Genomic DNA, 144,179 nt, shown 5'->3' with positions numbered 1-144,179 from the left:
TTGAATCAAAGCAACTCTGCATGAACCTATCATGTAGTCCTTGGTCTAACTTCAAAAGGTGTCTGTAAGTGATCTGACATTAGCAATCTCCCTTCTCTACATCAGACCACTGCACATGAAGTGAAAAAGAAAATGAGAAGTTTTCAGAAAAAAAGAGGAGAGAGGAAATTAATTAGGAAAGCTTTACCAGTTCATTCAAAATCACATCTAATTATTAGTGGAACTTCAGCAGAAGGACAGCACACAATAGAGGCTAAAAGATTTTGTAATCCTTTTCCCCATGCCGAGGCATACTAAAAAGAGAGGGAATGGTGATTTTAACAGAAGTTGACATGCGGCCTGCCACAAATTAATCCCCAAGTTATGCTCTTATTGAATGAAAAAGTGAACGTACCTATGGTTTAGTGCATTTCAAAAGATTAAATAAATATATGCATGCATGCATACATACCTAGTAAGTTACTTCCTTTCAGGATTGTTGGCAGAATGCTGGGAAAGCCTTTAGCCCAGGAGAGATCAGAAAAGTCACACACACCAGGCATTTCTATAAAAATAATTTATTTACAGAAAGCAAACCAAAAGCAAAACATATTTAAAGGACTTAGCTCTCCTGGCTTGCTACATATCAGCAGAGAGAAAAAGGGGAAGTAAGAAACAAGTCCGGGCAGGATCCTCCCCCCAGGCGATTTGCATGAAGCACATGAAAGGAGACAATCAAATACAACCTCTTCACCCAGCCAAAATGATTAGGTACAATAGCAGTCTTAATCATTAGTAGGAAAACATCAACACTCCCCTTTTTATACTATAGATTAAGATGCAAAACAATCTTCTCTGACAACTCTGTATGTCTTTTCATTCACATTATTTTACCATTATCTCCCCTTTGGTTTAACAGAAAGCTATGGGTGGGACGCGGTGGCGCTGCGGGTTAAACCGCTGAGCTGTCGATCGGAAGGTCGGCGGTTCGAAACCGCGCGGCGGGGTGAGCTCCCGTTGCTCGTCCCAGCTTCTGCACACCAAGCAGTTCGAAAACATGCAAATGTGAGTAGATTAATTGGTACCGCTTCGGCGGGAAGGTAACGGCGTTCCGTGAGTCATGCTGGCCACATGACCCGGAAGTGTCCTATGGACAACGCCGGCTCCAAGGCTTTGAAACGGAGATGAGCACCGCCCCCTAGAGTCGGACACGACTGGACTTTATGTCAAGGGAAACCTTTACCTTTACCTACCATTCTTCTTCCTGTGTTTTTCCAAACCTAGGTTGTTATCATTCCAAGGCTTTTTAATGTGAAATGGCTTTTCATGCAGGCTTCAAAATCAAGCCTTTGTTTTTCTGTTGATGTGAACAGCAGCAAATCATCAACATAAATGCACAGATACATACAACCTTGTTTGTCCTTCTTCATATATACACAGGGATCTGCTTTTCCTTTTTCAAAACCAAAACTCTGCAGTTTTTCATCTAATTTTTGGTTCCAGGATCTAGCAGCTTGTTTTTAACCCATAGATTGACTTCTGCAGTTCACAGACTAGATTCTCCCCTTTTTCATAGCCAGGGGGTTGCTGCATGTATAATTTGTGATCTAAATCACCATAGAGAAATGCAGTCTGAATGTCATAGTGGTTAACTGACATTCCTTTGAGTGCAGCAACTTTTAACAGTAATCTAATTGATTCACCTTTAGTAACTGGTGCAAAAGTCTTGTCAAAGTCTAAATCTTTCCTTTGAGTGAACCCTTTTGCAACCAACCTTGCTTTATATTTTTGGATTTTGCCATCAGCATCCCTTTTCAGTTTGAAAACCCACCTACAACCCAGACAGCGTTCATTGGGAGGTAGATTTACCAGTTTCCATGTTTTATTTTCTTTCAAGGATGCTAATTCCTGTTGCATGGCAGAATGCCAATTATGTGCAATCTCTGGTGGTAAAGCATTCACTTGTTCTAAAGACTCAGGTTCTGTGAATATGTGAAAAGCCTTTACTGTTTCAGCCTGAAAACGTGATGGAGGAACGCCTTTATTACTCCTCTGAGATCTGCAAGGTAATACAGGGCTTAAATTCCTTCTCTGCTGTTTTGGAATGTGAACCCATGCAGTGCTACCAAACACTCTAAGATGGTTTACCTTTGGTTTCACACCATAAAACAAATGGAATGGAGTGTCCTGAATCACAGAGTTATACAATCTGTTTTGTACATAAGTGGCAGTAGATATGGCCTCTCCCCAGTACTTAAAAGATAATTGTGAATCTTTAATCATGCATTCCATAGCATTTTGCAAGGTTCTGCCCTTTCTTTCAGCAACACCATTTTGCTGAGGGGTGTAAGGGTTAGAAAGAATTTGTTCTATCCCCTTTTCCACTAGGAACCTTCTGAATTTGTGAGAAAGGTATTCTCCTCCTCTATCACATTGGAGTGCAGATACAGGCCTAGGGAATTTTCCATTTGCCCATGTCACAAAACTTTTAAATTTCTCAAATGCTTCATCTTTATGTTTTAAGATGTAGATAAATGTGTATCTTGAGAAATCATCAATGATGGTCATTGCATACCTTGCTTGTCCAAGACTTGGAGCAAAAGGACCAATAATGTCAGAGTGTACAATTTCCAAAGGTCTAGTTGTAACTCTGTCACTGTGCTTACTCACAGGAGCTTTTAGTGTTTTGCATTCTTTGCAAACTACACAGTCTAAATATTTATCACAGGGTTTTATCTTTAGGTCAGCACACAGCTGTGGCATTTGTGCTATATACTTGAAATTAGCATGACCAAATCTCCTGTGTATCAGGTGTACACATTGGTCATGATATGGAGTGTTGCCAACTGCAGCCTTGCAGCTTGGCTTCCTTGCATTTTGCACAATGTACAAGGAGTCTTTTAACATACCAGTAGCACACAATTTCCCATTTTTTCGTATCTCACAACCATTTTTCTTAAATGTTATGATATACCCTGTTGCAGCCAATTGTGCCACAGATAAAAGGTTTGATTGTAAATTTGGCACATACAACACACCTTTTACAGTTTCTCCTAAGCAGGATAAATACAAGTCACCTTGTCCCATAATTTTGGTCACAGACCCATCAGCCAAAGATACACTTTGTCTTTCAGTTTTAGACAGTGACACAAAAGAGCTTTTACAATTACATAAATGACAACTGGCCCCAGAATCTAACACCCATTCATCAGAATTACCCTTCTCAGCAACCTGTGCAATTTGGGTTGTCTGAAGAGCCTTCTTCTGTGTTGCCCTTGTGTTCTTCTTCTCTGTCTTTCTAGTCTTGGGTCTCATGGCACAGTCTCTTTGCAAATGTCCAGCTGAACCACAAGTGAAGCATCACTGGCTGGTTAGTGCTGTGGCCTCAGGTTCCTTTCCCTTCTTTTCCCTCATTTTCTGGTATTGCAGCTTTCCAGAAGAGATGGGGGGGGGATCTTTCCTCTCTCTTCTCCCATTCAGCGAATAAGCGCTGTGTAACATACGATGGGGTGAGGTCTGCTTCAGACATAGCCTCCAGGGTACAAATCAGCGTGTCCCACGTTGCATTTAGTGAGGACAGGAGGATATAGGATTTTGTGAGAGGTGTAAATTCCATTCCTCTCTCCTGCAACTCAACAAACAGCTGCTGAATATAATGCAGGTGCTCAGGAAGGCTATCTCCTTCTGCAAGGTAGGCTTTGTACAGCTTTTTCGTCAGGGTAACTTTACTCCCTGCTGTTGCCTTTACATATAAGTCTCTCAAAGCGTCCCAAAGTTGCTTTGCAGACTGCATGCCTCGCACGTGGACTAGCTGATTGTCCTCAACTCCCAAGATAATGGTGGCTCTAGCCCGCTCATCCTGTCTCAGCCATTCAGCACTGGGATTTTGGGGGGTTTGCTCACCAATTGGCAGCCAAAGATTCTCTCTGCGAAGATACATTTCCATCTTCAGGCCCCAATTCAAATAGTTGGTCTCTGATAGGCGCTCCAGAGGCATCACTGAGGGCTGGGAGGTAGCCATGGCTTCTTCCTTCTTTTGCAAGTCACCTCAGCTAGCTTCTTTGTCCTGTAGACCGGCAGTTGCTGGAAAATCTCCAGGTGGCTCCAAAGAAAATCTTCACAGGTCTTTGCTACCTGCCTTTAAATTGTGCATGAGGTGTGGAGCTGATCTCTCTTTTCTCTCTGGGTTTTACTGGGCTGTTTACTGGGCACATAACCTGTTGGCAGAATGCTGGGAAAGCCTTTAGCCCAGGAGAGATCAGAAAAGTCACACACACCAGGCATTTCTATAAAAATAATTTATTTACAGAAAGCAAACCAAAAGCAAAACATATTTAAAGGACTTAGCTCTCCTGGCTTGCTACATATCAGCAGAGAGAAAAAGAGGAAGTAAGAAACAAGTCCGGGCAGGATCCTCCCCCCAGGCGATTTGCATGAAGCACGTGAAAGGAGACAATCAAATACAACCTCTTCACCCAGCCAAAATGATTAGGTACAACAGCAGTCTTAATCGTTAGTAGGAAAACATCAACAAGGATAAGCAACATTGTACTATGTGCAGAAAAAGAGTAAGAAATAGTAAGCCAAAGAAATTAAAGGCATGAGATAAGAAGAAAGGAAATATAGCTAAATCTAATATCCATCATTACCATTCACTATACCTTTCCTTATCTTTTCACCTTTATATACCAACCTTGCTTCATTATGTCCATACACTGCTTCATACATTACTTTTTGCTCTTTGAACTTCTCACCTCTCTTTTTGAGGATCTCAACTTCATCCAACTACAAGTTTCATGCTCTTCTCTTCTCCATTTGGAGGAGCCAGACACTAATCCTGGGACTTTCTCAGTGAAAATTATGTAGTATACTACAATGTTGTAGCTATTCTCTATTACTTAGAAGGCTGCATTATGTATATGGCTGTTGTTGTTGTTTTTTTAAAAAAAGGATATTTATATAGTTCACTTTTAAAACTCAAGTTTCCTCACAATGCTGCTAAGTCCTATACTTTTTAAGCAAAAACCAACACATGGGATGGGAAATGACCACATACTTAGATGGAAAGATTTCCCATAGCAATCAGGAAAAATAATATCCTGAGGCCCAATCAAACATGACATGCAAAGTATATGAATGCATTTCTCAATATCTTTTTGGGGTTGCTCTCCTGGGAAAGGAGATTTGAATGAGATATTGTATGCTACACTCAGAGGAAGTCTTTTCCAAGTCACCACAACCCTGATCTAAATCAACTGCTCCTCAAGTTGTACTGGTGTCCAAGAGAATATCTCTATCTCTCTATCTCCTCTTAATAGCTAATAAGACTGGAAGGGAGAAGAACGTAAGCAGTATAAATCCATCTGTCCTCTTGCTTTTAGTAAAAGGAAAAGATGTCAAGAGATGTGTCTGGTCAGCACCAGCACCCATATTATATTTGGGGAAACCTAGATTTGTGGAACAGAAGTTGAAATGACTCTTTTTCTTTCCTTCAATATTGCAGATAAAACACTGATGGAATGACAGCTTCTCTTTCTGTAAGTACTTAATAGAGTGAGGTCCTGCAATTTATGGCTATATATGCAAAATGATGTTGAATTAATCAGCTAACAATCTTTTAGCAGTGAACAGCCATGCTAAGGAAAGTTTCAACATTTTTTGTTTTGCATATTGTCACCCATTATAAAATGACTACCTCAAGAAAAATGTGGGATGTAGCTTCTCCCCATTCAGCCCTATGGAGGGAGGGAGGGAGGGAGGGAGGGAGGGAGACTGTATTTAACTTTTATCAGACTTCAAATTAACCAAAACACCATAGTTTCAGCCATCCCCATGCAAGTGTTGGACTACAACTCCCATCATTTCCAGCAAGTGTGACCAGCCAGATAAGGAAATTTAGCTTTCAACCTGGAAGTTAATAGAAATTTCAAAGATGAAGCTAAGCCTCCCATATTAGTATCTGGATCCATAATCCATCTTATCATTCCTATGCATTTTCTCTTGCTTTCATTCTCAAAGTGCAACAGAGAACAAATGGTTACACAACTAGTATTTCTCATAGGCTTACACATTAGTGAAATCGGTTGTCTGCAATTCAAATTGGTGGTATTGTTCAGACTCAGACAGCAGATCATGGATTTGATATTTTACTTAGATCCTCTGATCAAGATATTTGTTCCAAGGGAATAAAAAAACATTTCCTTAGTCACAAATACACAATTATAAATGGATGTAATTTCTTTCAAACTCTTATCAAATATGCGAGTAATTTTATAAATTCCACATTCTACTGGCATGTTTGCAATTGTTTCTATTTATTAAACACAAAAAACCTCTGTCACTATTAGAATGTTGGTTATAGCCGATTATTTAAGTTGCCAAGTCTCTCTCGCTCTAGTCAAACAAGCACAAAGTGACAGAGAAATGAGGATGGAATGGAAAGCTGCAAATCAATTCAACAGGAAAAGCAGCAATGGTGGTTGTCATGGTAACAAGGACACACAAGCGGACCATCTCTATTTGTACTTCTTTAGAACCTGATGCCCTTGTCACTAATAAGCTTACACAGCTTACACCATCCCAGAATAATGGCTGGATTTATACACTATGCTATGCCATGACGTTGTTGGCAGACATGTTTATGTACATACTCATCGTGCTAATCAATTTGGGGGCAATCCACATCGTGCAAAGCATAGAAAAGGAGTAAGAAGAAGTCAGCAAAAGAAGTTAAAAACAAGAGAAGATAAGATCAAATCAAACTCTTTTTTATGTAACTGACCAGCATAAAGTAATATAAAATTGTAAGGTAGGACAAGATAAGATAAAAGGAAATCTAACTAAAACTATACCAAGTCCCTCCATACCTTTCTGTCCTTTCATAGTATCCTTGCTTCTCCTATATCTATATACACTGTTTAATATATTGCCTTTTGCTCTTTAAACTTCTTATCTCAAACCAAACCAGCTATTCAACAAAGGTCAGTGCAATAGACCCCTATTAAGCTTTTCTGATCATTCTGCTACATGCACACTTAGTAGAATGAGAATGAAATATTAAAGCTTGGAGGTTCTCCATCCAAATTCTTAATTATTGGGAAAGAGAGGCTATTACAAGTTTACATACAAAAGTCTCAGATTAGATTCCTGCTACCTTATGTGAGGCTGGGAGGAAAAAGTCGATCTGAAACCTTAAAGAGCTGCTTGAGGCAGCAGAGGCTGTAGCTGAGCAACCTTTTTTTAGTCCTTGAGGGCCTCAAGATAAGAATTGCAGTAAGACATCAGAGCAATAGGAGAAAGAGAAGAGGAAGATCCTTTTCTTTTTCATAAAAGATAATAAGACCACCTCATCCCCAATAAAATAGTAAAAGACCACCTCACCCCCATTACATCGACCTGTCCCACCCAGTCAGGCAGAAAGGACATGTTACAGACCCTGTCCATGAGAGATTGTTGATTGGCAGGGTCCAGGAAGAGGGCCTTCTCTGCTGTGGCCCCTGCCCTCTGGAATACGTTACCCCCGGAGGTAAGTCAGGCCCCCACTCTTCCGGCCTTCCAAAAGGGGGTCAAGACTTGGCTGTACCATCTTGCTTGGGGTGGGAGGGGGATAGTCTGTCATGGGGGTGGTTGGCACCTTGATGCAGCCCTGGGAAATTTTATTGAGACTGTGGTTTCACCATCTTGGATTTTATATTTCATATTTTATTTCTTAGAGTTTTATGTATATTTATATTTTTATAATGAATCTGTTTTAATGATATTTTAATTTTTTTTATTGTCTTAATTCGCTTGTAAACTTCCCAGAGTCACTTGTCGAGATGGACAGTGAAGAAATGTGATAAATAAAATAAAATAAATAAAATAGGGCCATTAGATTTATCAGAGACTTAACATAGTGAGTTGCTTTAATTTCCTTAGGGGTTAGTAACAGTGCTGACATTATGCACTGGCACAATCCTGGGGGACAAAAACAATCACTTGTGACCTGTGGACTATGAGATGTCCCCTCCAGTACAGAAAATGCTGAGCTTAAAAGAGCACTTTTTGTCTCCATAAGGCAGTCCACTAGACGTGCCTTCTCCTGTCTGGTGCCTTCCAGATGTGTCAAACTTCAAATCCCATAATCTTGCATCAGCATGAGATTTTAGAAGCCATTTTATCTGGAGGGGCCTGGGATGGAGAATGCTGTCTAAGGTATCTGAGACTCACCTGTAGAGAAGAATTACAACAATTAGAAAAGGAAAGAAAGAGACACTGATCAGGATGGCCAGCAGCAGATCACTACACTACATTCACATCACTTGTTTACCTAAGACAATGTTTCTCAACCTTGGCAACTTGAAGATGTGTGGACTTCAACTCCCAGAATTCCCTAGCCAGCATGGCTAGGATATATAAAGAGGCATTTGCCAAGAGATATGAGCACCTTGTAAGCCTCAGCTTCAGATTAGGGTTTTGGAGATGAGAAGCATTTTGTAAAACCCAAGGGAGCTTTCTTTCTTCATCTTCCTATGCTGAGCAAAAAGGATTTAGGATTAATTTATGATTGCTATCTCTAATAACCCATTAGAACTTTGGGATGCTGACCTTGATACTCCCAAGCTAATTTGTAGCATGTTCTACTGTAATCAGTTTGCAAATGAATCTTGTTGTAACAAAAGCAGTACTAGATTGCACAAGGTGGTTTCAGCTCAGGGCTCAAAAAAAAAAAACCCCAACCCTTGACCAATCTGTTCAAAAACAGTAGAAAGAGCACAGCCTCATTGATATTCTACAGTAGCCATGTATATTTATTGTATTTAATAATTTTTTTCTGCATTAAAAATAGATCACAACAGACATTACAAACTACATTTTGGCCTTTCCAGCATGATTTGATAATCAATTTATAGGATAGGAAATGTTTATGAATTACCATAAACACAGCAGTCACTTTAAAAACAAATAAAGAACAACTGCCTTTTTTATCTTCTCCTTTTTTTAATCAAGCATTTGATTAATATTAGTACAGGGTAGAGCACCATCACAAAAAAGTGGTAACAGAAACAGAAGATTGAGAGGATTTTGATACCCAGCCAAAGGCATTACCCAAGTAACAATTCTGATAGATAAAAATAAATAAATGAAAATAAATGATCCGTACTTATCTCCACAGTGCAGGCTTCCATAAATAAATATTTCGAGACTTAAGAAGAAAATAAAAACTTGGGTTCAGTTCTTGCACTTTGGCACATATATTGTTTTGCCCCAGATTATAGTTTAGAAATTTGTGAGGATATACATAGGTATTCAGGAGTGGATGTATAGATACACACTGACACTTATATTCATTTCCAACAGAAATTGGTGCATTGCCTATTCATAATGTTATCTAAAACTTGTTTTCTAGAGGAAGACCTTATTTGTTGTTTGGGGGAGTTTGTCAATAGTAATTGGCTTTTTTTAATGGTAATGATCCTTTATGTGAAGGTGCTGTTCCATTAAATGAGACAATCCTCTCTAACCTTTTTTAATTAGATTTTTTTTTCTTTTTGGGTAAGATAGAACAGAGAAATTGGGAGGAACATAGCCATTTTGGTCCCATTTAGAAAGGAAAGCCATTTTGAAATGTTAGTCTCCAAGCGACAGTAATGTTTGTGTGATTCTATTTGTTCTCATCAATGATCTAAGGAAACAGGTGCTCAGTCTTTCTTCCATTTGACTGGCTAGATTGAAATACATAAAATGCACCGAAGAGATCAAAATTAATGCGTTTAACTCAAAACCATACATAGCTGAGGCGTCCAGTTCAGCAAACATTCACTGTTCCCTGCAGATCTATCTGTTATTTCTATATAGCAAATATGTTTCTAGGTGCATCTGCCATTTTATCTCCATTGGGATAAAAATTAGTGAGCTGCAGAAAGTGGGACCTGATGGAAAAATCTGCTGGTAACCATTTTTTTAGATTTATTTAATTTAGTCCAGTGCTCAGGGAGGTGTTATGTTTTTTTTAAATGATTCACTTTAGTCATCAGTCATGGTCTATTTAAATAATACAAAAATGCAGATGTACAGACTAATGTTATCTTTTACAACACAATAAGTGATGGTGCAATTCTAACAGTGGAAAAGACCCAGGTTGTTCATAAAACATTAGAGCAGTTTTCTCCAACTTATTCTTCAAGCCACATGGCAAAGAAATTTGCCATCCTATGTACAGAATCAACACCAAACTGGAAATGAAGTTAATGTATATAACATTATGAATAGGCAATGCAACAATTTCTGTTGGAAAATGTATAATGAAATTATACATATTTCACCAGCCACGGAGAAACCTGAGCAGTCTCAGAATCAATGGATGCAAAGAGAACGCTACCCTTTTCTCTTATTTCAGAAGACCTAACACAAATTGCCCCTCCAAAGCAATGAATTGGTAATTGAAGGAAAAACTCCATTCTTCCTAAAGGAAACTTCACTTGAGAAGTCAACACCCTCTTTAGAAGAGCAGTTTTGCTCAAGCCACTGTTACAATCAAAGACTGTAACTCCCTTTTCACAGACTCATAGCTGCATGTGACATATCCCTTCAATTCAACTTTAGACCTATTTAGGACCTGCAGCTGTCACTTCTGACCTTATTCCTGCTCCCACTGTTGCTGCTTTTCATTGTGGGCTGGGGACATTTCAAAAGAAAAATGGCAGAAAAAGAAAAAGCTACCCCATAGAAGCAAGCATTCTGTTTATAAATGAACTTTCAATTATTTACCATTGCCCATTACATTTCTGCTTAATAACAAAATAATAGATTCACACATGGGAATCCTACATGCTTCACATAATTTTAACTTTATTAATTTATATCCAGAGCACCAATAACAATGCTCAAGAAGAAGCAGGTTGCAGAAGATTGGTGATACTATTCTAATAGCTAGATGGGATGGGATGAGATGGGATGGGATGGAAAAATAAAGATGAGAATAAAAAGTAAAGGTGAGAAGAGAGAAGTTCAGTGCCCTTAATCAGCATAAGAATCAACCCCAGTGCCTTCTAATAGCAATGGCAATTGAACAAAACTTTGCTACATTCTTGGAAATTTCAGTCACAAAGTGAACAAATAAAATGCAAATAACTTTTGTTTCAGACCAGCCTGCACAATGAATAAGAAGGGCTATGAGCACTGCATACTAAGCACAGAAGAGGGGGCAGCAAAGTAAAATATTGCCTGTTGATTTGAGTGCCTACGGAGGTCAAACAGATGCAAAGATGCTCTGTGTCAGAGAGGCTATTATGCCTTCCCTCCATCAGCATCAAAAATAAGGCACTGAATCTTGCTGATATGACTGCTTTTATGTCTATAGTAGAAGTAATTCTGTCAAATTGTTTGGGGAATGTGAAAGAACTATGAAAGAGGTCCATGAGGCAGTAAGATGGCTTTTTAGATCTGTAATTCTGCATGTGCAGATCAAGAGCTCTGTTTAAGCCTGGCTTTGTCCATTCTAAGTGATATTAAGGATGAGACAGAAGAGCCACAGAGGGACAAATTATTGGCAATGGTCTTTTTCCAGATAAGTTTCTAGAAGTATATATATCTGCCAAAGTAAGCCAGACCACTCAGAGGCCTTTGCCTTAGCCAGTATTTCAGCAACAGATTCTCATTTGAGATGGTCAGAGGGATATCCAAGTTCTAACCAAGAATCACATTTGAAGTGGAGCAGGAAATTCACAATAACAGGAGTGATACATTCCTGAGCTGGAGTAGTTCAGAATTTGTTTTAGTCTTAGTTTTAATGGGATTTTATTCGAATTTTATTGTATATTTATTCGAATTTTATTGTATATTTATTCTGTACTGTAAACTGCCCAGAGTCCCTCTGGTCAGAGGAGATGGGCGGTGACAAATTTTATAAATAAATAAATAAATTCCCTTTCCAGCTGGGAAATCTTATGTTCAGTTATACCCCTAAAATATGGAATTTGTCATTTTATCAAGAACTTTGGCTTTCATAATCTTTGGGCTCAACAGAGAGGACAGTTTTACATAAATGAAAAAAAAAACCCTTGTTCTTCTGATGTTAAGGAATGTACTCAAGATATGTATTTGTTACCCATTTTTGAAATGTCTTTGTATTCTAAAACTGAGAAGATGGGGCCGTATGTTTCTACATGGTTTAGATTTCATGATAAAGGGTTGAATTAATCTTATATTGATATTACATGGATCTTATATTTTCTTTTTATTTCTTTTATATTCATTTTATTTTAATTATTATCATTATGTAGGGTCTTTTTTTTTTTTTGCTGAACAATTGCTTATGTAGTTTCTGACTGTTATTTGCTATATTTCACCAATACATTTTTTGAAAAAGATAAACAATAAACACCTTTACTTGTTTAATGGGATGGCTATTGATTTTCCGTATATACTGGCAACTTCATTTTGTGAAAAGCAACACCTTTGTCTTTTAGTAATGGTCTCCATAACTCCTGGCCCATAGAAGTAAGGCTTATCCATGGACCTTGCTTTTTTTTTTCCTTTATTTTCTGCCTGCTATAGGAAAAAAAATAAGGAATAGGATGAAAATGAATTACATTAACAGCTTCTTTCTAAATTTGACATAGAAGTATTCGTTTTAAAAAGCATTCCTTTTTCTATTGTCATTCCTGAATCTGCTGCTTTACAGATTATTGGACTTCAGTGTAGTGCTGGTCAACTACAATGAGAGAAGGTGAATAACTTGGTATATTTTATTAGGCATCTCATGTAGCACCACAGGTAACTGAATACTGATCTAGATGGACCTTTGATCTGCACCACGATGTCTTTCTTGTTCTGAAAGCTCTAACAAGCCTTGAGATAGTGTTTTTAAAAATGGAAAACCTCAGGCAATTATCTCTTGTATTTCCCATAGGTGTAGTGATTCCTCCTCTAGATTTTGAATGAGAGCAGGCTTCCAATAGGAACTGTCCACCACTATATCATCTATAACTTAAGATAGGGCAATTTTGGGAATGAATAAATTCTAACCATTAGAAAGGAAATGGAAACTTTTCTTTTCATTCTCCCCTCACTTTTAACACTCTTTCTGTAAAACTTATGAAACCTTCAAACTCACAATTGCTGTGACTTTCCTCCTGAAAAAGCCTCTCCAAGAAAAAGAGAAGAAAATCTACTGCAATCTTTACATCCTAGTTTACCATCATTCTGTGGGAGAAGAAATTTGAGGTGTCAAATGATGCTTTTTAAAAAGAAATGTGATCAAGAGACAAGCAGTAATATTCTTAATAGCTTCTGCAGACATTTGAAGACTTGGGGTTTAGTGTTGCTCATTTTGAAAAGAAAGATCTGATGGGTCAAAAGAATTACCAGGCACAAGATGAATGAACCACTAAAGTCAAGGTCATTTGATTCTTGGCAGAATGGATAATAATGGATTCTTTGAAGAAGAAGAATAACTCATATAACACTAAAAAAAGCATTTTTAACCAAAAGTCTTTTATCCCTTTCTCATCTCATGACAGATGAGAAAGTATACAAGAAAAGAAAAGAAAAGAAAAGAAGCAGCAGCAGCAGCAAATAAAGGTCTTAAAAGCTGCTACCCATCCCTCCCAAAAGTTCCATTACTATAAGAGCATGTGCAGTTATGGATCTTTAGTCCCACTGCTCCACTAGTCGCTGCATTTAATACCTTCAGAAAATATCATTCTACCAGTGCCCAACAGGGTTCAGATAGAAGGATAGCTGGTAGAAAGGAAACATCTTCAGCTCCATGAGAACAATTGGCAACTTCAGTACTGTGATCCTACTGCCAGTTCACAGAATATTTTAAGAATGTCCAGCTCAGATTTTAAGTATAAACTTCCACTGTTAATGTGAATCTGCCTCTTTTATTTAAATCTCTGGAAAATGTGGATGGTTAGCAGAGTAATTACTATTTTACTTATTGCCACTTGGACAGAGAGTGGCTTTTCTCTTGGATATAGACTGAGAAAAGGCACTGAAGCAGAACAGAAGTAGCTAACCAAAATATATAAGTTAGGTTTCTAATTCTTAACATGCAAAACCGGTTAAAAACATCAGCTTTCATAACCCTACATCAGTATTTATTCTTCATGTTTTTTACTTTAAAGAAATACTTATCTTTAATATAAGCACACAGTCTTTAAAAGATTTGACTGGCTTGAAGTAGGTCCAGATTTCCATATCTTTTTATACCTATGCACTTTTGCAGATGTCAAATAATGAGATAAAGCAAACCAAGCAACAGAGGGCTCATAAGAAGTGGCATAATGGACCGGAATTGCAAAGAGAAGTATTGTGATATGCATTGCTATTCTGTATGTGTGTGTGTACCTATCTTTATTCAACATACCTGTCTGCATTTTTAGGCACTCCTGGGGGATATAGCAGCAACTATCTTGATAAAATCCTCCACTTCAAAGGGTACCACTGCTTTCAAATGACTATTTTGGATAGGCTTATTAAATTTGGAAGTGCGTATGCCAGAGATGAAGGAGGCTAAGAATGGGGGGTGCCGAGTGTTGTAATTCAGAGCCCAACAAGTTCTTCAATCCCTAGGCAATGGCAGAATCTTTGAATAAAGACAGGATTTCTCCTTGGAATAGTAATTTTGCCAGTATGTGCTTAGAAAGTTATGTATGGATATAGATAAATGTTACCTAGTGCTTAATTTAGTAAAGGAGAAATCCAACTCCAGTGAAAATGCGAGTTGATGAAGTGAGTTCATCATTCATTTAAAATAATCCTGTGTGTATACATTCATCAGCATTAAACCCCACAAAGTTTTTGCATCTTTTAAATGACACATTTGCTGTCAACAAGCAACTTAATACTTGCTTCAAATATCTCACTGTGACATTTTATGGATAGCCATAAAATAAATCTGTGTCTGATTCAGGAATAAAATAAAGTACTATTTACATTTCTGTAAGATGTTAGCATTGTTCAGCTGCAAAATGGAATTTTACTGTTGTGCTCAGCATGGCTTGACCTTCTCCTGCTCAGCCAAACACCTACTGCTTCTCTGTAGGGGGAAGAACCTCTCTCAGGGTCTTCTGCCCAGTCCTTCCCAAGAGACCAGGGCTTTGCCACTGACAGCCAATCTGCTCCTTCCTTTCTTGGGTGTTGGGTGAAGTTGCTACTTGCAGCCAGCTGGATCCCTCCTTCCCATTCTTGGGTCTTGGGTGGAGCTCTTGTCCTCTGGGTCTTCACTTCCCTTCTTCCAGGAAAGCCACCTGTGGACCTTTCTTCTCCCTTCATGACCAGGAACCGACAACTGCTGTGCACACTTATTGTCATGAGTACTGATGGCGAGCTGGAAGGGGCCTCTGTCCAGGGGGAAAATGCATGCGTAGTACTGAGGAATTAAGCAGCCATTCAAAGAGACACAGATCAGACCCGCCTTCACTTTTGGGGTTTATCTGTCTGGGTTTTTCCCACGCTTCTTCAGTTTGTTAGGATTCTGTTTTATATAGCAGTAATAAACACTAGAGACCTACTCCTCGTCTCAGCGTGATTTCTGACTGTTAGGACACTTATCTTGTCTCTCCAACTTTTCTCTCCAGCCACTCCATTCACTCCATGCACAGACTTTTTCTCTTCTCTCCTTCTTCCTCTATCTCCAATTTTTAGTCAGACTGGCAGCATGTGCCTCCCAGGGCTCTAATCCCCAACACCTATATAAAAGCTTGGACTAAGGGGACTGCTGTCTCGACGTCTCCCCACAATAGTCCTGGCTAGCAGCCAGGTCAGCTCATCTGGCCTTGTGGTAGTGCAAGCCCTTCAAGACAGAAGTGACCTGCTTTTCCCCTTTTACTCACTCCATTGGCTGGTTCACATCACCAGAACAGCAGCCAGGCCAGGCCACCAAAACACATATGCCACAAATTTACCTTCCTTCCTTCCCTAGTGAGGGAAAGCAGTGATTTTCAGCAGAGTCACTGGAAGGAGGAGGAAAGCATAGTCTTCTTCCTTATCCTTCCCCACCAATGTTGCTTATGGTCATCGGTATCCTGATAAACCAGCCATTTTCCTTCCTCCTATTCACCTATTTCATCCCATTGGTAACTAAGGATTTGGTCTCTGTCAACAACAGGCTCTTCCTCCTCCTCTTGATTAATCTATTTCCTGATGGCCAGTAGGTTACCCTGATTATCTGGCTACCAGAAAATGTGTATGAGCCTCCCAATGGATTTAGAGGCACATTCTTGCAATACAAGGCTGCTTGCAGTCCATGAGTAAATTATGTAGGACCCATTTGTCCTAAACACATCCATATGTAACTATGAGGAAGGAAGGTAAATTTCCTATGAGGAAGAATAGACCAGAATTTGCCTACATTTGGTTCTTTCACTTTCAACCTTCTGCACTGAATAATCTATTTTCTCTTAACTGAGATCAATAATTAATATTAAACAATAAACTTAGATACACAAAATAAAAAGTAATTCCTTGCTTAGTAGAAGAAATTCCTGATCATTTCATTTCCATTGATTCACCCCATTTCCCACTGCATCTCTTCATAGTACTTTCCACCCTTTTTGAGATGGCTATCCAGTCCCAAAACTCAAAAGGAGAGCAGAAGGCTCTGGTGCATGAACAGATGGCATTTATGAGTCTCTGGACTGACCCCTTAAATAAAACATGTTATTTGGAGCAAAATTGGTGTTTTGGATTCCATGGGCATTACAAATTTGAAGTAACAGTTCCATATGAGAGAAGCTCCTAAAAGAATAATGATCAAATTATAATATTTCATACTATTTTCCTCCAAACATTCCTGTGAAAAGAATTTAACCACATAATATTTTTATCCATATTGTACAACACAGCATGAGATCTATGCTACTTTACTGATCTAAAAAGCTATGGAGTTTTTGAATGAAAAGAGCAGACTTACACAAACATACACAAATGATAATTGGGTTTTGTGGTAATGGAGAAACCCCATTCCAGTATGAGCTCATCAGTCATAGGTAATATAATATATATCTACCCCAGCTAGGAATGTGAGATCTGCAATGGACAGTAGGGTAATCAAAGAATTCAATCAGCTTTGATGTCTGTATCACAGCAATATTCCAGTCTAGCACATGTGGTTCTTAAAAAATAAAATAAAGTTCCATAGAAAACGTCGTAACTGTTTTAATTCTTAACCTCTCCTAACAATACCCTGCCCTCACTAGCACTGATGATGTTACCTAGTCAGGTAGTGAAATGTCTTCAAGCAAACAACCAAGCTCAGAGAGCACCAAGGACTCCAGAGTTCAATCCTGAGCTACGTATATTCACTTCTATTGCCTACCCTTACCCTGCATTATAAGAACAGAATAGTTTACATTCTGCTCCCATCTCTTCCTGCTTCACCATGCTAAAGAGAAGCTACAATAACCATATTATTGTTTCTTACTCAGCATCTCTTACTTCCCATTTCTTTGTGAGGATGGAAGTTTCTAGTACATGCGGAATATGTCACTCATTTGCTAAGTCTTTGTTCCACAGACAAGTACCCTGGAAGCATGGAGAGCTTCTGTTTGCTTATGTCATCAGTGTGACTAAGGAAAGAGAGAAGGTGCTGCTGCTGCTTATCTCAAATTGGAGGGACTCACAAAGAAAATGCTTGAACACAGCCTTTCCCTCCCCCACTCCTTTGCTCAAAATCAGACTTGACAGAGGAATGATTTAAAATGGAACTATTGTGTTAGGACAAAGGGGTTTAATGCCCTCTCCATTCCCCTCCCCATAGAAACAGGGTCTTTAGGCTTTTGATAGTTGTAAGAGCAGGAGGAAAACTTCAGAGGAGTATTTTAACTGGAGGTACAGCATGGAGAAGGATTAATAACTAACCTTCTCTTACAATGACCTGTCCCCTGGCTGAAACAGAGTCCCTCAAAGCCGTTTTAACCAAAGTTTAAATAACTTATGAAGATCTTGCCATGTATTTCCCCATTGTATCAACTTTGACCCTGAATTTTAAAAAAAATAATAATTCCACAGAATCAGATGAGCACCTTTCACCAAACCTGGCTGCTAAACAGACACACTGCACTCCTTGTTTCTTCTGCTGCAGATAACCATTCTTCTGAGACTGAGGCTGAAATAGGAGTGTTCAAATGCCATCTAGAGGAGGCTGTTAAACCCAGAACCGTGCTGATGGAGAAGATACTGCTGTGTTCTTCCTTTAGAAGGCTGATACAAGCCTGGCTTTACTGTCACCTGATGGCAAGTGTGAAGACACAAAGAAGACATAATCACCCAATGATGCTTCCAAACCAGACAGAAAGATCAATACTAACTTTCTCAGGACTGCCATTTGTTGTGTGAAGAATCAGGGGCTGGAAGCCCTCAGGAGCTATAAGGCCAGCAAAGCTTATTGCTGAGCAAAAAGAGAGTGAACAAGCTAAGGTGGATGTTCTGGTGGCTATTAATTGTTTACTCCTTCCCAACTCACCTGACATTACCCACAATAGCAAGCTTACAGGCTTCAGTGTGGGATGCTGCTACTGGTTTTATTCAACCACTTAACAGCAGAGATTCTCAAAAGAAAGCTACTTAGCTTCCCTAAAAAACAGTTATCTATTTTTCACACAGGAGCAGAGTGATGGCCCACAGTTTAGATCTACGACAATATCCTTATGTCTCCCCATGCCCTTACGTCCAAACAATGCCACAAAGCAAGTGTTGTAATGACGCTCATTTGCACAACTGAGAAAGCCTGAAGGTGTTTTAACATCATGGGTTCTTCGGCCTTCTACAGTATTTACGCATAAAAATAATCCATCTCAAAATGTTTTCTTCATACACAAGAGTAACTGGTTCACATATATAGTATCTCCACTACCACATAATTTTCAGGAAAAGAGTGAGAAATTGCTATCTTGTTCAGTAATACTGGAATTGCAGATCATAGAAGCTCCCTTTAGAAAAATCTATTCTGATGTCAAAAATTATTGCACTTAATTTAAATGTAGTACATATCTTTTTCGATTCGAAACCATCAAGAGGCTCCCTTTTCTCTTTTTCTGACCACATTTATATAGTCAGTCAAAGGCTGCAAGGATATTTATCTTAGAACAACTCAATCAATCAATCAGAGTTTATTGATTAGCCCTTAGGCCATATCAGAATACAAAATTGAACACTAAATGTTAATAAAACTCTATATAAAATTAATATAAAAAGACAAGTTAAATGAAGAGTAAATAAAAATACAGTAGATAAGTATACATATAAGTGAAAATGCATATCATATTTCCATGTCACCCCTACAGTTTACCCCGATCAACCCCACATATGTAGATCTCAAGCATATTGATTTGCTTAAATACAGAGCTGTATTATATGTTATTTTTGGGTCTTAGCCACACATAAAATAAGTTGCTCTAATACATGATTCCCAGTGGGTCGTTTGTTTAATGTATGGGCCAAGTTACAGATTTTTCTCCTTCTTGTATAAATTACAATATGTGCTATGTCCTCTATTTCAGGCGCTCCACATATACAAATGTGTTCATTATAAGGGATGCTGTTAAATCTCCCGTATCTGACCATTGTATCAAGCTGATCAAATCTGGCTCGGGTGAATACCTCCCTGAGATGTCTTGGCATTGGTATTTTTAAATAGTTGGCAATTTGAAAAGTGTGCTTATATCAGCTCAGCCATTTCAAATTGCCAACCTTGCTAAGGCTGGCTATATCTTTTTGTGCTTCTATATCTGAGATTCTTTGTGCAGCACTCTTTTTGACTTGATCTCCAAAAGAACAACTCATTATTTACAGGTGTTCATAGAACATTCCTATTCATTGTTTCCCAAGGTCTCTTTTTGGCATTTCATTACTAAAAGAAAAGGCAACACTTGAAAAAAATCACATGGGACAAAAGAGGGTCATTCAGACCTACCTCCCAATAGCAAATGATCCACATATCTAGCCTGTGATGCAGACTATTAAGAGACTTCTGTAGGGTAGAGAGAATATATCCTATTAAGAGTGTATCCTGCTGAAAACTCTGCAGTGCCAACATCTTCTTCTGCATTTTCAATTTAATGGAAAAGAAATTCCTTTTGAAATATCATTCAGGGAAGAAACTTCTCTTCAAAAAAGAATTTCAAAGCTGTCATTTTGTTGCACAATGCAGCTGATCAGTTTCAAGGAAGATGCATCAAAGCATGATGAAAACTGAGCAGTCTTCAGCACATTCCTCCAGCACATCAACCCCTGCACCTACCTCCCATTAGTTTATCTTTTCATCCATCTAACTATCTCCTGATTCGATCACGCTTTAACACACTTTAACTCTTGCCCAAATTTTCAAAGCTTTCTATAGCAATTTGTTCAACATTTTGACAGGAGTTATCCATCTTTTCCCTGGCAACTTGTTGCTCAGCAGAGAAAGTATCATAAAAAGAAAAAAAAATGCATAAGAAAGTAAAAGCAGGATGTCAGAAGGAGTGGGAGAAAACAGGGAGCTTCAAATTTTTCACTCTTACCTCATCTATGACATGCTTCATTCTCATCTATATTTGAAGTGTGACTTTGGGTTTTTTTTTTAAGGGTATATTCTCATGTATAAGCCCATCCGTGGATAAACTCATCTGTGAAATTGCAACCAAAATGCCAGGAAGAATACTCCACCCACAGATAAGCCAACTCGCGAAATCACAGCCAAAATACTGGTTATATATTTAATATATTATTAAAAATGGAAAAAACAGAATCTGTTCAATTATCTCAAATTTTCTGGCAGCAACAGAATTGTTTGTCTGTTCCACTCTACTAATAACTTTTAGCATGACAGCTGCATCATATGCTAACCGTTGGCAATTTTCAGACATGGTGATTACCTACCACAAATGTGCGCAGCAGAAGGCTGGAAACTGCAAACTTTTACTTCATCATTTAAAGCCTGTGATTCTTTAAAAAATAAAAATATCTATTTGGTTTACTGTTCAGAGCAGACATTTAATTTCCTCTTAGAAATGAAATATTTGGGTGATGGAAAAGAATCTGCTCTGTTAAAGATGTCATTACGTAGCCTTGAGAATAAGATGGCTAACTTGATCATATTGCTAGAGCCCCTTTTTAGACTTTCCCCCTCAACTTCAATTTTGGTCAAGTATATAAGTTCTCATATGATTATGAACCAATTTAGGCGATCCAGGACTGAATCAAAAATATAAGGTATAAATTATCTTAATAGTGGTCTAAGTATAAAGTGTAGGTAAAGGTAAAGGTAAAGGTTTCCCTTGACGTAAAGTCCAGTCGTGTCCGACTCTAGGGGGCGGTGCTCATCTCCGTTTCTAAGCCTTGGAGCCGGCGTTGTCATAGACACTTCTGGGTCATGTGGCCAGCATGACGACTCGGAACGCCGTTACCTTCCCGCCGAAGCGGTACCTATTGATCTACTCACATTTGCGTGTTTTCGAACTGCTAGGTAAGCAGGAGCTGGGACGAGCAACGGGAGCTCACCCCGTCGCGCGGTTTCGAACCGCCGACCTTCCGATCGACAGCTCAGCGGTTTAACCCGCAGCGCCACCGCGTCCCTATATAAGTATAAAGTGTACTTTAAAAAAAAAAAAAAGAAATCACCCTCAACCATTTTTATGGTGCATTTATACCACATCACTAACCCAGTGTGCTGCTTTTCTGGGATAAGTACTCAACTGAGAGCAAATTATCAAGGATGCTTTTGGGGTGGGGGTGTCATTTTTACAGGAAGCCCAACCACTGCAAAAATGTGGCTAGGAAGCGGTCAACTAGGCTATTTCTTTTCATCTTTCTGGTGCAGGCAGAACTAGGGGTGGGGAGTGGGTGGGTATGTAACTGCCCTTGTGTACATAAAAAGTAAAATAATTACAGAGGGGAAGTTCCTGGGGAAGATTTTTTTATCCCCACCCCACCCCCAAGGGTTGCTGTAAGCACTCATGTCTGGCTGGCAGCAGGAAGAGGGGGTTTGGGTTGACTGGAGGAGGCTGCTTGCGTTAAAACTAAGTTTGTCTGTCTCCTCAGCCAACTGCAGCTATTCACTCACACTCACACTCTACCCATTCATAACCCCGTGCGTCGTCTGAACACAGCCTGTAACATCCTTTTCAGGAGACAGTCTGTGGCAGAAGGCAACCCTGAACTGCACTGCCCAAGCACAGGGCTATTGTTTTAGAGAACAATTGGCTAGCTCACTCTCTCAAATATGGATACAATCACTAAACAATGATCTATTCTTCCAGATACTTTAATAGAATGGCTTATTTGCTTAGGTATGCGTTTGTGCAATCTGCGTTAGAGTTCATGATCACAAAAAGAAGCCAGAAAATCGATGCACCCTATTAAAATAAGCTAAAGGTACTTATAATCCTCACAGAGCCATTGGGTCAAATGTCAATCCATTAATGCTCCTCTCGAAATGAATGTAACATATTGCCTCAGTTAACTGCCTTTGATTTAGCTAATCAAAATCTCCATGGAAAAATGGGTTGAGTGCCCAAAAGTAATGAGAAAAGGGAATGGCCAATATACAAGAAGGGCAATATTTCCTTCCCTCACAAATCTCTCTTGAATAGTTCAGCATAAAATTAATGTGCATACCCTCTCTTAATTTATTACATACAATCTGTATAACTCACCCTCTTAACTACTTATACATATGTATATTTTTATAAACTGTATCAGGAATAAGGGGTTTGGTATATTCCAATAAATGTATTTTATTGCACCTGTACTATATTCACTGGCTTTTGGTTAATTGATTGGTAAACATGTTCTGCAAGCTTCCCTTATTCATTATCACATGAGTTACTGCACTGAATCTGTCTTTCAATGTTGGAGAAATCACTTAATTCATTTTTTGTCTTGGTCACCCTCCTGAAGACCTATCTACATGCTTCTTGTTTCTCTAGGTATTGCATAGAGCAGAATAGAGGGACAGTATGCTAGATTTTTGACAAGATTGCTTATTTACAATATTCCGGTACTTCCACAATCATAATTCTACCTTCTGAGTTGGCAGTGTATGCAAGTCACACGAGGCATAATGAAAATCAGATCTGGAAACTATTGTCCATGTAATACATGAACACTTTAGGTCCAGAAAAAGGTTATTCCAAAGCCAGGGTTGGCAAGTTGGCTAGTGAGAGCCCCACAGTTCTTCAGCAGCTTTGCTCTGCTTTTTTCCCAGGTTCCCTCCATCCCCTACCAGTACCATTTATAAGTCTGGGAGATCATGTGACAAGATGGCAGATGGTGTTTCTCTTCTGGTTCTGTCAAAGTGGCACTGTGAAATTTCTCCTTGTCAGACAGCTCAGACGTTCAGTCTGATTTGCACAATAGTGAATAGGACTGTGCTTGGACAAATAGGTAGCTTTTGAATTATAAACCTAAGAATCATTGTTATAATAACTCAAGTTGAAAGTACTGTATCATTTTTCAAACACTCTTTGTGTTGTAGGGTATCATTAGGACAGCTGAGCTTGCCATAGATATCAGAAAGCGCAGCACATTTAGTAACAAGCTTAGTACATTTTTCTTAGGTTCCACTAAAATGCACACAGAGGACTTGCTGAGAATCTTAAAAAGAGACCAGGCTAAGTGATCTTTCTTCCTCTTGTCACCTGAGAATTTTTCCATTTCCACTAAACTGGAAAGCTAGCCATTTTCTGTTCATCAGCCTTACCTGTGCAATTCTTCAGGAGCAATTGTAAAGTTATAAAATCTGACTACGATTTGACAAAGTTACTCATGTTACTTGGACAAACTCAGATGCTATAACAATACATTAGGCTGGGTTCAGCTCATCCTGCTGAATCCAAAAGAGCAGTATGTTTTATGAAACACTGAACTCAGTCCAAGGGGAGATACAGATCCATCCCATTAACCTGGCGGGGGGATGCATTGTAATAAATACACAATGGTTAGGAAATTTAAAAACAGGGAAAGGGCTGAGCATGGGCAGAAAGAAATAAAATATATTTATTATTTTTAATTACTACAAGTGATATTCAAAAGAAAGCACACGAAGGGAAATTCAAAGGCATTCAGGCCAAACTACATGTTAGCGATATCTACATTAAGAGCAGAGTTGTAAAAAGGGAAGCAGCAAGTATCTTAATCAAGAATATCTGGAAAGATGTTAATGGTTAAGGAAGATTTTTCAATTTGTATAAAAGTTAAACGTCTGTGCTTTGAGGTGCTACTAGACTGTTTTTATGTTTGGAAGTTCAGGTGGTTTTGGTAGCTAGGAGTGTCTTCACAGCTGCATTGTTGCAAAGTGCGTTCAGCGTTGACCTTGAAAGCCAAAACACATTGGAATCAGATTAGCAATTGTTGTTGTTATTATATGTTCAATCGTGTCCAATTCTTGGAGACTGCCTGAGAAGGACAAGTCCCTGCAGTTTTCTTGGCAAGGTTTTCAGAAGTGGTTTGCCCTGGCCTGCTTCCTAGGGCTGAGAGAAAGGGACTGACCCAGGGTCACCCAGCTGGCGTTGTGCTTAAGGCAGGACTAGAATTGACGGTCTCCCAGTTTCTAGCCTGCTGCCTTAACCACCACACCAAACTGACTCTCTAGATTACCAATAAATTGGTCTATACTTTAAGACTTGCCGTTGAAGGTATATGAAGAGTCCCTTTTGGGAGATGGGAGGTGATAAATTTGATTAATAAATAAATAAATAAATATGTTCAAATTCACTGTTAAGATCATTGATGGTGGCAAGAATCAGTGATAGAATCTTTCCACTTGCAGTCCAATAGTTACAGAATTTCCTCCTAGAGGATCTAAAGTTGGCTCATTTGCTGCCTTTCCCAAAAGTTCTGAAAGCTTTCTGTTTTCAGTGTAAGATTCTAGATTCTAAATTTGTATATGGTAAGGTACAGACTAGTGCTATATTTTAAATTTTGTTTGATCGGCTTGATGCAAGGACTTGGAAAACATTTTAGATTACTTGTTTAATTCTTCTATTAGTTTATTTCTTAAATTTATATCCCATCTTTCACTGAGGAGCTCAAGGCAGCAAATAAAATGCCCCCCCCCCTCATTATCAGCCGTGTGTGGCAGGTTGAGCTGAGAGAGTGACTGGCTCAAAAATTACCCAATCAGCTTTTGTGGCTAAGGTTGAACTAGAACCTGAGTCTCCACATTCCTAGTCCAGCACTTTAGTGGATCTAGTCCAGTCTATTCTAGTCCAGTGCCTTTGCTCTAAAAGGTACTGTAGTATATACATAGTAAAAATCAGTTGGATCCGAAGAAGCAACTCCATTGGAAAATAACATTCTACAAGTGGAACAAATCTACAGGTTACCATGGAGGGCAGGGGAATATGTTTTGGGGAAGAGGCAGAGGAAGATAATGGCAAGGAATCCTATTGCATAAGCCTAAATGAACTCTTTTAACATTAGATGTGGTTCAATAAATAAAGGTAAAATTCTGCTAAAGCAGAAACTTCCAATAGTGAAGATTAATTAATTTAATCATCAGCTTCTGAGATGGAAATTTATATTACATAGATGGCTTTAAGAGAGATTAAGTTCTCTGTAAAGTCAGAGTCAATCCTTTGAACATCAGGGAATCATAATCCATTAACTGGCTTCCAAAAGATGGATGATCATTTATTTGGCAAATAGTCAAGCATCAGTTACATGGATGCTCTGGGGATTGTAGCTGAAATGAACTTTCTATTAGTCGTAACAATATCTCAGAGTGACTTTCCCACTTCCAAATGGATTGTACTAGTCTCTTAATACTACCAACACATTTGGAATACAAGGATTTCCAGGAAGAACCTTACAGAAAATGTAATGTAGTTATTACAAATTAGAAGAACATGAAAATAGTAAAATTTTTATTATTATTTATTCAATTTGTATGGCTGCCCATCTCATCTAAGTGACTCTGTGCAGCTGAGTTTATAATTTAAAGTCCCTGAAAGGCCCATGAATATATATTTTCCACCAATCTACCGTACAGTAGGGCCTGTGGAAACCAAGTGTGATCTATCTTAATAAAGTGCTATGAGGTGATGTGTCTCACAGAACATCAATGCAGGACAAGTTGGTAATGTGATTTTATTTACTCCTGCCAACCTTGGCACACTAACAATAGGAAAGGAACAACATGCTCCAATCCCTCCAACCAACAGGTGAGTGCAAAAATAATCAGTGTCCTCCCCTTGAATTTTAATAGTTCATGGAGTACAAAAAAACTCAGCTTTCTTTACACAGAAAGGAAAACAAATATACTCTTCCCTGTATCTCCGACTAGTATTTGGCCAATTTCCTAGAAATCTGAGTTGTTGGAATGAATGAGAAAGCTGCCTGGCCACGAAGACATTTAAATTTCCACATTTAAAAGCAGTGATGGTGACATGATACTGAAGCTGCAATTTGGATTATAGGTTTTGCTTCTAGCATTTGGTCAAAGCAGGAAAAATCAAGAGGGAGAGCTTTACAGAGAAGGGTAAACTGGGTATCAACTGATCAGATTTGCTCATAAAAATGACTTGTGTAATGGGGAAAATGAAGCCCTTATTGGAATTGTGAAAAATTAAGATTAGGTTTCTCTGATAAGGTTTAATGTGAAATTTAAGAGAGCTCCAGGATCAATCAGTGGGTGACAAGGTCTCCATGAATGCAGAAACAGTCCATCGTAATGCTCTGTAGGGCTTCAGTGTCTCATGTTTGAAAACAGGAGTTTGCCATTTGTCTTGTATCACAGCTGAACCAAAAGTTAGTCAGCTGAGATCCTCAATACATGTTGTAAGATTAGCATGCAACCAATCCTACTGACTGACTTTCCACTAGCCAAAAATACCAGTTTCAGGATGTGACCATAAATCCACATCACCTTAAGATTTGACCAAAATGTATGCAATACAGTTCATCTTTTAAAAGTATTTTTCTTAGTTAACAACTAAAGCTTATGCTATATTTCTGTGCCCAAAGCAAGATCATCCTTCCTCTTTTGACAGGGAATTGCAGACCAAAGATACACAGTGAAAACCCATGTTGGAAACAGATGCTCTAGTTGGGGTCCCCAGATCAAACAAGGAGAACCTCTTCTAGGATGAGTAATGTCAGGCTATTAGCAACTGCTTGAAGTGAAAGTAAAAATTTCCCAAAAGACTGCAGAGTCCTCATTAGCAAGCATCCTCATTATTACAAAGAAGAATGTAGAAATGTTGCAGGAATTCTGGCAAATTAACTATTTTTCTTTAAGTTCAAAATTTATCTATGTATGTTATGAAGGGAACTTTCTGAGTTATTTCCCCACAATGTTAAGGTGAATCAGCAAGGAGGTTCTTGAATCCTTGTGAGTTTTAGAATCACATGTACTTATGTTTTTATACCTCTTGGAGGACATCATCCTAGAAAGTTAAATTTCAAAAAGTTTCTGCAATGAAAGCAGAAAAACTTGTAGAATGGCAAAATAACCATCCCTAAAATATTTAAAGAAAGGACATCTTAAAACAGAAAATGTTAGCAAAGGGGCTATAAAAATATGTGTTAGAAATACAGATTATGACATCAAGTCAATCACCTCCATACTACCTAGGTAGGTCATATGTAAAGTGCACCAAGTAAAAATGATTCAAGGAGCTAGAATATGAAACAGAAAAATCTGTCTACCCATGTAACATTCCTTAAGCTGTATGAATAAGGAATAACTTTATTGATTAGTCAAATGACCATATCAGAGAGTTGGGCATCAGCCACTATAAGATATAAAACATAAAATATGATACCATAAAACAGCTAAAATACAGTAAAATTAACTAAAATATACTATGGTGAGATAAAATACGATAAAATACAGTAGGGTAAAACAGAGATAAAACTGTAAGATAAAAATGCAAGATGTAATAAAACAAGTAATCAAATACAGAAACAATATGAGTTTAAATGAATTCATCACCTTTACATGCCACCCCAATGTGTTCTATAAATTGCATTCTCAGTTGGACAGCCCTAATGTCATGATCGCTGTTGCGATGTTTGCGACATCACAACGGCTCGCATGACAAAGCGCGGAGGCTTGTCAATGACAGGAGAGGGATGGGCGATAAACCGGACAAAGAAGGTAATGGGTTTAGGAGATCTACAAGCTCTCATCGCCCGGTAATCGACCATTAACACCATTGTCAAGGAAAGGATCAGGGCGAAGTTCGGAAGGGCACGTCCGGGCACTTTCGAGGAATACCGAAGTCTAATCGCCCGGTAATGGACCATTACGCCGCAGAAAGATAAACGGGGCAATGCCCGAGGCAAATGGGGCTGGACGACCTCTCACCTATCAAGTATTGAGGACCTGTCACCCCGTGGAACTCGTGGGGCACACCTGGGGAGTGTGGGGGTGGAGTGCTGTTTGGCGCGAGACTATTTAATTCAACTTTTGGCGCGCTTCCCTCACTCTCAGCTTTCTACTGGTGTGCATTCTATTCTAAATAAAAGCCAGAGCTTAAACTTGCTTTAGAGTCTGAGTCTTTTATTTAGTCTTAGGCATTCCTTACACCTAACTATAAACTTAACAGTTCTATTGACCACATATGTATTTGTGCCCTGGAGGAAGTAACATAGTCTTTTGTTACGATCCCAGTATGTGGTTCTGTCAATTAATGTCTGAAGGTACTGAGCACTAGCTGGGGCATAGTTGGCAGTTAAATAGGACATGTGCAATGTCTTCTACTTCGGGTGCTCCACAAACACATGTCCTCTCAAGGTAAGGCACTTGGTGGAATCGTCTCTATTTGACCATAGAATCTAGTTGCTCAAATCTTGCTATCCTATGGTATTGAGTCAGACCCATTGTCAGGTATTTTTCTATTTGGAAGGACAGTTTATTCTTGGCCAGCTATTTAGACAACCTATTATGTGCAAGTGACTCAATGTCTGTTTGGGCATTAACATCCAAGACTCTTTGTTTGAATATTGCCTTGGCCTGGTCTCCGGCTGAAAGTAAGTATTGTGATGAAAAGCTGAGGAATGCGATAGTTTGGTGGAGTTGATTGATCCATGTGGAGGGTTGAGGTTTGCCCATCTGCTCTTCAAGGCACATTTTTGGTAGTCTGTCAGGTTCCATTGGGAGAATCCTCCACCAGTAGTTGAAGACTTTGGTTACTGATAGACTGTAAATGGAATGGGTGCCTGTTTCAGCTCTTACTGCTGCTGCAGGTGTATTCCTGTTGGTCCCTTAAGCTGTAAAATTAACTGTCACAATTTAAAATATTCATGCATTGTAATTATAATAAAAAATAGACTACACCATTTTCTCGCACTGGGCTAAAGCATGATTTGCTAAATAAGCCAAAATTGATTTCCATACTGTACTGAGCCATGAAGCTAATAATAGCTACATTTGAACAACACGCTAACCAAACAGCATAGGGCTGTGCTCAATGTGTAAACCCAAACTGTATTTTCCAGCTGTCTAGCATACATATCCATACTGAGAAGGAAAAAATGGTTAAATGATTTAAATGAATAGCTAAGACCCCACCATTTAATAGTTTTCTCTGTATGCCTAGTTTTCACTTGTATTTTTTTCTTCACCCATACTATACATAAAGTTTGTGCCAGTTCGATCCCATAAAAACTTATGAAAAATCAGTAAAAATCCCCACTTTACACCTGGAGCTTCAATTGAAGCAACTTGCACAGGGCAACTTCCAAATATTACATCTGAATCTCCAAAGATACTATCAAGTACTATTTCTTATTTACATTGACTTTCCAATTGATAATACAGTGCATTTGGAAAGTATTCAGACCCTCTTCATTTTTTTCAATTTTGTTATGTTGCAGCCTGATACTATAATCATTCAAATTCATTTTTTTCTCATTAATCTACACTCAGTACCCCATAATGACAAAGTGAAAACAGAATTTTAGAAGTGTCTGTAAATTTATTAAAAAGGAAAAACTGAAATACCACATGTACATATCAGACCCTTTGCAACAACACTTAAAAGTTAGCTCAGGTGCCTCCCATTTCTCTTGATAGTTGTTGAGCTGTTTCTACACCTTGGAGTCCACCTGTAGTAAATTAAATTGATTGGACATGATTTGGAAAGGAACACACCTCTCTATAGAAGGCCTCACATCTGACAATGCATACTGTATCAGAGCAAAAGCCATGAGGTCAGAGGAACTGCCTGCAGAGCTCAGAGACAGGATTATTGCAAGGCACAGATCTGGGGAAGGCTACAAAAAAATTTATGCTGCACTGAAGGTTCCCAAGAGCACAGTGGCCTCCATAATTCTCAAATGGAATAAGTTTGGCATAACCAGGACTCTTCCAAGAGTTGGTCGCCCGGCCAAACTGAACGATCGGGGGAGAAGAGCCTTAGTAAGAGAGGTGACCAAGAACCCGATGGTCACTCTGACTGAGCTCCAGAGATCCTGTGTGGAGATGGGACAAAGTTCCAGAAGGACAACCATCACTGCAGCCCTCCACTGATCTGGGCTTTATGGCAGAGTGGCTAGATGGAAGCCTCTCCTCAGTGGAAAACACATGGATGCCTGCTTGGAGTTTGCAAAAAAGCACCTGAAGGACTCTCAGACTGTGAGGAACAAGGTTCTCTGGTCTGATGAAACCAAGATTGAACTGTTTGGCCTCAATTCTAAACGTTATGTCTGGAGGACACCAGGCACCGTTCATCATCTGTCCAATACCATCCCAACAGTGAAGCATGGTGGTGGCAACATCATGCTGTGGGAGTGTTTTTCAGCAGCAGGGACTGGGAGACTGGTCAGGGTTGAGGGAAGCTGAATGAAGTACAGAGATATCCTCAATGAAAACCTGTTCCACAGTGCTCAGGACCTCAGACTGGGCCGAAGGTTCATCTTCCAACATGACAACAATCCTAAGCACACAGCCAAGACAACACAGGAATGGCTTAGGGACAACTCTGTGAATGTCCTAGAGTGGCCCACCCAGAGCCCTGACTTGAACCCTATTGAACACCTCTGGAGACACCTGAAAATGGCTGTCCACTGATGATCCCCATCCAACCTGATTGAGCTTGAGAGGATTTGCAAAGAAGAATGGCAGAAAATCCCCCAATGCAGGTGTGCAAAGCTTGTCACGTCATACTGAAAAAGACTCGAGGCTGTAACTGCTGCCAAAGGTGCTTCAACAAAGTACTGAGTAAAGGGTCTGAATACTTATGTACATGTGATATATCAGTTTTTCCTTTTTAATAAATTTACAGACATTTCTAAAATTCTGTTTTCACTTTGTCATTATGGGGTACTGAGTGTAGATTAATTAGGAAAGAAATGAATTTGAACGATTGTAGTATCAGGCTGCAACATAACAGAATTGAAAAAAGTGAAGGGGGTCTGAATACTTTCTGAATGCACTGTATATTTCAATTTTAATTGAGATGGAGTGGTTCTGGACATTTCTATTTTCATAAGCCAAAGTTTAAGGTGTTGAATTAGCCATGGGGAGACCCAAGACCATGTCCAGCTTCATCCGCAAAAACCACCTGGATAATTTTGAACCACTCTCTCTCTCAGCACAACCTACTTCATAAGGTAGTTGTGTGTTATTTTCCTTGTTGCGGGTATCTTTTTGATTTAGAAATTCTTTTAAGTATCTAAGTGAACATAACTGAATGGAATGTGGGGAAGATATAAGATAACACAGACACTTGGTAAATGTAGAAACAAGGAACAAATTGACTTTTATACAATAAACTAAAATGTTCACCAAAATATCTATATCCTGTTAATATTAGTCTACCGCAGAATTAACAATATTCCTAACCCTGTCTCCCTGACAGGTAAAAGTATTCCCAATCTAGGACTTTGAGCATCCTGCAAACCTTCCTTCTCCACACTTGTCATATATCCCCCCTTCTCTATGTGGAATATAACACAGGAGAATATGCCTTGTGGTTTCATCCTCTGCCACCACCACCCCTACCATCACACAATGTACACAGCCTTGAACTCCAATACAAAAGGAAGGCTATAAATCTGACAAATGTCATGGAAGACTAATTTATACACATACATACTCCCTCTATACATAATACTCAATGTCTAATATATTTTGCTTCATAACCTTCTGTATAGTTCTCCTAGTAAGATTTTCACAGGACATCATTTCATATATTGTGTGGCTAGAAGGACAGATAAAGGAATTGGTACTGGCCATTTTATCCAGCAATTAATTTTAAACTATAAACAAATAAATCAGCATTGAAGTATATTTTCCATATAGGCATACTTGGTTTGTATAAACACAGTTACATTAATTACACAGTTACATTTAAGCCCTTCATATGGCTTAAAATTCTAGGAAATTTCCCTAGCATGGATATAATTTGCTTAATGCAATGTGGAATTTTCTCAGTGATACAGATAGCTCAGAGAACAAAATTTATTTTGAATGTATAAAGAATCAAAATATAAGGCTATCCCCAACATAAAGGCTTTTCTTTTTAGTCAAATACAACCAAGGAAACCAAGAGGTTTTTTTTTTTTTGTACAATGCTCTGTCATTTATAACACATATTTTAGGTAAACATAATAAAAAAGAATTATTCTTAAGAAAATCAATACTGCTTAAAAAAAAATTCAATAATTTGTGCCAAAATAACTATTCACTTTGTGGGTGCTCAAATAAATGACTAGATTAACTATATAGTACTCATTTGTTTCTTCCATCCATATTAGTTCCATATAGACTTTTCCAGTTGAATCCTCGTAATTCATATAATAACTAGGTCCCAGATACCGATAGACAGTAGAGAGTTTGATTGATAAGTTCATGTTTACTGGAACGCTGACACACCAAAATGGCTTTTGCGAATCATCCAGAAGAGTCAGATCCATAATGAAACAATTCTACAGCATACAGCAGAAAGGGAGAAGGAAAAAGAAAATCAGTCTTTGTGCTCTGTCATTTCCATACCAATGAATAATGTAAGAGGATATCTATAAAATTCTTCCCATAACATGCACCTTTAGCAGGTGTAGAAAACAATAAAAGAAAACATAATATTGGCTTTAAAAATATTCTCTAACAAAAATACTAAGGAATAATACAGATATATTTTTGTTTTATCCTTGCAATTCTTAATTATATAAGACAATCAAAATGTGGAATTATTATATTCTAGAACAGTAAAAGGTAACACTTTTTTAAAAAGTAACTATTAATTACCATGGGGGAGTTGTTTATATTTTTTTATCAAAATACCAGAAAACATGTTTGCATAATCCATCTGAAATCTATTCTGTATCAGAAACAGTAGACACAAAATAACAGTATACTGGGGGTTGTTGTTATTTAGGGTTAATTTGTAGAACTATACTTTTTATACAGTGTGTGCTGCATTTATTTACTTACAGTAAAAGATGAATACTGTTTTATACAGTATACTAGCCACATTCAAAACTTGTTTTACAAGCAGAATCCACTATTTCCACAACTCATACATCGCAATTTACCTTAATAGTGCCTTCAAATGCATCTGTCCTCCAAAACAACCCAATGTTTCCGTCAAGAGGAAGATGCTGAGCTTCATTTTTGTAACTGATTACTGTAAGCCTGAGATACCCATTTCTAACGTATTCTGAAACAGTCAAAACCTAAATATTATATCATATCACAGCCAATGTTATATTGAAAGAATCTGTCAATTCCTTTTCTCAGTAAGATTTACACCCCCTATAAATGAACACAAGATACTTCCTAGGTTACAGTCATGGTCCATTGGAACATGGAACAAACAGAGATCACAAGACTATCAAAGGCAGTAATAGCGATTTACTCTTTTATGTTTTGTTGATGCCTTAATGACTAGCGATGCCTTAATGACAAGTTCTGCTATATTCTGGATAGCTGTATTATATGGCCTGTAGGGCACTGTAGCTACCGAACTAATTTTTTTTTAATACCATCTCATTTTAATTGCAGTTTTCTCAATTGTTTGCTATCCTTTTACACAACTTGCCTTTTGTGACAGCCACAGAATAGTAAGCAAATGTTTTTGGATAATGAGTTTTACAAAAATGCCATTAATCAAATCTAGGTTGTACCCAAAAACACCTTTGTGGCTCTCAGCACAAGAAGCATTTTTTAGAGGAGAAATGATAGACAAACATAAATGGCTAACCTATCAGGAGATACTAGGATTTTGTCAAGGTGAATATAAAATAAAATCAAGAGATGAACTGATGGCAGAGGGATATAGTTGCCAATGGTTTTCTTATTTACAGTTATTAGAAAGATTTAAAGTAGACAAAAGAGTTTATGGTTTTGAATGTTGTAAAACTGAGTTTGAAATAGAACTACATACAGATGATGAACATTAATTGCTAAAATGTATAAGCTTTTACAGAAATTTGAAACAGAAAAACAACAAGTGAAAGACTATATGATAAAGTGGGCTAAAATTTTATAATATACAGATGGAACAATGGGAAAATACGTGGCTGAAAGGATTGAAATTTACCCTATGTTATAATCTTAAAAGAGATTTTTTATAAAATGATGTACCATTGGTATATGTCACCAGAGAAATTGTCTAGAATGTATAAAAGCACTTCAAATTTATGTTGGAAACATGAACAAGAAGGGACATTTTATCATGCTCAGTGAATGTGTAAAAAAGCTAGAAAATTTTGGATTCAAATACTTACACTCATTCAGAGGATTTTAAAGATTAGTATACAATTAAGACCAGAGGTCTTTCTTTTGGGATTGATGGACAAACAGTTGGAAAAAAGTCATGGAACTTTGTTTTTGCATATGATAACTGCAGCAAGGTTATTGTATGCACAGAGATGAAAAGATTTGGCAATACCTACAATGGAGGAATGGTTAGAGGAGATGATGGAACTTGAGAGGGCCAAATTGATGACTTTGAATAGAAAAAAGACAATATATATATATATGTTTATTGCTGACGGAAATCCCTTATGGACTTTTTGCGTAAAACAGAAAAAAATGAACTTATGATTTATGGTTTTGATGATTAGACAGGATAGATAAAAGAAAGTCATGTTGTAACCTTAGAGCAAGAGATATATTTATAATTGTACTTATAACTGCTAAAAAGTAGATCAAAAGCCACTTTTGTATTTTTTCTTCTTTTCTATTTTTCCTTTACTTTTTTTTTCCTTTCTTGCACTTTTAGCTTTCTGATTTTTTTCTTCTTACTTTATAGTAGTTTGTACTAGTTTTTATCTTCATTTTAAAACTTTTAAAATGTTATAAACACACACACACAAGAAAGGTGAAAGGTCCCCTGTGCAAGCACTGAGTCATGTACATATACATATACATAAATGCCATTAATCAACATTTATCAGTATGAATACAAATTCTTTTTTGTAACTACTCAAAGCTTTAAGTGTCTTTAATGGGGAATTAAGCTAAAGGCTTTTAGAAATCAAACTTTATTCAAAAGCTATGTTTTCATAAATATTCTTAAAGATTTGGCTTGTACCATCGTAACTGACAATAGGAACCATATAATTCTTCAAAATTAGCGCTAAGTTGTGTTACAGTATTAAATTTTCTTTTTCCTCATTTTCTTACATGGCATGTCTTTCTAGATTGTAAGCTTCAACTCAGGAACTTTTTTTTCCTTTAAGCCACCCTGGTAAACTTTTAGACTGAAGACCAGGATTAAATAAACACACACACACTTTCCTTTATTGTTTCACTGTAGATATTCAACCTTGTTTTATACTGAAGTGGAAAATCTACCAAATTATTTTTAAAAAAATACTGCACTTTTGCAGTATTGACAATTCATGCTTATTCCCCTGAAAATTACAGTTTAAAAGCAGCCCAAAAAGAAACATTAGCAGGTCTGCAGTCCAAGTAGTACCTTTTTTACAAAACAAACTGCGAAATGTACTACATATGTAAGTATTTCCTCTACTCTGTAGGTCAATGTGCAGCTGATAGCCATGCATGCCATATTCTGGGTCAATATCATCTGGGATAGCCTTAATGGGGGCTGTATAATGTCTCCTGAAAGAAAAAGAATAGATGGAGAGGATTGCATGCATAGTGTATAAAATTTTAATGAGTACATAAAATGCTAAATCATGAACTGCGCATGGGGAGAAGAGAAAGATTTTCAGTCCAATTTCTCAAAGCTACTTTCAGCTCTCATTTCAGTTTATATATATCTGAGCAGTCTTTAGAAATTAAAGTATTAATTTAAATATATAAAAATGAATTTCTCTAGGTGATTTCAAACATGTTTAACTGAAACTGGAAATGTCTTACTCTGTTTTTACAACCTTATCCCATGATATGGTTGCATAAACAACTTATATAAATTGTTTATACAATTTCATCCCATGATAATCTAGCCTTCAAAACACATTAGGTATACAACATGCAGCCTATATGCTGTTGTCTGAAGTTTTTTTGGCTATATATGTTACAGTTATTTGATCACTCTTTCTATACATCCTAAATTGTAAGAAAGTATCTCCAAGTTATTCCCATTGAAAGGAAAAGATGCTTCTGGAAAATTTGAAAGTTATTGAGAGTCAGGTGGCATAAAGTTTAGTTCTTTATTTGTTGCTGTTATTATTATATAAGAAGTAATATCTCATTTTCTTTCCCACAACATAGCATGACTTCAGTAGTTGCATTAGCACTAGCTGAACAAGGATATCTGTTGTCTCACGCACACACAGATGTACTCCCAGAAAGGAATAGAAAAAAAATTAACTACATTTGTTCAAAAAGTAGCATAGCTTTGGGGTCCAGATTAATTCAATCTGAGAAAACAAAGTAGAGCTGGATCTTAAACCAGACTTTTCATGTTCCCACAGAACGTCTTTAAGGCCTTTGCATTATATCTGGATACACTGTGGACCTCTCCCTGGGAGAACAACTCCCATAGTATTCCTCTCTGCAGAGGTATTAATCTGCTATTCTAATTTTCTCTAGCCATCAATACCAAAGGGAGGGTTAGGATTATGCTCTACGAACTTTTAAAAAAGTGATACTACCAAAACAAATACTGTTTCTCCTAGAACACATCTTCCTTTTCAGTTCTGAGGAGCAATATGAGCATCTCTGTTAAAACAACTAAAACCTGTACTTACACTGTAGCAGAACCAAGAGTGCTTCTTTCAATGAGCTGGTGGTAATGAAGACTTGCCATGACAAAAGCAATCTTACTTTTCTAAAAAATAATTACAGATAGCACATCTTTTAGGATTAATTACTTCCCTGAAAGGTCTTTGATAAGCAAAATATTTAAAACAACAAAGGCGTCTTTCTGTTTTTGTGTGATCATAAGGTATCTCTGATATATTAATACTGTAGTTGTATAATTTAAAAATAAGAGTGTGCAGAGACTACCTCATCTTCTTTAATCACATGAAACAAAGTTCTAAAAATAAGACAACCTAGTCCAGGTTATTCCATGGATAATCAGATCACACTTGATCCTGGAATGTACAGAGATTTGGAAAAGCAGGGCTCTGTTTGCTCATGGTTTTCAAAAGAACGCAATGAATTTTTCAGCAACTTAACAGTTTATGGTAAAACATGCGATAAAACAAGTGCAGGGATTTTTGAGCTACTCACCTTTATAAACTATTTAAGTTGTTTGGAACTGCAAGAGCTCCTTTTCCAGGAGTTACCTATTGCACATTTCATAATTATCATTATGATGATAATTCCTTCTCCTTAATGCAGTAGAGCTAATTATCATGGTTGTGGTAGGGAAAAATATACTGATCTTTTCCATTAAATAATCAGCTCATACAGCTCAGAGAATGCTCAAGACTAGAGATTGGACCACAAGATAATGGCATGGAGCAATTTACATAACTACATATCAGGTATTCCCTACACTGATACCAAATCTCACCAGAAATCCAAGACTTGGAGAGTAAAGTGACTAATGTAATCTGATTGTATCACTATCTCACAGTTCATAATGATTTGAAGCAGACCTTTTAATCACTCTCTCCTGACTCTGACATTTTATATATAATACCAAATGTTTATTTTTGATTCAGCAATCACAGAAATGTAATTTACAGCATGTCAAAGCTGAAAAGGAACAGATCTGAGTCAGAGCCTACATCTGAAATAAAGCATATGTGATTCTGGCTAATGAAAAATCTCTTCTGAGATTCCTTCATCCCAAAATTTGGGTTTTGGCTGAATCTGAATGTCGGCACATAAAGAAAAAGCCTATGAAGGAGAAACAGAAACCACTTTAAGTGATTAATTACTACCCACAAAGAAAAATCAGAATTATATATACCAGTTATTTGTGCTAATTTCCTATTGCTCCTTTAATTTAAATCATATTAAACAATATGAAGTTGTGCTCATGATTATTCCACAACTGCAAAGCAACAGCAAGGAGTGAGCAACTTTATTCATTTCAAATATAAATAATAATTTAAGGTTGTACTGGGAGAAACACTACAATTCAGAGACAAAGTATCCATATGCTAATATAATGTTACATTTACCAGTATATTATCAGTTACCCAGATTTAATACAACATATTCTATTTCATCAAATTTCTATTCCCATTATAGTTCAGTTATCACTTTCCTCTGCTCCGTACCCAGATATTTGTACATTTCACATAGGAGGCTCTTCACTTTGGCCTGAATTAGTAAATTACTTATAAATGCAACAGCTGGTAGATCAGTATCTCCAATGAAAATTACACTTCTATATGTTCCAATACAGAAATTGAATCTGTTTCACATGTATAGCTAGAATGCCCTCAGTACAATCAATGGAAGACAAAACTCGTAACCCCAATTGTTAGAAATGTTAATTGCTCCTCTGAGCAGAAAGTTGTTTTTCTCCTAGGCTATCTGTTGCTGTTTCCAGTAAGGTTCCTAAATTTTTAACAATAGCCACGGTTGCAGAAATCATCTGGTGCCTCCGTTACACTAGTTAATTGCTTCAAACTTTTCTTTCTAAATTTATTTTATATCATTGTTTTATATTTGATAAGTTGTAATATTGGTCTTGGACCATAAATGAATAAATCCTTCCTCAGCTGAAAAACTATCACACAAAGTAGAAGTTCATTTTGCATTCATTCCGATTTGTAGAAGGATTTCATCCCTATTCATAAGAGGACAAAAATAAAAGGCACCTAGAAGCAGGAATAGTCAATCAAGAAATAATTATCTCCAGAATGGAAGTTTACTTGAGACAAAATAGAGTTTGTGGATATCTTTTATGAGTTCTCGGGATTCTTATCAACCCACAGTAATCCCAACATTTATTTTACATAATCTCTATACCATCCCAACTACAGTAGCTCCCTTACAGAAAACACCAGAAAACATAAACCCATTAAAGAATAAAAATAACAATAATCCCCATTGTTTTCACTTCCCTTCTAAATGTTAACAGGAATGGATTATGTTCGCATTTGTGGCAAACCACAAAGAATGCAAATGTCCTGATCCTTGCCACCTTAGCTTCACAGGAGGTGAGACATACAGCATGCCTTCCTTACTTAGACAAGCCTACAAATGGATATGAACTCATCCAGTGAATAAAGCAAGAACTAAATCATTGATAATCAGCAAAATTAAATAATTAGTCCTCCGATATTTTTTAAAAAATAGAACAAGTCAGGAAACATAAACACAAACAATTCTATCATACCGCATTAGCTACATTAAGATTCCAATTTTAATTGTTGTGAATGAGCAGGTAAAATAAGTATTTACAGAAAAAAAGTTGCCTATTGAAAAAACAGTCTTACCTTCCAAAGTCCCAGCATGAGCCCTTGGTCAAAATGATAAAGGTCAACAAGTGCATCACAACCAATCTTTTTTGCATTTTCAGTCAGGTTAGCCAACTCATATTCATAAATTAAAGAACGCTGCCATGGGCTTCAAAGACATCAGATTAGTTAAGCACAGAATGCCCACAGTTAGTAACTGAAGTTCAACAACTTTTCAACTTCTCAATGTGCAATTACTAGCAACAAGGTAAACTAAAAGCACTTGCAAGTCCATTGATATTCAATCAGATTCTAAGCACAGCACTATAACTATTTTATTTATTTACATCCCACCTTTCATACCATTCAAGGTGACATACATAGCACTCTTTTTTTCCTTTTTCCACCAACCACCATCCCAGGAGATAGGTTGGGCTGAGAGAGTGTAACTGGCCCAAAGTCAGCCTGAGATCTTCTGAGGCGGAGGGTAAACCCTGCTCTCCCCACTCTTAATCCAACCCCTTCTCCAATACACCACAGTAGCTTTCTATTGTGGGACTATTATGGAAGAGAAATCAACTTTCTCATTATTGAAGGTCAACACTGTCTCCTCACATCTCTGTATAAATACCTTGAATAGCAAGACAAGAAACATACAGAAATTAGTCACTAATGACCCTTCCTTGGATACAGAAGGAATCATCAGACTGCTGCCACAGGAAGCTGCATCTGCACATCTTTTTGCCTCCCTTCTTTCTGCCCTAGCTAAAAATAACAATCAGAACATTAAACAGTCTGAAATGGCATTCTACTGATTTCCAGTCTGATCACTGTTTTCACTATAGAGTTGTTGTTCATATGAGTTAAAATGCATTTATAATAGTAAATAAAAATTCTACCCACAAAAGTACAATCTGAAGAGCTATTTTTAAATTAACTTACCCATTTTTATTATGCACTTTATCCTTACCCAGAAGTACTGGCATCACTCCAAATAACTGCAAAGTTGACACAGTATCTAAGAGAGGCCATCTATTACTATACCAATATACAGTAACAGATGTTTCATTAAAAGAAATGTCTGCCTGATCCATTTCATGTTCCTTTCCATTTCTGTCCTTTAGTAAGATTACCCATCTCAGACCAGAGATTCTGTAATTGGAAAACCAAAAGACGTGTTGAAGGCTTTAGACTAACTTAAATAAGGGCATGGCTTATAGAAATGTTTAACAATAACCACTGTAACACACACAATAACCACTATGTCTGGAAATTCCAAGGACATGTTTCGATATCATTTTCTTCTTAAAAATATTTTGTTTCCCCACCAAAACAGCCTCTCTTCAACAAGATCTACATATATCTAACCAGCTTTATTATTCAATTTTATGAATTTGCATTTCCTATCTCACAACAAAATATTAACCTGAAATTCAGAACTTCCATATGTTCCCCTACTTAACAGAAATTTATAAGTGAAATATAAAGCCATCAAATATAGCATTTTATTAAAATCTTATTAACACTGCTTACTTGATAGCTTCTTTGGTTTTAAGTGGAAGACCAATGTAAGTGTTTATTGGCTTAAGAAGCTGAATTATACTGGATCTCTGAGCAGCTATTTTTTTCATAATGTACTCTCTCTTCCAGTATCTTGATTTGGAATCTTGCAATTCCAGAAAGCTCAGAGACGTGCAGTCTGTTTCCTTGACAGATGTGGTCCTCCATTTTTTTCTTTTAGGTAGAAAAGACTTAGAGTATATTTTGAACCAGATAACACTATTGAAAACATACAAACACAAATACTATGACAGTTGCTGAAATCATTACAGAACAAAACTTTAAAAGTAAGCCAATGTTTAGATATGCATTCCTGAGATAAATTACTAATGGGATTCAATCATATATTGAATTGAACATAGGGAAGATTTCATTTAAAGATGCGGGTGAACAAATCCAGTGGTGAGCTGGAACCAGCTTGCACCTGCTCACGAGAGCCATTTGTTAAATTTTCTGGAATTTTGTGAGCTGGTTGACAGCAAGGTGAGCCTTGATACCTAGTATGATAATCAGCTTTTCCTTGGCTAGCAACACAGCGGCAATAATGGAATCAGCAGAGCTGATTCTTAAACATTTAGCAGCACACCACTTGACAAATCCATGTTTTAATGAAACTAATGGCAATAATTTCACTAATAACAATAAGCCTACACTATTACAAGTATAGTTAATTTCTTAATTTCTACTCCTTATTTACAGGAACTGGTGGCGCTGTGGGTTAAACCGCTGAGCTGCCGAGCTTGCCAATTGGAAGGTCAGCGGTTTGAATCTGCGTGACGGGGTGAGCTCCTGTTGCTAGTCCCAGCTCCTGCCAACCTAGCAGTTCGAAAACATGCAAATGTGAGTAGATTAATAGGTACCACTTCAGCGGGCAGGTAACAGCGTTCCGTTTAGTCATGCTGGCCACATGACCACGGAAGTGTCTACGGACAAACGCTGGCTCTTCGGCTTTGAAATGGAGATGAGCACCGCCCCCTAGAGTCGGACACGACTGGACTTAATGTCAAGGGAAACCTTTACCTTTACCTTACTCCTTATTTAGCTTTATTTTTCAGTTAGTGCTGAAAAATTAAATGTGATTGCCAAACAATGAATGTTATTACATTACTTATCAATTTTTATCCCATGATCTTTTAGCAAAAATCAATATAGTAAGTTGTTTTTCATGCTTTAAAAAATACCATTTCACAACTAGCAGAAACTTGCCTTAATGAGAAAAAGATGCTGTTGACCATCTTAAAAAAAACAAAACAAAATTAAGCACCAATAGTGCTTAATGTCATGTCCCCGGTTGCGATGTATACATACATCACAATGGGGAACATGCCTTCCCGGGGAAGGGGAGGAAGGAATCAGTGATAATCTCACAAACGCTTAAAGACGTTTAAGCGTCTTTAATAAAGGACAAAGGAGCCATACCTTTGTCCTGACCTGAAAAGCCATCACCCTATCTCCCTGACATCTCTGCATTACCACGGGGGACACACCTGCTCCGGACACAGGAAGAGGACAGAGGCAATCAGCGCTAATCCCCGATCGCCCAACGAGACTCCGGAATCGCACCCTGATCACCCATCAAGACTCCGGATCAGGACTTTGGGACAATAGGGGTGGGGAAGGATCAGGTCCGCACCGCGGGTATTTACCGGATACCTCGCACGCCATGTGCTCATTCCCGTCTTTTTTCGTGTATGCATTCTATTCCCAATAAACCAGAAATCCTTAGCCCTAACTAGTGAGTCTATGTTTCTTTGGGAATAAGGCAACCATCACACTTAATAATTAAAATAAATGTCTGTAGAAAGAGTACCAATATATATAAAGTAACTATAGGACTTCATATGCATATGTTGTTATATTTATTTACAGTACCATTTTTAACCAAAATGGTTCTCAGTGCAGTGAATGCAGAATACATAGCTTAAGACATTACCCAATCAAGTTGTCTAAATAAACATTAAAAACAGTAAAATACTATTTCCTTTTGTCTAACACATATTTGAAGCATTCTTAAAATTTAGATTATACTGACTCCTATCACGTTATAGCCATGAACTATGCTATTCCTTACTTGTCATTGGACAGATGATAAAAAAGTTTGTTCACACAGCCAATACACAGTAGAGACTCAACATCTAGGTAGGAGAATATTTTCAAAAGTATTTCTGATGGTATGCTGGGGGATGAAGATGAGAAAATAATGTAATCATTTGAGTAAAAATAACAACCAGCAATGTGTGTTTATATAACAATAGTTGTTAGACTTTTAAAGTCTAATATAGATTATTACAGCAAGCTTGGAAAATACTGCATATAAGACCCCCTGACCAAATTTTACTGTATTCCTATTATATATTCATATTCATATAATATTTGCATTATATACTTGTTTACTTCTAGCTAAATACCATCAAAGATAGTAATAGATTCAAGGTGCTTGCTTCTAATATTTTGAATCCAAAGATGCCACTAAAGAAGCATAAAACCACAAACAGAAAAATATTCTGCAGAATTTTGTATTCTGAAATACCACTGTAATTGTTCCTATGCTATATAAAAATGTAATAAATTCATTTCACATTTTCTACCAAATAAGGGTCCTTAATTCCTAAAACAAATTAATATTTCAGTTCTATTAGTTATATTAATTATTCTTACATCCTATTAATTACAACTGATTTCCTCTCTTTGGATTGGCTCAGTATTCTTTATGGGACAAACCAACAGTTTAAATTTTCTACAATCATTCAAATTTTATCAAAAAACAAAAGGTAAAATGTACTTTTGGTCCAAGATTCTTCTACTGATAGTAATGCTAAATACAGTAAGTAAAAAGAGTTATTAATGAGTGTGCAGCCTTAAAAACTGACTAAATAAAACTGATGCTGTATTTAACTTTTTCCCTCATTCTCTGAGGGGTTCACAAATTGCACTAAGTCATAAATGTGGCTTAGTTTGTTTGGTTTTTGCTTTGTATACAGCTTGTTCATAAGTCTTGCTATAACATAATACAGTGTCTGTCATATACATAAATTCAACCATTATGGTTTAATGGTATGCAAAACCAAACCATTATGGCTTATGGCTTATTCAACCATTCATGATAGTTAAATCCTGGCTTACTTTTATGTGTCAATATAGCCAATGAGATTAACATATCTGAATGAATTTTTTCAGCTGTTGCTATGAAGTCATAAATGCATCTTACCTGTCAAACCAGATTACAGATTTTGACTTATTAGACTTCCCAAATTGCCAGCGACTGTGCATCTTTTTCATTTCAGAAAGCTGCATAATAGCTGAGTGTTCTGACTCAATACTAGAAAAACAAATACTTAATCTTAAAACTATTTTGACACAAGTATGAAGATTTATTATGCTTTGAGAAAGTATTTTCAGGCCACTGAATATTTGAAAGCCCTGCTTATTTTACAACAGGAACCCTTTTTCTTTAACAACAGCCTAGTGAAGCTTTCTCTACAGAATATGTTTTTTTTTTCTTTTCTTTCTACTGTTTTTCCCACAGGAGTAGGGTCCACTTTTTCAAATCAACCGAATGTTGATCCATGGGTTGTGACAAGAGCCTTACATCGTGGGCTGAGAGAGCACAACTGGCCCAAGGTCACCCAGCCGGCTTTCATGCCTAAAGTGGGACTAGAACTCACAATCTACTGGCTTCTAGCCTGGAGCCTTAACCAATAGACCAAACTGGCTGTCTCACAGAGTAAAGATAGATCAAACTGGCTCTAGTGGAGCTTTCTCTATAGAATTATAAACTATGGTTTTGTATTATGCAATCAACTATGACTAAAATAACCATGATTAATACCCCATATGAATCCAGTTGTACCACACCCCAAATTTGGGTTTGTCTTAATATAAATTTTAACACTCAAGGCATGAGCAATTTATTAAATCAGGATAGGTTTCTTAATTACTACATAAGACTAATTTTTCATTTTAACTTGTATTTCATACTGTGCTGATTACTGTTGACTCTTGTACAGTAATCTGATTTTAATAACGATTTGTGGTTTTAAAATGGCATTTAAACATTACTTGAGAATTTATACTTAATTTTCTTAACCTTATAATGCTTGTAAATCTCTTGGTTATTTACTCTGTGCTATTCTTTGTGCTTTTTTGGTATTTCCTTTTTTATGCTGTTTTCTTTTTTAAAAAAAAACCCACAATAAAATCTTTTAAAAATGCAGCAGCCAGTCTCTGGTAGAACAATGCTGCTAGTGTACTATAGAAGTACTCTTATATTAAAGTTTTTCCATTGGTTGCCAGTAGGAGTCTGGCCCCAAATCAAAATGAAGGTTATTACTTTTAGGGTTCTAAATAGTGCAGCACTAGGATATTCCAGACAACACTTCACCACTGCCAAATCTGCGTGTTTGATCCAGTCATCTAGATAAGACCTGCTCAGAGTCATCGCTCCTGGTGAGATACATGGAGGGTGGACCACAGGGCAGGCCTTCTCTTCCTTCAAAAGTAGATACAGCACTCACTCTCGTGATTTTTCAGGGGTTAGGGTTGTATGCAGTGGACACCACACAGAATCCTCCAGGATTGGTATAGACTATAAATAGAGTTAAATGTTTTAGAGCGCAATCTTTGGACAGCCAAAGTTTACATTCCTGGGAGCTTAGCCTTACCCAGCCAATAAAGCAAGCCATGAATGAAACTGAATATCGTGGCAATCCACCGGTTTAAAACTAGCAACAAGCAGAAATTTCAGAGGGACCGGGAGGAACAGGAGCAGCGGGCACCCGACAAATTGCTCCGCGGTAAGACCACCCCTTCAACTCGGCCGCACGAAGACGCGGCTCGCCTGAGGCGCCCCGCGATCCCCCAGAGAAAACGAGCTTGGGTTACCCGTCTCCCGTAGGAGAGCTGACCGCGCTGGGGCTATCTCCAGCGGGCGAGATAAGGCGAGGCGGCGGCGGCGGGTGAATTCCCGGCCGAGCACCGGAGGCAATCGACGAGCGCCGGAAGCCTAAGCTGTGCTGCCTCAGAATCCAGCCGCGTCCGGTTGCCATAGAGACCACCTTCGGGGGACGGCTTTGTAAGCGATAGGTCGAAACCGTAACCCCCACCCACTACTACCACCACCCCGCAATCTCAAGCCAAAACATTCTATCAAGCCGCGCTTTCCCGGCTTCCTTTTAACCCTGTGGGCGAGGGGCGTGGCGAACGGGCAGAATGGGAAAGAACGCACGTGAATCACGTGATTTTCTTCTTAATTCCAATGCGTTGTGCGAGTAAGGCAGAGTGTCGAGCAGACGGGGGTGATTGGGTGTTGGTCCGTGGGTGCAGCGTGCATTCGTAATACTGCGGCTTCTGCATCATTCTTCAGACATTTATTATTTGTGATTATTACTTCCTATGCCTATCCCCAAACATGGAACATGTATGATCTGCCCTGGCAGCATCTTTTTCTGTTGTGCCCAAGTCCCCGACAGAGGACATTGCTTTCAACTCATCACAAGCCGCTGAGAGACTAAACCTTATCGGCCTTTCCCCACTTCTGAGTTGAAAGGCTATATTCACCTGTCCTTGAACTGGAAGAAATTATATGAGCATAATATGTGTTTTCCCATTGCTGATGCCTACCTCTTGCCCCTCTTCTCAGTCATCCACTTACAGTAATGGGTAACAAAATCTAACAGATGTTACATATCTTCAGACTTGGTTGAAATAAGGGGAAAAGCACTACCCCAGTGTTTCTCAACCTCAGTAACTTTAAGAGGTATGCACCTCAACTCCCAGAATTCCTCAGCCAGCAATTCTGGGAGTTGAAGTCCACACATCTTAAAGTTGTTGAGGTTAAGAAACACTGCACCACTCTAACATTGATATAGAGCCACCAGGTTAGAAACTAGGAACTCACCTCACAGGGTTGTTGTGGGGAAAAATAGGAGGAGGAGGGAATATTAGGTATGTGCCCTGCCTAATTGTAAGTTGTTTATTAAAAAAAAAATAGTTAACTCGGAGTTAAGCCTCACTCATGGACAGGGTTGAAACAAAGGTAATGTCACTGGGACATGGCAGAAATGCGAGGGGAAAACACCAACCATGGCACTGCAACATGGCACTAGCAGCACATTATGGCCTGCTTATGGGTCCCCACTTTCCTGGGCCCAGTGCAGCTGCATATTAAACCCTTAAACCAGCCCTGCACACAGTATTACAGCTGGCCACATGACAACTTTTTTTCAAATATCAAAGTCCCTTTCAAGCAAGGGCTTGGAATTATGGGAATTGCATTTATATTTGTCCCCATATCTAAAGCGAAACTAATAGAGGATTATGCTGCTAACCCCCACAACGTCATCACATCTCAGACTATGGGCTGAAAAGTGTATAACTTTTGATTTGTCAAGCTCACAAGAATTTTTTTTTATCCTGCCTCTATTATTTTTACAAATAACTCACGGTGGGGAGCATACCTAATGCTCCTTCCTCCTTCTATTTTCCCCACAACAACCCTGTGAGGTGGGTTGGGCTGAGAGAGAGCAACTAGCCCAAAGTCACCCAGCTGGCTTTCATGGCTCAGGTGGGACTAGAACTCTCAGTCTCCTGGTTTCTAGCCCGGTGCCTTAACCACTAGACCAAACTGGCTCTTGTATTTGAATGAAAAGTAGCTGACAACTAAGATTACATGTGAGGAAATGCTTTGTAAGTAGAACCATTCAATGATGTTATTTTTCATTGCACTGAGAAGTCATATAGTCCAGTGGAACTGGAAGGGTGTGTGTGTTTCTTTAGAAATGGTTCTGTACTTTGTATAGCAAATCCATCTTTAAAGCAATTTAAGAGAACACTATCACATTCAAGCCCTCTTTCCCAGAATGTGTTGGGCAGTTCAACTGCAGTTGAACTTGTAGGAGAAATACCACCAATAATGGCTTCATAATTTATGGGAGAAAGGTGGCTTTTCTCACTAATGACTTGAAAATCTCATTTACAAAAGTCAAAGATATGAGCAATAAATATTTCAAATGCCATTCGTAGGATAAGATGCATTTCTCCAACCTGGTGCTTTCCATACTTTGGACTTAAATGTGTGACAATTTCTATACAGCAAAAGCTAGGCTGATGAATAATCGTAGTTTGAAGGCTTGTACAGAGCTCACATTTTCTTCTTGTGCGATAGCCGAAATGATCGAACCCCGCCAAATGGTCTTTCAGTATCGCTGGAGCCCGTAGACTGAAAGTCAGAATTCTACTCCTATACTGCAATGCACTTTCGGCTCCGTGGAGAAGGATGACGCTTTGAATTCTGGGAATTGAAGTCCTTCATTTGTTTCCTCTGAAGAGCAGTTAACAGATCGTATCTCCTGCAAACTACTATTCCCACAATCGCTTGCAAACGTAAATGGCGTGGGGAGTGGCAAGTATCTGTGCCTGAAAGGTCGTAGCCACCTTTGGTTTGTTAGATTTCCTTCAACAAGTGAAAGCTGCAAATTAAACATCGTAATGTTCCTTTTAACGGCTACAGGCACTTTGCACCGAGAGTGAACTGGAGAATGATGCCTCCGGCTGCTTGCAGAGGACGCAAGAGGGCTGGAATAATTTGGGGGGCAAAAACAGCTAGTAAATCATAATGCTTTCCGCTTTTATGCGAGGAATCTGCTGTAGTGACCAGCTACTGAGATCTCCGGTGAAGCAGGCGCTTGCACGACATAGGAAGGCATTTCTAAGCACTTGGGCATGCTCCAGGGTGGGGCAAGGGCTGAGCCGTGACTATGTCTTGAGCCCTGAGGGCATAAAGCGAAGCTTATGGGTCCCGGTGAGTCCCTTGAGAGCCGAAAAATCAGAGAGCAGAGGCTCGCAAGTGCCTGTGCAAAGAAGTCGAAAAGGAGACGCTTCTCTGTCAGCTGCTCAGAAAGGTAAGGAGGGAGACGTTGCATTCACTGATTAAAAAGCTCAGGACTGTAAAACTTGTTTACTAAAATGCTGCAGTTCTCCACGTTTCCGAATATCTCTTTGTTACTCTGCATGGAGGAGAATGAGGCCCACCAAATGTTTTAGAAGATAGGATCTAGAGTCCCTTGCTATGGACCATGCTCTTGGGCCTGGACAGTTTCAACATCTGAAGGGTAAAAAGTGGCCCGCTCCCTTGAAGAACTGCCTTGGCTAATATCGTCTTACAGTCCAATTCTCAGCCTACAGGGCCAAAGATGAAAATTACAGGAGTGAACCTTCAGCAATTCTGGAGGGTGCTCAGTTGCAGCAAAATTTAGAAGAGGAACATGGACCCTGTAGCCAGCCAGGCTTTGCAGAAGTACAAATCTTAGTATCCTCCATTTTGCTGGTAGTTTTAGTTCAGTAATTATACTGACTGGAACTAAGGTAAGCAACATCTCAGGACCAAAGGTGAAATATCTTGGCAGCATAAGGCCTTTCTCCACTGCTGAGTTGAAACGTTTGGCAGAAAACATAAAATTTACTGTCCCTACTACCTGTCTCTGTTTTGTTTCAAGTCACCTTGGGCACCTGATTTACTTTCAGGTCAACGAGAAGCAGCCTAACAGACTTTGAGGTTGCTTTTGGATGGTTTTGGATAGGACAGACACAGTAGTTTAAGCCCAGTAAAAAGGTAAAGGTTTCCTTTGACATTAAGTGCAGTCGTGTCTGACTCTAGGGGGCGGTGCTCATCTCTGTTTCAAAGCCGAAGAGCCGGTGTTTGTCCATAGACACTTCCGTGGTCATGTGGCCGGCATGACTAAACGGAACGCTGTTACCTGCCCGCCGAAGCGGTACCTATTAATCTACTCACATTTGCATGTTTTCAAACTGCTAGGTTGGCAGGAGCTGGGACTAGCAACGAGAGCTCACCCTGTCATGCGGATTTGAACCGCTGACCTTCCGATCGGCAAGCTCAGCAGGTCAGCAGTTTAACCCACAGCACCACCACGTCCCACAAGCCCAGTACAAAAGACCGTTTAAGGTTGGCTCATTCTTAGGCTATGGACAAGCTCTTACCTGTGCCCGGTCACAGTTGTTCTTTGTCTTTCCCTAATGGCACTTTAGGCATCTCTTCTGGCGTTTCATCTCACAGAGCTCCTCTGAAAAGCAAGGAACATTTCAGGTTCAGTGCATATTGAGATGTTGCATAGGAGCTATCCAGTCGAAGACTATTGTCACATGCCCCTTCCAACCCAAGACTAAGGCCTCAGTCAAATTGTCCACCAGATCCTCAGGAAAAAACCCAAGTTCCATTTGGTGTATTGGTGTTTGGGGCAGACTGTTAATAGGTCTAGTCTCTCTGGAAGGGGTAGGGCAACAACCAGCAAGCTGAAAAGCAATCATACCATGAGGACTGGTGGAAATGTCCTCCACTACCAGATTATGTTACAGTTGCCCCAAGACAAAAAACGGATGTAACATGTGACTCCCAGTGTGTGTTGGGCCCTTCATGACTTGGGTCAGGTCTGTGGTGATCATGGTAGCCATGAATTCCTGAGCTGCCCCAGACTTCATGTCATCTGGGACAGGTAGAAGTCACCAAGAACTGTTAGCCTTGGCAACTCCACTGCTAACCCAGTGATGGAGTCCACCAGTTCAGACAAGGATGTGACTGCACAGCAGGCAGGCCGGTATAGCAGCACCAACCCACTTTCAACCAAACGGTCTAACATATGGTATCTGCAGAACAGAGCCTCAGAAAATCATCATGGTTTCCCAGTTAACAGTTGCCACCCATCTGGGCCCACTCATGCTCAGTAATGCATGCCAAGTCAGCTGTTTCATCCACAACCTAATCACAGATGAGGACAGTCTTATTGCATACCAACCTTGCATTCAATAGCAACAACTAGAATCTAGGGCCACGCAGAATCCAGTGATTTGGAATTGGAGTGAACCCTGAGGTATTCACAGCTGAACTAGAAGCTGTTTCTTCCTCCTATTTAAGAAAGCAGTATTTCTTGGCATAAAGTTAACTATTATACTATGCTATTTATAATATATATGTTTTACTATTTGTAAAATACAGCACACCTTGACTACTCCAGTTTTATATTTATTGGATTATATTGTGGGTTTTACTTGCTGTCATATACTTTGTTTTCTTTTTGTTTTTGAGCTGGTCTATGACTGTAATAAATAGGGATGCGGTGGCGCTGCGGGTTAAACCGCTGAGCTGCTGAGCTTGCCAATCGGAAGGTCAGCGGTTCGAATCTGCGTGACGGGGTGAGCTCCCGTTGCTGGTCCCAGCTCCTGCCAACCTAGCAGTTCGAAAACATGCAAATGTGAGTAGATTAATAGGTACCGCTTCAGCGGGCAGGTAATGGCGTTCCATGTAGTCATGCCGGCCACATGACCACGGAAGTGTCTACGGACAAACGCCGGCTCTTCAGCTTTGAAACAGAGATGAGCACCGCCCCCTAGAGTCGGACACGACTGGACTTAATGTCAAGGGAAACCTTTACCTTTACCTATGACTGTAATAAAGTATCTCTCTATATGTACACACTTAAGAAGCTTTTCGGTAGTCAAGTTTAGCTTAGTGTGTTTATCTCTCCTTTGAAAAGCGGAAGTGAAAAACACAGTTGAAGCTCAACATTAGACATTCAACCCGTCAAAAACAATATGGTCAAATATTGGCCAAACCATGCCAAATTTTTAAAGAGTATAGGGAAAGAATAATTACAATGTTTTATTTATGCTATTTTAAAAACTGCTATTATCTTTGTTCTGGGATAAGCATTTTCTTTTTATTTCTGGTCAAAAAGGTTTGATGTAGGGAAAGCTTGATTCAACGGAACAAAAGAAAAGTGTCCATCTTGTCTCTGCCATGTAGTCAGTCATTTTAAGAACTGAAGGAAGAAGATAGAAATTGGTAGAGATTCAGTCAAAGGTAGTCTAAAAGATTTCACTGCCCTGAGTGGAACAGCAAAAGTCTTTCTGCTTTACCATCAGTTCATTCAAAGGCTGAAAATCTTGCAGGTATTTCTAATTCTACCTGGTAGAAAGGACATAGTAATACTAAACTAAATAACTAAGAATGTGCTCTCCTTTTATGGCATTTAAAACATGTTACTGGACTTGGAATGGGTGATAAAAGAATAAAATAATCCAGGGACTGTCAACCGGAGGACGGAATCCATCACTGCCACAGCTCAATATACATGGTCATACTCTGAACTGGAACATTCTGTATTGATCTGAAAGTAGCATTTCTCAAGAAGGAATTATGAAATAACCAGTTGTATTATCTTTGAGCATCTGTATAGTTCTTCATTGTTTGATAATGTTCACTAAATAACAATAACAAGTTAACCAAGAACAGTATCCAGTTATCAAGACTAAATGACCATAGAAAGCTTCTGATCAAAAATCCATCCAAAATAGATATTTTTAAAATTCTTGTGAACAGAAATCAAAGAGGTGCCTCTTCCTCTCCTCTAGTTTAATAGCAAGACTACATTAAAATCTTAAGACATAGGGAATGAAAAAGCTGTAGAAGATAGTACATGTGATAGAACTAACATAATGTTTTAATGCTTTTCTTCCTGTTCTCAAGACAAAAGCTATTGCATGTGTTATGATTTTCAGAGGAGGCTGTAAGATGCATTAATTTTAGTCATTGTGCTTTTTATATGGTATTTTACCTGATGTTTTATAGCAGCTATTTTGTTTTTTGTTTCCTCTCTCTTTTTCTGCTTTCAGTGAAAGAAGCTGGAAGAGATTTCACCTATTTAATAGTGGTGGTCATCGGGATTGGTGTGACAGGTGATGGAAACGGGGGGGGGAAATATTTCTAGCATACATGTACTTTATTGTTGGCTTTTTTAGAAGATTTTTTGATTCATTGGCATCTGGTTTTCTTCTCCTTCAGGTGGGTTATTCTATGTGATTTTTAGGGAGTTGTTCTCTTCTTCCAGTCCCAGTAAGATCTATGGAGACGCCTTGGAGAAATGCAGAGCTCACCCTGAGGTTTGTTTCCAAATTTCAGTGAAAAAGATGTTCATTAAAGAAAGAACTGTTCTTAATATTGAAAACATTTTCTTTAACAGATCCTCAGAATCAATGCATTTGGTTTTGCTCATTATAAAGTGAAAGATAGTTTTCCTGAAAAGAGAGCTGATTCTCAGCATCTGAAAGTAGGGCTGGCCGATCCTTCTTCTGTTATATATGCTGCCAGACCAGGAGCATCATATCATAGCATTATCACAGCATATCCGTTATATACAGTCGATCTAAAATAAGCCCCAGGAAGTAGAAAGAAAGTATCTGTACCAACTCCTCCACCATGTTCTTTTTTTTAATGAGTTGATGTTTTCAATATTCTTCATAAATTCCAGTACAGCTATTTATCAGTCAATATCAAATACAAGGAAACCCAAATTTTATATCAAAAAAATTACCCAGGGAAAACCACAGAAATTATTTAATGCAGTGACTGATAATCTGACCAGCTGATCCAGCACATGAAGTTTTTCCCCCGCTCCCGAAAGAACCATGCCTCCTCCCCATTTTACTAAAAATGTGAAATCGGTGTAGGAAGAGGGCATAAATTATGCCTGACAGGGGAGATTATATAGCATTAGTAGTTATACTGATGGAACTACTCACTAGTGCTGGATAGAAAATGGACCACTAAGCATACTGTCTTGTTGTAACTAATTAGGTAATAGGTGTTTTTGGTGAACCCATAAAAGGCTATGGTGAAGCTACACGCCGTGGGAGAAGACAGCTGGTCAGGTACCTCTTAATGCAACCCTTAATATTTCTGTTAAGTTTTTTCTTCTACTGTCATTATTGTCTTTGAACTGGTTCTTACATTATTCAGCTTACTTGATCCTTCTTGTGTTTCGTAAAAAAAAAAAAGTAACTTAGCCTAACCTAAATTTAGAAGTCCAGCTTTACACCTAACAAATGGAAAAGTAATTAATAACAATCAAAACTTTGGGTTGTTTCTTAGCAAGTATCCAAACCTTTGCTTAGTATTAATTATTGTCCATGTCAGTTCATGCTGGATATACCTCTTATACCGTTATTATATTGGAGGGGGATTCAGTTCTTACAGAATTGCAAGGGAAGTAACAAATAGAATTCATTACAATTTTTAAAAATCCAGCATAATGAAGTTGCTTACAAAAATGCAAATGGATTTTTCATAAATACTCTCCACAGTATCCAAGATACATCTTTCAGATTCTAAATTTACAGTTCACAACCATATCAGAGCACATTAGTTTGTCTTTACCAAGGAAACACCATATGAAGCAAGCTATTGTCTAGATTATAGTTTGGCATGCCTGGTATCAGAAATACAATTAAAGTTGTACAAATATCTTAGAGAAGGGACAGTATGAAAGAACATGGGCCACCAATTCCACTGCTTAAGCTCACACAGACTAATAAATATAGCAAAAGGGGCATTATGAAATGTGCTGATTTATAGGGCAGAAGAAAGAACATTAATCAGGCCAACCTAAACACCTAACAGTATGTCAGCATGAAATATTCAGTAGTTTAGAGGTAGGAATAAGTCCTGTCTTAAGAAATCCTTCATAGGAACAACTGGGAATCAGTTAAATAATTGATAAATAAATCAGTTAAAGTATTTCTGTAGAACCATGTCCCATGTTTGATTAGTAAATCCTGTAGTATTTCTGTACCTGAACAATGACAGATTCATAGGAAAAGCTGTAAGAAGCTGCTGCTTCATTATCATCTTCCATGTAGATTTAAATTTATTAGCTAGGATTAACTGGGCATACCTAACAAGAAAAGACCATTTCTTCATTAGTTAAAAGCTGATGAAAAGAAACTATATCCACATAGGTACTGAAATAGTCCTTATATCTTGGTATATAATTGTGATTTTAATTTATTTTTATGTAGCCAAAAGCATGTTAATATGAATAAACAAATTGTGAGCTGCTCAGATCACTGGCACAGTGAGATGGGCGGCATATAAATTTGATCAGTCAATCAATCAAGTAAAGACATATCTTGACCAGTAGCAGGCATTTAGACCTTTACACTACATCCTGCCACAAGGTGGCGTTTCAGAGGAATAGACTAGAAGACAATGGATACAATGAATTCATGGATTTCCATTGACTAAAACAAATGAAATAGTTTGTCTTACTTTTCTTGGTAACTTCCTATTACTGTTAGAATCTTGCAGGAAACCATTTCAGAGCTGTGAAAAGTCAGGCTTTGTTTCTTTTTCCCAGTGTAAAAATCTTGCTTTGTTTTTCTTTTCTTTTTCCTTAAGCATATTTTTTTCAAGAATGCAATTTTGCCTTAAAGAAGTAATTTAGAATATAAGTCACATTCATAGGATTTATAATGACTGGGTGAACAATTTTCTAGGTATCTTAAACCTTAAACTTGTGTCACTCTTGAAAGGCAGCTCCATGTTTATGACAACAGTGGAATGAAGCATGTGTTATGCTATAGCTGAAGGGCAGTGAGGGTGCCATTTTCAGTGTGAAGGCATGGAAGATTGCCTGGCAGGACCATTTGTCAATTTACTTATATCCAAGTCAAAAAGGAAGCCGTATACAAATAGCAAGCACATTTTTTAATATGTCAACCGTATAACTGCATAACTGCAGCAATGTGTATGGATCCTCTGATCTCTATGCCATAGCAATAGCTGCTACTAAACAGGGGGCTCAGAAGCTAACATTTATTGTAGAAGTTTCTCCATATTACCATTGGATACTTGAACTTCTGGCTTTAGTCCAACATTCACTTGATTGGGTTAACTTCCCCTAAATACATTTGATGAAATTTGCTTCTGAATTAACTTGTTAGAATCAGACATAAATAATATTTTATCAAATATTTTATCTGATTGTGTTGGTGGATTGGGTAGTCAAAACCATGAGCCTGAGTAAGTTAGATATAAGCAGATTTAATTGCACTCTGGAAGATGTTTACTGTTGCACCGAGATACAAAGTTCATATAATAAATAGGTGTGTGTAATAAAATAAAATCTAGGAAACTGGCACTATTCAACAAATAGTTGAAATTTTTCCTATCTCTTCTTCCTCACAATACATCAACACATTGACACCTCAGTGCAGTTGTATTGCTGTCTCCTTATCTTTGAAGGATTTTGTTCATTGTGTTCCCATCTTCTGTGTTAATTAACTGTTTGCAGCTGGCTGCACCAATTTTTGAAGTAGCAGTTGTTTTACCCAAAAAATTGCACATGTACAATTTGGAGAATTGTGTTTTCTTAACTTGCAAAAATATTACTTATGTGTTTTTCATCAGCCATATTGAGTATGTAAAAGATGGATTGAAATACATGCGTCTAAAATTCTACATTGAGGGATCCGAAAAAGGAAAACAAGGAACTGTTCATCTTGAAATGAAAGAGGTACAAAAACTTCAATAAAATATATAGACCATAGTTTATTATGGAGGTGGAAAATCTCCAGCTTGTATAGGTGTAAGTGGCAATCCCACACTCATTCTCAAGAGCTGCATACCATACAAGCTGGGGCATGACAGTGTCACTTTGTGCATTAGAGCAAGTTTGCCTGTGGAGGAGAAGGCAGGGCATGTGCGAATTGCTCCTTTGAAAAACAGGACTGTGAGTGACCAGGATTTTAGGAAGGGGCTTTCAGTCCCTGAAGTCTCACACCTCAGAGGTTCTGACCTATTGAAACATGTGAGGATTCAACTTTTGGGTCAAATTTAGTTCCACATCCTGATTTAATACATAGATTACCCAACTCTTCTCTTTCCCTTTCTTTTTAACAAATTACCCCCTTTTTTTTTAAACAGAATCCTGAAAGTGGAAAATATGAATATCGCTATATATTTGTGGATATTGATGGCTACCCTAGAAGAACAATAATCGTTGAAGACTATAGATAGTGGAATTATTGAAAAAGCCTTTCATTGCTGGGATACTTGTTGATAATATGCAATGGACAACAATAGAATAAGCATGATAAAAGGTAACAAGCCATATTGCATCCTTCCAGACTGTCCATGTAATTCAGTGGAACCAGTGGACCTGTATATAATACTGCTGCATAAATATTGGAAATAGAGAATTATGGGAATAATAGAAAATGCAAATAATTTTGAAACTTTTACACGAAATAGGCAGGAAGTTCTCACTGCCGGAAACATGTGATTCATCAAAGATCGTTAATGAGGGAATCCAATTTTATATACGTGCATCCTCAAGCAAACACCCATATATAACCTTCTAAATTTTTGGAATATTTCTGTTTAAACTTGGATTTCATACCAATATTATAATAAATAAAGCCTAAAATATATAAAATAGCATTCTTTTTTTTTAACAGAGTTGGTATGCATATGAAGATGGGGTTTTTGCCTGTCAAACATATAAATTTAGAACATCAAGGAGCAAATACTTTACATTAGAATCTGTAGCTCCACTGAATAATTTCTCATTTGGATTTGTTTCTTTTCTTGGTGGGAAAAGTAGGGTTTAAATTAGCATATTAATTGTTAATGTTTTTGCATATACCAAAAAAGCAGACAATTGTGAAATGGTGCCTTTTTAAATCACGTTCATGGCCATAGTCCACCATTTGCTGAATCTTCATTGTCAGGAACATGAATGATCCTAAGAAATAAGCTGTATTTACCCTATCTAACATGACAGTGTTGACTGTGTAACAATAATGATAGCATAAAACTAGCTGAGGATGAGGCAGTATCTCTTGGATTAGTCATGTTGGCAGTCCCAGTTAGGTGGCACTAAGAGAATAGCATCCTATTGTGACATTGTGTAGGTAGTCAGGTCAGGTTACCTACTAATGTTACATTAGTTACCTACTAATGGTTAGGGCCAATCAATTCAATTGCTGAACCATTGCCATTGCTCTGAACTGACTAGTGTTTCTCAACCTTGACAACTTTAAGATGTGTGGACTTCAACTTTCAGAATGCCCCAGTGAGCATGGCTGGCTGGAGAATTGTGGGAGTTGAAGTCCACACATCTTAATGTTGCCAAGGTTGAGAAACACTGGAATAGACAAACATTCACTATCATTCACATTTTTGTCCCAAGTTCCCTTTTTTACCCTGCTGAACATTTTATCAAAAGCCATTCCAGCCTTCTGTTCAGTTGTAACAAAGCCTCTTATATTCTCTGCTCTTCTAAGAGCAGAGGAATGGTTAGTAATAAACAAACAGTACTGTACAATGTTTAGCATACTGTACTTGTTTGACTTGACTGAAGGTAAACAATGTTGCCACCTGGTGATTTTAGGGGAAATTGCACAAATTAATTCCTTTCTAAGTCATCCTTGTCCATTGTTTATTTACAGATAGGTCTTGATTAATGCAGTAAATGAATCCCGCAAAATGGTCACATTATTTGAATTTGCACTATTTGAACTGATCTTTCTATGGAAAATAAGGTAATTGGTTCCAGGTTGGCGGAAATAGGCAATGAACATTTTTAAACATACATTTTTATATGTATATTAATGAAATATACAGTAAAAGATAAAAAGAATATACTTATAATTTAAAGTTATGGTTAACAAAGAGTAGATACAGAGAACAATTTTAAACAAAAAAAAATCTAAATATCATTCCTAAAAGTAAGTTTACACTGACAAAAACATGTTTATTTTGTCTTAAAATATTTTAGCAGCATAGACTGAACTGTTTTCCCTTTCTTTAAATCTTCATGCATATGCTGGTAGACGCAGAGTACTTTATCCACATCTCAGCGAATTTGCATGCTTTGACTGAGGTTAGGGTCAGTGTCCATAGTCTTTGCTTCACAACTTCTACAACTCAAAAGATAACTTCAAATTCTGTGAGCGTGAGCTTCTTCCGTTGCACATTACTGTTTTCCTCTAATGGAATCTTCCTTTTCTTCATTTTGTACAAAGATTAGCAGTGTCTAAAACCCCAATCACAACTGCACATGTGCTAGTGTCACATTAACTGAATTTTGGGTTGCATTAAACACGACCTGGTATCAATTTACAATTCACACTAAACTGAACATCGTACTACTTGAACTTGCACTAATCGGGATCTACCTGAATATGGTATTACAGTATTGCTTGTATCCTAAACTTCCATAGTTACTTAATAACTTTATAATATTCAGATTACACATTCTGTGTAGACATGATCTCCTTGAGTAAAGTTGTTCTTTCTTGTTCAGTTAAAAGGGAAAATATTCTTGGCTAGTTCTTCCTGCCTATAGCTCCAAGTGCTGTATTTTTCCAGTGTCCTTCTGCAGCAGTGTTTTTCAATCTCAGCAACTTTAGGGTATGAGGCCTTCAACTCCCGGAATTCCTCAGCCATCATGGAGAAGATCAACCATGAACATCACATCCCTCCTCCGGGAATTCTTCATTTATAGCTATCCTGGGTTTTACAGCAGTTCCTCTATTGCTGAAGTATTGGTTTTTGTTTGCTCTGATCAGAGAAATAACCAGCTAAGGGGGTTAAAATACTGATACTCCATATAACTTCTATTATATGAAAATTAGTTGGCCAAATAAAACTCATATTCTCCATTGTTTTCATTCAGTAGGGACCAATGCAGTAACCTAGGATGCGTCCAGGCAGAGGAATTAAAATATGTTGTTCAGCTTTGCCATCTTTTCCACCAGAACTGATTTTTAAGTTTTTTATTTTAATTACTTTGGGGGGGAGGGGGAGGTAGAAAATGACATCTGATCTCCCCATAAAATGTAGTCAGTTTGGCAGGTAATTCAGAGTTGTGTTCTATAAGCACACTTCAACTTTAGCTTTTCTAACATCATTATAAATGGCATAGTTCTGTAGCTGACACAAATTAATCTCTTTTTTTAAAAAAAATCATTGGAATCTGGTTTAAAGTGCAGTTATACCCAAGGTGAATCTAGGGTATCATATGGAGGGGAAAAATGTGCCTCAATATGTAAGGGAGGGAGGGATTGTCCTTTTTAATTAGATAATTAGAAATCTAGCACCTACCATATTTTTCTGATCTGTCTGCAATCTTCTTTTGCAATATGGCACTGTTGTCACATTTAGAAGCCTGTGTTTTCCCCCAAGTCTCAGGGCAGCTTGCTAGCTGCAAAGTCAATTTATTAGAATAAAACACAGTTGAGCAGGCTTCACTAGAATAATAAGGAATATAATTCCACATGGTAAAATCTGTCATATGCACAACTCAGGATATACAGTAAGTTGCTAATTTGCAGGCAATCTACAGAACCATAGCAAAGACATTTTAAAAAACTAACTACTTTGCAAAATATAAAATAGCAATACAGAAAGTAATTTTGCCAACTGACCATGTTGGCAAGAATAACCAGAAACTGCTGCTTAAATTTAACCACCCACAAAGGAGATCATAATCAATCCCCAAGTAAACTGCAAATATCTTCATAGGTTGCCAAGACTGGCCATTGTGAACAGAGCAGCATATGGAATCAGTAGGAGGTTGTCCAGTAGGGGATGGAACAAATTCAGTTTGCAGAAACAATCTCTCACTTAATTTTGAGGCGTCTTTTGTTTTAGTCAATCCTTACTTGTACACCTTTCTTCCTTTGCCTCCTGCAAGACCATCTAGATTGGAAAAAAGAGTCTTTGGTGCTATTTGATAACAATTTCAGAAAAAGGCTCACATTAAAGACTGCTGCCTTAAAACATTTTTGTTTCATATGAGACTCTATAAAATATGCTGTCTAACGATGTTTTGGGATTTAGTTTGAGAAACAAGTAATTCCTCAAGTACATCTGTACAGCCAGATGGAAGCCATTTTGGACTGAAGCTGTAATGCCAAGCTATAAAAACGAAATGCCATTTCAAGGGATTGGATCTAATGTAGGTTTATTCATTCATAAAGCGAGAAAACCTGCTGCCTCATCATGTATTCCTAATTCTACTAATATATGATCTAATATGAAAATTGCAAAATATGATTTAATTACTAAATCTGCTGCCAGAAAAGCCATCACAATAGAATTAATTAGTTCCATGTTGTTGGCATCTGTTTCATATATATATTGTTTTTCTGTATTTTTAAAAAGCAGCAGCTGTGTTTTGTTGTAAAAGACAGCACAATTCTCAAAACTGTCATTGGGAGAGTAACAGATACCAATCACTCAGCTATACAATTTAACATGGCTAGTGCATTTGTATCCATTGAACAAATCCATTGGCCAATGCATTTGTATTTTAAAAATAAAAATCTTAGAAGGCACAGCATGAGGAGAAGCAATATTTGGGTCCTCATATGTTTTGTTACCAATGGGATTGTTGAAAGGCACTTTGGTGTCACCCCCATTTCTATTTCCTTATCCCTTCAAAGCAATTTTTAAATGATCTCTGAACATCTCCACTCCTGGTAACTCATAGCTTGAGGCTTTGATTGCAGCTCAACCCTTGCCAGAAAAGGAGGAGACTAAACTATGGAGGAGATGTGAAGCTGTCCAGCAAGTGTTCCTCTTCAGACAACTGAAACATAGCAGCCAAGAGGAGGGATGAGGCAAGAGTTTCTTCCAACGGGGAAATAGATCACCCCCAACTTTGCCCAGGTCCGATGTTTCCAGCTGAAACCCATTTTTAGAGCAGTTCCTCTTGCACCATAGCTAAGCCAAAAGAAAATCGGCTCAGCTTTTGGGAGAACAGAATAACATTTCAACAGAGTTGAGACAAAAGTGTGAGTGGTGCAGACCTCATGTGGAAGTTTATTATCAAATTCTGCCACTGCCCATCTCCCCCCAGAGGAGGGACTCTGGGCGGCTTACCGTAAAGGTAAAAGATTTAAAATACAATAAAACCATAAATAATACATAAAATATAAATACAAGATATAAATATAAAATAAAATAAAATCCAGATGGCAATGAAGTTCTAGAAGTGCAATGAGAGGGGCTGGTATCATGCAGCATTGTACTGTACTTAGTGCGATGGCCAGTGGAACAAGTAACATGCAGATAGTTGCTCCAGAACCATGAATAAATGCATCTTTGCAGATGATTGTTTGGATTAGTTTTGCTGTGTGAATAGCAGGAGCAGAATCTACTCGGGGTGGGGAACCTCAGTCACAGATCATTCCTATCTAGAAAACAATGTACATTTAGTTAACTAACATACTTAAAGTGACATCATAATCATGGGCTGGGCACCCAAGCATCTGGATCACAATTACATGACTGCAGGGATGCTGCGACAGCTGGAATTTTGAGGACCAGTCATATATCCATTTTGTCAGCATCACCATAACTTTGAATGGCCACTGAATGAATGGACGAGGACTATCTGTACGTAGAAGCAAGAGAGTCAGGTACATAGATTAGACAGGAATGTAAGGACAAATGTTACGCTCATAGCAACAGAGATAAGGTATGTCAATTAGAACATGAGAAATTAGGCTATTCCTTATTAGGAAAGTAAAACTTGCAATATTCGAGAACTAGACATGTGCAGACTAGTTGATTACACCTGACTATAAAATGGCATTGAACCTGTTGCAAGGGGCTGGCTGTACTCAATGCCAAATGTGTTTGCCTTGTGTGCTGAATAAAATTTTTAAATTCTTAATTAACATGTCTGGCATTTTGACTTGAGAGAGGAACAAACAAAAGGGAAGAAATTCTTCTAACTGTTTTAAAACATTGTTTAAATTGTTCTCTTTTTAACATCCAGAGTCATTCTGACATCAGGTGGCCTCTTAAATAAATAAATAAATGGCCTCTAAAATTATAAATAAATAAATGTATTCACTGCATTATTTTCCAGGTATTTTTTGTTGTCTTAGTCTGACTGACTGTATAACCCTCAGAATCTTAACTGATTGGCCTGGATCACAAATATAAATAAATAAAGTGTTGGAAACATTCAATTACAACTGCACTTGAACTGCATCCAAAACTGTAGCTCTCCCATCAATATTACACCCACAGTTGCACCTTCAGCATCCTTTCAATTTATCCTCATTGTAATCTAGGCCAAATTCTCTCAAGATTCATGATAACTGCCAGAATGCTGGGGAGAAAAAGAAATAAAATAAGCAGTAACAAAAAGCATGGCCTAGCCTGTCTCCACTTCCCCTTCTGCAGCCATTTGATTGATAGAAGCCATTTCAGCAAGAAAATGTATTTCACTGTTTCTACTACATTTTTATAGCACCTTCCTTTTACAAAGAAGGGCATGCTGATGGACTGTCAGATCTCCTGATAAGGAAAGTCCATCATACATTTTTTTGGTGTTCCATTTAGAACAAATTTCAACACTTTGCCTGGAGACCCTTACACATGAGAATTAATCATAACTCTTACAGGATACTATCTACCTTAGTTAATTTATTTTATTGTTCAAACAAACATACTGGGAGGAAATGTATTTTGACATGTCATTAATCTCTAAAGTTGGCTAGTTGGACTCAGATTCTTCAGGTATCCATGCATTGGTATTCAGCCAAATTGCAATTAGTTGATCCTTTTAATGATTCTTCCCCATTCAGGAGCATTTAGGTTCCATATATGGTACGTCTTTCTATTCACTTAAGACAAAGGAAATAGAAGAACTGACAACTGTATGTATGTGATGAATGCATGTATGTATGATTGTTACTGTGCTCACTGCTAAAGTTTTCCAATGGTTACAACAGAATATAAAGCTAGAATTAGTATTGAAATAAATAATTACATCAACAATTAAAAACCTGTTTAAAAGTGTGTCTTGAGGCCTTTCTAAATGCCAAGAACAGTTCACTAAATTTGACAGGAGGCATATAAATTAGTTTTTAATTGAATATAATCACTACATTTGTCATATCCCTAGCCATTTTGATCTTGGTTGGAAGGAAAGGTAGGGTATAAATCAAATAATCCTAACATTGGGATGAAGACAGGGAATAACAGGATTCAGTTTAATGGCCGTAGAACATTGCAAAAAATTATATTCATATGTGTAGGCATGCACGTCTTTGTATATGATGGAGCATCCTTAAGCTGAAACTTTATTGTTCCAGCTTAAGGATGCTCCATCATAGGATGTTTTACTGTTGTAAGCCACCCAGAGTCACTTGTTAAGATGGGCGACTATAGAAATCGAATAAATAAATAAATAAATAAACTTCGAATAGGATGCCATCACCATGCAATGTTTTGAAACTGTTGGGATAGAGTGGGATGAGCTGAGATTTATATACCAGATTAAATGTTAAAAGGGAAAATATCCTCAGAACCCCATTTAAAAATCAAAGTATTTTAATTACAGCTGATATTAAAATGAGAAAGCAATACAAGTATTTAATGATAAGAGGCAACATTTGGTTATTTTTTACAATTTGCAGATTGAAAAATCCCAAGGAATCTCAGCAGTGTTACTTTCATCAAATACATTCTGTGTGTTCATGAACATTTAATGAGAAAGTTTTTTATGCATTTTAATGCACACCTGTTCCAACAGAACATATGGTAATACAGATGCTTACACAATATCCCCATTTAACTGGAAAGTATTTAGAAATTAATGGAAGAAGCAAGTATGCAGCTTGATGAAGTCCTCTGTGAAAATAAGCAACTAGCACCAGCCAGGATACTGTTAGTTTCTTGCGTCCCATGTAAGGAACCAATCTGCAACCCTCCAAGGATAAACAGCATTTCCCATCACTCCTTATCAATGGCTCAGTGTGACCTGTTACCCATCCCTGGGCAACCTCAAAAACTAGCCACAGCAAGAATATATTATGCATTAAAACTGGGAGTGATGAAATTTAAGTACTGTGTATTTTTAAAAATTAAATAAGTATTTCAGTCTCTTGCAAATGATACTGTATTTTTCAACTGGGAGAGTGTACCAGTCCTCTCATACTGTCTTAAAAAAAAACCTGTCTCTTGTGGTCACTGTACAAATGTCCCAAGGTCCATGGTGTGCCTGTGTTTTTGTGTGTCTGTGAAATATCAATATGGTGTCTGCAATAATATGATTGGAGCCACACCCTTTTTTATGTGTGCCATTCATGCAATGCATGTAAAAAAGGACTGTGGCTTCAGTCACACAGCTGTGTGTGATGACTGGAATACTAGACTTCCCATTAAATCTGACTCATAAGTAATTACTTAGAATTCTCTTTAATGGAGGTAGTGTTCAGAACAGAAGAAAAGGTTGTGAATGGAAAAGCCCGTGCTTTTTCCCCATTAAACATCTCCAGTGAGTTCAAATTTGCCCCCCACTCCCCACTCAGGTATGCCCCCTCCCTCTCATGCCAGTAAGTGAAAGCATGAGCAGCTGTGTCCAACATTCTGCGCATTGACCTTGGCAGTCTAAGATAGTTCAAGGTAGTCCAAACAAAATGATTTCACACTCCAATGATGTTCTCGCCTCCCCTTCCTTCAACTCGCAAGAAGACATGTGTTGACTGAAACATGCATGCGACTCCAATCAAGTGTTCTGAGAACGTTTGATGTGAGAGCATGACACTGTGGACAACATCTTGACTTTTTTGAGTCAAGATGTTGTCCACAGTGCTGGCTGGGGAATTCTGGGAATTGAAGTCCACATATCTTAAACTTGCCAAGGTTGGGAAACACCGCGAGTAACCTGGGTTCTTCCAGACTGAGAACTGCTATCACTACCAATCCAATGCAGTTATGCAGTTTTGTCTTGTGTTTCTGAGAAAATGTGTCTCAGTCTCAGCATAAAATATGGATATGCTTAGAGGTGGTTGAGGAACACATGAAAATAATGAGTGGAGATGCACTCATTTTGGATGATTATTTCACAACTTCTGCATTTCTTGCTTCAAATGAAGAGCCACTTCTGCCTCCCCACAAGTCTGCATCTCTCTCCCATGCCTTTTGTTTTAATCATGTTTGCACAGAAAACATATAAAGCTCAGGTGGTAGTAAATAAAAGTAATTAAGCTGGGAAATTGTGGTGGCAGACTGATAAATCACAGAATAAACGAGAATAGTGAAGCCTACAAACCACCTGTTGCTAAGGTGTGGAGACAACAGTGGGTTGTTTTTATAGTCGCAGATCAGAAAAGCAAACCATTACAGGTAGTCCTCAAGTTACGTCTGCAATTGGGACTGGAATTGCAGTCACTCAGTGATGCAGTCATAAAGCGTGATGTCACGTGACTGCATTGCATAGCAATGGCAATTCAGACAGTCCTGGTTGCCATTGTAACTCTAGACCCACAGGTCATTAAGCAGGAAGTGGATGGAATCCCAGGTAAGGAGTGCAGGTGTGCTGCGGTGGGGTGGGAAGACCCAGGCTGTGCACAAGTTGGGAGATGCAGTGCTGCAGTGCAGCATGAGCTCAGGAAGGCCAGGGAGAGGGCGTTGGATGCATGCATCTATGCAAGTGCAGGGAGGCTGGGAAAAGAGGGTGCGGAGTGTGTGTGTGAGTGCAGGGAGGTCAGGGAAAGAGGGTGGGGTGCAAAGCACATGCATGTATGCAAGAACAGGGAGGCCAGGGAAAGAGGGTGCTGGGTGCGTGTAAGTGCAGGAAAGCTGGGGAAAGAGGACACAGGGCACGTGCGTGTGTGTAAGCACAGGGAGGCCAGAGAAAAAGGGTGTGAGGTGCGTGCAAGCATCCCCATTGACTTTGCTTGTGGGAAGCCAGCAGGGAAGGTTGCAAATGGCAATCATGTGACCACAGGATGCTGCAACCTGTCATAAATGTGAGTGGGTTGCCAAATGTTTGAATTTTGTTCACATAACTGTTGGGGTGCTGCAACAGCCAGCACTTTGAGGACCAGTTGTAAGTCCCTTCATTTAGCACTGTTCTAACTTCGAAGGGTTGCTGAACAAACAGCTGTAACTCGTACCTGTACAAAACAAAGCAATGGCAGCGTTTACATTGTTTAACTATTTATTCCATTCTTCCCCATTCTTGAGGAAGCTTCCAGTAAGGAAATGGTGAACCGATGTCCCACAAAGCAGCAAGAGACATTATGGCCAAACTCAGTGGCTTATGCAGGATCTAGACCACTGAAATTTCTCTGGAGAAAGGAGAGATCTTTGACATGATCCATACATACTCTAGACAGATGTTTTCTGTGAGTAGACAGCAGGAGCTGAGGTTTTTGTGGCCATTTGCAATCAGCTGGGAGTTGTGGGATTCCACTGAGCTCATAGCCATTAATGTAGCGTTCCATGGACTCAAGGTTTCACCAAACCCCACTTCTTAATCACTTTGGATTTTACTTATTATTCCTGCTTTTCAAAGATTGAGAACCTTCAGAACCACAAGTTTTATTATATTCACTGTGTAAGTTTTTTGTTCTTCAGTCCTTTACGAAAGTTTAAGCTTCTTGGGACAATACGACAAACGATTTATTAGTGTTGATTTTAGAAAGTTTTAAACAGATTAAGGGTTTAGATAGACTTGAAGTAAGACTTTGAAGTTAATTAAAAGATCCTTCCCATGGGAAACTATCTTTACATTTGAAGCTGTTGGATATACAAGTGAAACTGGCTGATGTTTTAATGATTAAAAAAGACATACAAATACTAAACCAGAACAGTGATGTAGATAAGATTTTTATACAGGATTTACAAAAGGGATTTGTTAAGTTGCCAGCGTTTTTGTGAGAAGAGTGAGTTTCATGAGAAGAGACAGAGAGAACATAAAAAGAAAACAGGTGTTTGGATATTATCTGATGGGATTAAAGATTGTTATGAGAAAGGAGAAAATTAGAGTCAGTTTATTTCATCAAGGTTAAAATAGATGGATTATTTCTGGTAATGTTTAATGGATTTATGTGGACTAGGACTGGATGACAATATTTTAAAAGTTTTATTTGAAAAAATGAGATGGGGGATTTGTTTAAATAGAAAATGAGAAATAAATGTAAAAGGAAGGATTCAAAGTGGGTTTATTAGATATAGTTTGCAATAGTTACACTGTTACTTCTTAACACTTAATGGACTTTTGCTGATTAAGATGGAGTGATGAGGTTTTAAAGATTTGTTTATAGAGAATGGGATGGGATATGGGATGAAGAGATGGTTGTATTTTAAGAGAAGGCGATAAGCTGTTAATGTTAACCATACTTGCTGGGGACAAAGGGGGATCTTCTTTTTTCTTCTGCACTTTTATTTTTCTATAAATTTTGTCTTTATTTTTGTATTTACCTTTTGTAGTTTGTATTAGTTTTATCTGTATAATGTAATTCATACTAAAATTATTACAAACCAAACACACACACAAAACTAAAGCAAAGTCATACTTCTTCACCTCCATTGTGACATGATAAAATATGTTGCTAAAAGTTAACTGAAGATAAAAAAAAGCAAGGGATCTTTACCCATATATTTGATAGATGCTGAGAAGGTATCTCATACATGCTCCAAAAAGGGAAAGGAAATACACTTTTTCCTCCCATAAAGTCATTAGTATCATAAACCACCATTATCTCTCAGCCTACCCTACTTCATAAGGTTCTTGTAAGGATAAAATATTGATAGATGATGCCAATTTCAGCATACAACTGCACAGTTGAGTATGAGCATGGATGAAAGCAGAGGTTCCCAACTGGGGAACTGGGGCTGAAAGGTACTCTTGAATTTCAAGAAGTTGTCATGGACTTCCTCATAAAATGGCTGGCACAGTGACAGAAGTCAATCACAAAACTGTTTTCCAACATGTAGCCCTGGATATACCTGCCTTACTGATTTCTTCAGCTTTCCCCACTCAGTTTAATTCCCACACTTTGTCTCCCTCTCACCCAGGAAGTCCTATGTCATCTCATTTTTTCTTCTTGTCTGTATCCTTTGGAACACAATATCCTTTACATCCCATATACATCCCTACTGTCCCTTCTTACTTCTCCTACATAAAGGCCTAGTATAATGAAAGGCATCATTCTTATACTTCTAATAATTTAAAAAAAACCTTAATGTCAGCATAGAATGGCAAAGGTCCCACAACAGCCATTTTCTTTAAATTACAACATGCTTTCAAAATATCACATACTCTAGAGGACTTCTGGTACACTGTATCACCAGGTACAATAATTCCAAATTTAATCTTTAAATACGGAATTGGAGACTGGCTAGCTGCCATGGCAGAACCAAGGGAATTAAAAAAATTGTATTCCTTATCATAGCATTCTGGACTGAAAATGAGGCCTCTGAAACTGTTGCAACTCCTGCTATCTTCTCAATTCGCAGATTCTGAAAGCTAATGCTGGGCCAATATACTGAGAAACTCCCACATTGAATTAAATTAATTTATTAATTGAATTCATTTAATTTCTCTGTTGATTGTATAATTGTAATTACGTTTACCTTCATTGGCATTTAAGCCATCCTTCTCCCTGTGTATTTCCAACCTAGGTAATTTGTTACTGTTCCAAGGCTTTTTAAAGTGAAATGGCTTTTCATGCAGGCTTCAAAATCAAGCCTTTTTCTGTTGATGTGAACAGCAGCAAATCATCAACATAAATGCACAGATACATACAGCCCTGTTTGTCTTTCTTCACATATACACATGGATCTGCTTTTCCTTTTTCAAAACCAAAATTCTGCAATTTTTCATCTAATTTTTGGTTCCAGGATCTAGCAGCTTGTTTTAACCCATAGATTGACTTCTGCAGTTCACAGACCAGATTCTCCCTTTTCATAGCCAGGGGGTTGCTGCATGTATAATCTGTGGTCTAAATCACCATAGAGAAATGCAGTTTGAATGTCATAGTGATGAACTGACATTCCTTTGAGTGCAGCCATTTTTAACAGTAATCTGATTCACCTTTAGTAACTGGTGCAAAAGTCTTGTCAAAGTCTAAATCTTTCCTTTGAGTGAACCCTTTTGCAACCAACCTTGCTTTATATTTTTGGATTTTGCCATCAGCATCCCTTTTCAGTTTGAAAACTAACCTACAACCCAGACAGTATTCATTGGGAGGTAGATTTACCAGTTTCCATGTTTTCATTTCCTTCAAGGATGCTAATTCCTGTTGCATGGCAGAATGCCAATTTTGTGCAATCTCAGGTGGTAGCATTCACTTGTTCTAAGGACTCAGGTTCAGTAAATATATGAAAAGCCTTTACTGTTTCAGCCTGAAAACGTGATGGAGGAACACCTTTATTACTCCTCTGAGATCTGTGAGGTAATACAGAGCTTAACTTTTGACTCCTATCAGTTTCCTGAGAAGCATCTGTCTCATAGGACAGATCTTCAGTTTGCTTTTCTGACTTATGTCCTCATCAGGCAAAGGATCACTATCAGCAAGTCCTTGCTGTTCTGTTGTTGTTTGATCAACTGGAGAACTAGAATTCAATCTCCCGTTTTGCTCAGCAAAAGCAGCACTTTTGCTAATTGTTAATTCCTCTCCCACTATGAACCTGTAGCTCCTTTGGCTTTGTTCATAGCCAACAAAGATGGCTTTCTTTGTTGTGAGGCCTCCTTTCCTTCTCTGTTGTTTTGGAATATGAACCCAAGCAGTGCTACCACCACACACTCTAAGATGGTTTACCTTTGGTATCACCATAAAACAAATGGAATGGAGTGTCCTGAATCAGTTATACAGTCTGTTTTGCACATAACAGGCAGTGGACATTGCCTCTGCCCAAAATCTGAACAATAAATTTGAATCTTTAAGCAAGCATCCCATCGCATTTTGCAAGGTTCTGCCCTTTCTTTCAGCAACACCATTTTGCTGAGGGGTGTAAGGGTTAGAAAGAATTTGTTCTATCCCCTCGTCTGCTAAGAACCTTTTGAATTTGTGAGAAAGGTACTCTCCTCCTCTGTCACAATGGAATGCAGATACAGGCCTGGGAAATTTTCCATTTGCCCATGTCACAAAACTTTTAAATTTCTCAAATGCCTCATCTTTGTGTTTTAAGATGTAGATAAATGTGTATCTTGAGAAATCATCAATGATGGTCATTGCATACCTTGCTTTTCCAAGACTTGGAGCAAAAGGACCAATAATGTCAGAGTGTACAATTTCCAAAGGTCTAGTTGTAACTCTGTCACTGTGCTTACTCACAGGAACTTTTAGTGTTTTGCATTCTTTGCAAACTACACAATCTAAGTATTTGTCACAGGGTTTTATCTTTAGGTCAGCACACAGCTGTGGCATTTGTGCTATATACTTGAAATTAGCATGACCAAATCTCCTGTGCATCAGGTGTACACATTGGTCATGATATGGCATGTTGCCAACTGCAGCCTTGCAACTTGGCTTCCCTGCATTTTGCACAATGTACAAGGAATATTTTAATGTACCAGGAGCACACAATTTCCCATTTTTACATATCTCACAACCATTTTTCTTAAATGTTATGACATACCCTGTTGCAGCCAATTGTGCCACAGATAAAAGGTTTGATTGTAAATTTGGCACATACAACACACCTTTCACAGTTTCTCCCAAGCAGGATAAATACAAGTCATCTTGTCCCATAATTTTGGTCACAGATCCATCAGCCAAAGATACACTTTGTCAGTTTTAGACAGTGACACAAAAGAGCTTTTACAATTACATAAATGACAATTGGCCCCAGAATCTAACACCCATACATCAGAATTACCCTTCTCAGCAACCTGTGCAATTTGGGTTGTCTGAAGAGCCTTCTTCTGTGTTGCCCTTGTGTTCTTCTTCTCTCTCTACTCTTGGGTCTCAAGGCACAGTCTTTCTGCAAATGTCTAGCTGAACCACAGTTGAAGCATCACTGGCTGGCTAGTGCTGTAGCCTCAGCTTCCTTTCCCTTCCTTTCGCTTGCTTTTTGATGCTGTACCTTTCCAGAAGAGATGGGGGGGATCTTTCCTCTCTCTTCTCCCATTCAGCGAGTAAGCACTGTGTAACATATGATGGGGTGAAGTCTGCTTCAGGCATAGCCTCCAGCATACAAATCAGTGTGTCCCAAGTTTCATTCAATGAGGACAGGAGGATATAGGATTTTGTGAGAGGTGTAAATTCCATTCCTCTCCTCTGCAACTCAACAAACAGCTGCTGAATATAACGCAGGTGCTCAGGAAGGCTATCTCCTTCTGCAAGGTATTTTGTACAGCTTTTTTGTCAGGGTAACTTTACTCCCTGCTGTTGCCTTTACATACAAGTCTCTCAAAGTGTCCCAAAGTTGCTTTGCAGACTGCATGCCTCTCAGATGCACTAGCTGATTGTCCTCAACTCCCAGGATAATGGTGGCTCTAGCCCGCTCATCCTGTCTAAGCCATTCAGCACTGGGATTTTGGGCGGTTTGCTCACCAATTGGCAGCCAAAGATTCTCTCTGCGAAGATACATCTCCATCTTCAGGGCCCAATTCAGGTAGTTGGTCTCTGACAAACGCTCAAGAGGCATCACTGAGGGCTGGGAGGCAGCCATGGCTTCTTCCTTCTTTTGCAAGTCACCTCAGCTGGCTTCTTTGTCCTGCAGACTGGCAGTGGCTGGAAAATCTCCAGGTGGCTCCAAAGAAAATCTTCCTACCTGCCTTTAAAATGTGCATGAGGTGTGGAGCTGATCTCTCTGCTCTCTCTGTGGGTTCACTGGTCTGCTTACTGGGCCCATAACCTTTTAGAGTGCTGGAAAGCGTTTGGCCCAAGAGATCAGAAAAATCACACATCAGGCATTTCTATAAAAATAAAGTTATTTAAAGGAAGCACAAAACCATATTTTCAAGCTGTGCATTCACACACGCTCAGAGGACTGAGCTGCAAAAGCGAAACTAAAACAAGTCCAGGCAAGTTCCTCCCTCAGGCAATGCAGCTTTTAACACCCAGACTGAGGACAATTAAGTTCAACCTCTTCACCCTGCCGATACTTAAGAAAGTACTCAATTACTATGGTAACCTAGTGGCTTGGTCCATGCAAAAACAAAGAAATGCCAACAACGGTCTCTCTTCCAGATCCCCTCTACATGGTACAGAGCTTTATCTGTGGTGGCACCCTATTTATTGAAACCTCTCCCCAAAGAGGCTTGACTGGCATCTACTTTAGCGTCATTTTGGCACCAGGTGAAAACCTATTTTCCCAGGCATTACTGTTTGGTTTTTAATTGTATTTTATTTCATATTGTTTTGGTTTTGAATGACCACCTTATAGCTGCCTATAGTTTACATGATGTGTTTATTGTGTACATTTGATTTTGGTGTATGTTTTTTTGAAATTGTATTTTTAATGTCTTTTGTTGTAAATATCCCAGACAGCTTTGCCTACTGGGTGGTTTAAAATCTGAGACAGACAGATGGACAAGTTGGATACCATATAAAAAGTAAATGCTAGGGAAGAAGCCCAAAGCTCATAGTTCAGGAAAGAGGTAAAATACACCAACGATGTTTCTGTAAAAATTTATCAAGAAATATCACTATATAGTTTATTATTGTTATAGTTTGTACTTATTATACGGAATTGGGAAACAGATAAACCTTTATAGCAAATATTCCAACTTCACAGATGTATCTAATATGGGCTACTGTTTTGGACTATTTGATGTATTTAAATTCTGAGGAATGTGAACCTTTCCAAACAAAATCATGTTTGTCTTGGTTTCTATGCAGCAGCACAGCAATCAACTTGGCAATAGCTGCTCTAAAAACTTGTTCCCATTCTGATGTTTTGAAAATGCTAGATGCATTGTCCCAATGCTATTAAACTCAGAACAAAAACAGGTTTGACTAGTAAAACATAATCCAAGTGAAAATATTTCCCAGTAAGAATCAAGCAGGAGTGCTATTCATACAATGCAGATGTATTGGCTATTTACCATGTACACATAAAAATGTCATTCAGCAACTGAGTATTATTAAACAAGATAAGAAACAAGAACAGTTCAGTTGCCAATGCTGGAAGCTAAGTTTCTCAACAACTTTCTTTAACAAATATCTTGTGTTTACAAATATCTCAGGCTATTTTAAGGATACATTATTTTTAATGGATATGAGGAAACTTAGTAGTTTCCAAGAATGCCAAATAGGCCAGTTTCAACAGTTATCTCACAATAAGGATGAAAAAGAATTAATTTCCATTAAGCCATAGAAAAGGCAGGAAAAAGTGTCAGGTTTAAATTGCAGAGGGCATAACTGGGGCTGCACCAGTTACGCTTGCCAAAACAACACAATCAACTGTTTGAACAAGTTTCCCCAAATAGTTCTCATAAACATAAGTCTAGAATGATCTGAGGAAAGACTCATGTCCCATTAGTCTGAGGAAGAGAACCCTTGTTTAGACCAGCCTCAGTTCCCCCAATGATTCTAGTCTCCCATCATTCTCACCACACATACTTGCCAATGGATAGGGAAAATGGCAACTGTGGTTTAGTATCTATGAACCCAGGTTTGGAAAGGTTGGCTTAGCAGCGTGTTTATCCTGTTAAAATGATATTATTAATCATTGTTTCGAGGTTCCTCTTTTGCTACATACAAAATAATTTAAAAGGACAGGCTGAACTATTACACTGAAAAATGGAAATGGGGGGAAAGAATAATAGCTGCATTTTGCTTTAGAAACAAGAATGGTTTCCAGTTATACACATTAAGAGATCAATTCAGTGACAGTAAATCAACACTGCCTACTCTTTCAGGAAAATTTCACGTGATTTGACTTGAGACAGTGATATCATATCTTTTTTTTTTTTAAATGTAATCTCAGTATAGCATGCAGAAAGTGACTTTCAAGTATTTTTCTTCTTAGTCAAAGTAACTTTAAATAAAGTTAATTTTACTAATAGATGTGCACACACTTTTGAAAAAACTGTTTTACTGATGCTCTCACAACAATCAGAATTATCTTCAGTGAGAAATGTGTTAAAAACATTCAGTGAAGAAAATTTCTAGGAATACAGCAAAATGTTAAGATTGGTTTCTCCAAAGACAGCACAATAGTTTTCAATTTTTTCATTGCAAGTTCATCTCTTGCTTACTTTTTAAAGCAGTAACTAGAAATGTTTCCAATTTGATTACTATTGATTACTTAATAATAGTCACTAGTTCCTGTACCTATGTAATTTTCTGGATTCAGCAGTCTTGTCCTATTTAAATCAATTTAAATGCTTAAGTTCCTTTTATTCTTTTCTTATATAAGAGAATGGTAATAATCAGAGGTGGACTATTCTCACAAAGTCACAATCAGGTCCCACAGCCCAGGGGAAAGCCTACAAGTTTAAGTTTATTCAGTTCCTGGAATTCCCCATATATAAAACTCAGTAACTTCTGAGGTCACTTTTCCTCCAAACTACAAAAACATTGATATAGAATCATCAGCACACATCATCTGGATTTTAATTAAATACATTTTCATATTAGAGCATGTATGCATCTTTTTCAGAGTACTGTACTCAATTGAAGGTTGATGGAGTTCATAGAAGTTTCATTTTTAAAAGAAACAGCCACCTTTAACATTTAAGTCCTATTAAATTACAGGAGACTGAAAGACACACATTATTACATTTGTTTATTCTTGTTTCCAAAAACTGTTTAACCTTTCTAAAGCCTTCACCCCTTCTTAAAAGTGGCAATTAACAGGTAACATTTAATATATGTTCTTGCTCCCAAGAGTAGTGATCTTAATACAATGCATGCTTTAATTTTTTTTCCAGCAAATCCTTTATAATTCTTATGTAATATCTTGACAGATAACTGGAACGGTATTTAAGGTACAAGATTTCCAAAACATTCTATGAGTAATCAACCTTATACTTGCTGTGGAAGTAGTACAAGTGTCATCAAAAGATAACCCAGAGGCTTTGGTCCTCCATTTAGGATGTTTTATTGCATCTCTATGTGGAAATGATCTAGCATAATTCTTTCCCAAGTATTCTCCTACCTTCTGCACCAATTTTAAACCCAACTGCATCACTTTTCAATTGACCATGGTGTTGATTAGACTTCATTATACTCTTATAGAAAACATTACAATAAACATTTTAGCTTATTCCATATGGTTAACACAATGTTATTGGTTACTTTATACACCGAGGTAAGACTGGCAAATGGGCCTGTGATAAGTATCCATATTTTACATTTTCTTCCATTATTTCACCAAGAGAGCTTAGTAAGTGCTGGAAATCACGTATTTGCTTTCAGGTGCTGAATTCTGCAAGGCAGGGAGATCTTAAAAGAGTATCTTATGCACCATGAGTTACATAAATACATGAACTCTAACATAGTCCTACCATCCTTCTCTTGGATTTATATTTAAACAAGTAATGGAAATCCATACCCAGGTAACTTAGAACCGACTTTCCAATCTTCTGGCTGACAACACATTAAGACAGAATCATTAGTACTTTTTTTTCCTGATATACAGACACAAGAAAATGTTTTATTTCTTGCTTAAAGATTTTCAAGGGAGAGTATCCTGTTAATTTATACTTGTACAATTTAATAAATCAGTGATCCATAATATAGTCAAGAACCATACAGCACAGTAGATAGGCATTTCAAGAAGAAGTTATTTAGATCTTGATAATTGTCCCCTATGGCCTATTGTTTTAATATATATATTATCCTCTATCAGCCAATTGTTGATTATTTTCTCTTTTTTTCTTGTGAAGTTCAATAGATCTTATAAAATAAAGCAATGCAGACCATTGTACCTATTATGGACCCTCCCTATCTCAAATCAGTTTGAAAGATAATTAATATTTTATTTTACACAATGAGATATTTGGATCCATAACAATATCCTTATTAACAAAAATGAAACGTATTTTTAGTTTTTCTCATTCTCATACTGAAAACTCTTTAAAAAAGATAGTTCTGGAAGAAAGAAAATATATCAGAATATAAGTGATGGGAAAGATGGAAAAATTTGCACAGACACAACCATCTGCTTATTTTTGTAAAAGAAGTCTAAAGAACTCATTAAAAAGAATCAGGCAAGTTTTAGAATTAAGAAATTGGAGACTATATGAGTGTTCTTAAGAGCAGCATTATAATATCATGTGGTTAACTGACAAACATGAAGAAATAAAAGAAAAAAATGTTAGCATTCGAAAAAAATTAGAAAAAGGCAACATATGCAGGATGCTACTAGAACAATTTCATTCTGGATTTTTGATAAAAAGAGGATTGCTTTTTTTAAAAGTTGGTTTTCGGATACCGTCCTGATGTGGAGCCATTAGATATATATTTCATTTTCTTGGCCAAAACAGCATGTCCCATTATTCTTTCTTAACACTGTGTTTACTCAGATATGTAGAAATGGTACATAAGGGCCACAATGATTGCTGCTATTGCTGGAATCACCCAGTTGGTCCAGGAACTGGGGGGGGAAAAAAACATTATTTCCATACAGTAGCTACTAGTTACTAAATGTTTCAGACAATAAATTCATTTATTTTCAATAAAGCAATTCTGAAAACAGTAATAAAACTGGCTTGCTATCACTTTCCTAAGCAAGCACTGAAATAATCTGTTTAGTAGTAAAATAAACTTTTTCAAGTTAAATTATCACAGGCAAATTATTATAGACAAATTTGCTGTTATTGTTACTGTTAGCAAAAGGCAATTCTGCATGCCCATTATTATCCAAATCTGGTCTTAACAGAATTCATGCTGGATTATAGAAAGTACTAAAACACAGTACTATCGAATTGCAAACTGAATAAAAAATGTACCTGGAATTAGATTCAATAGTAGTAATATAAGGGCCCTGAAAGACAAAGACATTTAGTTACAGACCTTGAATTATTTTTGAGCTTCCCCTTCTTACTAGAAAAATATCTCATGTAATTACTGAGTTGGCGTCTTCAAGTTACCTCAGATTTACTATTGTACCTTGCTCCTATCTATTTTAAGTTATCATTAACTATTGGTGCTTCCTTGCTAGTTTATTCTGATTCACTGAATTCTAGAGCCTATTACATGGGATCCAAACTCCACACAAACATACTAATCTTATAAATCACACTGTGTTTTTAGGAGTTCCATTTGAAGGATTTTCATCTATGAAATTGGTCACTCAATTCCCAATGCATTCAATCTGGCTGCTAAAAACATGAAATTGTCTCTTGGTTCAAAAATCAAACACTAGAGTAAAAAGACAGAGCAGATAAATGATAAACATTAGGTACTCCGTGTATATTCAGAAGATAACATAGTACTCTCTTATAATAATCTCCCATTGTCCTTCAGAATGAAAAAAGCTGGAAGAAGCACTACAAAGAATGTTTGCCAATAAATATTATTTATCCAACTTTAAATACAAAGCTTGAATGTTCACAAGGAACAAACCAACCAAAACTACCCACTTTTGCTCATAAAATGTAGATAATAAAACAGATTTTTTTTTCCTGTATATATGAACATCTCAGACAAATTCAGTATTGACTGATGATGACCACCTTGCTGCTGGAAACTGAGGGATGTGTACATTAATTCAATTGGTTTGGGCTTGCCAAATATTACCGTATTTTGGTTTGAAATCCCAATTTTCAACTGACACATATGTTCTTATTGGTTGTATCCTCAATATTTGGGATTTACTAATGCACCAGGAATTATGGATCTTCATGCAAACCCAAATAAATCATACAGTATCAGTTGATCCCTGACCACAAGAGTGGACTGCTGATATATGCTGTTTGCTGACAGATGAATTAGTAGTATTTTTTATCACAGAGACAGGGAAGAAGACTTTTGAGCAAGCTGGTCCATTATACAAATTCAGGATTTTTTCCCCTTATCCTTTAGTTTTATTATAACGGACCATTTATATTATTAATTGTTAATTCAGATTAATTCAGTCTGTATTTTGTATATTATTAAAAAGTTAATTTGATAATGCTGCAAATAAAATGCAGTTATTGCCTTGATATCACAACTATTATTTTTGGTTAGTTGGCTTAGTAACACCCCCCACTCAAAAAAAAACTTTTGCTAATTCAGAGCTCACATATTTTTGCTATGTGCCCAAGTACCTATTTCTGCGATAAAACTGAAGTTATGCTGTTACTTTAAGCTTACCTTAACAACAAGGCTTCAGTAAAATACACCTTAATATGCACAATTATTTTTCTACACTTTGCATAACATTACTTACTCCAGAAGGGTACAGTCCAATGAGCAGCTGTCTCTATGTGCACTAATTTTTATTGAAACACATTAGCTATTCTAATGCTTATCTACCTAGTATAATTTAGGGGGAAATAGCTTTGACTGTATCACCTCTCCAAAGTTTAGAAGCGCATAGAAACCAGGAGACCGTGAATTCCAGTCCCACCTTAAGCACAAAGCCAGCTGGATGACCTTGGGCCAGTCACTTCTCTCAGCCCTAGGAAGCAGGCAATGACAAGCCACTTCTGAAAGACTTTGCCAAGAAAACTGCAGGGACCAGTCCAGGCAGTCACCAGGAGTCAAAAGATGTTCTGCATACAGAAAGTTTAGGGTTTTAAGTCTCTGAGGGTGCCCTGCTCAAGGTTCTATGAGGCTATTAGCTAAGAGCCCAATTGTAATTAATCATGTATCATCAGATAATACAAGACTGACTCACTCACTCACTCACTGAACCAATCTTAAGCCATTAATACTGTTTAGCAATCCAGTAACTACCTTATACAGTTTTTAAAGGAGTCTCTTTTCAAGTGTTGATTTTCACGAAATTGCTTGGAAAGTAATTCCACCAGTATAATGAATAGCCAACCCCTCTCCCCAATGTATAGGATGCTCTGCTAAAAGTGTTGTGCATTTCACAACACCCACCCACCCAAAAAAACTCACAGATAAACAGATACTTCAGTAGAAAATCTTCTGACCGGGCTGGAGATAAATAAAAACTACTGTTCTGTCAACCTCCCTAAAAATCTGGGATTCCCATAAGAGAACATAGCTATAGTTATATCTGCTTAGTATTTATTTAAAAACATTATGATGGATAGGATTTGAAATTTGAGAGAGAAATGCTTACTGTTGGTTTTTCAACTTTTTCCCAATCATCCTGAAAGATACAAAACATTTTATTTTGTTACAAATTTATATCTAATCCATTCATGAATCACTTTTGGTTAACTCTTCAAGAGACAAATCGTTACCTTTTTTTTAGACATATGAGCAAGTCGACAAGTGTTTACAGCATAGCAACGAACACGGTATAGCAGTTTGAATCACAGCTACAGCAGAATGGTTTGGGAGGTGGGATTAAAAGAATCAACACATACAAATCACAGTGAAATACAAGTTTTGCACATATCTCCTCCTTTGTAATCACAAAACCAGCAGGAACGGATGTATTATTTTTAAAGGTATAAAGTGGCATTATATTACCAAGATGTCATTATAATCAAGGCTGTTAAAGTTAATTCTAGTACAGAATCAGGCAAGGGCTGAGCATATACCAAGCTGTATTTTATCAGAGAGAATCGTTAATCACCAGGAGGGCCCATTTACAAAGAATACAGAATGGGAAAATTAAAATATACATCAGTTTTACATATGTTAATTAATAATTTTATTTTCATTTACATGGAGGGTTGCAATATTGAAAGAAATTAACACATCACAATACTGAACCAAAGCATTACTAAACATTGTATTACCGAAATCAACCAATGGGAAGGTGTTGCTCAATAATAGTGTACCTTGTTTCTTTTCTGTGTCAGCTAGGTTGCTCTGTTATCTGAATTTATAATTTTCATAATATATTTATAATATTTCAAATATTCAACCTTAACTAAAATGCATTATCCAATTGTACCAGCTTTTGAGTCCTGCAAAATATTTTGAACAATTCTCATAATTCCAGATAAGAGGCTATGCTGACTGGGGATACCAATCACTGTAGTACAAAAATATCTGGAAGAATCCAGGTTACAGAAGGATGTTTTCAACAATTCTGATTTAATAGCTTTTATTAAAATATGAAAACTATAGGAACATGAATATCCACGCTTTTTGTACTTACTGGATGAAGTTCCCCTATAATAAATGATTCTGACAATGCCCTGGCATCTGTAGAATGTCCAACATCTTCAAAATTTTCTGTTGCATCTCCACCTGCTTGTTCCCTTAGGACTTCTTCACCACCAGGGTGCTGTTAATAGAAGAAAGTATGGGGATTTCTCTGTATATACTTTAATATCATTAAGCATTGCCGTAACTTGCAATATGCAAACTCAAATATTTTGAGTGTAATTTAGCATTCTAGTATTTTTAATGTACAATCTGAAAATAAAGTTCATTTTTTCCTGTTTGTTTATCTGAATTATAGCCCTCCTTCTGCTCCAGTGATTCTGAGCCTGCATGACCAATGGCTATAATGATTCTTAGTTCTGGAAAATGTAGTATAATGTATCTGGAGGATACTTGTCATAAGCAAAGCCATGAGAGATCTCATCAATGTCAATTTATGCCTGGGCAATCAGAGGTGGGATACAGATGAAAACTGTAGGGTAAGACCTTAATAGCAGGCATATTATCACAGTTAAAAACCTATCCCTACTCATCTCTCATGGAATCCCACCTGCATTGCACATCTCTGCTCCCTCTCCAAATGTTAAGTGCAATCCTTGCTCATAAAAAAAACTATTCAGTTCTGAATATTGCTCTAATCCAACTTTCAAACATAATCTTCCAACAAAAATAAAATAGAAATGAGTAGCTTTCAAACTTTACTGTTCAAAGAATTAACAGTACCTGGAACCCATAACAACATTCTGTAAAATCCAAAAAGTTATTTTTGTTGCTTAACAGTAATTAAAATATGTGAATTTTCCAAGGTTTTTTTTTCATAAACAAAATACTTGGGTTTAGAAAGCATGCAATGCTTATGCACAATGACTAAGCAAAAGTATACAGATTAAAGATTATTCCTGGTCACCAATTCAAAAAAAAAGGTTAAGGGAGTGCATCCAAAGAAGTTACACATGCAAATATGACACACAAATTCTGCCCTTGAATCAGTTCTGATAATTACACAGTCAAGAGAACGGGGTAGCAGTGTTAAAGGTAAAAAAACCCAACCCAATGCTTTTAAGATTTACTCTTAGCCAAATGAATCCAGAAAAGAGGTTAGAGAGTAAAGTTTATTTAAATATTTCAGAGCCCAGAGTCCTGAATGCCAAACACTCAGTATTTTAACATAGTTTAGTAGCAGCTACTGCGTTAATAAACACAGGCTTTTATTTTAATCAAAGACCAAGAAACTCAGATTTTTTTTAAAAAAAGGGAACATTTTTGCTCCGTATCATAAATGAAATCTTCCTACACAGAGAATTTTTAGAAAAAATCCACTTACTAATGGATCTAAAATTAATTCAATTATGTAATATCTTGGGTCAGTCTACAAATAAAAGGTGAAACATGTACTGTGCTGCAAGTTCAGATTGAATTTGCAGACAATATCAAAGATTAGTAGGGTTAGCTTAGACATTCAGTAGGCTTTAGATGGATATGACAGGGACTGAATTTAGAAACACACAAGTGGAAATAATTAAGAGTAGACTTTTGTCCTCCTTTAGGACTAACTATATATCAGCTTTCCCAAACTGTACACCTTCCAATTGATCTCAATACAGCAAAGCAAATATCTAGTAAGATCTATGGCATAACTGTATTTTCCATGGGGAAAAAAATTAAGTCATAAAAACAGCCAGATGTGTAAATTCTCATACAGAATGAAAATGCAACATTTATTTTCTTTATTCTGCTCAAAATATTTTCTACAAGTTATGATCTGGAATTCAAAGCACTCACTATATATACTTAGAGATGAGCTAATATTTCTCTTCATAAGGTAAATTCTATTTTCAAAATTAATACAAACATGGGCTACCATTCATTCTGTACTACACTAGAGAATTATACCACTAATGGTAGTGATAAGAACTATTCCGTGGTTTTTAAAAGCACTAAGAAACTGGAATCGGTCTGACTCAGCCTTCCTTGGTGTTCCTTGTGGTAACACCAAGATATTTAGGATGACAACTGCCAGAACTCCCCAGCCACTTTGGAAGGCACCAGATTAGAAAGCCAAGTCTAACATATTGTTCAGAAATAAGCTGACACCAGGTCGAAAGACTGCACTTTGGCAGCAGACCCCCACCCCACCCTGATTCACACTCCTAAAGCAGTTCCAAAAGATGTTGCCAAGTTGTAGTTTTTAACATGACAGAATGGGAAAACTGGTTAAGTATATGGGAAGTAAACAAATCAACTGTACTTAATTAAAGATTAAATTTTCCCAGGCCCACCCTCACTTTGGAGTGGCACCATTAACTCAAGAACCAAATGCAACCCTTGGCCTAAAAAACACTTGCACATTCCAGCTTCAAGGCATGGTTTGCAGTGCGGTACATGCTTTGGAAATGATTTAGAGGAAATGCTTTTAACCCTCACACTGGAGCAGAATCTCTTAGCTGTTCATTAAAAAAACCCCTGACTTTCACACTTCTACATCAGCCAAAGAAAGGAGGCCATTGCTTTAAGAGTTGTATTAATCTTGATGAGTGGATTCCTTAAAGCTGCAGTATCTTCCTCTCAGGCTCTTGGAAAAGCCTGAAAAAGGCTGACCCACTTTAATAAACAGCAGAGACATGCTGTGCTCGTCCAAGATTTTGAAATACAGTCCAAGGGCAAAGAGAGGACATAAACAAGAACATTTAAATGCAGAAAAGACTTTTTTGAGAGTCCTGCTAATGCATATATAAGCCATAAGTAAGAAGCAGCAGCCTTGAGAGTTCCTCTAAATTACCATAACATTGTAAATTTTAATATGACTAAAGACATTGGGGATTATATATATTTAAATGTAGTTAACATAATTTAATTTTAATTCCACTTACTGTACATTAAAATTAAATTAAGTCTTCATCCTTGATCTATCCACTTTTTGGAACGTAACTGGCGTTTTTCAAAGGCCAAAGGTACTGTTGTACTATATGACAGAATCTAAAAACCAGCGACGTGGCATCTAGTACATTCCAAACCTGCATACCTTTTCCTCAAATTCAGCCTGCTTGTCCCAACTTTTTCCCCACATATATTTTCCTGATGCTGAATAACAGATTTCAAAGGTAAATATTTCTCTTTGGCAACTATGTCTCTAACAAAAAAAAACCCCAATGCACTGAGTTAATACTGTATCGTCTAAAATCTGCATGTAAACCAAACAGGAATGCCAATAGTTTCCAAAGATGCTGTTCTCTGCAAATTCTATTCTACCTAGATTTGTCTGGATAATTTTCAGTATATTAGCTGTACTCACAGCATAGATCTGGAATAATAGGCTGGTTATTGTTCCACAAAAACTGATATACCCTAAAATGCACTTGTGGATTTACAATAGCTTGAATCTGTTGTCTTTAAAACAAGATTATTATTCTAATCTTTCTTAACAATACCATTAAACTGATCCATCTGGGAATGCATTTCTATGTTCTGTTCTATTTAGCGTGGCCCAAACACACCCCAAGAACTATCATACCATATGCTTCTTCCCCCAGCCCAGATAAACTGAACAGAGTTTAGTTTCCCCAGCCCAGACAAACTGAACAAAATTTGAAATGTCCAGAATATGGTCCTTGAGTAGTGGAACCATAAATATGCAGCAGGCTAATCTAACCTTGTAACTAAGCCTTATCATCCCCCAGCCCAGAAGATTAGGGACTGAGAATCATTTCTATCATGCCTTCAATTTACATGAATGAAAATACTTCGCACCTCTCATTATTGGACAAGCTAACCTGGCAACATCCTTATACAAGTAGCTTTCACTTAACAGCCATAATTGGGACCAGAATTTAGGTCGCTAAGCAATGCAGTTGTTAAGCAAATCCAGACCCTGATTTGACGACCATTCTGTGGTGGCCATTAAGCGAACCACTGCAATTGTTAGGTGAACCACATGGTCATTAAGCAAATCACGTGGGTCCCTATTGATTTTGCTTATCAGAAGCCAGCTGAGAAGGTCGTAAATGTGCAATGGTTGCCAAGCACCCGAATCATGATCATGTGACCATGGGGAATGATGCAATGGTCATAAGCGTGAGGAACAGTCGCAAGTCGTTTTTTCAGTGCTGTCATAACTCTGGACGGTTGCTAAATGAACTATCGTTAAGCAAGGACTACCTGCATTATTCTCATCACTGGAAAAGCATTTTTACTTATTTTTATGAATAATTGTTTCTGCTTTTGCATCAAGAGTATTATTTCATATTTTTCAGAGAATTCAATGGAATTTAAAAAAAATATCTGATATAATATACTTAACTACTGAGAAGTTCAACAGTTTAACTTAAAAAACCCTTGCCTACAAGAATTCAAAATGTAATGTTCTGTGTTATATACCACTTAGTCCAAGATGAAAACAAATGAGATTAATTTCAACATAATCTTTTCTGTACTGTGACACCTATTTGGCCAAGATTAGATTCTGAAATACGACAGAAATTGTGTAAGTTTCTATGTACAAGTATTAGGTAAGCAACATGCACAGTGCCACTGGCTTACTGATCTTGCATATCTTAAAAGTCCTTGCTTGTATTGCAATTTGATAGGTGAAAGGGCACACAAACAATTTTTTGTAGATCTAACCAATGAAATAGTTCATGCCTGGTAAACATTCAGAGGATAAAGTCTATATTCATTTGCTGTTTAGAATCCACTATTTGTCAAGAAATACAATCAGCAATATTTCAAGAAGTCAGACATCTGTCAAATAAAGTCCTTCCACTTCACAAACCCTAAGTGTTTGTGTATTAACAATACTTAATATGGTTTCTCTATGCAGAGGTAAGAGAACCAGTTTGGTCTAGTAGTTAAAGCACTGGACTAGATGTGATGAGACTTGAGTTTTAGTCTTGCCCTAGCCATGGAAGCTAGTTGGGTCATCTTGAGCCAGTCTCTTTCTCTCAGTCCTAAGAAGAAGGTAATGGCAAACAATTTCTAAAACTGTTGCCAAGAAAACTGCATGGACTTGCCCATGTAGTCACCATAAAGTCAAGAATTGCTTGAAGGATTTTTTAAATGCGGAAGTAAAGAGCATATGATAACATCAGCAGTTTCCTGAAGAAAGATCTTGTGCTACCTTTGGAACCATCTCATCAATCTAGTGAGTATCTGACTCAATAGAATAGTTAAACTCTTCACAAAATCTGCTAACCTAAGTAAAAAATAAAATCTGTTAATATTCAACAACTATTTGTATAGTAGTTGGTCACTTAGCTGTACTTTTTTCCAGAACCGTAATTCTTAGTGTGCAAGACCTCAAATCTCCATACAGATAATGCCTGCCACCGTGCTTGGGGTGGGGAGGGGGGTAGTCATTCCTGGGGATGGCTGGCAGCTTAGAATGCTCCCCTCATATTTTTTATCTTTTATAGCCATCTGAATTTTTATTTTTCTATTTTATATTGTACTGTATTATATTTTATGTATTGTTTATGATTACCATTTTAATGTTGGATTAACTTATTGTGAACTGCTCAGAGTCCCTCTTGGGGGGGGAGATGGGCAGAAGCAAAAATCCCAGAAATAAATAAATAAATAAAATAATGCTTTACTGGGGATTACCCATAATTGTTAAAATGCAGTGTAAGCCTTATTAAAAAAATGTGTTTAAATGGAACACACAAGATCAGCACTACCTTTTGTATTAAGGCTATATAATATTTCAGATTCTGTTCCAAATAGGTTCTTCAGAATAGATGGGAGCACAAAATGTAATACAGTGTGCAATTTTTAAAGCAGCCATGTCTGTTCTCAGAACCACACAATAGCTTGTTTTAAGCAAATAGCACTACTGAAAAATATGACCACTGAAGGACCTATCTTTTTAAAAAAATCTATATTCAATATCTAATGTATTAAGCTAACATTGCAATTACCAGTCATTAACTATCAGACACAACATTACTTTTATATACTTAAAATGAATAATATATTGATACTTATATTTATTTAAAACTTATATGGCTGCCCAGCTTAACATATTACTCTGGGCAATTAATAATTTAAAGTAACAAAATAACAAAATAAAATAACTATAACAACCATCAAGATATCTATACTTGCATACAGACATTTATGACTAAGTTTTCTTACTTGGCACATCCAAACAAGATGATTTAGTGGCAAGCACACCCATTTATAACCGATGGTTCCTCCCTTACAGCGATACCGCAAACCATTTATCTACAACTTGTTTTTATGTTATTTATTTTGTATGGCATAAAAAGCTGAGGCTACACTGTCTGAATACATGACTTTCATTCCTGGGTTCCAGATGGCTTTTAAAACACATAAGAAAACTGCTAGTGGTCTGAAATGTACTGACACCTGCTGCTAAAATAATGGTTGTTAAAAAATATATACATTTCATGTATTTTGACCTCTCTGCATGCTATGTTTACGCTTTAAGGAAAATATCAGATAGCTCTCATTTGCCTTACCCAGGATATGTAGCTTGATCTCATTATTATTAGGTAGGGAAGTAGCACAAACAAAACCAAAATATTTATAGATTATATCTGCAGATATTACTGCAAAATGATGACTAGCTCCTTACTCTTTCATCCCTACAAGGAACACATTACTGTACACATTACTGTTCATTTATCCATGAACATCTGAAAGGTGAAAGATACATTACTTAATGAAAGCAAGCAGAAATTATCTACATAGAAAACCGTAAAAGCTCAGCAATCTTGCTTTTCTAAATTACATCAAACTTGCTCTTTCTGCAATTATCACTTTTATTCCACAAATACATATTCCAGTATTAATTTCAAACAAACAATATATCTGAATCTATTCAGTGTTTTTAAAACACTGTATTTTTTACAATGCAAAAGGAGAAAACACACTGATGTACTTAAAGCAGCCATCATTAGACTGATTTAATAATTTCCTATCTTAAGTTAAAGGTAAGTGCTTGATCTTTGCACAGGCACAGAGAAAACATACCAGCTCTTAGCAAACGCCAAGCAATCCCCTCCTCCCCTAATTTTCCAGCTCTATACACTCACTTCTTCTAAAAACTTTGAGAGATCGTATATACGGCGGTGTAAAATAATCCAAGTACTCTGGCTATGATTATGCTTCTTGACTTCCTCGAGCTTGTAATAGCAACCCTGCCACGGTTCTTTCTCGGACTTGTCGCCGCTGGACTTCGTCATCGCCGCTTCGCTCGGTCCCTTTTCGCCTTTTACAATACAAACCCAGACTTCCACGCGAAGCAGCAGCAGCAGCAGCAGCAGCGAGAGCGACGGAACTAGAACGAGCAACTCTGACCTAAAAGCCTCTCACCTTCTCACGCAAGCGCAGATAAAGTCTTTACGTGAACAACGCCTAATCTGAACGCACCACCCTCTGCCTGGAGGGCGGGCATGGGAAGAGAAATCGCCTTTATCGGCTTCTTATTGGTTGGCTGAGTGTGGCTGGGTTGGTTTTCTGAATCAACGCTCTGAGAATCCAAGCAGCTCTGCTTTCTTACGACACAACGGCGGGCCGTGGGGGGGGGGGCGGTCAACAAAAGTAAGACAAAACGGTAAAAAGCTACAGCACAGGAAGACTGATAGAGGAAACGAAAATGATTACATGGTGATACGAAATATAAATTGTACCATCAGATTTTACTTCAACTGTAGGCTTATTTCTTATTAAGTAGCATTATTAGGTTGCTTCCTATGGTTGCAAAATGTTTTGCACGTTTGATATCATGTATGGAAAGTTGTTCAATGACTACGGTAAGCTTCTGGGGATTAGAGTACTGAACTCTAAATGCAACTGCATCACAGGAAGTAGCATTGTCCACAAAAGCTCATCACTAATACAGTAATTTATACCGAGATGTGTGATCCTTTGTATTATTTCTATCCGGGATCTTTACATTTTAAAAATCTGGGGACAAATTTAACAACTTACCACAATAAAACAGTCCTTAAAATATTTGCTCAGCTTGTAGTTAGGTATTTGCAAAATACTGTTTTGTTTAGCCATGTATTGAACTGTATAGGACACACAAGTACAATTTTGAACTAATATCCCATTTTATATGCACCTACAGAGAAACTGAAATTTACTGAAATCCTGATAATGCAGTTACTATGAACAAGCTAAAAAATTAGTCGACTGCCAAAGAAAACGTAAAATCCAAAATAGCCGCACTGATTTATTAGGACCCCCCCCCCAATCTTCTACAGTTGGACATCTTTATTAGGGAATAAAGTTCAAAATAAACTTTTGAATAGTGTCTGCCATATCAGTCAGGAATTCATAAATCAGATATGACAGAAATAAAAATTGAGTTTTAGGGAGGCGCTTTATATCTCCTCGTGGCAGTAAAGCCGCCTCTCCAGCAGTGCAAAAATGGTATGTGATCTACGCCTGAATCAGAATTAAGATCTTTTTAAACGCTCAGGCATTTCCCCCCCTACAAATCTGAAGAAAAAACACACGTAACCCCACCTCCTGCTCCTCGTTCCAGCGCGCCTAGAGTCGCTCTCAAGACTGAAGGTTTATCGCGTGCTGTCGAAACTGACGATTCAGCCGAATCCGGGGCTGGGTTGCAAGCAAGCTCTGACCTCTTACTCACATTCCCGCGGCACTGAACTGCACCACAAATAGTTTTAATAAAGCACCACTCGCTTTTGCTAAATCACCACTCCTACCCATGCGTATTTTTCCTCTCTATTGAGCGCCTTGTGCATTTACCCGAAAGCCTGAAGTGCAGGGAAACGAAAAGGGGTGCGCGAAAAGGGTTAAGATTTGTAACGGAGAAACCCATCTTCTTTTGTGAGAAAGTCAGATCACGACTTTCCCCGCGTGGTTTGCTTTCTCTAGCTTCCCCCTTGTCTTTCATTCCTACCGCTGCCTTTCTGCCTTTATTGCTCAGTTCATTGTGTGCCATCCCAAGCATCTCTAGGCCTTCCTGCCTCCTCACGATATTTTCCCGCGCTTTTTAGATAACCTGTTTCGCGTTCACAGATCTTTCACAACGATTTTGGAACTGGAGATATTGCACAGGTAATCGCATACTCTGATTCCTAATTGAGATTATTGGCAGTTTTCCTACCATAAGATGGTTTTCAGACAGTTGTGACTCATCCATCAACCTGAGATAGTCTTAAATGGATTTCCCAAGTTCCATACAGAACACTCCTAGTCAAACTAGGCTAGTTAGGCAAATGGTGTCATACTGGAAATATTTATGAGATTACAGTGCAAAGTTCCCAAAAGTACATCATTTGCTTTTTCTGCACTAAAGCTTGAGTGTGAGAAGACACGATATAAAACAGAAGAGGGTTTTGTGCCTAATGTTGTATCTGAGGTGACTCAGCCACATTAAAATGAAACATTACTGAATTTTCCTCTGGTCAATAAATATAAGTTGAAGAAAAAAGGCACCCAGCTTATCTTGCAGGAAGAGAAACAAGAGCTGTGGCTTAGTTCCTGTTTTTCAGGTTTCTCCCAAGTTTTCTGTCAGTTTTAGGCCTGAGTTAAAGAACTGTAAAATAGCAGCTCTAAGGTTACCCTATTTTGTAATAACCATTGTTGATTATATAAAAAAAAGAATGAGTGATTTTCATCAAGTTTTCCTCTCACACCCTTGAGAAAAAAGATTCTGGCATTCTAAGAGTTCTACCATTTTAGCTTTTTAGAGGTAATAATTATTTTAAGAGATTCAAATAAACTTTGGTTAAAACAGGTTTTAAAATCTGCAAATAGAAGTTATGATTGTTAGTCTGTTAGCCATAAGTATAGTAACACTGACAACAGAAAAGTTACTTAACCATATTTATTTATTTATTTGGCTTATATTCTTGTTTATTTCCAGTAGGGTTACCAGACATCAAGCAAAAGGAGGACATGTCCTCCTTTTTGTCCTCATGTCCTCTGTCCGGCAGGAATAGCCTTAAAATTAAATATTGTCCAGCTTTTTAAATATATAACAAGCTATCTCTTCCCAAGCAGCTTTTCTTATTGTGGCAGCGCTTCCCTAATAAGTGCTAACTGCAAGTTAACAAGCTGAGCTTTGTCACCTTAATTAGTTGATTAATACCTTCCAGCCACTTGCACTGCTGCCTGAAATTTATAAGACCTTAATCAGTTAAAGGCTGAAGGCTGTTGTTTCCTAAGAGGCTCTAGCTCCTTTCTGTGATGGAAAAACCGGTCTTCCTGATGCTGGAAAAAGTGCTGTAGATATATTCTGCATAAGTGCAATGAAAACAAGGCAACAGATTACACAAATATGAATATGGTTCTACTGATACATTGTTGTAAATTTGTTGATCCTTGATTATAAATAGTGATTCTATTTATACTGGGGCAAAGTGTGAATATCTGCAACTCACAGCAGTTTAATTTATTCTTAAATAACTAATCAGTTTGATTCATGAGAAAGTGGGCTGTCATACTGCACAGTTTGAGAACCCCTGTAGTAAGGAATTACTAGTGAGCTGCTGCTCACACAAGCTTATGCCTTTTAATAACATTTGTTAGTTGGAAAACCAGATTTCTTATTTCTTCCCCCTTACCTTTGCCTGCAGTAAAATCAGGGTGGGTGAGAAAAAGTGTTAGGTTTCTGATTGCATTTCCCACCTATTCACTGTGTAAAGAAGATAAAAGTGGTCTGACTGATGATTGGATCTGAACAGAAAATATTCTTGACCCTGTAATCTATACATAATTACACTATAAAATTTTCTGCTATCAGATGTGATTATGAGCAATCATGAAGAGATGCAGCTTGCAATAGCCAGTAGTTTCGATAGCTGTATACTACCTTCAGAGTCAAAAGCAGTAAGTGTCAACTATCAGGACTTTTAAGTTGTTATAATTCTGGCTGTAGTAGATGCCCTGTGTACTTTTCAACTTGCACATAATTAATTAAATAAATCACATCTAAAGGTTGAGATGCTATACCTTGTTATCCGTGCATAGCTTTATGAATTGAAGAATAGGACTTGCTTCTGAATAGTTAAATAAACTGAGCCATTTCCCAAGAATTTCAAAATGTCATGAACTGTAGTACGGTTTATTTTCACTAAAGGAATGTATTAAAATGATCCAAATTAGGCACAGAGTATTGATTTGATTTGATTTTGACTGATTAATTTGAAGATAAAACATTTACATTTACATTCATTAACATTTCGAATTCTAAATTAAAATCACAGTTACAAAGTGTTCTTCATAATTATATTCCATGGTCACATTCAAGTACTGTACAAGTTAGACTGCAGCAAAATGCCACAGTGTATTTACATTCTGTAAGAATATTCTTTCTAGGGCTCAGCCAATCGAAAAAAACCTGCCTTTTATAGTTTTATTTAGGAAGTACAGGAGGTGAACGGAAAAGTAAGTTGTGGCTACATTTCACTGTTATATGCCAACGGGTCATTCCAGAGAGAAGGAAATGAAAATAGCATTTGGGATATTTTTCTTTCATTTCACCTGAAATAAAGTTTAAAGACAGAAGTTCTTTAATAAAGTTATATATATACCCCAGATATATGGAAATCTCCTCATGCTTAGATTACCTTGTTAGTTTCAAACTGATAGGTGCTGTACTCAGCCATCCAACTTCACTGTCAGAGAGAATGTCATTAAAAAAATCACTTTCTGGTCAGCTTGAATTTGCACCATATCTTTATATCTTTTTGATAATCACTTTTTTATGTTACAGATTGGGTTCCTTTCTCATGGATAGGAAAATAAAATGAATGATGTTAGGCGTCAGTCTCTGTTTTTCAGCAGTCTGCCTGAGCTGCAGAAACTTTATGCTGTGAAGGTTACACTGAGTTCTCAACTGGCAGCAACTGTGATTAGAACAGAACAATGGAAGATGTGCAAGTAAAATAAATATAATTATCAGTTCATAGTAGATGGAGTTAAAAAAAATATTGTAAAATACAGGATGACACATTGCTTATGCTTACCATACTTTGATTATAAGCACTGCCAGCACAGAATCTGACTTGATCACTCACTTCCCCCTGAAATCTGGCAGGCCTCTACTCTCCTAGCCTTCTGGGAAGCCTTGAAGACCTGGCTTTTCCCATAAGCATTGGAGTAGGGTGAGGCTGGAGCCCAATAAAGTTTTTTGTTGATGCAGGAGAGGGGGTGGTTTGGAGGCACTGAGAGTTTGTTATGTTTTTTATGCTTTTACTATTTTTATTGCTGTTTATAAGCCACCCAGGATTATGATGCTTAAGATGGGAAGCTATATAAGTCTAGTAAACAAATAAAATGTGCTTTGCACTGATGATGCCTGGTGAGGTAGAGAATGACTCCTGTTCTGGCGACTTGAAGTTGTGCTGTGAACATGGCGCAGTAACTGTAGTTCAAATTCTAACATTTTTTTCATTTGCATATTAAATATAGTTCATATTTTAACAATCTATGTGAATGCAGGTAGAATTTGATGCTTTTGTTGCTGAAACAGATTTGCTACCTTTATGATTGAAGTCAACTTTATAATTACAGATATTAAAAATCTCCCAGAAAAAAAAATAGAGAAAGATTTAATTTTAAAACCGTGGTCTGTTTTATAATGGTTCAAATGTCTCATGTGAAGGGGAATCTCCAGATTCATTTTCAGTTTCAGATTAAGTAAATGTTACTGAAATTCTAGTTTCAATAGAATAACTGGCATCTCTCAGTTTTTTCTATTCTATTTGCTGGAATAATTTGTTTTAGGACTGGACCAGTAGAATTCACATACAGATGTATACATTGCAATCCTCTTTTGGGATTTTTGTTTTTGGGGGATGGCTGATGCAGCATTATATTAGAAATCATTTTGGTGAGGTATATGGACTGTTAAGTGGCCAGTTGTACTAGAGACACTGGAAAGGCTATTTCAGTTACAATACTTTATTTTCTTTTCATTTTTCTGCATTTCTGCTGTGATCTGTTGCAGAGGCTGAATATGGGTTGAACATGGTAGAATCATGAGAACAGCAGAATAATAATTCACTGCCACAAAGTCCTTTTTTGTTTTTGCTTATTTTCTATGTCTCAGATTATTTGCCTTCATTATTAGAAAACGTTTAAGCTGTTAAAGTTATTCTAACTTTAGTAGAATTATTTTTTCTTCAGACTGGGGTAAAACTTTGTGGGTTGGAACACTACCAGTTTAATTATTAATTTTGGGGGCCAAGGGCCTTTGATTGTAATGCTTGTGGAAGCATTCCAAAAATTCAGTAGGTTCACGACAGAGAGGTGGACCAAATTAGGAGAAAAAGTTTAACAGTAAATTTAAGTTAATATATTTTATTAAATGCTGTTGGTATGATTACTTGTGTTATATTTAGTATCTTCCCCTGTTATCAAAGAAGAAAAATATTTGGCAGCAAGTTTTGAAGGAACTCTTTGGGGGTTCCATGCCTTGTATACAAGTCTTAATTAAAAAGTATAAAATTATTAAGATTAGTAACAAACTTTTAATATTTCACCTAGGCAACTCCTGCTGCTGTGTCAAGGTATCATTTCTTCGCCTGTTCCTGGAACACTGAATCAAATTTCAGTGATTATGATGGTCAGAAATATTTAATTTTCATACATAATAAATAATGAAAAGAATTTCAATTTATAACAGCTTCAAAATTTACACTTAATCAACAGGAAGTTTCCACTTAAATCTCAAACAGAGTGCTTTGTCTCAAAATGCATTCTTTCCTTTTTTCCCTTAGGCTACTGCTGGTAAACAGTTATGTATTTCACACCAACACTTTATACTAAATTGTTGACAAAAGATCTAAGAACTTAAGGGTACTGATCATGATGTATTATATTCACTATAAAAATATACACCTAATCAGCTTTCTTGTTTCTTTGTTCATCAACAGAGAACAGTACTTTTCTTGTTCTTCATCTGCCCTAACAGTCTTCAGCTCCCTAACATGTCATGTCTCCTGAATTCCATCTTGTCCTCCATAAGTGGACAGAATGGGTGGGTGGGTTGCTTTTATGTTGGTTTTGTTTATGCTTCCCAGTTCCTGATTGCAAGAAAGTTTTGCTTAACTTCTGCTGCAATTTATGTTCAGGAAGGAATATACAGTAGCTAACTTTATCGTAAAACCCAACCTTAATGCATCTCATTGGTTTCATAATCACTGTTAATGTTTGGTTTGATTTTATCTGAAACATGTAATGATCTTTTGTTATAGTAATACACATGCAAACTAAAAAAAGATAGAAAAATAAAAAGAAAGCGTAGAAGGTGCAGAAAAGAAAGGAAAAAATAGAAATAGAAAAGTAAGAATATAGTAAAAAAAAAGAAATATATAAAGAAGTGACTTCCCACCTTCATCACAAGTATAAACAATTTTAGTAACTTATCACCTCCTCTTAAAATACAACAAATGAGCTCTTCTTCCCATATCCCATCTCTTATCTATAAACAAAGCCTTAAAGCCTCGTTGTTTCAGTCCTGGTAATTGGCTGTTGGCCAATTACTTTACATTTTATTGACTAAAATATGCAGAAGTCCATTAAGTGTTACCAGAAATAACAACATATCTATTTTAACCTTGATCAAATAAGCCAACTTTATATTCCTTTCTTTTACTTCTAACAATCTTAGTCCATTCAAATAATATCATAGAACTTTATTTCTTTTCAGTTTTCCTTTGTCCCTTCTCATGAGAGTCTTCAAAACTTTAACAAGCGTCTTTTGTAAATCCAATATAGGAAAATTATCCAGGTCATTCTCTTGGTTTATTGTTTGTATATCCCTTTTAATTCTTAAGACGTCAGTTGGTTTCTTTTGTATGTCTAGTGTAACATCTTTTTCTATATCATTCCTGTAGCCTGTCATTTGTAAATCCATTTTCAACTCAGTCTTGATCTTGTCAGGTTTAGTTCCTCCTCCATAACATCTTTTAGACACAATCTCTCCATAGAGGCAGAGATTTTTATTGGCACTATTAATATTAACTTCTTGAGTCCATTTTTCAAAATTATCCGTCAGTATGTCCAATGTTAGGAAATTTTGCTTCATTCTGTAATTGTAAGTTCAGTTTATGCGTTCTTCTCCTTTAATTGTAATCTTTAGTTCCCTCTAGTTTCCAATTTTTTAAATCTTACTATGTTTTTTTTAAAAAATCAAAACAAAACCATTTTCCCCCGGGAAGGATTCCTTATAATAAATTCCAAAATCTTATTTCAAATTTATCTGGACCCTTAGTCCATTTGTAACTTTCTAAAATCAAAGTTTTAATCACCCTTTTGCTGTTTTTCCCCCCACCCCCATTTTTTTTTTAAGTTCTTAAACTTGCAGTTAAAACTTTCTTTCGCTAAGGATTGAAGGAAACACACCTAGTGGTATAAAACTTGTTGATCCAGATGTTCCTAATTGCTGAAAAGCAGTTAACATGCAATTTTTGGAAGTGCTTAGAAAAGGAAGTATGCAAACTTACTGTCCTTTCAAAGGCGCCGACCGTGGTTTAAGCAAGATGACTATTCCCTCATCTTCCAGAGCTCTAAACCCACAGGAGACCACTATCTTGCAGTCTCCTCACAAGGAGCAGCTGTCTGGAGCACTTGTAGCTCACAGTACATTAGCAGAGTGACTAATTGCTATCTATCTATCTATCTATCTATCTATCTATCTATCCAGACAGATGGTGGGAAAAAAGGTGAAATCTCTGCTATGTGAATATGCCCTGAATCTTATCACAGCTTTGCCTCTTCGCAGCAGTCAAGTTGTTTACACAATCCTTATTATTCTTTTCTTAAAGGCTACATTTCTTAATTACAAACTCTATATCTCAGAAGCTCTAATTCATCTCTGTTGCTTTCTTACATATTTTATAGAAGTTCTTCTCTCTTTCAGACTAAACCATCAGTGATTTTGTATTTGGCTTCAATGTTTAAGATGTTACAGTGGTATTAAATGAGCCTCTTCCAACAGCCTGAAGTCTAAATGAAAAAGTGTCAAGGACCTGTCCTCCAATAGAAATGGTACTCTCAAAGATACCTTTCACCTGTATATACAAAGGGTTCATGTTTCAAAAGGATTTATTATTTGAACAGGTAGAAGACAAAAAAATGTTCAAAGCGGAAATAACTACAGTAATTTTTGTTTGTTTGTTTTAGATACCATTTTACAAATCAGGAACATTTCAAGTTTATATAGAGAAACATGGAGCTACAGTAAGTGATGAAAATTATTTTTCTGGTTGTTTATTTATGCATATAAAACATCCCAAACTTTCCTATACAATTTAGCTTAACCACTACAGGGTCTTTGTCATGCAAAGAGTGTACTGTATATTAGTTATGTGTGTTGTTTGTGATGAAGTTAGCTTTTTCTAATATAGATGTGTCATAGAAGATAGCATTTCCAATTAAAACAGGAATACTTAGTTCTAAATCTGTGTTTTATAAAAAGAAACATGGCCTTATGAATTTGAGAGTATTTTACCTTTGTATATCATTACAAACTGTTGGCCAATTACTTTACATTTTATTGACTAAAATATGCAAAAATCAGAATGCCTGTTTATTCTGTGTTTTAGATATTTAAATTTCATTTTTACTGAAATGATGCAGACATTTAATTCAGTAGAATTCATATACATATTTACATATACTGTACTGGTCAAAGTATTATTTATAAAATATTCTTCCCCAAACTTGGCAGTCCTTTTTATATGAACTTCAGCTCCCAGATTTCTTAGCAATTGACGTGCTAACTGAACAATTGTTGGAACTGAAGCCCAAATATCTGGAGACTGACCAGGTTATGGAAAGTAGATGTAGGCAGTGGCACAGCTGGGAAACCTCTGATGGGCAGGGACTGCAAGTCAGTCTCCCAACCTACTAGAGGACCACAGGGATTATTTGGTAATGTAATTATGTCACTGTAAAGGGCTTGACCAAAGACTATATGCCTTGTGGTGGGAAGCATAAAAATAAAAAGGAGTAGGGAGCCTCTGGAAAGCAAACACTACCATTCTCATCCTTAAATCCATTCCCAAGGCCTTAAAAATGGCCTGAAATTGTGCTGCTGAAAATCTGAGAGGGGAGGGTTGCAAATGGGGTGCTAGAGATACAACATGTGGCCCACAGCCATGGATTATCCAGTCCTGAACTATAGGATCAAAGTGGACCTTTCTTTTCAAGCCATGCTAGTAAGCTATTTTAGATATTTTCAGAGAGACAAAGTTGTAAGAATATTGCTGAGCAGCTATAGCTGAGTCAAACTTTGCAGAGAACTTTTACTAATCTATGCAGTCAAGCTAATCTGTGCACAAGAATATCTACAATAAACTAAAATACAGATCTTAGGCCATGCAGTCCATAGATGGTTAACCAAATTACTGGAAATTTGATGGCATATGTCAATTCAGTGGAAATGTTATGCTTCATAAATAAAAATAATTGTTAATGAGCAGGATGTCAAGGCCTAATGGACCAATCAGAAAATAATAATGTGTATGTTTTTCCTGTAATTGTGGTAGAAAATATGTATATAATTTTGTTCTAAGAAGGAAATCTGGTTGTTATTAACAATTTCATTATAAAGTATTTTTTAAAAAGACTTGACTGTTCTATAGTAATCTCTTAACTGTATTTTTAAGGAAGAATTTGCCAAATAAAATTTGGAGACAAAACATTGTGTTATTTTTTAATTGACTGATGGGGAAACCAGCATGCTAAAAAAACTGCCAGTTGCATACATGATTTTTATTTCTAAGAATATTATTGGTACATGTATATTCCAGAGGTATTCTTTGAATGTTTTTAATGCATTTTTTGTACAAAAAAAATAGAGCAGCAACTTAGTGTTTCCCAAGTACCCAAAAACAGATGTACTCAGAAAACAGATGTAGGTAGTCCTCGCTTAGCAGCCACATCTGGGACTGGCAGCTGTGGTATTAAGTAAAGCAGTTGCTAAGTGGGAAATCAAATGACTGTGAGTGTGCTTTCCTTTTCCCCACTCCCCCACCCTTTGGAATGCTCCCCCCCCCCCCGCACTGTGATAGCTGGCTAGAAACTGTGATGGAATATGAGGGTGACCTTGGGGAACAGAGAGAAGAGATTCCTCTGGGAGATTTGTACTTTCAGACCTGCAAGGTTGTTGTCAGCGCTTCCAGGTAAACCAGACAGGAAACATGACTAGCTGAACTAATCCTACTTTTTTATAAGGCTACATTAACAGAATCTTGCAAGTCTGAGAGTACCAATCTCCCGCCCTCCCTGTTTATTGCTTGAGTGTTCAGGGCGTGTCTTTCCTAAGTTTCTTCTTTAGACTGTTACGCTCTCACAGATTCCCTTTCCTTTTATCTGATCATTCCCTAGGCAGCATCCCCAAGGTCACCCTCACATTCCATAACAGAAACTGACAAGACTAATCAGTTCACACCTTCAGCTTTTGTTTGACTCCTAACCACTCTCTGGCCCTTTGCAATGCTCACCCTGGGGCTGGGATAATTAGGAAGAATGGAATTTATGTTTGTATTTACATTAATTGGAAAGGAAAGATTACAAGAAAGTAAGCAGGCACACAATGGGGAATACACATTGAAAGGAATTTATGTTTGAATTTAGATTAATTGGAGAGGAAAGGATTACAAGAGAGCAAGCAGGCACACAATGGGGAATACACATCGAAAGGGGTGCACTTGGGACTGGGAGCCACGAGCAGGGCTATGCAAACAGCCTGGTGTATTGTGTGCCTGCTTACTCTCTTGTAATTCCTTCCTTTCCAATCTCTCTGCTCTGTGAGGGGAGGGGGAAGAAGTGATTTCTGTAGGCAATCTCTCCTGTGTCTGACCCATTTTTTCCTCCCCCTCATGTCAATGGGGAGGAGTCAAGTAAGTCAGTGTCAGGGGGGGCGGGGAAGTCAAGTAAGTCAATGGGGAACAGACTGGGCTGTTTGCATAGCATGCTTGCAGCTCCCAGCCCCGAGTGCACTCATGGCTGCTGGTGCCACCTCATTCCTATCAATGTATATTCCCCATTGTGTGCCTGCTTACTTTCTTGTAATCCCTTCCTCTCCAATATCTCTGCTCTGCAAAGGGAAAAGAAAAAAGAAAAACAACAGGTCAGGCACAGGACAGTGCATACTGACTGTAATGGCAATCATGTGACTGAGGGACACTGCAAAGGTCGTAAATGCGGGCATTGGTCATTTTTTCAGCACCATCATAACTTGGAATGATCACTGAACGAGGTAGTTGCTAAGCAAGGACTACCTGTATCAGTAAGTTAAGATGGTAGAGAGGATCCTGAGTGTCTAAAGGGAGTTGGGGACAACATCAGTTTGCCTTCTGGTAAATGGTATTTTACGTTCATCTATGAGCCCCAAATAATAGTCATCTTGTGGCAATGCTGTATGTTTTAGGTTTTATACTTCTTAATAGGTGTCTTTGTAAAAATTCTTTCTCTGTTAATGAACATTCCTCTAGTCATGGAGTTTACATAAAAGTAACCTAACATGAATTGTACTGCCCTTACTGTTGACCTCTATTCTGCATCAATAACAAGGCCGGCAAGTTGTGCCTGAAGGCAGTTCAGTGGCCTGCTAGAAAAAATGGAGCAGAGCTTATAACACAGCTGACAAGCTGGCACAGAAAAAGAAAATTGTCTTAGATAGCTTCAAGGAGCACATCAGAGAGACACAGGTTATTGATCTTACACACTCAGCCCCCAAGCATGAAGAATCACAGGCTCAGACATATTCGGTTAAGAAGTAAAAAGAATTTCTTACTGACTTTATTGTTGCTTCTGCTACATCCATCTTGGTGGAAAAGATGAAGTTCCTTTGTTCTTCTTTTCTTTCCAATTACATAGTTTGCCCTAAACTCTCAGCCCTACAGCTGCCAAGAGCTGCATGGAAGAAAGGGGAATTCCAGGCCCACCACATGGTGCCCAGAATGGAGGAGACGCGCACACATCCGTGTGCTTGCTTCCGGTGGGGAAGAGGGAAGAGGGAAAGAGGAAGTGGGAGTGGCAACAAACAGCTTCCTCAGAGTTGCATTGTGGGACAACTTAATTTACGTGTTAATTCACGTGCAAATGAGGCATGCTGGATTTGCCAGAACTTCCAACAGTGCCATCTTTATAATTTTAATGTAGCACAAGGTTAGAAAAACATATAGTGTATTCCACTGGCTTTATTTTCTCTCCCACTGAGTGTTACCTGCCTGCAGGAAAAACAATTATGTCTTTAATATATGATAGGGCAGGGTGGGCAAGTGTAGGCAAATGTCTGGAATGAGGGATTCAGCTGCCTTTCAAGCTCTGCAAGTGACATGTTGCAGGACTTTAATGTACCTTCTATGCCTTCAACTGACTATACCCCACCCCCTTATCTGGTCTTTGACTATAATAAAGATTTGTTTGTCATGTTGCAGATGCTGAAGCGTTCTGCACCCATGATCAATTAATCAGGCTATTTTTTAAACATGGGTCTGGCACTTTGCAAACATAGAGAGCTTGTGAGGAGCATCTGGCATGTTGCAGCACCTGCCCTCTATGCCTGTGATCTCTCAGTTAAGCTATTTCTGAATGGAGGTTTAGTGCTCTTTTGGAAAAGTGCTAGATTCATGTTCTAACATAAGCTGAGTAGTGCAGTGCCCTCCTATGACAGTGCCTGTGACCTCTCAGGCTATTCAGTAGTTCACTAGTTATTTGCACTGAGAGGAATGTCCTTTGACTCCTGATAAATGTTTGTTTTGGTGTTTGGGTAAATCTGTGTCAATTTGTGTTTGAATCTACGTGTACATGTGTAAGTTTTGTGTTTAAGTATGTCTCCATGTTTGAAAATATGTTTATTTTTAAAACTTAAATGCCCTAGCCCCTTTTACATGGTCCCATCCACTTTGGGGTGTACTTCCCCCGCCTCTGCTTGCTAGAAATTAGATGCCCCTTTCTCAAGGTGAGGATGATAATTAGCTAAAACTGTAATAAAGGTTATTTTACTTGTTTTGCTATGATTTTAGAAGGAAAAGATGACATAAAACTCAACTGTACTTGTTTTACAAATAAGATATATATTTAATTCTGCTTTTGGTTCCGTTTTGTGTAAACAGTTGTTAGATCACTTGGTACTAATCTTTTAGATGTACTACCTGCAACAGCTAATTATTTCTCTTTAAAATATACTGAGGTACTGTAGTGAGGTTCAGATTATTTACTAAGAGTTTCTCTTTTCTGCTTCTTCTGAATCAGATGGAGTGGGAGGAAAACAGTGTTGCATGTTTAGCTAGTTAATTAACCACAACTCTGTTCCTAATTGTGGTTGCAGGAACAGAGGGAGTGAGGACTTTGATTTTCTTCTCAACCACACCTCAGTTTATCTACTGGTAATGTAACATAGTACGGATACAGCAGTAAACAAGAGCACCTTTAATCAGACATACTACTAATGTTATATATCTATTTTGTTCATGGATCCTTTGGTTCTGCCTAATCATGGAATCCCTGGATCTTACTGGGCAAATCGCTCTATCTCTTAGCCTTTGCTTTGTTCCTGGAAATATGGAATAGTAAATATGATTACTAAATGTTTTCAGGGAAACTAGACAGAAATAGGCTTTTCAGTAGACAGGTAAGCTTACATGATTAAAAATTAATAACAGCACTATATTTCTTTCCTTAGTTCTGCAGCATTTCCATTACAATTTTCTTTTGTTGTTGTTCAGATATTCAGATAATAATATTTTACATATTATTGATTACTTTTATCCATCCTGAAATATAGGTAGTTTTGCAAACAAATGTGGAACAGTAAAAGAAAGTTATACTGTGCAGGTTCTCTGTTGATTTCAGATGATTTTTCTCATTTCATGCATCTTTATTCTTGACACATAAGTGGTTAGACTGGTTTGCATACATTTTGTGGGGCCTTCTGCAGTATAACTTGATGATCAGATACTATCTGTGTCTTTCCAGTGACAGTGAGCAGCTAAAGAACGCAGTCATTGTTATAAATTTGAAAAGTTTCGATCATCATCACAAATGAATCTATCACTATGGCTTTCTCTAAATTATCCACAGAAAGAAACTTCAGTGTTCCTTAATGACTGTAGCCCTGGAATGTGACATCTAGTCTATCATATATAATGAGGAAGAGCTGAGAAATAGTTTGAACTGGAGACAGTTTGAATTAAAGAAAATATTGCAAGATATTACAATGAGAAATGCTTCTGTTCAATCATGCCCCTTTGAAGAATAATCTAACCTGCCCATCTCTAATTCATCCTGTTGTAGGTTCAGGGATGGCATAGACTCACACAGCAGACCAGTATCTCCCTTCAAGAAATTTGCTTTTGTTATCACAATGTCTTATAAAATATGCAAGATGTACTGTAGTTCATTTGTTTATTTAGTTATTCATTATTATCATTTAGGCACTTAGGAAGCCATTATTATTTAATTAAAATTGTACACTGCCCAACTCTCAGCAACTCTGGGCAATTCACAAATAGATAGTACCCTCTGTGAGGGAGGGAGGTTGGTCTGAGAGAGAATGACTGGCATAAAGCCACCACTAAACTCCTGTGGTTGAATGTGGACTAGAACCTGAGTCTCCATTTTCAAGCCCAAAACCATAGGCTTAACTGCCATTCTGCTATGGCTGTCATATATCTGTGGATCTGTTTTCTAATAAATGTTGTTTGTAGACTGTTATTTATAATAATTTCTTTATCCCTTTATTCCTTACACTTTATCTTATTCTGCTTTGTTTACTATATGTCCTATTTTTATTTTTACTCCTGGGAAATAGCTCAGTTGTAACCCCATCCCATTCTTTCCAATAAATCTTGATAAAGAGAATTATGTGAGAATAGGGCTTAGAAAGAATCACTTTCAGTTTTAGGCAAATGCCAAAGAGTCTGATCTTCAGAAACTTTTAACTTCTGCTAGCGAACCAGGCTGCTATCTAAGTGCTTCTTGTCTTTCTTGCCACCCTCTTACTGATCACATTTTTTCCCTACGCCTTCTTGTGCTGCTACTAGCATAATTTCTTCTGCTACTGCTCTAGTACCAGACAATGTTTTCCTGCACTGCTTGTCAGTTTGTTGTGCTGTCTGGACTGTCACTGCCTTTGGGGTCCACTGAACACTGCCACTGCTTCTCTGGGTCTTTCTGGCTCCCCCAGTGCCAAAGACCTCTGCTCAACCACCACCTCTCCTTCAGACATCCTCTTGGAGTTTTTTGGCATCTTCAGACATCCTTCAGCACTTAAAATCAACTCACATTACACAGTCCTCTTAGGGAAGGAAAAGAACTTTTCCTACGGGTCTGGGCCTATTTAAAATCTGGGTAGAAGGCTTACGTGCCTTACCACAGGTTTGCCAGGGCAGCCAAGAGCCTTTGCTTACTTCATGTTTGTATTTGCATACTTCTTTACATATTCTTAAGAACAGTCATACAATTCCTACTGCTTGTAACATTCAGCACATGATTTGCAATCATGATTGCATCAGCAGTATTATGTTGGACCTAAATAAGTAACTTGCCATATGCTTTACTGTACAGTGGGTACCTGCAAACGCCTTTTCAGAAAGAAACCATATATTAACATCAGTGAAGCAGGCTGTAAGACTGGAATGATCTTTGCTTGAAGGTCAGACTAGATGAATTTTTGCTTAGTATATAACAGTTATCACAAGAGAATAATATTGATTGACACCAGTGGAGTGGAAGAGAGGATTTAGCCTTTGCTCCCAATGCAGCCCTAATTTAAGTTGTGGCCTACTCCTCCTTTGTTAACCATGAATGCAAATTATGGTCTCAGTGGAACAGCTAGCACGCTTTCAGGCTGAATCATCCCATAAATGTTACTCACTAAACAAAAAGCAGTAATGAAAACATCAGTTACATGATTATTGTGTTTGACTCTTAACCATTGGAGAATACATTGTGCTGTGCTACATGGACCAATAATTTGATTAAATGTAAAGTGTCCCATAATAACAATATTCAATTTCATATGGAGGCAATGATTGCAAAGAGAAAGCAAAACTGCATTTTTGTTTGTTTGTTTATTAGGTAGGAATGCCAGAAAGAGTTACCCCAGCTATCTTTCAAATCTGCCTTTCTTATACTCTTAGAGCCAAACTTGCTCCTAACTGGAACCAAGCTGGTCACTTGTTGATACAAGGTAATTTGGAACCGTCAATAGCCAAAATGTTGCTATAATGTTATATCTTTTCTGTATGGTGCATATATTTATTATTAGCTATAGTTGTTATTCTGTAAATCTGACTACTTTTCAGAATTTTTGAAATTCCTATTAGCACAGTAACTACTCAGTTCAGGATCACAAAATAGAAAACAAACAAATAATGATTGATCCTTCATTTCTGAAAATATTTCAGATGTAGTCTGCATAATTTCAGCATCAGCCACTTTGGCCTCCAATTCTTTTATCATTTGAAAATTCATCAAAACTGGAAGTTTGCACAATACTTTATCTTTGAATAGGCATGATTTACATATTGCTCTATTTTATGTAGGTATGGTCAACACAAATATGTTCGGATACTATTAAAATCTGCATTTTCCTCTTGAGATTGCAGCCTAAGTCCCTAATTAAGTTGGCTGACTCAATATTGCTGAGCTAGATTATGACATTTATTTGATCTGAGGATGGTACATTCAGAGCTTATAAAAAGCAGGTTTAGGAGCAGTGATGTAGCTATTATTAAGAGAATTTGCCATTTTGCCAGGAACCATCAGGTAACTGGGACCACTGTCTTAGTTCCTATGTCCTTCCCAGGACTTTTCATGGCCATTCATGAGAAGGGTCCCACCTGACATGCCTCCTCCTCCAATAGATTGGAGGTCCAGGCAAGTAGACAACTTCTGGGTCCTTGGCATACAGAATGCAAGAACAGCAGAGGCATGCCATCATAGTCAATGTTGCCAGAATGGACTTTGACTCAAAGCTTTAGTTATGGAGGCCAGAGGGGAGGGTTGCTGCCATATGCAGTTTCTTTCTTAAGTTGAGACTTGGCTTACCCCAGGTGGGAAGTGGCTCTTCCTTAAGCTATGGGATATGCCCAGCTGTCCCAATTATTATATGTGTTTTACACACACACACACACACACACAAACTTTGTAATCCTTTGATCATTTTATTTGCATCAACAGAAATAACAAAAATGTCCCCTAAAAATAATGGCATATTTCTACAACAAACTAAGCTAGAGTTTCTTTTAAAAAGCCATGGTTGGCTGGAATTGCACAGCACACTAATCCATAAATATATTTGTTTGCTTGTTTCTTTACCAGATTTACACCCCTCATTTGTATCTGTTTGATAATCACAAAAGTAACAAAAATACCAAACATCAGTATAACCAAAATAAAGATAAAAGTCAAAAATTAAAATAAAAACAATTAGCACTAATAATTAAAAGCTTGGCAGTAGAGGTATGCTTTTACCAACTTCTTAAATATTGGGAAAATAGAGACCATACACATCTCCTAGGAATAGCATTCAACAGCCTGGGAGCTACCCAGGAGAAAGCACTTTCCAGATGGACAAGTCTCTGGCAGTGGTGATATCTCCAAGTGTCTACTGCTGATCTGAGCAACCAGGCAGGTTTATAACAGAACAGGTGGTCCTACAGATAATCAAGCCCTAAGCCATATAATGTTTTAAAAGGCAGTACCAGGACACATAGAAATGTGTCCAGAGCACAGTCGTTAGCCAGTGCCGATTTTTCAACCTGGAAATCATATGATCCTTATATCTTGAATTAGCCTTTGTAATTTGCAGCCTGAACATTTTTCAAGGTGAGACAACGTGCAAGACTATTGATTGCTTACTTGCAGTTAGACTGTAAGGAGCAGTCTTACCTAGAACTAGGTAAAATCAGGATCTTGATACCATCTAACTCCAGAGCTCTAGATTACCCCCAGCAACTGTTTCACGTAGAGGTTAAGAAGCACAGGAGACAGGATAAAATCAAGGAGCTAGGGGTTGAAGAGTAGACCCCAGCACCTCTTTCTGGGCACGTCCTGACCGGAAGGACTGGAACCATTGCAAGAGTGTCCCCAAGGCCCAATCTTGCCAGAAGGTCCAAAAGAATATTATCATGAATGGTACTGAAAGCCACTGAGAAGTCGAGGATAACTAATATGATTGATTGCTGCCCAGAGTCACTTGTTTGTCTTTTTGTAAAACAAACCACTCAGATCGTTCACTGCTCAGATTTCAGATTGCAGTTTGTATTTTTGTAATACTATACTATTCACTAAAAGCTTAGAAACTGTCAGCTGCATCTCAAAACTGTTTCAGTCATCATAAATTCATTTAAGCAAAGCTGCAAGGCTTTCTCAGACCTCTCTCAATAATTTGCAAGATCCCAAAAGTGCTGACAGTGACCTAGTCTTGGGATATATGTCAGGAATGTCAAGACTTAGGTGTTCCTTCGAAGAAGAAATTTCATGATGACCTTTGTGAAGAACAAAGATCAATATCTGTGAAGGATCATTTCAAAGTAAACATACCTTTTACAACACTAAGTTAATCTGAGTCTTGAATAAAGCAGCTTCTCCTTTTTAAGCCCTGTAACCATCAAGCCTGATGTCACGTAGCCAATGAGGAGTTGTATGCAGGTGGAGATACTAGTTTAAGTACAGCTCTTTGGGACCTAGACAAACCTCTCAAATGGTTCCTCTGCCAAAGTGAGAGTGCTCAGCACTAAACCATCTTTCAGGCTGTGGAAGTTGAAGGTGGGTAGAAGAAATGGTGGAGGAAGTCATGCTGTATAGCTGTTTCTTCCCTACTGCCACCAAGGCAATGATTTTCCTTTCCTGCTTGAAGAGAGGAGGAAGAGGAAACAGGTGAGGCAACAACTAACTTGGGGGTGGCATTGAAGAAGTAGATGGTGTAGCAGCCATACCTCTTTTATCTTTTGCTCCATCCTCCTATGCTGCTCCACCACCATGGTAGGTATAGCATATATAGGCTACAAAAATCCAATCACTAGATAGTATTGAAGAGAGAGTTTCCTGTACCACTTTGCTGCCATCAGGAATTACTGCAATTCTTGCAGCCTAGGTATGTTATGCCTAGTTATGAGACCTCTGAGGGCCCCATATTATCAGGTTTTTTAATTGACAAAAATGAAGGTGTGGGGCAAGGAGTGAGGCAAGTGGGTGCTCATTTACTGATCATATTCTCTGATAGGTCAGCTGACAAGAGCACTGATTGGCACATATTTCAGTGTTTCAAGGTAGGCAGAAGTGAAGATGATCATAAGTTGACTTCAGAAAATGAGGACTGGGGAGTAGAAATGGCAGAATAAAGCACTGATGCAGAAGTGTTCATTTTGCTTGTACAGGCCTTAAGTGTAATCCCTTTTGAGACATTTATCAAATATTATATTCTTCTCTTTCCTCATTATTACATAAGGAATATGTTGTGATGCAAATGTTACATAAGTAAACTCTTACCTTTTCCCCAAATACTAATTTGTAAAGACATTCCTTTGGTATAGTTATAACCGTGAGTTATAATACAGCACTTCATTTTTTAAGGGAGAGATTTTTTGTCACAAATGGGAAAGCAAAATGCAGTTGGTGAGTACAACATGAATAAATATTTTATCACTCTTAAGGACCTGGAATTACCTTAGTTATATTTTGTACATGTCCTTGGTTAAAAAAAAATTGAGAAATCAATTGTATACCAGATATAACCTACAGAGATTGTCAATCAAGCATTTACTATGCATATAAATGTTATCTATAGAATATTTCCATAATTTAAATTAAGACTGTCAGTCACCATGCAAGCAAATAATGCAGGTCTATACCACTGCTTTATTTTCCCCTGTGCCTGTTTAGCAATATTTAATGGTGTAGGCAACCAAAAGCAGTTGTTTTTGTATGGGATTCAGATGTGACAAAATCAAGTAGTACTTTTTCAGTCAGACATCCTTCACTTTAGTTGCTATTCATCATTGTTAATCATCCCTGAATACTTCGCTTGCCTTGCATAGTTAACTACTGCTATACTTTTATTACTGTACCATACTATCTACCTAGATAATAACAAGCAGATACCTTTAATGTTTTCATCAACAAGACATACGCAGTTCCGGTGATAAAAGCAATGTAGCAGCAATGACAAACCACCCCCATAGAGTTTTTAACAAGCATGCTACTTATCTTCAGTGACAACTTTTAAAGGTCACCCCATATTTAAAATTTTAGCATGAATGACACAGTCCAACAAGTACAACAACCACTGATACCTGTGGCCCAGAGTACTAGGGCTTTCTTCACAGATTCAGATTTCTTACTAGCTAAAATAGTAATTTATTCAACAAACGATGTAATCTTTTCCAACGGCAAGGTTTAGGGCCACAGGGAGAAATAAATTCATAGTACAGATGATACAAATCCGTTAGCTTTGCTAAATTTTCAAACTGAACATTGGTGGCTAGAAACTTCATTTAGAATTCAGCATAATTTTTGCCATTATGTGCTTATGGTGAGTAGAGGTAAAGGTAAAGGTTTCCCTTGACGTAAAGTCCAGTCGAATCCGACTCTAGGGGGCGGTGCTCATCTCCGTTTCTAAGCCTTGGAGCCGGCGTTGTCATAGACACTTCCGGGTCATGTGGCCAGCATGACGACTCGGAACGCCGTTACCTTCCCGCCGAAGCGGTACCTATTGATCTACTCACATTTGCATGTTTTCGAACTGCTAGGTGAGCAGGAGCTGGGACGAGCAACGGGAGCTCACCCTGCCGCGCGGTTTCGAACCGCTGACCTTCCGATCGGCAGCTCAGCGGTTTAACCCGCAGCGCCACCGCGTCCCTATGGTGAGTAGAGAAACATATGTAAATACTATGTGCTGAATATTATGGATTTTATTTCAGTTATGGACATCAGTGTATCAGAAACTCAACTCTGCATCAGTGTGGAAGTGTGCAGTATACGTTTACCGCCACCTGAGGTACAAAATAATATAACTTTTTATATTTGCATTTTATAGGACTTTGTTGAATCTCATACTTGTGATTTTACATCTAGGGCTACTTAAGATTCTTTTACAGAACGGAACAATTGTTAAACAGTTCATCTCTCCCCCCAACCCTTTTCTCCAAACCATATTTTTCTTGTGTTCCAAACAATGTATATTTTTATAATTTTTGTTTCTTTATTATTTTCATTGTTGGGTGAACATTTGCCAAAAAAACAAGTGGTGTGTGTGTGTGTGTGTGTGTGTGTGTGTATTATTCACACCACTCTGATGCATACAAACATTTTCAGGTGCAATTTTCATCTTACTGAAGGGTTGCATTGGTGATTTCTGATATATCACTGAAATTTTAAAATGCTGGTATTCAGGTATTGAGAAAGCCAGTTTGATGTAGTGGTTAAGGCAATGGGCTAGAAACCAGGAGATGAGAGTTCTAGTCCTGCCTTAGGCATGAAAGCCAGCTGGGTGACTTTGGGCCAGTAACTCTCTCTCAGCCCAACTCACCTCACAGGGTTGTTGTTGTGTGGAAAATAGGAGGAGGAAGGAGTATTAGGTATCTTTGCCGCTTTGAGTTATTTATAAAAATAATAAAGGCGGGATAGTAAATAAATGATTTTGAGAAATCTTTATAAAATGCTTTATGAAGTTACTTAGTTATTCAAATGTATTTTAATAACTAAAGCTTTTAATGAAAGTTTTTATGCAATAATGATTATTTTAATGCACATTACTTTGTTTTATATTTTTATATTTACATTTCAAAAATTGCTGTATTGGTTTTTTTTCTATTTTAGCTAGACGATTTTGATATTTCAACAAACATCATAAAGAGCTTTGACAGTGACACTAATGCAGTCATTCCAAAATGTTCTATTTTAAGTAATTGGTGTTATGTTTTGCCAAGGTATGTTTTTTATATTTTACAAGAAATTGTATTAAGATGAATGAAACTTCTCCTGCAATATATACAAGTACAGTAAAGATATTATCAGTGATAGGAGGCTCTGAGAAAAGTTTTTCATCCTCAGAGTTTAATGAATATTTACACTGAATTTGTTACTACAAATTCAAAAACAAGCTATTTTGAAACAAAGCAAATATCTTTTTTTTAAGTTTGAAAAGATATTTGAGAAAACTCAGAATTATCTTTAATTCTTTACACTTAATCCTAAATGACAAGTTCACATCTGTGAGGAAGAGTTCCGTATATAAAAAAATCCAGTTGTATGGTTTCTTTCTTTGGATTTTAAAAATGCCAAAAGAACAGTCAAGCAACATACAGTATTTGGGAATTACACAGGGTTTCCAGTCATCTATGTGCCGGTTTGGTTTTAACAGCCTTTCCTCCACTAAGTACATTTCCAATATCACATTACTGTAGGGCTTTCTCATTAGTTCTATGTGTAATACTAATGAGGGGCAGATGTTAGAGTATATCACTTGAGCCACGCTTCTGCTTTAGTGGATTGGTGAAGTGGGAACAGTGACAAAGATATTTGAATAACATAGAAATAACATAGATCATATTTGAATAACAGATCATTCTTCTTTTATGGAATTTTCCAGACAGAGAGTCTCAATTGTATACCTCATAACTCTTATCAGCCTGAACATCTGCAGTATATAGTAATGTTTTGCACAACCCCTTACATCACCTGGTTATCACAAATTAAGGTGCCTAACTGTTCGTAGAAATGTGTGTCCCTTTTTAACTTACTCCTTTAGGCTTTGAGATATATACGGGTTGTTTAAATCCAGGTTTATGTCTATTCTTTTCATATTCTATATAATGGTCCATAATAATAAATTAAACAAATTCAGTATTATATATTTTTTCTCCAAAATGATTCTAAACTTTACTGCTTTCTAGAATTGTTTATTATTCTGTGTCTACTTTTCCTACATATGACTATATTGCACAAGATAAAGATATAGAACAATAGGTTTGCTTCATTATAAAAATAAATACAATGTGGCAAATTCAATTTCTACTTACCTTATTTTAGGATAATAGAAGTGCATGTATTTCAAACCTGGTTTAAAACATCTCTGTTAGATAATTATAGTTTCTACCACATAGTACTAATTTTCTAATATTCTTTTTGTACCTCTGCACAGCATGAAAATGGGTCAGATTATGAGTATCAGTCATTTAATTCCACCTGATTCTCCATTTCATTCATACAGTGATTTACAGTTACATTGGGAAAACCTGGTAACAGTATACTTACCAATATATTTTTACTGTTTGTTGATAAATAATAAATCAATTGACAACGTTATTACCATGCGTTATCTTATATGTATATTTTGCCTTTAGTATGGCTACCTTCTGCCAGAGGATTCTCAGACATATTTCAGTGTTTATTTCAAACTGATAGGGGAACAACTCTTTACGTATCTTTTATATGTTTTATTTGTTTTCTTCATGTGGTGCTTACTTATGAACATGAGCCAAGATCATGATACGAAAAGATGCTATTAAGATATTGCCTTTCTTATTGAATATTTGTTATAAAGTAAAATAAACATTCTGTCTCTCACCACATGAAAAATAAATATAGTTATATTTATCTCTCATTTGGTGAGATAAACATAAAACACGCCAATGTATATTCCAGGTTTTTGAAATATAAACTGAGTTTCCTGAAGCAGAATTCTGTGCTCTAATAGTAGATTTTCTTCATTTTTTGTTTATATATACAGAATCCTGAAACCTACGTGCAACCATTTTTCTTTGGAAGATAGTGAAATACAAATGCAAACCACTTATTTATTTATTTCAACTTTCTGCATCATGGTCAGTTTTAAACTAACTGGACAGATCTGCAAAGGGCTTCAAAACTTAATTTAGACTGTACAAGTCTGCATGGGGAAGAACCAACTTTGGCTCAACCCTGACAAGACTGTGTGGCTGTAGGTTTCATGCCCCCCCCCCACATATATCTAGTGATTTGCCATTATTAGATGTTACTTTAATAATTCGCTGGTCCTTGGATAGGACTGAATTATTAAGTTTACACCAATCTTAGACTGTGAATCTAACTATAGATTATGATTATGATTATGATTTTCTGCTTGGGGTAACACTCATAGTTGATGTGCAATCAGGGGGCCTCCTGGACTCACAATTCCTGCTCAAAAGGCAGCTATGCCCAGAAGAGCCTTTGCACAAATACATCTTACATGCCAGTTCCACCCTTTCCTAGATTTGGAGGCATTGCTCGTAGTCACACATGACTTAGTCACCTACCAATTTGACTATTGCAACATGCTATACATGGGGCTGCCCTTAAATAGCATATGGAAGCTTCAGCTGGTCCAGAATGCAGTAGTGGGCACACCATGGTATACAGGATGTTAATGGAGCTAGTAACGATGTGCCTGATACATGGATGTGAGTTTCATTGGAGCCTGAACATTGCTTTGTTTTGTTTTAACACTTTTTTTTAAAGAATTGTATTATGCTTTTATTCTTTTTATTATTTGCCTCCCAGAGTTCCTTTTGGTGGATGGGTGGGTGGGAATACAAACATTTAAAATTCTACAGTCCAATAAAATTACACATACACACAATCCAGAAAATTAAGAAGGAAAAAAATCCCAGAAAAATAGGCCCCAGTGGTGTCAAAATTCAAGGGAATCTGAGTGACATTACCACAAAATGTGCTAATGTTCACAATGGCTAGGGAGAAGCTCTTGCAATTAGATCCTTCCCAAAAGGGAATTAGCCTCCCTGAATAAGGCTGCTGGGCAACAGCCTGCCTATGCAATAAGGGACAGGAAGTACGAACTTTTTGCCTCTCTTGCCACAGAGTGTTCCAAACCTGGGCATATATTCATGCTCTTTGTCCTCCTCCCCCTATCAGTAGGCATTGCTTCTGCTGCTTTATCTCCTGAGGACGCTCCAAAAACTAAGAGGCTACCAGGGATTAGCCAACAGAGAGAGGACACTTGGGACAATTTCATCAAGGGCCTGAGAGGTCTCCTGTTGCCGGGAGTGAGCAAGGCACTCTATGAAGTTGCCCATTGGGTTGTTGGGAAAATCCCCAAGTATCTGCCATAAACCATCTGGATTCATGAGACACCTGGGGTGGACTATCTGAATGGTTCCAACCCATGGGTTGCTGTCAATCTGGACCAGGAAATGACCTCATAATAACAAAGGGGTGGTGGCAATACCCTCCACATCCAGATCACAAAACAGCTTCCCTGAAGTGGAAATGAGGAAACTTGGTGCTCTTTTTACATAGATATGTCAAATAATTTATTTCAGCCCTTAACACCAATTCAGATATCCTTCCAGTTGCATCAGAAGTCAGCCCATGCAATACTTTCCCAGAGCAAATTTAGAAGCTGTTTTAGATTCTTTTGTTACTGATCTGAAGACTGCCATTCCTCATATATGTGGATTTCCTCTTAAGATGACACAGAAAGCAGTGTGCACTACAAACAATTTTACACCAGCATCTGTTCAGGTAATATAAGTGTCTGTGTATGTATGTGTTTGTGTATCCTGTTTTTTAGTATATAGTTGATTGGACATTGAAACAGTCAGTTATCCTCATTTTTATCAATATACCTTTTCTACTGCTTTATTATCATGATTTAATAAAGCAGCCAACATGTGATAGTGAACGATTAGAGCAGACACAATGGTTTTTCTTCTAACTGGCATATCCATAAATGGCTAAAATGATTCCTTAACAACTAGCTAAATGGAAGTTCTGACTATTAACAATACTTGTTTTTCTATAGAAACCTCATGTATAATAGAAAATAAAATTAAAAATTACTTCTTTGACTGCCAAATCATGGACTAATTATTGCCATAGGAAGATTTGAATCAATATTACTCTTTGATGTTGAGAAAAGATAGCAATCAACTACAAGTTTAATCTAAGCTGTTTTGAGTGATAAAAATAAGGGAGAAAGAGCAGGAAAAAACCTGCTTATTTGTATTTTAAGACCAGGGCTAGATACTCAGTAATTTTTAAACTAAAGATGAATTACATCTGATCTGGTCTTAAATCAGTTAGATTTGCTTCTTCCTATTAGCTGTTGATCACATTGCAGCTTAGCTCTGCCTGATCCCTACAGATATGGCGCTGAAATTTTACATTTGGACTTTGTCTGAAAATCTGTGCTTATGAAACGAGACAATTTTGTATCCTTATATTTTATTTTCTGTCCACTTTTAAAATTCTTATTGTATAATTATGAAATATAGTAAAGCAATACGGTTCTTGCTATTGATTTTGTTACTTAGCACATATGCATTGCCTAACATTTTCTTCAGTGCTGCTCAAATATTAAAAAATAAAACAATCCACTCACCATTTTGTAGGAATGGAAAAGAAAGGAAAAAGAAAGTAGTAGGGAACCAGGAAAGGAAGCATTTAAGCATCTGTACTTTCTTTGGCTAGTAACAGAAGGCAGGTTATACCTCTCTTCATTTCTTCAGTTCAAGGGCAGTACACTTGTAGTGAGTACCCTTTATTGCAGAAAAGTAAAAACAAACTCCCTACAGCTGACACTCTTCTGAGTGAGGGATGGAATTTTATTACATCATTTTTACTTGATGATCTTCCAAGGAGGAAGGGAATATAGCTAGCTCCCCAGTTGCCCTTAGTTAACAAAGAATTCTAGGTATTTCTGGAAGAGATCCATCAAAGCAAGCAATGATGAACAATGGAATTGATACCAAAGGTGCTCTCAGTATGTAGATGGCATCTAGTCCCATCTCCCCCTCTACTTTGAAACCAGACACTTATCTGTTATATAATTGCTGAGTATTGTGTGAAAATATCTATACATCTTTCTTTGGCTAATATAGTTCTATAGTGAACAGTGCTGACACCAGCAAATGCAATGACACTAGAATGAATTATATCATATAATGAGTGTAAGGGTTGGAAGAAAACTTGGAGTTCATGTAGTTCAACCCCAGCTCAGCACAAGAATCCACTACTATACTACAAGAATCCCAACAAATGGCTATCCAGTCTCTGCTTAAACACCTCCAGTGAAAGAGAGTACAGCTACTTAAGTCTATTGTTGGACAGGTTTTATCATTAAGAATGTTTTCATGATGTCCAACAAAAATCTACTTCTGTGTAATTTAAACTCATTGTTTCTTGACCTAACTTTAGGAATAATATCTTCTACAGATACTTCTGTCCTTATGTAATGGTTGCCTATCCTAAAATACTTTCAGACTCACAAGCAAAAGCTTAACAAAATCTGGTTTTAAAAACGACTTCCAGAACTGGGAAGTGAACTGTGTCCCACGGTCGGTCACCAAACGGGAGGGGCAACCATGTAGACGGTAGATGTGGACGAGAAATAGACGGGCCAATTGTGGGGCTGACGGGATGGAAGCACACGGAATGAAATGGGCTTGTTTGGAGAAAATCTTTTACAACCCAGATGACAGCTTTTTTCTGACTAGGGGATAGGTCCACGATAAAATCCATAGAAATCTCCTCCCAGGGATAGGATGGGCTGGCCACTGGCTGCAGAAGTCCCTGTGGTTTACCCCGTTTCCATTTTCACATGGCACAAACAGGACAGGAAGCAACATAGTCTTTCACGTCACGCCTTAAGGTCGGCCACCAAAATTGACGCCTAACCAAATGCAAGGTCTTGACGAAACCAAAGTGTCCAGCAAGTTTGTCATCATGGGAATGCTGCAACACGTCAGCCCTCAAAGCCTCAGGCACATAAAGGTGGTGATCCACCCACGCCAGTCCATTTTCAAAAGAAACATTGTTTCTATTGGCTAGCAACCAAGTGTCAGATTTCAGTGCCTGGAGAAAGTCTTTTTTGTAATTGACAAGGAACTTGCATTTTCTGCCTCCCAGGTGGGGGCGGGGGCGGGGTTGCCTACGCACGGGTCTGGCTCCGGGTGATGGCAACCAAGCCTAATTGTGGTTCAGTGAGAACAGTCCCCACTATATCTGACACGTGTTCAGAGTCCTGAGGCAGAAGTGACAAAGCATCGGCCAGAAAGTTTTTCTTCCCTGGAATAAACTTTAATTGGAAGTTAAAGTGACTGAAAAATTGAGCCCAGTGAATTTGTTTAGGACTGAGACGCTGGGGTGTGTGGAGGGCTTCCAAATTCCTGTGATCAGTCCAAACCTTGAAAGGGCATTTTGCGCCTTCTAGGAGGTGACACCAGGCTTCTAAAGCGGCTTTTACAGCAAAAGCCTCCTTCTCCCAAACATGCCACCGGCATTCAGTTTCAGAAAATTTTCTGGACAGATACGCACAGGGTTTTAGGTGATTGTCGGAATCTCTTTGTAATAATATAACTCCAATTGAAAAATCAGAAGCATCAACTTGGACTACAAAGGGGCGTTCAGGATCAGGGTGCTGTAAAATAAGCTCAGCAGTGAAGAGGGTTTTTAACCTCTCAAATGCTGTCTGGCATTCTGGTGTCCAACTGAGCACTGCCCCAGGATTCTTCACCTTGCATGTCTCCCCCAAACCCTTGGTGCGAAGCAAGTCCGTTAGTGGTAGAGCAATCTCTGCAAACCCCTGGATAAAGTGGCGGTAATAGTTACTGAACCCCAAAAAGCTTTGTAGTTGCCGTCTGGTGAGGGGGCATTCCCAACTTAAAATTGCCTGAATTTTTTCAGGGTCCATCTCAATGCCCTTGTCAGATACTCTATGGCCTAGATAGTCAAGACGTGCTTTGTGAAATTCACATTTAGAAAGCTTTGCATAGAGTTTAGCATCTCTAAGCTTGCTTAACACCTGTTTGAGGAGGCGTTCGTGCTCCTCCTCGGCTTCAGTGTAAATGAGAACATTGTCTAAGTAAACCAGGACCCCTTTAAACAAATGATCATGTAACACTTCATTAATCAATTGCATGAAAACCCCTGGTGCCCCGGCTAACCCAAAAGGTAGGACTTTGTACTGAAATGACCCCAATGGGCAGTTAAAAGCAGTTTTCCACTCGTCTCCAGCTCGTATGCGGATGCGAAAATAAGCTTCGCGAAGGTCGAGCTTGGAGAAAATTTTACCCGTTGACAGATGGGCTAACATGTCTTTCATTAGAGGCAGAGGATATTTGTTGCAGACCGAGATGGAATTTAACCCCCGATAGTCCGTACAAAGTCTAAGCGTGCCATCCTTCCTTTCCCGGGAAAGGACAGGGGCCCCAACCGGGGAATTTGCAGGTTCAATAAACTCCCTTGCCAGATTTTTGTCAATAAAGTCCCACAATGCCGCTAGCTCCATCTGGGTCATCAGATATATTTTTGGCTTGGGCAATTGAGCGTTGGGGACCAACTCTATTGCACAGTCAGTCTTTCAATGGGGGGGGTAGCTGGTCTGCCTCTACTTCCCCAAAGACGTCTGCAAAGTCTCGGTATAGGTTGGGTAAGCCTTCTAAGTGTGGTAAGCTGGGGTGCGGCGTGACGATCGCAGCTCTTCCCACCCCCACACGTAAAGGTCTCTCTGCTGTAGGAGCTTGGTAAAACCCATCCTTAAAAGTGATAGTTCGGTGCTCCCAATTTATATATGGGCTGCGCCAAGTCAACCAGGGAATCCCCAGAATTACCATGGGATTGCCAACCGGCACCACGACAAATTTTAAAGCTTCCTTGTGGCTGCTGATCTGCATTGCTACATTTCCAGTGAAATGAGTCGCCGGACCCCCACCTGTCGTTGACCCGTCTAGCTGGGTGAAGATCAAAGGCTGCTGGAGAGGAAAGCTAGGCAAGTCCAATGCAGCCACCAGATCAGGGTGGATGAGACACATTGAACACCAGGAGTCAACGAGAGCCCAGACTTCCGTAGTTCTAAAGTGGGAGCCCAACTTCACTTTTACTGCTAGAGTGGGGCAGTCAGCACTCACCATAGCATCTTCGCGCCCATCCTCCTCCACCTGCCCGCAGGCGCTTTTCAGGGCAGGTGACTGGCATTTCCCACCGGCTCCGCAGAGGCAACCTCAGCCTCTCCTGAGAAGTAGATGTCTTCTTTGACGTCCATAGCCCCCTTGGCTGCTGTCATCCGTCGCAGGGGTGGGGTGACTTGGTCGGTGCTTTAGTCGGTCGATCTCCAGCCCTGGTTTTTGGGCAGTCTGCGGCTCAATGTCCAACCTTTCTACATTGTATACACTGGCCTCACGTGTAGCGTCGCTGTTTCTCTTCATCCCACGTTCGGTAACCTGATGGGGTAGTCGTTCCCCCAGTTCGTGGTCCTCTCATTGTGGGTGGTGGTCTCTCGTGCTGTCTGGCTTGCATGTAGGTGCACTGAGCATGCTCTGCCTTCCTGGCCAGACAAATCCAGTCGTGCAACGACTCTGGGTTGTCTCTGCCTAGTGTCCATTTTAGGACATCCCGATTGAGCCCGTCTTTAAACCTTTCTACTAAGGTTGACTGAGACCAATCAGGGACCTTGCCTGCCAAGGCTTTAAATTCCAGGGCATAGTCGGCTACCGACCTGGGGCCCTGGATGAGATCCCTTAGCGCCTCCTTGGCTCTTGCCTTGGCCAGAGGATCCTCAAAATGCAGCTTTAGTGCCAACAAGAAGTCTTCAAAGGACTTGAGCTCAGGGCCATCAGCCTCCATTACTTGGATGTACCAGTCCGCCGCTCTGCCTTTTAGCTTAGTGGCCACTGCCATTATCTTAGTCTTTTCAGAAGGAAAGCATGGCCCGAATTGCTCCATGTAGCTCTTTGCATTAGTTAGGAAAAAGGATAGTTTGGTGGGATCCCCATCAAATTTGACAGAAAAGTCCTTCACCGCCCCTCCTGCTGGAGCGGAACCGGCGGCAGGTCGAGTGGTGGGACCCCAAGTCACGGTAGTGGTTCCTCTTCAGGGCGGAGATCCATCCCGGAGTTGTCTGCGGCCCGGCTCTGCCGGCAGTTCGGGGGAGAGAATGGGTGATGGTTGCGTGAAGCTAGGACTCCCATCGTATCTCGCCTGGCCGCCCATCGCCAAAGACAGGTTTTTTAGCAGATACTCCACCGATTCCATTTTGGCCTCCAGTACTCTCAGCCTCTCAGGGGTTTGAGATTCCTCCCTCTGTCTTACGCCAGGCTGCCTCCCCGTTGCTACCGTGGTAGATTCCACCTCTGAGGTCAGCGGGAAACGGTGCTTCCACGATGCCTGGGACGTCCCTGGCTGGGGGTCTCCCATCATATCCCAGCTGATCAGCTCCACGGGTGATCCACGCGGTGCCGGTTGCTCTGGCTCTCCCCCATCGCTAGATCCCCCCAGCTCAGGGCTGGAACTCGACTCCTTCAGGAAATATGAAAGTTCGGGGGGGGGGGGCTCGGTTCTCTACTCCGAATTGTTGACTCCTCAAGCTCCCCGGACTCTAGCTTCGACTCTGCCATCGCTAACTGGTTCCCTCACAATAATTGATCTCGGTAGGAGCTAGCGGTATACTTTGGAGATTCTCAGCTTTATGTAATGGTTGCCTATCCTAAAATACTTTCAGACTCACAAGCAAAAGCTTAACAAAATCTGGTTTATTTAAGAATAGTATTCAAGTACAAAGAAAGCTGAGAATGAGAAAAGCGCGCCAAATGCAAACTAAAAACCCCTCGGTACAAACAAGATCCCTCCCCCCGTAGAATCTTCCCAGGCTCACAACCCCAGGTGCGCCTAATGGCTCTTGACGTTGCGGTGGAAAAGTCCTTGAGCCAAGCACATAACCCAAACACATTCCATTAAAATGAACATAGATACAGAGCTTGGCACAAGGTCAGTGACATGGCATGTGAAACGTTATGATATACAGTGCACATTGCAACAGTGAACATGACACCTGATTTCTACATGGAAACCCTTCAGATACTTCATCTATTAAGTTTCCCTGCAATCTTCTCCATACTAAACATACCCAACAGCTACATAAATTCCTCATGTTTTTCCTTCCAGACTCCTTATCATTTTTATTGCAGTTGTCCCTGATTTTCCTATAATGCAGTGCCCAGAACTAAAGGCAATATTTAGGTGTCTCCTAACCTCCTCCCAGAATTTCCATTACTTTTACCTCTTCAACTTGCTCTTCTCTATTGGTTAGGATCACATCTAGGAGAACTGATTCCTAGTCTCTTCTTCAAACTTCTAGACAATAAAACAGTCAGTAAGACCACAGAGGAATTTTTTAGAACCTTGCTGTCTTGGATGAATTGGTTTTCTAACATATGTCTAGATAGTTGAAGTCTTTCATTATAACTATGTCTCTTCTCTCTGAAAGTTTGTAATTTGGTCAAGATCTGTTGGCAGATGCTGGGAAAGCCTTTAGCCCAGGAGAGGTCAAAAAAGTCACACATCAAGCATTTCTATAAAAATAATTTATTTACAGAAAGCAAAAACAAAAGCAAAACATATTTAAAGGACTTAGCTCCCTTGGAGCAAGCCTTGCTCGGCTACATTGCCGGCAGAGAAAAAAGAGGAAGTAAGAACAAGTCCGGGCAGGTTTCCTCCCCCCAGGCTATTTTGCATGAAGCACGTGAGAGGAGACAATCTAATACAACCTTTTAACCCGGCCAAAATGACTAGGCACAATAGCAGCTTAATCTATTAGTAGGAAAACCTCAACAACATCCAGTTCTTCCATCTGGTTTGGCAGTCTATACTACACCATCACAATAATAACTTTGTTGTTCCCCTCTTCATAATCTTATCCAAATACCTTTGACTGGACTATTGTGCTCAAATTCTTGGATCTCAATACATGTGTGCACTTCCTTCACATATAATGCCACTCTCTACCCATTTTGTCTGGGCCATTACATCACCTTCCTGCTTTAAGCCTTCTAGTTCTTCCTGTTTGTTCCCTGTACCTTTCATTTCTATGGAGACATTGGAATCCTTGGCTCACTTAACCTGACCTATTCTTTCCTGTATGTTCAGTTCCTTACTGGGTGACCATATATACTTGCAGATAAGCCCATCTGCAGATTAGGCAACTCTCAAATTTTTACCCAAAGTAGCATGAAAATTGTGCCACCTGTGGATAAGCCAACGCTTGAAATTTTTGTATATTTTAATTTTCATAATTGGCTTATTCATGGGTGGTGCATTTCTCATAGTATTATCGTTAAAAATTTGAGGGTGAGATAATCCGCAGATGGGTTTATACATGAGTATATGTGGGATATACAGCTACTATTTGTGGATAAGCCCATTTCCCAATAAGTTGATCCCAATTTTGGGTTGTGTATTATGGCACCTAAAATTCTTGGCTTATCTGCAAATATATACAGTACCCCTCCAAGTTCCTGTTCCTAGCACTTGTAGTCACACTTTTTCTTGGGGACAGGTGTGTCCACAGGAGTCAAAAAAGTCAAGATGGTACACACAACAATGAAGTCAAAGCCCAATCCCTTAAAAAGGATAGGGCTTTGATTGCATGGTTATAGCTGCCACCATGACTGTTTTTTGTTTGTTTTTTACTCCTTCCCTGAGGACACCCCTGTCTGAGGTCTCTTCTCCCTTCTCCACAGGTTTCAGTTTAAAACCTTCCAGGTCAGGTTTGCAAGGCATATTCCAAATACTGTATAGTCTTTCTATATCTCCTCGTCTTAGAAATGTGCCTTATTATCAAAGAATCCAAAGCATTTTCACTGGCACCATCTATGTAGCCAATTAACTCCTGGCAGAATGCAGACTTGGAATGAATGCCTGTGGCTAACATGAATAAACAGGTAGTCAAGTTACAATTCCAGTTGGGACCGGGATTGCAGTCACTAAGTGATGCGGTCATAAACACGATGTCACATAATCGTATCACTTAGTAACAGCAATCCTGGCCGTCCCAGTTGCGATTGTAACCCAAGGCATATGAGTTGTTAAGCAGGAAGCAGAGGGACTCCCAGGTGCAGGAGTGCTGCTGGGAGGTGGGGCAGGCCCTGGGTGCAGGCCACGCGAGAGTTGGGGAAGGGGTGCAGCGCAAGTGGTATGAGTTCAGGAAGGCTGGGGAAGGAAGGTGTGAGGTGCATGTGAGTGTAGGGAGGCCCAGGAAAGAGGGCGTTGGTGGATGCATGCATTTATGTGAGTTCAGGGAGGCTGAGGAAGGAGGGTGCGGGATGCGTGTGACCAAAGGGAGGCTTGGGAAGGAGGGCACTGGTGGGTGCACACGTGTGTGAGTGCAGGGAGGCTGGGGAAGGAGGGCGCAGGGTGCATGCAAGTGAAGGGCGGATGAAGGGCATGGTGCATGCGAGCAAAGAAAGGCCGAGGGGGAGACTTACCTGAGTGACTTGTGACCTTCTCTGCTGGCTTCCCCATTGACTTTTTTTGTGGGAAGCCAGCAGGGAAGGTCGCAAATGGTGATCACATGACTGTGGAACACTGCAACCGGTTGTAAGTGCAAGCTAGTTGCCAAGCACCCAAATTTTGTTCACATGACCGCAGGGGCACTGCAACAGCTGGAACTTAGAGGACCGTCGTAAGTCCTTTCATTCAGTGCCGGCATAACTTCGGTCACTGAATGAATGGTTGTAACTGAAGGACTATCTGTAAGTTCATTCCAGCACAGCTAATATGGAATGAGAATGTCCATTATTGTTCACTTTCAGTCTCCTAATAAAAAGTACAAGTCCTTTTGAATGGACTACATCCAAATTATTCATTTTTCTCCAGTGTCAACTTTCATGAGGAGATTATAGCATTTTATGTGTTACTGAGATCTAGAAAATTACATTTACTATTAATTTTTTGGTATTGTATTACTCAAATATAATTGTTAATTCCAAAATATTGACAAAGCTGTAGTGTATACAATATATAAAATTAATTAGTGATATGCAATGTAATTCAAATTATTCTATTTGGTTCCTGTGTTTTAGAAAGTAAACTCTAAACCAGCCAACCTTATTGCAAGAAGGAACTGCAAGGTACCTTTGACTCAAGTAGTTCATAAAAAAGGTATTTCAAACTTTTAGCATGTACTATACAAATAGCCACAAGGTGGCGCTTAAAGTCAACCAGCTGAAAACTGGTGTTTTCTTTAAATTTGTTTATTTATTTATTTATTTATTAAATTTCTTTGCTGCCCATCTCACACATGACAACTCTAAAAGTGTAAATACTGTACACTTTTGCAGATGATGAGCATGCTGGAATAGTGGGAGACAAAGACAATCATGGACAAGAGCAGAAAACATCAGAAAATTCTGTTTTGACATTGAAATCAAATGAAGCTACGAGGATCATACCCATTTTCAAAGGAAAGCTACTGCAAATGGATAGGCAGTTCACTAAAAGAATCAATGAAAAGAAAACAAAAAATGTTTCAAAAGATTTACCAAAAATAGTAATAGCTAATACAACTGCTAAATTGGCTGTATTTCGACCCAGTGCAGATCAGGTTAACCAATCAGTACATGATGCATTGTTTCAAAATATTACAAATAGAAGTGTTTCTCAGGTACAGGTGGGAAAAAATGTTAGATCTAACAAATTTGTGTTAAAAGGAGAAAATAAAGATGTTGAGTGCCTGTTAAATTTCCCTTTACCTAATAGAACAGTTTTAGGTAAACATTCCAGTAAAATCAAATCTGGAAAGCTACATTTTTCTTTGATATCTTCTGATGACCAATCAGAGCATCATACATCAAGCATCTACCAGCTTTTGAATAAACCTGCAAATATCAGTGTAGGCCAGAATCTCATGAGGTCGAAGAAAACTGATGAAGTAGCTGAAGGAACTTCCAGAGTATTTCAGAATCAGATACAAAATCCAATGAAGGAAACAAAAACAAATGCTTGCAGATTAACCAATTCAGTGCCTGAAGGGCTGATAGTATCCAATAAATCCAAAAGAAAAGGAGATTGGAAAGAATCAGCATCATACCAAGACATCACTAAGACATCAAGTCCATATCTGCCTTTTAACTATGTACAGGTATAGTAAATAATTCAGATTTGCATACCTTGGCAGTTCAGGAGCTTCTCATGATGCTGATTTACACAAAACGTAAGGCTAAAAAGCAGGGAGCGAGCATTTTACTATGCTGAGTTCCATGCATATACCTTAAGTATGTCACTCATGGTTAACCAGAAATTTCTCATGATGCTTATTGCTTTTTCACATGAATTGTCTTAGGCTCTGCATTGCTTCTATGTGATCTAATGTATCAGGGCTGCTTATTAAAAATCAGAATTGAGTTACACAGAAAAGTTCTGTATTGATATGTCTTTAAAAACTGGTCTGAACACAGATACTGATACTGTACTGGCAGTATTACACATGTTTCACTCTAGTCAGCAAAACTTTGTGGCCTGTACATCATGAGAATCTCTGAGCTTCTTGAAATAAAAGTATTGATTTGTGAAATAACAAGATATAATATCACCCTTTTATTACCTTTTCTAGGATCCAAATGAATAAACCTTTGAAACTGACTGCAGTAAGAATATTTAATAGAATATGGCATTAGATGGCAGAATACCTTTGAATTTTGCATAGCTCTCATAAAGGCTAATTAAGTGTATTATAACATGTAGTACACTGTTATTTAATTCTGGGATACATTAAATTCCATTATCAAACTTTCAGTGAAGAAGAGTTCTATGCAACTTAAAACCCTTTAACATTCAAAACCAATTACAGACATGGAAGCTAACTTGGAAAGATCATGAACTTCTTCAATCTTCTGTTAATTTCTATTGTCTGATAGAGAAAGAGGTAGTTGGGTAATATCTTTTGTTTGAAAATCAACAAAATCTGAATGTGCAGTCCAATTGCTGATATTCTAAAAATGGTTGGGTTGTAGAATTGAATATTATAAGCTAGGGATAGGCAACCTGGTACATTCTAGATATTTCAACTCCAATCAATATCAACCAAGATGACAAACATCAAAGAACTGCAGGATTGTTCAAAACATATGTAACCCACCCTAGTTACAGGCATTTGAGGGATGACATTTCAAATTTGTTGTTTATTTGTTTAGTCGCTTCCAACTCTTCGTGACTTCATGGACCAGCCCACGCCAGAACTTCCTGTCAGTTGTCAGCTCCCCCAGGGACGAGTCCATCACCTCTAGAATATCATCCATCCACCTTGCCCTTGGTCGGCCCCTCTTCCTTTTGCCCTCCACTCTCCCTAGCATCAGCATCTTCTCCAGGGTGTCCTGTCTTCTCATGATGTGGCCAAAGTATTTCAGTTTGGCCTTTAATATCATTCCCTCAAGTGAGCAGTCTGGCTTTATTTCCTGGAGGATGGACTGGTTTGATCTTCTTGCAGTCCAAGGCACTCTCAGAATTCTCCTCCAACACCACAGTTCCAAAGCATCGATCTTCCTTCTCTCAGCCTTCCTTATGGTCCAGCTCTCGCAGCCATATGTTACTACGGGGAACACCATTGCTTTAACTATGGGGACCTTTGTTGTCAGTGTGATGTCTCTGCTCTTAAGTATTTGATCGAGATTTGTCATTGCTCTTCTCCCAAGGATTAAGCGTCTTCTGATTTCCTGACTGCAGTCAGCATCTGCAGTAATCTTCACACCTAGAAATGCAAAGTCTTTCACTGCCTCTATGTTTTCTCCCTCTATTTGCCAGTTATCTATCAAGCTGGTTGCCATAATCTTGGTTTTTTTGAGGTTTAGCTGCAAGCCAGCTTTTGCACTTTCTTCTTTCACCTTCATCATAAGGCTCCTCAGTTCCTCTTCTCTTTCAGCCATCAAAGTAGTATCATCTGCATATCTGAGATTGTTAATGTTTCTTCCAGCGATTTTAACTCCAGCCTTGGATTCCTCAAGCCCAGCATGTCGCATGATGTGTTCTGCATACAAGTTGAATAGGTAGGGTGAGAGGATACAGCCCTGCCGTGCTCCTTTCCCAATCTTAAACCAGTCCGTTCCATGGTCTGTTCTTACTGTTGCTACTTGGTCGTTATACAGATTCTTCAGGAGGCATACAAGATGCATTGGTATCCCCATACCACTAAGAACCTGCCACAATTTGTTATGGTCCACACAGTCAAAGGCTTTAGAATAGTCAATAAAACAAAAATAGATATTTTTCTGAAACTCCCTGGCTTTTTCCATTATCCAGCGGATATTGGCAATTTGGTCCCTAGTTCCTCTGCCTTTTCTAAACCCAGCTTGTACATCTGGCAATTCTCGCTCCATGAATTGCTGAAGTCTACCTTGCAGGATCTTGAGCATTACCTTACTGGCATGTGAAATGAGTGCCACTGTTCGACAGTTTGAACGTTCTTTAGTGTTTCCCTTTTTTAGTATGGGGATATAAGTTGATTTTTTCCAATCTGATGGCCATTCTTGTGTTTTCCAAATTTGCTGGCATACAGCATGCATTACCTTGACAGCATCATCTTGCAAGATTTTGAACAGTTCAGCTGGGATGCCGTCATCTCCTGCTGCCTTGTTATTAGCAATGCTTCTTAAGGCCCACTCAACCTCACTCTTCAGGATGTCTGGCTCTAGCTCACTGACCACACTGTCAAAGCTATCCCTGATATTGTTATCCTTCCTATTCAGGTCTTCTGTATATTCTTGCCACCTTTTCTTGATCTCTTCTTCTTCTGTTAGGTCCTTGCCATCTTTGTTTTTGATCATACCCATTTTTGCCTGGAATTTACCTTCGATGTTTCTAATTTTCTGGAAGAGGTCTCTTGTCCTTCCTATTCTATTGTCTTCTTCCACTTCCATGCATTGCTTGTTTAAAAATAATTCCTTATCTCTTCTGGCTAACCTCTGGAATTTTGCATTTAATTGGGCATATCTCCCCCTATCACTTTTGCCTTTTGCTTTCCTTCTTTCTTGGGCTACTTCTAGTGTCTCAGCAGACAGCCATTTTGCCTTCTTGGTTTTCTGTTTCTTTGGGATGTATTTTGTTGCCGCCTCCTGAACAATGTTGTGAACTTCTGTCCAGAGTTCTTCCGGGACCCTATCTACTAAGTCCAGTCCCTTAAATCAATTTTTCACCTCCACTGCATATTCCTTAGGAATATTAGTGAGCTGATATCTTGCTGATCTGTGCGTCTTCCCTAATCTCTTTAGTCTGATCCTAAATTGTGTAAGAAGAAGTTCGTGATCGGAACTATATTCAGCTCCAGGTCTTGTTTTTGCTGACTGTATAGATGTCCGCCACCTTTGGCTGCAAAGGATGTAGTCAATCTGATTTCGGTGTTGTCCATCTGGTGAAGTCCACGTATAAAGCCGTCTCTTAGGTTGTTGGAAGAGAGTGTTTGTTATGCAGAGTGAGTTGTCTTGGCAAAATTCTATCAGCCTATGTCCTGCTTCGTTTTGTTCTGCCAGGCCATACTTACCTGTAATTCCAGGTGTCATTTGACTGCCCACCTTAGCATTCCAGTCTCCCGTGATGAAAATAACATCTCTTTTAGGTGTGTTGTCCAGTAGGTGCTGCAGATCCTCATAGAACTGCTCTACTTCAGCTTCTTCAGCATCTGTGGTTGGGGCGTATATTTGGATCACTGTGATGTTAGATGGCTTGCCCTGAATTCGAATTGAGATCATTCTATCGTTTTTTGGATTGTATCCAAGCACTGCTTTAGCCATACGATTAATTATGAAGGCTACTCCGTTTCTTCTGTGGTTCTCTTGTCCACAGTAGTAGATCTGGTGGTCATTTGATGTGAAGGGGCCCATTCCAGTCCATTTCAGTTCACTGATGCCCAAAATATCTATCTTTAATCTTGACATCTCACCAATAACCACATCCAATTTGCCCTGGCTCATAGATCTTACATTCCAGGTTCCAATGGTGCGTTGATCCTTAGAACATCGGATTCGCCGTTCACCACCAGCACCGTCGGCCGCTAGCCGTCCTTTCGGCTTTGAGCTAGCTGCGTCATCATGTCTGGGTCTAGTTGAACTCATCCTCTGTTCCTCCCCAGTAGCATTTTGACCATCTTCCGACCTGGGGGGTCTCATCTTCCGATGGTATACCGACATATCTCTGGTTGTACTGATCCATTTAGTTTTCACGGCAAGAATACTGGGGTGGGTAGCCATTACCTTCCCCAGGGATCGCATTTAGTCTGACCTCTCTGTCATGACCTTCCCATCTTGGGTGGCCCTTCACAGTTTAGCTCATGGCATCATTGAGGTGCTCAAGCTCCAGCACCACGACAAGGTAATGATCCTTTGCTGAAGACATTTCAAATAGCTCCCAGAAATTCCTGCTGCTGTTCCTAAGGAAAACAATTCCATGTTGCATCAGAATGAATGATCACAAAGATTCATATAACTATATAATGGTTAACATTGCACACACACACACACACACACACTGTGTGTGTGTGTGTGTATATATATATACACACACACACACTATATATATACTGTGTATGTGTGCATGTGTGTATCTATATTGTATATTGAACTACTATATAATATATCAATATATTCAAAACCATATATAATCATTTTGGATCTATTCTGGTTTTTTTTAAGCGTACTCCTTATTAAGTCACTGATATTCCAAATTCTGTTTATAAAACTATTTGGGGAATAATATTAATGTTATGTTGTTTAATAATGAACTGAAGTCTGTTTGCTTTTAAAAGTTATAGCTATATAAGAGCTTAATGAGAGAGAGAGAGATGTAATATTAAAATGTAACGGTAGGCAGCAAGTGTTTGTAACTGGTCCATTCCTAGTCCTTCCATTCAAAAGAAATTGCAATTTTTCCCTTTTTCTGAGCTGGAACATTTTTGGAATAAGGAATTATATAGAAATTGTTTACCACTTATAAAGTAAAACATGTTATATCAAATTCCTAGATAGAACGTTTTCACACTAATTGCAGCTAATTCTTGTCTGAAAGTTTTCTCCTCAATTACAGCACACTATTTATTATTAAATGCATACTCTTCTTCTCTGTTTATTCCAACACTTAAAGCAATTTACAATAACTAAATAAATAAATAGCTTAAAGAAAGAGATATGTGTTTTTAACATCTTTTTTAAAAAATGGGAGAGTAGAACCCCTAAGACCATTCTATAGCCTGAGACCCACACAGGAGAAGGCCTTTTCCTTAATATCCTGTAGTGAAGCTTCTGCCAGTGATGGCGTCTTGATAAAGACCTTTCCTGCTGATCTGAGTGGGCAGATTTACAGCAGGAAAGGTAGTCCTGCATATACAGTAATCAAATTTTAAGGCTTTAAGGCCATTAAAAGTCAACATCAGCACCTTAGTTCATTGAGAATATCTTTTAGTACGGGTATAATTTGACACATATCTTGCACAGTTCTAGCCACAGCATTTTGTCCCAGTTGTAAATAGTTGAGGCTGAATGTGCAGGGGCTCCCTGAGGCCTCCAAAATATTTCAGGGGTTCCTCCAGGGTCAAAAAGTTGAGAAAGGCTGATCTAGATTCTGACATTGGTCATCTATCAAGATAACCAAGGCAGTCTGATAGAAATAGGTCCAGAAAACAATTTTGCAGAGTATAAGTCTCAAAACCTTTTACTAAACTGTTCTCCCAGGAAGAACAACCACAGTCATTTTGGGTCAGCCTACCCAAATATGAATGTGGATATTATTATGCATAGTAACAAATGAAATAAAATAGTTTAAAAACAAGACTAATCTAAAAATAGCTGTACAACTTTTATATTTATTTATTCACAAATACTCACACTGAATATGAATAAAGAGCTAGTTCATAAGAAGGAAGTGAAAATATGTTATTAATCCAGTTTTGTAAATCTGGGTTAGCACTGTCTTTTCTTTTTTATCTTTCCACTCTCTTTTCTTTTTTGCTAAATTCTGTGCTCAATAAATCCACAGATTTACTGTATATAAGGATAAATTCCAAATTTTGGTTTTATAATTCAAAATGACATCCACATCTTTAAATTGTATTATTATTTCCAAAACTATTTTGACAAACTTACAAATATTAAATCAAAATGGGATGACAGTTGACCAAGTTCATATCACAGGTGTAAATGTGCCTTGCTCTCAGCATAATGAAGTTCACAGCCATCTCCTTCTAAACTTTCTTTGAAGTGTCCATTTAACATTATAAAATATTTTGTTGAATAAATTTCATCTTAAGATAGTAAGAAATATACTTAATATTTTTTAAGACTATTAAGCATTGTTTTATTGGTACAGGGTATCCACCCATATAGATTTGGAAATGCCCAAAACACATTTCACTGCTTATTTATCTTTTATTTAAGCTGCAATTTTAAGAGAAATGCTTGTTTTGTTTATGTAAAATACTTACGTTTTAGGGCCTAAGATGTACTGGATACTTGATAGTCATTTTTTTAATCACAGCATTTGATAGACAAATGAATGGTAATAAGCCAACAATTATTGGTAAATCATATGTACATTGTAACATAAAATTATGTAATAGGTGGAGATGACATTTGTTATAGCAGCTTTGATTTTCTTAAATGTAAATATAATTTGGTTTATTGCTTAATATACTGTACTGACAGGAAGAAGAAAGAAGTTATGCAAAATCTAAGAAACCAAGAACTAATAAGCCATCAAACTAGAAAAAGATGCAAATGAGAAAATAAACAGCAGGTTTGTAGAAACTAAACTACAGAAGGGTGGTGGTGGTGGTGGTTTCATTTAAGACTTGAAGTATTTAATTCATACTGAACTTTTCTTGTTTCATGAGTGAATAATTTATGCTTAAAAAATGGCCAAGTTCCTATTTTTTTTCCACAGCAGTCAAGAAACCATCTACATTCAAACAGACAAATAAGTCTCCAATTCATGCCTAGAATCCCATTCACTCATACAATGTAGTTATTGAATGTGTACAAAATAAATTATTATAATTACTGATTAAATTTCTAGGCGGTTCAATAACTGATATTCTCTGGGCAAATAATACATAAGTTTATGAGTTATCTGCATTGAAATGAGCGATGGAAACATTACAGGCAATAACATCCATTAGAGCTCTTATATTCTGAATGTATATTTAGTATGACCAAACTGATATGTGTTCGCATGCAATGCTAAACTGTAGTTTAGTACTACATCCCAGCAGAAAGAAGACCATGAAGTAAAAGGTTCAGTTATTCAATTCTCACTCTCTGCATTAAGAGGAAGAATAAAGTAGGATTCTAGTTTATTTTAGTTAAATCCTGCCTTATCATTCAATTTAAACCAGGAATTATGGTTAAAATAAAACTGTAAACTCATTGGTGGTCTGCCAACCCCTACTTAAGGGGGGAATGATGGGAAAATATCAAGAGCTGCAGGAGCAACAAGAGTTTCCCATTTTCACTCTAGAGCCTGGTTTAGAATTATGTTCAATCTTCCTTACATGTCATGAATTTTGGTTTATTTCCTACTGAATGGGATAAATAAACATTAATATTTGCTCACACAATGCAGGTGTTTTGAAATAGTGTTTTTGTTGCTGTTGTTAAAAAAATAAACTTCTGTTTAAAACATAAACTTCATTCTTGACACTTACCTTAAAAGTTGTCATTTGGATTGTTTTTATCAATTTTGAAGATTTCTTCCCTTATATTTTCTCTATCCTGTAGTACTAAGACACCATACTTACTGTATCCTGCTTCTTTTCCATAGCTGAAAGCATATATTTACATAATTGTAAATCAAAATACACACTTTTCTTCAGAAGTTGTGAAGTAATTATTGTAGTTGATTTGTTCCTCTGAAAAGTAATAAAAGTAATAAAATTCTTGTGTACTTTCCTTCCTTTCTGTATGAAATATAACTCCTAATTTTGATTGATATACTGTATATGATCATAAATGCTGCAGTGCACATCTATAATGTATCAAGAGGTTATTCAGAAAAATTATACACGTGTAACAGATATAAAAATGATAACAATATACAGGTGGTCCTCATTTAATGACCACTTGTTTAGTGACTGTTCAAACTTACAACAGTGCTGAACAAGTGGTACTTACAACTGGTCCTCAAAGTTCTGGCCGTTGCAATGTCCCGTAGTCACATGGTCGCTATTTGCAACCTTCTCTGCTGGCTTCCTACAAGCAAAGTCAACGGGGAAGCCAGCAGGAGGTTGCAAATGGTGACCACATGATGTCCTTGCTTAACAACAGTGCAGGATTCACTTAACAACAGCAACTGGGTAGTGCCAGAACTGCCATTTCTAAGCAATGCAATTGTGACATCATGCTTTGTGACTGGGTCACTTAGTGATGGAAATTCTGGTCCCAATTGCTGTCATTAACTGAAGACTACCTGTAGTGTCCATTGTTACAAGTCATACTTCACAACAAAGCAAGTACAATTTTGTATATTAATATTCATTTTTATGAAATAGATTAAGGAAAAATACAGCTTTCAAAATAGTAATAGTAGCCCGATTTCAAATGCACCCTGCTTTGGCATGTACCTGGAAGGAGGTGATCTCCTTTTCACTGAAATGCTCAAGATGCCAACTTGAAGGAAAAGAGCCTTTCAGGGTGTTGCTGCTAAAACAAAATTCTGAAAAGTTTCTCTGAGAAAGGCATTTATAATGCAGACACGGACTAAGGTACATTAAAAATTACACTAAATAATCCTATTGATGTTAAGTCTAGCCTGTGTTGATTGGCTTAAAGAGTAGCCATCTTGATTCTTTGGCATATGAAAAGAGGAACTGTAATCATGCTTTATTGTAAATCATATTTAACTAAATTCTAATATGCATAAGTGGTCTAATTTAAAGGATTTGTAATAGGTAAAGTGGGAATAATTGGTCAGAATATTCTGTGTAAAAGTGAAAATACAGCCTTCTAATGTGTACTTTGAACAAGTATCACTGAATTAAAAAGGATTTATATCCCAAGTTAGGTACATAGGATTGCAACTCTTACAGCTACACATAGAATTGTTTTTTGGGGGGAAAACTGGGTTAGAGCTCTTCCCAAACATGTTAGTTTTCCCCTAAAGATAGATTTTAATATGATATAACATCTGCACATATGACTCTACCTTATATTATAATTTTGAGGTAACTTCATTACACTATGTCAGGGATATTGACCTGTGCCTGTTTTTTTCCCATCCTAGCATTTTCTAGAAGCATTAGGACTGCAACTTCCAGAATTCCCGCTCAGCATGTCAATTAGCTAGCTAGCTAATTTATTTCTTTATTCTCATTTATATCCTGTCTTTCAGCTCATAGGGCACTCTTTTCCTGATTCCTCCCTGCCTCCTCTCTCTCTGGGGATGTGTTTGTATATACACCACAGCAGATTTACTGTATTACATATATAGCAGATTTCAAAATTTTATATATATTGTCCTAAGATTTAATTTGTGGGTTATGCAGTTTACAGAATCTTAAGATGGTAAGATGTGAATGAATTATAGTGAAATCATAGGAAAGCAAAAGGCAAAAAAAAAAAAACCCTGATAATGTCAAAAAGGCAGTGTCAGTGATAACGGAAACATTTTGACATGAGTCCTTTGAGAGTATGACAGTACAGAAATGTAGTAAATAAATATTGGCATTTACTAACTTGAGTATGATTAAAAAGATCCATAAATGAATCTCAGGCCCAGTGTCATGAGTACTGATGGCGAGCAGGAGGGGGCCTCTATCCAGGGGGGAAAACGCATGCGTAGTACTGAGGAATTAAGCAGCCATTCAAAGAGAGACAGATCAGACCCGCCTTGACTTTTGGGGTTTATCTGTCTGGGTTTTCCCACGCTTCTTCAGTTTGTTAGGATTCTGTCTTATGTAGCAGCAATAAACACTAGAGACCTACTCCTTGTCTCAGCGTGATTCCTGACTGTTAGGACACCCAGAGTTTTGACATTCTTTAGTTCAAGGATGGTCATCTTGAAGTAGATGATGGACATTCATTATTATTGAAATTATTTAGTTTAAGAATGGACACCCTCAGATCAGATATAGCAGATCATTTCAACTATGTAATTTTAAGTCAGTTATATACTAAATGCTATATACTAACCTGACCTGAAGATGTCCACTCAAACTAAATAGTTTTAGTAATAATACTGTAGCTGAATGATCCAAACCATTTATGTTTACGGGAAAAGCTCCAAAGCTTAGTTTTAATTGTGTTGCTGTAATTAATGGGTAAATAAGCATTTGCCTTATGTTTCAGGAGAGTTGCAACCCTTTTTTGTATACTTTTATTCATGCTTAAAGTTTTAAATTCCATATAAAATCATATATTATTTTAATCAAAGTATCTACCTATGATTGAACACATGTAAATAACAGGTGTGACTAGAGCATAAATAAGAGACAAAATGCAGAGTTTACAGTAGGGCCCATAAATAATAATTGGGAGTGCTTTTAGCCTGTGTTCACACATCACATTAAACCATAATGTGTATTTGATTTTGGCTGCATTCAATGGGAATTCAGCCATCATGGTTTTTAAACTGTAATGCATAACATAGCATATCAGATGAGAACCAGCAGTGTTTTAATACAGCAGTGAAAAAAGTGCATCCTATGTATTTTTCTCCATTATTTGTTGTCCACTATACTTATAGCCTGAAAGCCAGTTTGGTGTAGTGGCTAAGGCACTGGGCTAGAAACTGGGAGACCATGAGTTCTAGTCCTGCCTTAGGCACAAAACAGCTGGGTGACCTTGAACCAGTCACTCTCTCTTAGCCCTAGGAGGGAGGAAATTGCAAACCACTTCCGAAAACCTTGCCAAGAAAACTGTAGGGACTTGTCTGGGCAGTCTCCAAGACTCAGACATGATTGTATGGATCTGTCCATCCATCCATCCATCCCAGGAAACAGGAGCGTATGCAAACCCAAATTATCAAAATAACTCAGGATTATATTTTAATTGCTTAGTTTTACTGACTTGGATAAAAGGATCACTCTACCCCAGTGTTTCTCAACCTCAGCAACTTTAACATGAGTGGACTTCAACTCCTAGAATTCCCCAGCCAGCATGCATGCTGCTCTAGCTGATCACTTCTGATACTAAAATGTTGAATTGGGCTTTCTTCATGTATGATCTTCAAAGCAATAACCCCCAATGCTTTCCCATAAAAAAGTGGGGGACTATTTAAACCCTGATGGTCCAAAGGTATGGCCTTAACAGATCACCTCAGTATTCCCAAGAGCACTCTGTTCCCCAGGGATCCCTGTAACTTCCTCTGGAAAAGAATAGTCCAGGAAAGATATGGCCCCTGAGAGTTGGCCCATAGAGTAATTTGGCCATGTGAGTCACCCCTATGGTGAGGCTCATCAAACTGCCTTTGTATGTTCATCTAAATCTGGTAGAGTTATTTTCCACAGAATCTAAAAATAATGAATCCTAATGCAAAAACACAAATGAATCATAAGGGCACTTTGCCTGCTATCCTGTTGATCTCTTGTCATGGAAATTTAGAAGTATAAAGTACTGCCACTGATCCCAAAAGTAATATATAGCCATCCTGAATGATAATCTGATTCTACATGTGTTAAGCAGATGAACAGAAATCATAATAGCTTAATACATATCACTGCCCAACAAATCCCATGCATTGTATTTGTAACGTTTTTAAAACAAGCTCATGGAATTGAAAGCTGACATAGCAAACAAAGAGAAATGGACTCTCTTTAAGACAGGAGTGATATTGCACCTCTTCTAGTCTGCATCATATGCACAGAAATGCTCCCCATTGTGTTGAATGAAATGAAAGGCCATTGGTTTATATAAGTGCTATTGGTCATATCTCAAAATCCCCTTCTCTATGGATTCAGTTCTTCAGCAAAGGATCATTACCTTGTTGTGGTGCTGGAGCTTGAGCACCTCAATGATGCCATGAGCTAAACCGTGAAGGGCCACCCAAGACGGGAAGGTCATGACAGAGAAGTCGGACTAAATGCGATCCCTGGGGAAGGTAATGGTACCCACCCCAGTATTCTTGCCGTGAAAACTAAATGGATCAGTACAACCAGAGATATGTTGGTATACCATCAGAAGATGAGACCCCCAGGTCGGAAGATGGTCAAAATGCTACTGGGGAGGAACAGAGGATGAGTTCAACTAGACCCAGACGTGATGACGCAGCTAGCTCAAAGCCGAAAGGACGGCTAGCGGCCGACGGTGCTGGTGGTGAACGGCGAATCCGATGTTCTAAGGATCAACGCACCATTGGAACCTGGAATGTAAGATCTATGAGCCAGGGCAAATTGGATGTGGTTATTGGTGAGATGACAAGATTAAAGATAGACATTTTGGGTGTCAGTGAACTGAAATGGACTGGAATGGGCCCCTTCACATCAAATGACCACCAGATCTACTACTGTGGACAAGAGAACCACAGAAGAAACGGAGTAGCCTTCATAATTAATCGTAAAGTGGCTAAAGCAGTGCTTGGATACAATCCAAAAAACGATAGAATGATCTCAATTCGAATTCAGGGCAAGCCATCTAACATCACAGTGATCCAAATATACGCCCCAACCACAGATGCTGAAGAAGCTGAAGTAGAGCAGTTCTATGAGGATCTGCAGCACCTACTGGACAACACACCTAAAAGAGATGTTATTTTCATCACAGGAAACTGGAATGCTAAGGTGGGCAGTCAAATGACACCTGGAATTACAGGTAAATATGGCCTGGCAGAACAAAACAAAGCAGGACATAGGCTGATAGAATTTTGCCAAGACAATTCACTCTGCATAACAAACACTCTCTTCCAACAACCTAAGAGACGGCTTTATACATGGACTTCCCCAGATGGACAACACCGAAATCAGATTGACTACATCCTTTGCAGCCAAAGGTGGCGGACATCTGTACAGTCGGTAAAAACAAGACCTGGAGCTGACTGTAGTTCCAATCACGAACTTCTTCTTGCACAATTTAGGATCAGACTAAAGAGATTAGGGAAGACCCACAGATCAGCTAGATATGAGCTCACTAATATTCCTAAGGAATATGCAGTGGAGGTGAAGAATAGATTTAAGGGACTGGACTTAGTAGATAGGGTCCCGGAAGAACTCTGGACAGATGTTCGCAGCATTGTTCAGGAGGCGGCAACAAAATACATCCCAAAGAAACAGAAAACCAAGAAGGCAAAATGGCTGTCTCCTGAAACACTAGAAGTAGCCCAAGAAAGAAGGAAAGCAAAAGGCAACAGTGATAGGGGGAGATATGCCCAATTAAATGCAGAATTCCAGAGGTTAGCCAGAAGAGATAAGGAATTATTTTTAAACAAGCAATGTGTGGAAGTGGAAGAAGACAATAGAATAGGAAGGACAAGAGACCTCTTCCAGAAAATTAGAAACATCGGAGGTAAATTCCAGGCCAAAATGGGTATGATCAAAAACAAAGATGGCAAGGACCTAACAGAAGAAGAAGAGATCAAGAAAAGGTGGCAAGAATATACAGAAGACCTGTATAGGAAGGATAACAACATCGGGGATAGCTTTGACGGTGTGGTCAGTGAGCTAGAGCCAGACATCCTGAAGAGTGAGGTTGAGTGGGCCTTAAGAAGCATTGCTAATAACAAGGCAGCAGGAGACGACGGCATCCCAGCTGAACTGTTCAAAATCTTGCAAGATGATGCTGTCAAGGTAATGCATGCTATATGCCAGCAAATTTGGAAAACACAAGAATGGCCATCAGACTGGAAAAAATCAACTTATATCCCCATACCAAAAAAGGGAAACACTAAAGAATGTTCAAACTATCGAACAGTGGCACTCATTTCACATGCCAGTAAGGTAATGCTCAAGATCCTGCAAGGTAGACTTCAGCAGTTCATGGAGCGAGAATTGCCAGATGTACAAGCTGGGTTTAGAAAAGGCAGAGGAACTAGGAACCAAATTGCCAATATCCGCTGGATAATGGAAAAAGCCAGGGAGTTTCAGAAAAACATCTATTTTTGTTTTATTGACTATTCTAAAGCCTTTGACTGTGTGGACCATAACAAATTGTGGCAGGTTCTTAGTGGTATGGGGATACCAATGCATCTTGTATGCCTCCTGAAGAATCTGTATAACGACCAAGTAGCAACAGTAAGAACAGACCACGGAACAATGGACTGGTTTAAGATTGGGAAAGGAGCACGGCAGGGCTGTATCCTCTCACCCTACCTATTCAACTTGTATGCAGAACACATCATGCGACAAGTTGGGCTTGAGGAATCCAAGGCTGGAGTTAAAATCGCTGGAAGAAACATTAACAGTCTCAGATATGCAGATGATACTACTTTGATGGCTGAAAGCGAAGAGGAACTGAGGAGCCTTATGATGAAGGTGAAAGAAGAAAGTGCAAACGCTGGCTTGCGGCTAAACCTCAAAAAAACCAAGATTATGGCAACCAGCTTGATTGATAACTGGCAAATAGAGGGAGAAAATGTAGAAGCAGTGAAAGACTTTGTATTCCTAGGTGCAAAGATTACTGCAGATGCTGACTGCAGTCAGGAAATCAGAAGACGCTTAATCCTTGGGAGAAGAGCCATGACAAATCTCGATCAAATACTTAAGAGCAGAGACATCACACTGACAACAAAGGTCTGCATAGTTAAAGCAATGGTATTCCCAGTAGTAACATATGGCTGCGAGAGCTGGACCATAAGGAAGGCTGAGAGAAGGAAGATCGATGCTTTTGAACTGTGGTGTTGGAGGAGAATTCTGAGAGTGCCTTGGACTGCAAGGAGATCAAACCAGTCCATCCTCCAGGAAATAAAGCCAGACTGCTCACTTGAGGGAATGATATTAAAGGCAAAACTGAAATACTTTGGCCACATCATGAGAAGACAGGACACCCTGGAGAAGATGCTGATGCTAGGGAGAGTGGAGGGCAAAAGGAAGAGGGGCCGACCAGGGGCAAGGTGGATGGATGATATTCTAGAGGTGACGGACTCGTCCCTGGGGGAGCTGGGGGTGTTGACGACCGACAGGAAGCTCTGGCGTGGGCTGGTCCATGAAGTCACGAAGAGTCGGAAGCGACTAAACGAATAAACAACAACATGGATTCAGTTCTCCGCTATTCCAAATCAACAATGAAATATCCTTTCCTAGACTCAGAAAAAGTATTATTAAGAGCCTGAATTTTTAAAAATTCCAGATACTTCCTCACTTCGTAATAGTTGCTAAATTACAGTTCAGATTCACAACTATTTCCCCCTATTTTGAAATAGATCTAGGAAGTTTGTGTTACTAATACAATATGTGTAATGATTGCCTAAACCCAAATACTCAGTCTCACAAGCTCGGGCTTAAAGATAACTGATTTATTAAAGGAATAGTATGCAAATACAGAGAAAGCTGAGAATGAGCAAAAGCGCGCCAAATACAAACTTAAAAGCCTTGCTTGTGAGCAGGTCCCGCCCCGTCGCCCGTCAGGACGCTCCCCCTCCCAGGTGCTGGAAGCCGTTAGACGCGCCTGGGAAAGTAACCTTGAACAGGAGCGCAAACCCAAACATGCATTCCAAGCCCTCAAAACAAGAGAGGGCGAAAGAATGGAAAAACCCCGGGTGAAAGAACACGGAACAGAGAATGACATGTGAAACGTTACAATGTTAACCATACATTAGAATGAGAACATGACATATTGCCCCCCCAAAAGAAATTAGGGAGCTGGTTTGTTAGGATAGGCAGAGTGAAATTGGGCTACGAGACGAGGAGAATGCACGTCTGGAGCAGCAACCCATTCAGGATGAGGGAAATGTTTCCAGCGGATGAGGTATTGCAGAGTGGAGCGCTGGCGTCGGGAATCAAGGATAGATGCCACCTCGAAGTGTTGCTGGTTGTCAATCATGAGGGGAGGTGGAGGAATGGGCTGCGGATGCCAACGGTCCGACGACAGGCAGGGTTTGAGTAAACTACAATGGAAAACAGGATGCAAACGTTTAAGGTTGTGAGGTAAATCAAGTTTAAACGTAACAGGGTTGAGTTGAGCAACAATTGGAAAAGGACCGACAAATTTAGGACCAAGTTTTTTAGAGGGTTGTGGGGACTTGATAAACTTAGTTGATAGGTAGACTTTATCCCCGACCGCAAAGGATGGTTCTGGGGACCGCTTTGCATCGGCATGGCGTTTATAGGTAGCCTGGGCATGGCGGAGAGCGAGTAGAATATTAGACCATGAGTCTTTGAGAGAGTCTGCCCAGTCAGCGAGGGTGGCTGGTAGCGGTTGAGGATGAGGAAGTTCAGGAATCGGAACAAAGTCACGTCCAAAAACTGTTTTAAAGGGAACTTGACCAGTGGTTTGATGAATGGAGTTGTTGTAAGCGACCTCAGCAAATGGGAGTAAATCGACCCAGTTGTCTTGCTGGTAGTTAACAAAAGCTCTGAGGTATTGTTCCAATGTAGAATTAACCGCCTCTGTAGATCCGTCCGTTTCCGGATGCCAGGCGGTAGAAAGCGATTGTTTTGTACCCAAAAGTTTCAAAAATGCCCGCCAAAATTGTGACGTAAATTGTGTGCCTCTGTCACTCACCAAACGGGCGGGGATACCGTGGAGGCGGTACACGTGGATGAGGAAGAGGCGTGCCAGCTGTTGCGCGGTGGGGATAGAAGCGCATGGGATAAAGTGGGCTTGTTTGGAGAAAAAGTCTTTGACGACCCAAATGACAGTTTTGCGTTGACTAGGGGGTAGATCAACGATAAAATCCATGGAGATATCCTGCCAAGGGACAGATGGAGTGGCCACAGGTTGAAGGAGACCCTGGGGCTTGCCCGGTTTGCGCTTTATCGCCGCACATACAGGGCACGCAGTGACATATTCCTTCAAGTCTTTAAGTAAAGTTGGCCACCAGAATTGGCGGCGAACGAGGTGCAAAGTTTTCACGTAGCCGAAATGCCCAGCTAGCTTGTCATCGTGGCAGCGCTGGAGTATGGTTTTTCGCATTGATTCAGGTACATAGAGACGATCGTTGCGCCAGGCAAGATCATCGGTGAAAGTTAAAATGTGTCTATTGGCTTGCAACCAAGTATCTGTTTTAAGGTGGGAGAGCAACTGTTGTTGCAAATCGGAGGGAATTGACAAGGGAGGCGGGCGGCTGGAAGGCGGAGCGGCTGGAGGCGGAGTTGATTGCGCTCGGGTCTGGCTGCGAGTCACCGCTGCCAAACCTAATTGTTTGTCGGTCCAGACGGTGCCTTGGACCGTTGGCCCTGGGCCAGCATCTTGGGGTCTGCGCGATAGTGCATCAGCTAAGAAATTTTTTCTGCCTGGTATAAATTTAAGGGTGAAGTCAAAGCGGTTGAAAAACTCAGCCCAGCGCAGCTGTTTGGGACTGAGTTTTCGACTGGTGCTTAAAGCTTCCAGATTTTTATGGTCAGTCCAGACTTCAAAAGGGTTTGAAGTGCCTTCCAATAGGTGTCGCCACGTCTCTAACGCTGTTTTTACAGCAAAAGCCTCCTTTTCCCAAACATGCCATCTTCTCTCTGTTTCCGTGAATTTGCGAGAGAGGTAGGCACAGGGTTTTAAAGCGCCGGATTGGTCAGCTTGTAATAGAATTGCTCCTATGGAAAAATCAGAAGCATCGACTTGTACCACGAAGGGTTTAGAGGGGTTTGGATGCTGTAAAATCGGTTCTGTGGTAAAGATTTGTTTCAGCGCTTCAAACGCTTGCTGACAGGCGGGAGTCCATTTAAGGAGCGCGCCTGGGTTCTTTGAACGTCGCGTATCCCCCTGTCCTTTAGTTTTTAACAGTTCAGTAAGGGGGAGGGCGATTTCCGCAAAATTTTGGGCGAATGTTCGATAGAAATTAGAGAATCCAAGGAAACTCTGTAATTGTCTCCTGGTACGGGGAGGTTCCCATGCCACGATGGCTTCTACTTTTGCAGGGTCCATTTCAATGCCCTGAGCTGAAATCCGGTACCCTAGGTAATCAATTTGCGACTGATGAAAGGCACATTTTGACAGTTTTGCATACAGCTGTGCTTTTTGCAATTTAGCTAGTACCTGACGCACCAGGTGGATATGTTCTGACATGGTTTCAGTGTAAATCAATACATCATCCAAATATACCAGTACCCCTTTAAATAGGTGGTCATGCAAGACCTCATTGATTAGTTGCATAAAAACCCCAGGTGCCCCAGATAACCCGAATGGTAAGACTTTATATTGGAAAGCCCCAAGAGGACAGTTGAACGCTGTCTTCCACTCATCCCCTTCCCTTATGCGAATGCGAAAGTAGGCTTCTCTCAAATCCAGTTTTGAAAAGATTTTGCCTCTGGCCAGATGTGATAACATATCTTTGATCAGGGGCAAAGGATATTTATTTAATATTGAGACCGCATTGAGCCCGCGAAAATCGGTACAAAGCCTTAATGACCCATCCTTTTTTGGCCTGAATAGGACAGGCGCTCCTACCGGGGAATTTGCCGGCTCAATGAAACCTCTAGCTAGATTTTTGTCAATGAACTCCCTTAGCGTGGTAAGCTCTTTGGGAGACATGGGGTATATTTTTGGGTGAGGCAATTTTACATTTGGTAAAAACTCAATGGCACAGTCCGTTTTTCGGTGGGGTGGCAAGCGATCTGCTTCCTTTTCCCCAAATACTTCAGCAAAATCTTGGTACTGATTGGGTAGCCCCTCAAGAGGTTGAAGCGTTTGCACAGTGGTATACGCTACCCCACCACCCTCCATGTCCTCCAGTAGGTCCTTTTCGGGTACTTTGTAAAATCCATCTGCAAACGTCACAGTTCTATGCAGCCAGTTGATAAAAGGGTTTTGCTTCACAAACCAAGGCATCCCCAAGATTACCAGAGGACCTCCCACTGGAGCTACCACAAATGGCAGCTTTTCCTGATGGGAGCCCATCTGCAAGGCGACCAGTCCCGTGGAAAGATTGACTGCCTTCCCTCCCGCCATAGTTCCATCCAATTGGGTGAAAATCATGGGTCTTGGCAAAGGGAACGTGGGCAGTTCCAGAGCCGCTACGACATCAGGGTGCATCAGGGAACGGGAGCAACCCGAGTCTAGCATGGCCCACACTTCCACCGTTTTGGTTTTTGAGCTTAGTTTAATTTTAACAGTCAGTGTGGGGAAGTTTCCACTCACCGAATCATGGTTACGCCCGGTTTCTTCCACCTGCCCTAGGGCGCCCTTCAGGGCAGGTGGTAGGCTTTTCCCGCCGGCTGCTCGAATTGCAACTCTTCCTCCTCTTCACCGAAGGGAAGGTCTGGGGGGTCCAGTTCCGCGAGGGCTGCCTTCAGTTTTCGCGGTGGAGCAGGAGCAGGCGTCTTTACCGTGGGTTTCGTCTGTCGTTCCTCTGGACGGCGTCTTGGGCACGAAGTGGCTCGATGTCCT

The 144,179-nt window shown here is 38.4% G+C and overlaps 4 protein-coding genes across 8 annotated transcripts; 2 read left to right on the top strand and 2 right to left on the bottom strand.

Moving 5' to 3' along the window:
* Positions 1–32,311: 32,311 nt before the first annotated feature.
* Positions 32,312–46,326, bottom strand: FBXO15 (F-box protein 15). The gene is made up of 10 exons (XM_063299041.1): positions 46,114–46,326; positions 44,441–44,551; positions 43,304–43,408; positions 41,206–41,451; positions 40,615–40,824; positions 39,712–39,841; positions 37,057–37,136; positions 35,817–35,962; positions 33,427–33,551; positions 32,312–32,820 (listed from the first exon to the last, which is right to left on the bottom strand). Exons 1-10 carry the CDS (start codon positions 46,275–46,277, stop codon positions 32,551–32,553), a joined length of 1,587 nt encoding a protein of 528 aa, XP_063155111.1. The 5' UTR covers positions 46,278–46,326; the 3' UTR covers positions 32,312–32,550.
* Positions 46,327–48,593: 2,267 nt separating this feature from the next.
* On the top strand, positions 48,594–57,512 carry TIMM21 (translocase of inner mitochondrial membrane 21). 2 transcript variants are annotated; one of them, XM_063299033.1, is made up of 6 exons: positions 48,594–49,130; positions 52,915–52,977; positions 53,084–53,181; positions 53,876–53,949; positions 56,486–56,591; positions 57,002–57,512. In XM_063299033.1, the coding sequence occupies exons 1-6, from the start codon at positions 48,845–48,847 to the stop codon at positions 57,092–57,094; spliced, it is 720 nt and encodes a 239-aa protein (XP_063155103.1). In that variant the 5' UTR covers positions 48,594–48,844; the 3' UTR covers positions 57,095–57,512. The 2 variants fall into 2 exon arrangements, with proteins under 2 accessions (XP_063155103.1, XP_063155104.1); XM_063299034.1 differs by lacking the exon at positions 52,915–52,977.
* Positions 57,513–75,235: 17,723 nt separating this feature from the next.
* Positions 75,236–88,401, bottom strand: LOC134494102 (cytochrome b5). Its single transcript, XM_063299043.1, has 5 exons — positions 88,080–88,401; positions 81,020–81,148; positions 80,027–80,056; positions 77,739–77,773; positions 75,236–77,383 (listed from the first exon to the last, which is right to left on the bottom strand). The coding sequence occupies exons 1-5, from the start codon at positions 88,227–88,229 to the stop codon at positions 77,305–77,307; spliced, it is 423 nt and encodes a 140-aa protein (XP_063155113.1). The 5' UTR covers positions 88,230–88,401; the 3' UTR covers positions 75,236–77,304.
* C3H18orf63 (chromosome 3 C18orf63 homolog) lies at positions 85,606–132,622 on the top strand. Of its 4 annotated transcripts, XM_063299036.1 has the most exons (13): positions 94,520–94,594; positions 97,156–97,212; positions 105,064–105,175; positions 108,565–108,606; positions 109,911–109,987; positions 110,809–110,918; positions 112,133–112,229; positions 112,335–112,411; positions 114,309–114,492; positions 123,825–123,903; positions 124,083–124,882; positions 131,424–131,514; positions 131,662–132,622. In XM_063299036.1, exons 1-12 carry the CDS (start codon positions 94,589–94,591, stop codon positions 131,481–131,483), a joined length of 1,701 nt encoding a protein of 566 aa, XP_063155106.1. In that variant the 5' UTR covers positions 94,520–94,588; the 3' UTR covers positions 131,484–131,514; positions 131,662–132,622. The 4 variants fall into 4 exon arrangements, with proteins under 4 accessions (XP_063155108.1, XP_063155107.1, XP_063155110.1 ...); XM_063299038.1 differs by lacking the exon at positions 94,520–94,594 and adding an exon at positions 85,606–86,164 and having other exon boundaries at positions 105,126–105,175; positions 131,424–132,622; XM_063299037.1 differs by lacking the exon at positions 94,520–94,594 and adding an exon at positions 85,606–86,164 and having other exon boundaries at positions 131,424–132,622.
* The last annotated feature ends 11,557 nt before the right edge of the window (positions 132,623–144,179 follow it).

The sequence above is a fragment of the Candoia aspera genome, chromosome 3 (genome assembly GCF_035149785.1).
Source record: "Candoia aspera isolate rCanAsp1 chromosome 3, rCanAsp1.hap2, whole genome shotgun sequence".
Lineage (NCBI taxonomy): Eukaryota > Metazoa > Chordata > Lepidosauria > Squamata > Boidae > Candoia > Candoia aspera.
Note: the sequence above shows the minus strand (reverse complement) of the source record. Positions and strands in the feature narration are given on the sequence as shown.

Excerpts from the sequence above, each read along its gene's own strand:
- FBXO15 (XM_063299041.1), bottom strand. The coding sequence starts at position 46,277 with ATGGCAACCGGACGCGGCTGGATTCTGAGGCAGCACAGCTTAGGCTTC. Across the intron at positions 39,842-40,614 it reads AAAGTGCATAATAAAAATGG|CCCATGGCAGCGTTCTTTAA; the intron begins GTAAGTTAATTT and ends ATGTCTTTGAAG. Across the intron at positions 32,821-33,426 it reads CATTTGAAGGCACTATTAAG|AATTGTTTCATTATGGATCT; the intron begins GTAAATTGCGAT and ends TGTATGCTGTAG.
- TIMM21 (XM_063299033.1), top strand. The coding sequence starts at position 48,845 with ATGCTTTCCGCTTTTATGCGAGGAATCTGCTGTAGTGACCAGCTACTG. Across the intron at positions 53,950-56,485 it reads GGGAGAAGACAGCTGGTCAG|CCATATTGAGTATGTAAAAG; the intron begins GTACCTCTTAAT and ends GTTTTTCATCAG. Across the intron at positions 56,592-57,001 it reads TTCATCTTGAAATGAAAGAG|AATCCTGAAAGTGGAAAATA; the intron begins GTACAAAAACTT and ends TTTTTTAAACAG.
- LOC134494102 (XM_063299043.1), bottom strand. The coding sequence starts at position 88,229 with ATGACGAAGTCCAGCGGCGACAAGTCCGAGAAAGAACCGTGGCAGGGT. Across the intron at positions 77,774-80,026 it reads AAAAAGTTGAAAAACCAACA|GGCCCTTATATTACTACTAT; the intron begins GTAAGCATTTCT and ends TTTGTCTTTCAG. Across the intron at positions 77,384-77,738 it reads ACTATTGAATCTAATTCCAG|TTCCTGGACCAACTGGGTGA; the intron begins GTACATTTTTTA and ends TTCCCCCCCCAG.
- C3H18orf63 (XM_063299036.1), top strand. Across the intron at positions 123,904-124,082 it reads TCAAGTAGTTCATAAAAAAG|ATGATGAGCATGCTGGAATA; the intron begins GTATTTCAAACT and ends ACACTTTTGCAG. Across the intron at positions 124,883-131,423 it reads TGCCTTTTAACTATGTACAG|GAAGAAGAAAGAAGTTATGC; the intron begins GTATAGTAAATA and ends CTGTACTGACAG.